We start from the raw sequence: 121,896 nt of genomic DNA, 5'->3' as shown, positions 1-121,896 counted from the left end.
TTAAGGCCACAATCGCTGTGCATCGCAGCGTTTAATGGGTTAATAACAGGCAGCTGCTTGACCACAGCTGCTTGTAATTAACTCTGCAGCCAGCCAAACTGATGTGTGCCGGACCGCTCGCATTGAAGTGGTCCCACACACATTTAAAGCCCCTTCAGTCTAGAAACGTATATATACATTCTTACTGCACGGGGCATGTGCAGTCGGAACGTATATATATACACAGATTGTGGACATGAAGGGGTTAAGTAGTTTACAGGTCTCTCCATGACTTTTTTTTCACATTTGATGAATAACTGAAATGTATACAGCCATTACCCTCTCTGATCTGTACATATTGTGTGACTGGTCATCAGAGATCCTCATTTATGTGAGCAGTGAGCTCTGTACCTGCAACTCTGCATCCTGATGTATAATTAGGTGTCCTGTGAATCACTGTAATGCCTGGGTAGGAGGATGGGTGGCATCAATCACTTTATAGTTGGTGCGGCCAAGTATGACCTATATTTTCAGGTAGTATAGAGGGATTGTAGTTGAGAAGCTAGGTTGATATTTTAATCGTCAGTCTTGTTTACTGAATTCTATTAAGTTACCTAAGGTTGATGCTTGTCACAACAAGCCATCACTTGTCACAGCTACATAATAAACAGTAGACGGTATATAGTGATAAATTAGGTCTTTTGGGTGTCACAACACTAAATCCTGTTTGACCAGGTTCACATCGTAAGTATTAAAACACAGGTTTCGCTTATTTTTATTTTTTGCCTATTCAGTTCCTGGCTCTCAGATGTATTCCCAATATTTCTATGGACAATTAATTATACTTCCTTTTTGTACACAGCCATAATAGGGCCAACATAGTGGCACTCTATCCATGCAGAATCTGCTATAGGGATTTTTTTTTTATCCTTGTTACCTTTGAAAAACCATAACTTTTTTTTTTCTCCATAACTTATTTTTCCATCTACAAATTTTTTTGTGGGACCAGTTGTACTTTGTAGTTAAACTCTTGATATTTTTATAAAATGTGGCAAAACAAAAAAAATATTTGTAAGGTGAAATTGAAAAAAAAAAGGAAAATTAGAAAACAATGTTTAACCCCTAGACGACCCTGGACGTAGGGTTACGTCATGGAAGTCTGTCCCCAGACGACCCAGGACGTAACTGTACGTCCTGGGTGTTTCTCCCGCTATGAAGCGCGGTCCGGAGGAGGTGGGGGCCGGCTGCAGTGAGCAGCCGGGACCTCACCGGTAATGACACGCTGCAGCGATCGCGCTGCCACGTGTCTTTAACCCCTTAAAGACACGTGACTGCGGCGTTTAAGTGTAAGTGACAGGGGGAGTCCCCTATCACTTACCGATCGGGACCCCCCCAGTGTGACTGCGGGGGTCCCGGTCGGTAAAACGGACCACCGGAGGTCTCTCACCTGCCTCCGTGCGGTCCGATCGGCGATCTGCTACACTGAGCCTGCACAGGCAGGCTCAATGAGCAGATCGCCGATAACACTGATCAATGCTATGCCTATGGCATAGCAATGGTCAGTGTAGAAATCAAACTAGTGTATGTAAAAGTCCCCCAAAGGGACTTCAAAAGTGTAAAAAAAAAAAAGTTCAAAACACTATTACACTACCCCAAAACCCCTCCCCCAATAAAAGTCTAAATCACCCCCCTTTCCCATAATATAAATAAAACATATAAAAATAAATAAATAGATAAACATATAATATACCGTAGCGTGCGTAATTGTCCGATCTATTAAAATATAACAAGCGTCATTGTGATCAGTTAGCGGCGTACACAAAAAGAGGGGAAAAAGTGCACGGATTACCGATTTTATGTTACATTATATATTAAAAAAAACACAATAAAAAGTGATCAAAACGTCCGATCTTCACAAATATGGTATTAATAAAAACTAGAGATCATGGCGGAAAAAATGACACCCCATACAGCCCCGTAGGTGAAAAAATAAAACCGTTATAAGCGTCACAATAGGCCCATTTTATTAATATTTAATTGGCAAAAAAAAGGATTTCATTAAAAAAATACATGTATAACATTAGAGCTACGGGCTGACCTATAGAGTAATAGTATCATGTCGCTGTTACCATATAGTGCATTACGTAGACACAGGAACCCCCCAAACGTTACCATATTGCATTCTTTTTTACGATTTCACCTATTTATATCTTCATAAATAATATATTTGGAATTCCATCATACATGTTATGGTAAAATGAATGACGCCATTACAAAGTACAACTATTCCTGTAACAAACAAGCACTTACATGGCCTTGTACATAGAAAACTGAGAGTGCTGGAGCTCTTAGAAGGGGAGGAGGGAAAAACGAAAACAGTAAGATCAAAATTTGCGCGGTCCACTGGGTCATTTTGGGCCTGGTCCTCAAAGGGTTAATATAAAAAAGTCCAATCAGTCATGTTATGATTACACATTCACTTTAATTTTTTTAATAAATCTGCTTAAAATTGGCTTAAACTTTTTATTATTCAGTGTATGAGGCTGTGCAAGGTGGGGTGGTCTGATTTTTTGGTACCACTTTTGCATAAATGTGCCTTTTTGATCACTTTTTATTCTTTTTTTTCTTCCTGGGATAATATGTGACTAAATGCTTATGCCGTTTACTGTGCAAGATCACAAAAGTGTAAATGTAATAATTTGGGCAATTCTGCATGTGACAATTGCAAATATAATTATTTTGTTTTACATTTTTTAAAAATGAAAATTAGGTGCTGGGGTTGATTGAACAATTTTAAAGATGGGATGGAGATAGATAGATAGATAGATAGATAACAAAGGATATTGAGTGGCACTACAGAAAATCCGCTCGGGTGCCTGTAGATGTCGTTCAGACCACGAACCTTCCGTTTAGAAAATAGTGATGATCCACGGCACTCCAATGAGATGAAAAAACTGATGATTTATTCAAAAAAACAATAACATGGTGCAACACAGCAGGACACGACGTTTCAGCAGTACACCCGCCATTTTCAAGTGCAAACAGTGAACTTCATGACACCATTATATACGTGCATAGTGAAAAATAATTGGTCTATGTGATTGACAAGAGTATAAACCAATTATTTTTCACTATGCACGTATATAATGATGTCATGAAGTTCACTGTTTGGACTTGAAAATGGCGGGTGTACTGCTGAAACGTCGTGTCCTGCTGTGTTGCACCATGTTATTGTTTTTTTGAATAAATCATCAGTTTTTTCATCTCATTGGAGTGCCGTGGATCATCACTATTTTCTAGATAGATAGACAGACAGATAGGAGATAGATAGATAGATAGATAGATAGGAGATAGATAGATAGATAGATAGATAGATAGATAGATAGATAGATAGGAGATCAGGGCCGGACTGGGACTGAAAAGCAGCCCTGGCACACACACCCCACCAGCCCACATACAATTTTCCCCAAATCCATTGTGTTAAAGGAGAAGTCCGGCCAAAATTAATTTTTGATATGTTGTTACTTATGAAAAGTTATACAAATTTCTAATGTACATTAATTATGGGAAATGCACATATACTGCTATTTCCCTTAATTTAGTAGATCAGGAAGTGTTAGAAATATCTCTGAAGTGACGTCACGACCCAGGGTGTAATTCCTATGGAGTGTCCAGCAGGGGGCGCTCTCTATATAGAAGTCTATGGGACTTTATTGTTTCTATGGGTTTCTATGTAATGTAATGTAATGTAGTGTACAGTGCTTTATTGAATGAATACATATATGGAATACTTTGGGGAGCAAGTGTCCTTGCTCCCCAAAGTATTGCATAAATGTATTCATTCAATACATTCAATACACAGTAAGCCCGCCGATCCGCCGCATTTCCGCCGAATTTCCGCCGCATTCCCGCCGATCCGCCACACGCTGATCCGCCGCATTCCCGCCGATCCGGACCATATACATTGAACTACAGCTCCCATCATCTGGTTCTAGTATGAACAGGTGATGGGAGCTGTAGTTGGGTAAGGGATATGACATGCCGCCGGGCGCAGGGGGGAGCCGCTCAGTACACAGGAGCGCTCCCCCCTCCTCCTCCTCCTTCCGTGATAACTTCCGCCTATAGCACTGCTGAGTCCCTGCCTGGCCGCCGCTCTCCGCTCTCCCCCCCCCCATACATACCGGCTCCCGATGCATCCTGGTGTCCGCGCTGATGCCGGGAGCCGGTATATGTGAGCGGAGAGCGGCGGCCAGGCAGGGAGTCAGCATTGGTATAGGCGGAAGTGATCACGGAAGGAGGAGGAGGAGGGGGGAGCGCTCCTGTGTACTGAGCGGCTCCCCCCTGCGCCCGGCGGCATGTGATATCCATTACCCATTTCCATTACAGCTCCCATCACCTGTTCATACTAGAAGCAGATGATGGGAGCTGTAGTTCAATGTATATGGTCCGGATCGGCGGGAATGCGGCGGATCAGCGTGTGGCGGATCGGCGGGAATGCGGCGGAAATGCGGCGGATCGGCGGCCTTACTGTGTATTGAATGTATTGAATGAATACATTTATGCAATACTTTGGGGAGCAAGGACACTTGCTCCCCAAAGTATTCCATAGATGTATTCATTCAATAAAGCACTGTACACTACATTACATTACATAGAAACCCATAGAAACAATAAAGTCCCATAGACTTCTATATAGAGAGCGCCCCCTGCTGGACACTCCATAGGAATTACACCCTGGGTCGTGACGTCACTTCTTCAGAGATATTTCTAACACTTCCTCATCTACTAAATTAAGGGAAATAGCTCTATATGTGCATTTCCCATAATTAATGTACATTAGAAATTTGTATAACTTTTCATAAGTAACAACATATCAAAAATTAATTTTGGCCGGACTTCTCCTTTAACTGTGCGGCACAGAAAAAGTTTCTCATACAATCAGATACCAATCTATACAGATGTTGAAGAGTATTATTGTCCTGCAGGATATAGAAGAGTATACAGCAGTGATCAGACGCAGAATACAGAACAATTATACAGGATGTCTGCTCTCCTGTCATCTGTCAATCATAATGACTATATAGTAGCCAACTTTTCCCAGTGCTGTTTCTAGGGCTGGGCGAAATGGCCTGAGGCTCTGTTCACACAGAGCAAAACTGGCATGATTCTCCCCTGTGGAATCCCACCAGCCTCCGTGTCATAATGACACTGTATGGGAGGCTTGCGCGCCTCCTCTCTCCACGCTGAAGAATGAACATGTTCATTCTTCAGCGCGAAGACAGGAGGCGCGCAAGCCTCCAATAGACTCCCATTATGACACGAAAGCTGGTGGAATTCTGCAGAATTACGCCAGTTTTGCTCTGTGTGAACAGAGCCTAAAAATAAAATTAGATGCAACATTTCATAGATGCAACATTTTAGCAATCTCCACCACCTTTTACAAGCATGCTCAAAAACAGCGACAGAGAACGATGAAATGTTGCATCTGATTTTTTGTATTGCTGTGCTGCACCTGTTACTTTGCTGTGGAACAAAAGCACACACCTCTCACTGGAACTGGAAGTACTGTGGGAAACTGCAGCTACTGGACCACAACTGAGATAATTTCTACTGTAAACCTGCACACCTGTGTAGTTGTCCTGCTGCATACTCTTACTAGATAGGTAGAAGAAAGAGGAGATGGAGATAGATAGATAGATAGATAGATAGATAGATAGATAGATAGATAGATAGATAGATAGATAGATAGGATATAGATAGATAGATAGGATATAGATTGATAGATAGGAGATAGATAGATAGATAGATTGATAGATGATAGATAGATAGATAGATAGATAGATAGATAGATAGATAGATAGATAGATAGATAGATAGACTGCTAGACAGACAGAGGAGAGAGAGGACATACAGTAGACAGGCTTACTTACTAAGGAACCAGCAGGGGCACAGGACGGCATGGAGGAGAGGCAGAGGATCCTGGAGCTGCACGGGGAAGAGGAGGGAGGACGCACACAGGACGGCAGAGGTCACAGGTTAGCACACTGACAGGAAGCCCGGCCTGTCTAACAGATAAGGATTGCTGCTGCCCCACATACAGCCGACTGATTGATGTTACTTTCTGCACAGCTCACTGTTCAGCTCGGTGTATGTGGGGGCGGCTTCAGCCTTATCTTGCAGGGCCGTTTTTAACATTACACACTGCATGTGAGAGGAGCCGACAGTGCTCTACCTGTGCAGTTACCAAACTCTCCCATACTCTTGCCGGGTGTTTCAGTTGCGTCAGTGCAGGGGGGCCGGGCGCCCCCTAGCTGTTCTAGAAACGGCCCTGTGCAGCAGCGGCTGTACAGAGTTGGGGGAGGAAGTAGCCGGGCGAGCATGTAGGGGGTCGGGACCGGCCCAGAGGGGGCCGGCCCCTCTGGCATTTGCCAGAACTGCCCTATGGCCAGTCCGGGCCTGTAGGAGATAGATAGATAGATAGATAGATAGGAGATAGATAGATAGATAGATAGGAGATAGATAGACACACTTTTGTAGTCCTGCTAGGGGACTACTATGAGCAATAATTTGAGTGCTGAAAGTACATAGTTACTCTATTGATCCATTAGCTTGGGACTCTAATGTTTGAATCAATAAATCAAGCAGCCCTAGGAGGCTTTAAAGAGACCTTGAGAGCAGACGATCTGGGCCACTGAGGTATGTAAAGGCCATTTAAATGAAGCTGTCAGTTTTGGCAGTGCATCTGATGGTGCATTTACACAGACAGATTTATCTGACAGAACTTTGAAGCCAAAACCAGGAACAGACTATAAACAAACAGGGATCAGGTCATAAAGGAAAGACTGGGATCTATCCTCTTTTCAAATCCATTCCTGGCTTTGGCTTCCAAAATCTGTCAGATAAATCTTTCTGTGTAAACGCACCATAAGTGGTTTATTAGCTGTGGCCCCAACATGATTCCCTGTACAATTACACAATTATATGTTGTTAGGGGGTTAAGCTCCATTATGTTTTCTGGGCCTTGTTTACATATATCTGGTGGCGTTTCCCTCTGGTGCAGGAGAAAGCACTGGAGGGAAACACATCTCTGAACTGATCCTATTGCTTTCAATGGGACTGTTCGGAAGATGTGTTCTTACATTAGTGCCGCCAGACTGACCCAATATCAGAACGCAGCTTGCAGCGTTTTGACATGCGGTCAGCTTCCGCATCCTGCACCGCATCCAATAAAGTGGAACTCCGGATAAGAAAAACTTGTTTTCTATTAAAAGTACATTCAAAGTTATATAGATGTGTCTATACAATCTGTTACCGTGTCTGTGCGATTCTGCCACACTGGTAGCTGATAGACATCCAGGAAGTAAAAAAAAAAAAAAAAAAATAGCCCCTGTGCCAATTCACATTGTATCCTGCTCCCACTGCTCTCCCACCTTAGGAGACAAATCTTCCATGCCTCTGTCTCACATTGTGTGTGTTTGCTGAGGACAGGCTGATGATGCAGACAGGAGGCTTGGCTGGATCCCCCAATCTCCTGAGTGATCCACTATCTCTGAATGGCCAGAAGCAGGTGCAGCACTAATTTTACTGATTGTGATGGGTGGGGGATTGTGATGATCAGCTAAGGGAAAGCATTGCATTCTGGGAACTGCTCAACCAGGAAGGACAGAAACACAATACAAAACAAACCCCCCCCCCAAACAAATGATTTTTGGTAGTTTTTTAAAACGGGAATAGACAGGTAAGTAATGCTTTATGCTTCTGCAGAAGTTTAATTTTTTTAACCTCTATCTGGAGTTCACCTTTAAAATCTATGGAGCGCAGGAGGCATGCCGTGTACAGACACATGCATTATGCATCCTCCGGCTTTTGCCTCCGGCGCTCCATAGAGATGTCCCTGTCCCTGCCCCCCCCCATTAACCCTTGTGACCCTGGCCCTGCAACAGAGTGCCCCCTTGCAGGAGCCCCCCAGCTCCTCTGCACAGGTGCAGCACCCTTTAGGACAGAGGCTCTTCACCTGCTGCAAAACTACAACTTTCATCATGTCTGGGATAGTTTTTCAACAGCTGGAGAGCCAATGTTCCCTACCCCTGCTCTCGAAGATGTCCCTATGTATTGCTGCCCACAGTAGAGGGCTCCAGTGTGCTGCTCCCCCCTATATATGCCCTCTGTAATGCCCTAGAGGAAAAAACTGATGGCAACTAATGAAATAAACGTATGGAAACTGATATTAACTGGGGGGTTTTTCTGAAAAAAGGATAGAAAACCTAATGACAACGGATACCTTTTTTTCATTAGTTGTGGTCAATTTCATACAAAAAAACGGAAACTGATGCAACTTATATATGTAAACTAAGCCTAATATAAAGCTCTAACATAAGCTCTGCTTACTTTCACACAACTATCTGGTTCAATTTCTGCTTTTTTTGTACCAACCACTAGAGGGAGCTTAGGATGTTATGGCTGTTATATGGCCGTTATTATAACTACAATATACAGTAAGTTCCCCTACTAGTGGCAAAAAGTATTTTATCAGATTTGTTCAGCATATATGTTCACCATCATATTTTTTTAGGCTATGTTCACATGCTGTAAAACAGCATACGTTGCTTGACATGGCCATTGTTTGCAGTGTCAAACATCGGCCGATATTTTACATGTTCCTGAAGCCGATACTGCCATATGGGCCACAGGAACAATATTTTATTTCTATTTGGATTGCGGGCACCTTTGAGTGTGTCTGCAATCCAATTAGCCATAGACCTCTGTGCAATGTACAGCCAGCAGCATGGCCATGCACTGTGCGCACAGAGGGTCAACTACGGCCACTGTTCGCAGAACTGCGGCTAGAGAAAATAGACAAGTTTATCTTCTCCCAAGGCCACGTCAACAACGACTGTAGAGCACGCTGTGTGAGAGCACTACGGCCGTTGTTGCACTGACAGCTGTGTTCACTGCAGCAATGGAAAACATAGTTTTCCGATTTTCATTTTACACTGTGTGAACATAGCCCAGGAACATCTATAGCAACTCTAGGAGACATGGAGAACTGCAAAAATTGTAAGTCAGGTCACTCTTCTTGGTAGTGAAGACTTCCTCCGGTGGAGCACGGTAACAATCATGGCGACTCCCGTCCACATGTACACGTAGAAAATAGAGAAGAATATCATGAATTTCAAGAATGTATGTAAAAATGTATGCCATGACTAAGAAGCATTAAGCTCTGAAACACGTCAGCGTTAGACCTGGATATCCATGTTTTTTATATTTTAAAATCTTTAGAATAAACTTAAATTTTTAATGCACCTGTTGGAGCTGGACATTCTTCTCTATTTTCTACTTAGACATGGTGAACTACCAGCACCAGAAGAACTTGTCAGCATAGACTCCTCCATAGACTTGCTCTTTTCATAAGCAAAGATGGCTGAACTTCCCTTTCCTCTGCCATCACATGATCTAGTTGCCAGACCAAAAGGTGACAAAAAAAACAAAAACAAAAAAAAAACACCATGCACACACCAATGGCGTTTTTGAGACGTCCAAAACATTGCCATAGGAGTCTATGGGGAAAAAACCCACACAATTTGCTAAAAAAAAAAAAAAAAAAAAAAGCCACACCCTCAGCCTCCTGCATTTTGTAGAAACTGCCAAAGAGCCTCAAAAATGCCAGAGAGGAGAGAAAAACACCACCCCATGTGTGTAAGGTAGATCATAACTTTCCATTGACTTCCAACTAACATCTGTCCGCTGGCATTTCTATTAAATTTTAAGGCAGTGTGAGGCCGGCCTGAAAGGAATTATGGAGTCTAAAGGCTATGTGCACACTTGGTATGAGACCGGCCGTTCCGGCCTCGGAGCTCTGATGCGGGCGCATCAGCGCTCACCCGCATCAGAGCTTTCCGTTGCACACAGTGAAGCGAGCGGCCGGAGGCGCTCGCTTCACTGTGTGAACTGACAGGTCTTTCTGCGGACAGAATTCACTGAATTGCGGCCACAGAAAACTGACCTGTCAGTTTTTTCTGGCGCCGCATAGGATCCCGGTCGGAGCGTGTACGATGTGTATACACTCCGGCCGGGATCCCATTACAAATTAGGCTATGATACACACCGCAAAACTACGGCCGTAGTTCTGCGGCGAGAACTACGGCCGTAGTTTTACTTTGTGTGAACATAGCCTAAAACTGTAAGTGATTGCTTAATACTAACAGCACACTACCACCATCTAGTGGACAATGCCACATAAATAGGCCTAAAATGGTCTGAAAAACAAGTTTCATAACATGGAGAATGAAAGTTATAAACGTTACACTTATGTATAAGCTTAGTAGCCAGATAATTCACTGTGGAATTTGTGAAATTTGCCCAGTATAATGGAGATGTATTTTTACATACATAGGGGGAGATTTAACAAACATGGTGTAAAGTGAAACTGGCTCAGTTGCTCCTAGCAACCAATCAGATTCCACCTTTCATTTTACAAAGAACCTGTAAGGAGTGAAAGGTGGAATCTGATTGGTTGCTAGGGGCAACTGAGCCAGTTTCACTGTACACCATCTATATCATAAAAATGAAAGTCTGTCTGTCTGTCTGTCCCGTATAGACTTCCAAATGCCTGAACCGTTTGACCCCAAATTTGGCCCACAGATACATTGGGTGCAGGGCAGTTTCTAGGTCATTTTGACAACAGGGCGGATCTTGATGAAAGGGCTTTCATCAAGATTCGGCCTATTAGAAAGAAGCAGTGTGTGTATTGCGGCATAGAACACTGTTGCACCCCTGCCAAATAATGTTCCACAGAATACAAAATCATTATACAGTGACTCACAGGTGACGTCTTCTTTGATCTGACGGGTCCCTTTTCCTCCCCATCCGGCCCCAGCCTCAATGACGGTTTATTGCAGCTACAATTCATCTCTTTAGGACCTGCCAGACAGACATCTCAGGCTCCGCACATTTCCAGCAACTTCCCCTTTTCCCACTTATAAAGTCCCAAACTGTATGCTGGGAAAGCTGGTGACCTCATTATACGCTGACATACAGGATGCTGGGAGAGCTGGGTGACCTCCATCATACACTGACATACAGGATACTGGGAAAGCTGTGTGACCTCTATTACACTGACATACAGGATGCTGGGAGAGCTGGGTGACCTCCATTACACTGACATACAGGATGCTGGGAGAGCTGGGTGACCTCCGTTATACACTGACATACAGGATGCTGGGAGAGCTGGGTGACCTCCATTATACACTGACATACAGGATACTGGGAGAGCTGGGTGACCTCCATTATACACTGACATACAGGATGCTGGGAAAGCTGGGTGACCTCCATTATACTAACATACAGGATTAGGGGAGAGCTGGGTGACCTCCATTACACTGACATACAGGATGCTGGGAGAGCTGGGTGACCTCCATTATACACTGACATACAGGATGCTGGGAGAGCTGGGTGACCTCCATTATACACTGACATACAGGATGCTGGGAGAGCTGGGTGACCTCCATTACACTGATATACAGGATGCTGGGAAAGCTGGTGACCTCCATTACACTGACATACAGGATGCTGGGAAAGCTGGTGACCTCCATTACACTGACATACAGGATGCTGGGAAAGCTGGTGACCTCCATTATACACTGACATACAGGATGCTGGGAGAGCTGGGTGACCTCTATTACACTGACATACAGGATGCTGGGAAAGCTGGTGACCTCCATTACACTAACATACAGGATGCTGGGAAAGCTGGTGACCTCCATTATACACTGACATACAGGATACTGGGAAAGCTGTGTGACCTCCATTACACTGACATACAGGATGCTAGGAAAGCTGTATGACCTCCATTATACTGACATACAGGATGCTGGGAAAGCTGGTGACCTCCATTATACACTGACATACAGGATGCTGGGAGAGCTGGGTGACCTCTATTATACACTGACATACAGGATACTGGGAAAGCTGTGTGACCTCCATTACACTGACATACAGGATGCTAGGAAAGCTGTGTGACCTCCATTACACTGACATACAGGATACTGGGTAAGCTGGGTGACCACCATTACACACTGACATACAGGATACTGGGAAAGCTGGGTGACCTCCATTACACTGACATACAGGATACTGGGAAAGCTGTGTGACCTCCATTACACTGACATACAGGATACTGGGAAAGTTGGTGACCTCCATTATACACTGACATACAGGATACTGGGAAAGCTGGGTGACCTCCATGACACTGACATACAGGATGCTAGGAAAGCTGTGTGACCTCCATTACACTGACATACAGGATGCTAGGAAAGGTGTGTGGCCTCCATTACATTGACATACAGGATACTGGGCAAGCTGGGTAACCTCCATTACACACTGACATACAGGATACTGGGAAAGCTGGGTGACCTCCATTACACTGACATACAGGATGCTAGGAAAGCTGTGTGACCTCCATTACACTGACATACAGGATGCTAGGAAAGGTGTGTGGCCTCCATTACACTGACATACAGGATACTGGGAAAGCTGGGTAACCTCCATTACACACTGACATACAGGATACTGGGAAAGCTGGGTGACCTCCATTACACTGACATACAGGATACTGGGAGAGCTGGGTGACCTCTATTATACACTGACATACAGGATACTGGGAAAGCTGGGTGACCTCCATTACACTGACATACAGGATACTGGGAGAGCTGGTGACCTCCATTATACACTGACATACAGGATACTGCGAGAGCTGGATGACATGTAGACTTTGGTGTGAGGGGCGGGGCTTATCACAGGGGCGGGGCTTATCACAGGGGGCGGGATTATCGGGACATATCGGCTCCCTCTGTGCAGGATTCCCCCACCAGATACTCACCTCTCACCCTGCAGCCTCCAGCTCTGGCTTCCGATGCAGGCAGCCACCTGTCATACAGAGGCCGCCTGCACAGGAAGCCTCTCTGTCTCTGCCCCGGCTGCTGTTTCCTTTAGCTGTGCGTGCTGTACGCACAGCTAAAGGTCTCTCTGGCCAGGGGATCTGGAATTTAGATTCCAGATCCCCCGGCCAGCCCTGAGGATGCGGGGGCTGCGGGCCGGGTACTGTCGGGTGCCGCAGGGCGCCCCTAGAAATGGCCCTGATTGGGTTAGAGCGAAGGTCCCTTCCCCGCCAGATATACAGGAGGGGAGGAAGAGGGGGAAGAGCGCCCCACAGAAATGAATGGGAAAATCTCCACACTGCACACACAGGTGATATAATTAGTGCTGAAGCTCTCCAGGAGAAACGGCGGTTGGAAGCCTCAGCAACCAATAGGATTACTTCTTTCATTTTCACATGGAGCTGGAATCTCATTGGTTACTAGGGCGGCTGCCTCACAACAGATCCACAGAAATAAATACAGTAAGGGTGCCTTCACACCTACCGGATCCGCAGCGGATTTCACGCTGCAAATTCGCTGCGAAATCCGCTGCGGATCCAGTGTCATTTAACCCTATGACACTACATACTCGCAGTGTCATTGACATCACGCTGTGAGTATGTAAATTAACCCCCTTGGCGGACGGAGCGTAACTTACACTGACAGAGGCACCCATCATCACGCCCGCACAGACCGCTGTTAGATCGTGCAGGCTCCCCTCCAGTGTGTTCAGCGCTGTGCTGCAAGCCACAGCTCTCTCCTCACAGCTCTGGACGCTGCACACACAGGTCCAGCTTGCTTCGGGAGGGATGTCCAGAGCCGTGAGGAGAGAGCCGTGTCTGGCAGCAGCAGCACAATGCTGAACACACTGGAGGGGAGCCTGCACGATCTAACAGCAGTCAGTGCGAGCGGGATGATGGGTGCCTCTGTCAGTGTAAGTTACGCTCTGGCCGCCAAGGGGGTTAATTTACATACTCGCAGCGGGATGTCAATGCCGTTGCGAGTATGAAGTGTCATAGCGTGAAATCAAATCCGCTGCGGATCCGGTAGGTGTAAAGGCACCCTAACAGTGTACAGTGTATATACAGTGTATACAGTAAAGGGCGTGCCTTCCGGGTGGTGGTGTTGGGGAATGTATACAGTATGGGGGTGTTAGGGAATGTATACAGCATGGGGGGCTACCTGAAGGGGGGAGTGTATACAGAATGGGGGCTACCTGAAGGGGGGAGTGTACACAGTATGGGGGCTATCTGCAAGGGGGGCAGTGTATACAGTCTGGGGGAAACCTGCAGGGGGGAGTGTATACAGTATTAGGGCAACCTGCAAGAAGGGGGGAGTGTATACAGGATGGGGGCTACCTGCAAGGGGGGAATGTATACAGTATAGGGGCTACCTGTGGGGGGTGGAGTATATACAGTATAGGGATTACCTGCAAGGGGGGGTATAGAGTATGGGGGCTACCTGCAAGTGGGGGGAGTGTATAGAGTATGGGGGCTACCCGTAGAGGTGGGGGGTGTATACAGTATGGTGGCTACCTGCGGGGGGAGTGTATACAATATGGGGGCTACCTGCAGGGAGGGAGTGTATACAGTATAGGAGTACCTACAAGGGGGGGGGGAATGTATACAGTATTAGAAACTTTGAAACCTCTTCTGTGTTGTTCCAAAAATGAAAGGTAGTGCCTAAGAGGGCCAGATTATGATGATGCAGGACTGTGTGTGCACTTATTCTTATAAGCTTCAGGTTTTCTGCACACACACCTTACTTATGGTCTGCAGTCGGCGGGGGGACCACCAAACTACACACTTCAGGTATACAGGACCCCAGAACTATACACTACAGGTATACAGGACTTCCACTAACACTGTCAATGTTGTATATAACCAGGCTCAGCATAACACTACCAATGTTGTACATAACCAGGCTGTATATAACACTGCCAATGTTGTATATAACCAGGCTGTATATAACACTGCTAATGTTGTTTATAACCAGGCTGTATATAACACTGCCAATGTTGCATATAACCAGGCTGTATATAACACTGCCAATGTTGTATATAACCAGGCTCGGCATAACACTACCAATGTTGTAGATAACCAGGCTCTGTATAACACTACCAATGTTGTACATAACCAGGCTGTATATAACATATAACACTGCCAATGTTGTACATAACCAGGCTGTATATAACATATAACACTGCCAATGTTGTATATAACCAGGCTGTATATAACACTGCCAATGTTGTATATAACCAGGCTGTATATAACACTGCCAATGTTGTATATAACCAGGCTCAGTATAACACTGTTAATGTTGTATACCAGGCTGTATACTGTATAAAACTGCCAATGTTGTATATAACCAGGCTCAGCATAACACTACCAATGTTGTACATAACCAGGCTGTGTACTGTATAACACTGCCAATGTTTCATATAACCAGGCTGTATATAACACTGACAATCTTTGTATATAACCAGGCTGTATATAAAACTGCCAATGTTGTATATAACCAGGCTCTGTATACAGTCTGATCACATGACATCTCAGTTTGGCCATTAGGTATTTAGGATGTTTAAAGTTTTTAGTTTATTTCTAATGTGCATAAGCTACAATTTACATAAACAGTGCAGAACTGTCGAGGTATATAGTGTATATAGGGGTATATAGGGCTACTGGCGATCTCCACTTAAACAGAAAAAAAAAGGGTATAGATTTGCCTCCTGGGCGACCTTGGAACAAATCTAATTAACACACTGACACTTTTTACCCGGGCAGCGCCGGCTACATTTTCTAGTGTTTGATAAATCTCCCCCATAGTTTCTAAGGCTGAAAAAAGACGTATGTCCAGTTTAACCATTATAGTGTAATGTTAACGTTAGCAGCACATTGCAGTTTTACCTTTTATAGGGATGTCTGTGGCTTCTTCAGCTATAAAACAAGGTTTTAATCATTGGTAGGTAGTGTCACTGAGGCAGGGCTTCTCTGCCATTGAGTTACCTCCCTGGCACTGTAATCCAGCCCCCACCACCACCACCTTGTGCTGGGATATGGGGTGTCAATCCTAGTGAGGCAAACACAGAAAAGTCTACCTGCTTTTAAAAGCAATTTAAAAACCTGCATGATTTTGTTGTATCAACCTCTCAGAGAAGTGACAAGGGTATTTTACTGCTCTTACTGCTAATATTAAAGCGACTCTGTACCCACAATCTGTCCCCCCCAAACCACTTGTACCTTCGGATAGCTGCTTTTAATCCAAGATCTGTCCTGGTGTCCATTCAGCAGGTAATGCAGTTATTGTCCTAAAAAAACAACTTAAACTTGTAGCCCTGAGTCAAACCGCTGTGGCTTAGAATATCTGTGCCCTAACTTTGCACCACCCCTCCGTCCCTCCTCCCCACCCTCTTAATCATTAGGAATGCCTCTAGAACATTTTCTCCTGTCTGAACATTGCACAGTGCCTTAACGATCCAGCCCATGTGCCATGCTCCCATAGGTGAGGAATAGGAGACAATCTGCCTGGAGCATTCCTAATGATGAGGAGGGTGGGGAAAGGAACAGAGAGGGCGTGCCAGCCTAATGCATACACAATCTAGGCCACAGCAGTTTGGCACAGGGTTGGCTGCAAGGTTAAAAGTAGTTTTTTAGGACAATAACTGCATCACCTGCCGAACGGACCCCAGGGCAGATCTTGGATTAAACTAGGCTATCTGAAAGTACAAGCGGTTTGTTGGGTCAGATTGTGGGTACAGAGTCACTAAGTCTCTAAGGGTCCATTTACACAGAAAGATTATCTGCCAAAGATTTGAAGCCAAAGCCAGGAAATTCTTTTATGACCTGATCTCTGTCTATAGTCTGTTCTTGGCTTTGGCTTCAAATCTTTGGCAGATAATCTGTCAGAGAATCTTTCTGTGTAAATGGACCCTAAGATAAGTAATACCTAGCAGGCACCTGTGAATAATGAGAGTGCTAGCCCCATGCTCAAAAACATACAACGTGAAAAACTTAAGAACAAGCAAGTATGAATAGGCTGCACATCATGATAATTAATAGAGAAATATGTAATCCTTTATTAACATACAACATAACATAACAACTCGTCCCAATAAGACTCAGTGTAAAACCTGTTGAACCATCACAGTGCAGAATTACACTCATATGTAAACAGTGGTCTAATTAAAGCTAATGTACCATCACTTTTTTTAGATTAGCAGATCGGCGCCGGCACAAGGATCTCCATGGCACGGTCCTTTTTTTTGAAACGCCCCCCGGTTCCTGCGCCCCCCCCCCCTGGGGGGGATGATATCCCCTATGTGACGTGGGTCCATTAGAAAAAAAATGGACCTGTGTCACAGAGAATAGGGGCATAGAGCCGGACAGGTGCACAACAAAAGAACGGCACGGAGCACAGGAGCTGGGTGGCATTTAAAAAAAAAAAAAGGCCGGGACACTGGCATCTTTTTTGCTTAATAAGATCACTGTTGGCGAATTTTTGCACTGGCACTGTTTTACTTGTGACTCGTGAGTTGTGGTATTGGGGTCATTTGCTGTATGTTAATTACATATTTCTCTATTAATTATCATGATGTGCAGCCTATTCGTACTTGCTTGTTCTCCAGTTTTTCACATTAAGTCCCTAAGAGTGACCCTGCTAATTAGAGATGAGCAAACTTTTCAAAAGTTCATTCCGACCGGACTTCCGGATTATTTCGGACAGTTCGGTTCGACCGAATTTTGGATTTCTTTGGATTTCATAGTTTAAAGCATTTATATGATACGGGGGTAGTGTATTTGGTTGAATTTAGGGCTCTAATTGTCAGTAACATCATTATCTTTTCGATATCTCAAAGTCATTTTTTTTTTTAAGACTTCAATATTCATCATTACAGGGTCTATGCAGGAAATTCACCATTACAGGGTCTATGCAGGAAAAAGGTCACAAATGCAGTGAAGGAGCAGCAGTAGTCATTGGAGGCAAGTGGAGGTCCAGCAATAGTCATTTGAGGCCAGTACAGGAGCAGCAGTAGTCAACATGGAGGCCAGGCAGGATCAGCAGTAGCCAACATGGAGGCCAGGCAGGAGCAACAGTAGTCAACATGTAGGCCAGGCATCAGCAACAGTAGTCAACATGGAGGCCAGGCAGGAGCAGCAGTAGTAGTCATATACACTCTCACAAGGGGGACAGTATAGTACTTATATATCTGTAGAGCCTTTTTTTTTTTTATTCTCCACAAATGCAGGAGGTATATTTATTCCTCAGGATAACACCTATGTCATATATAGTATAGTACTTGTATATCTGAAGAGCACGTTTTTCTTCTGTGCACCCTTAGCTAGATTAGGCATAGGAAAGCAATCTTTCACCCTCTCTATTTTTCTCTCTCAATCAGTATATGTTTCTCCTCTCCACTTTCCTAATAACCTTGTGGTCTTTGCTTTTGTAAATATCTTCTCAGTAGTCAGTACAGCAGCAGCAGCATTTATCACTGACGAGCTGTGTGCAGTAACAGACTCCTTCCTCTGTCTCTCTCTCTCTGTGCAGACCACGTCACACAGGGGGTGGGCTAGTGTAAGATCCCTGCTGATGGATGTGTTCCGGGCATCATGGGAAAGAGCTTTTCCCGCCTGGAACACTTCCTGCTTTCTAAAATGGCGGACTTTTGGAAAACCGGATCGCTCATCTTTACTCCTAATACACAGCTATTTCTCAATTGCTCCATTTCAAGGGGCAAGACCAGCGCTGGGCTGTTTGCCAACAGTACTCACACCTAGCCTTTTCCCCCTTACTTCTCTAGCCAACCACAGGGCAGCACATGCGCCTTTTTGATATAACATATATAATGACATAATGTGGAGAAAGGGCACTGAACAGCCTGAAGCAGTGGCGTAACTACCAGGGTCGCAGTGGTTGCCGCTGTGACACGGCCCGCCACAAGTGGGGGCTGTGGGCCCCGAGCCCCCCCCCCCCCATCAATCACTCTTGTAACCGCAAGCATTGTTTTGCTTTCGGTCACAAGAGTCTGGATTAGTCTGCCCCCGGCTGATGCGCAGCTGCCAGGGGTTTCCTGTCCTATCCCAGGCAGCGCGCATCAGAGAACTACGTGTGTCTGGGGCCCTGACTTCCAGACTGTGCCGGAAGTCTCAGCCCCGGCTCACAGGGAGTTCTCGGATGCACACGCTACCAGGGATAGGACTGGACACAACCCGGTCAGCCGATGCCAGATGCTGCAGAAGGAGAGAGGCTCGACGGGGGGCGGGTTGTGAGGTGAGTTGTGTGAGGGTGTACCCACTAAATGAGGGTGTAAAGGGGTCAATACAGATGTGCAGTGTGTATAGAGATGAGGATGGTGCCAGAGTGAGGAGCCTAATATGTCTGTCTGGCAGATTCTGTGGATTCGTGGCTCGGAGAAGTTCTCATAACGGCCCAGGGCGGATGGAGAAGATGAAAAAGGAAGAACTCTGATCAGAGAAGACGTCCCATGTGAGTCACCTGATGTTACTGCACTGTATATGGAGTATAGAACATGTGTACAGCTGAGTCAGCCTCTATATGACTGTATGATGTGATAGTGATCTGTGTACAGTGGATCTTATTCAGTAGCAGTGGTGGTGTTAGTCAGTATTTGGTGGTATTAGTCAGTAGCAGCAGTGGTGTTATTCAGTATGTGGTGGTATTAGTCAGTATGTGGCGGTATTAATCAGTATGAGATGGTGTTAGTATGTGGTGGTGGTGTTATTTGTTACTTGTTATCTTGTACTGTGTTTTATTGGTCTTAGTACACTGGATTTGGTCATTAACAATATGATGGTGATGGTAGTGGTTGTGGTGTAGCGGTAACATTTCCTTCCTATATACTTGTATTATTGGTAATATTGGTCTCAGTATACAGGATTTGGTCAGTAACAGTATGGTGGTAATATGTATGTATGTACATAGATTGCATGTGCCTAAAGAGAAGGGGGTTACTGATGCACTGGCTCCACAAAGTAATATGTGAACAGAAATCAAAGCAGCAACAGCATATTTTACACCCTTTGATAAATCTCCCCCTAATTTTTTTGCCCTCTGGGGTAAGGTGTCATTTTAGTAAATAAGGTGATTTACAGCTATGTTGCAGATCACACAGGCCATCACATGGAGGGAAGCTGTTGAAAACAACAGTGACCATTTAAAGATATTCTTTTTGTAACTCCTTTGTAAAACTAAGGCTGCTTGCACTGGCTATACATTTCATATAGTCCTATGCTTTTTTGTACTATATCAGGCTAGGTTCACACTATGTAACTGTGCGGCTGTATTTGCGGCTGTAATTGTGCGCGGTATTTTTGGTGGTTCATGCGTACGCTGGAAAGTATACGATATACGGCTGCACAGTGCACACTATGTATGAATCTACGGCCCTATCGTAAACAGACCCGTAAAAAATTAACAAGACCATTGTTTGCGGCTGGACATGCGGCCGTGGATTGACAGGCGGTCCGTATGGAGTACTTCAAAAATAGCCGGCAATGATGCCGAATGCCGATGCCTCTAATAGTTAATATATTAAATTAATAAAACACATTTTCTTTGTAATAAAGTCCCTTTCGTTGGTCAATAATTTAATTCTAACAAATCCATCATTTGGCAATTAAATATACTGTTAAAATAAATAGATATATAAATAAATGTATATTTATATATATATTTATTTTTTGACAGTATATTTAATTGCACAATGATGGATTCGTTAGAATTAAATTATTGAACAACGAAACTGATTTTATTTTAACGAAAATGTGTTTTATTAATTAAATATTAATTAGTACAGGAAGCTCCAGTAAGCCGTTAATTCATATTGCCGGCAATAGAGCATTCTGTACTAATCATCACTTTACTGTAATTAAAACATCAAATGTTTCTTCTAATTATGTTATTACAATAGCATTATTAGAAGAAACATTTAGAATTATATGTGCGCTCAGCTGATTGGCTGATCGGCTCAGCGCACATATAATTAGCGGGTCCGCAGCACAGTGACTTCATTGTGCTGCGGACCAGCGAAGAGGACACATCGGGGTGAGTATAGAGCTCTCCCCACCCCCTCCCCAGCACTGCACCCATCCCAGCAAGGAAGGGGGGACACTTAACCCCTTCCTTGCTGGGATGGGTGCAGTCTGACATCAGTCTGGCCCCCAAGGGGTTAAGGGGGATGCAATACATCCTCCCTTAACCCCTTGGGGGCCAGACTGTAAGCAGCGATCTGTAAAGATGCTGCATACTGTTAGGAGCACAACACCGATCACAATGATGGGTGTTGTGCTCCTGTTTGTGTGTTTTTTGTGTGTTTCTCCCTTTTTGTTTTTCAGATATCGGTATCCTGGGGATTACGTCGGATTCCGTGGACTACGTCGATGACCAGCGGTTGTTTGTTGTTTTTTTTTTTAATAAAATGGTCAATGAGGGGTGTGGGGGGGTGTTTATTTGCATAAAAATTTTTTTTAACTTGTGTCTTGTCTTTATTTCTTTACTTTATAGACTTAGTAGTGGAAGCCGTCTAATAGACGGAATCCATTACTAAGTTGGGGCCTAGTGTTAGCCGGTATAAAATGGCTAACACTAACCCCCTATTATTACCCCAGTACCCAATGCCACCAGGGGTACTGGGAAGAGCCGGGTACCAGTGGTCCCGGAGCGTCAAAATTGGCGCTCCTGGACCGGGCGGCAGCAGGCTGGTAAGATTTAGGCTGGGGAGGGCCTAAACCAATGGCTCTTCCCACCCTGGTGTTACCAGGCTGCTGTCGTTTGGTTTTTAACCCGGCTGGTTATAAAAATAGGGGGGACCCTATGCATTTTTTTTTTAAATTATTTATTGATTTAAAAAAAAAAAACGCATAGGGTCCCCTCTATTTTTATAACCAGCCGGGTTAAAAACCAAACGACAGCAGCCTGGTAACACCAGGGTGGGAAGAGCCATTGGTTTAGGCCCTCCCCAGCCTAAATCTTACCAGCCTGCTGCCGCCCGGTCCAGGAGCGCCAATTTTGACGCTCCGGGACCACTGGCACCCGGCTCTTCCCAGTACCCCTGGTGGCATTGGGTACTGGGGTAATAATAGGGGGTTAGTGTTAGCCATTTTATACCGGCTAACACTAGGCCCCAACTTAGTAATGGATTCCGTCTATTAGACGGCTTCCACTACTAAGTCTATAAAGTAAAGAAATAAAGACAAGACACAAGTTAAAAAAATTTTTTATTCAAATAAAAACACCCCCACAGCCCTCATTGACCATTTTATTAAAAAGAAAACAACAAACAACCGCTGGTCATCGACGTAGTCCACGGAATCCGACGTAATCCCCAGGATACCGATATCTGAAAAACAAAAAGGGAGAAACACACAAAAAACACACAAACAGGAGCACAACACCCATCATTGTGAGCGGTGTTATGCTCCTTACAGTATGCAGCATCTTTACAGATCGCTGCTTACAGTCTGGCCCCCAAGGGGTTAAGGGAGGATGCATTGCATCCCCCTTAACCCCTTGGGGGCCAGACTGATGTCAGACTGCACCCATCCCAGCAAGGAAGGGGTTAAGTGACCCCCCCTTCCTTGCTGGGAGGGGTGCAGTGCAGGGGGTGGGGAGAGATCTATACTCACCCCGATGTGTCCTCTTCGCTGGTCCGCAGCACAATAAAGTCACTGTGCTGCGGACCCGCTAATTATATGTGCGCTGAGCCGATCAGCCAATCAGCTGAGGGCACATATAATTCTAAATGTTTCTTCTAATAATGCTATTGTAATAACATAATTAGAAGAAACATTTGATGTTTTAATTACAGTAAAGTGATGATTAGTACAGAATGCTCTATTGCCGGCAATATGAATTAACGGCTTACTGGAGCTTCCTGTACTAATTAATATTTAATTAATAAAACACATTTTCGTTAAAATAAAATCAGTTTCGTTGTTCAATAATTTAATTCTAACGAATCCATCATTGTGCAATTAAATATACTGTAAAAAAATAAATATATATATCCTTTATAGATTGTACTCCATATCCTTTATAGATTGTACTACACCCCGGATTTCTTAGTAAAAATCGGTAAGCGGGAAACGGCGACATGTGCAAGATGTGGAGAGGAAGTTAGGGATTGGATTCATGTCTTCTGGTGTTGTAAGGCGTTGCAGGAACTTTGGAAGGAGGTGTTAGAAGAAGTTGGGAGAGAAGTTGAGTTAAAAATTATGCCCTGTCCCATGTTGGCAATTTTAGGTGACGATACACGTATAGTAAATGCAAATACAGCTAAGAGGAAAACTATAAATAAAAGATTGTTTGTCCTTAGGTTGCTGATTGTCAGAAATTGGAATTCTGCGGGGAAACTACATGTTAAAGCATGGAGGGAGATGGTGACCATGTACAATAAGTACGAGATGGCTTATAAGTGTTGTATGGATTAATTTAATAAGAGAGCCCGAGGAGGGGGGGTAGGTAGGGGTATGGGGGGGGGAAATATGTATGTATTGATTGTGTAACTATGATGTTTCATTGGTTTTGTATGTAATGATATATGAGAATAAAAATTGCTTATAAAAAAAAAAAAAAAAAAAAAAAAAAAGATAAATATACATTTATATATATATATTTATTTTAACAGTATATTTAATTGCAAAATGATGGAATCGTTTAAATTAAATTATTGAACAATGAAAGGGACTTTATTACAACAAAAATGTGTTTTATATATTCAATATATTTAACATGAGAGGCATCGGCATCAGCATACTGCAGAGGATCGCAAACCCCGGTAATAGCATTTCATGTAAACTGTTTCCCTGCTTTCCCAGATGCATCCAGAGGTGTTTGCATCACTTTCTTAAGATTTTATTTGTTATTTTTAGTTGAACCAGATTTCCAAGTAAATGACCGTATGTTTTCAGCCGCATGTCTATTTTTTCCCACGGCCGGAGTTTCATCCGCACATTTACAGCCGCATAAAAAATACAGCCGCACAGTTACATAGTGTGAACCTAGCCTTAATCTGTAAGTGCAATTGCATACATTTTTCAATATCTCCGAAAAAAGAATACTAACATCTAAATGCTTGCCAAGAAAGAAACTCCTTTGCGATATATCTGGGCACTAGAACTCCACAGGTATGTGAATTGTGGAAGACAGGAACATTTTCTAAGAAACACCAAATATACAGGCTAACTGCAGTGTGAAAAGAGTCTTAGTTGTGATGTACACATAGCTGAAAAACTTAATAATAATACTTTTTTTATTAAAAAAGGTGAAAATAAAGTCTAAATATAATTTTTGAAAACTGCTATCAGTGAGGTTTATAAAATTTGCTTTGCACAAAAACCCTGGGAACACAAAGGCCCTCCTTCTTGTTCACAGTGTCTCGTAGCACGTACTCATTGGAGACTTCTCTGTATCCAGCTTCTGTGAAGAGATGTTGCAAATATTCTGTAATAAAGGAAACAACAGCAATATGACTAAACTTAATTATGTAACAGACAACTTCTCATTCTCTAAATAATAAAATGTGTTTTAGTTTATGGACAAATTACCTTAAAGTGACACTGTCACCCTCTTTTTGCATCACCTTATTTTATATCAAACATCATGGTGCTTGTTCAAGTAAAAAGTGATATTTTATTATCTGTGGATTGTGCTACCTGGGTGGGGCTTCACGGGCGCAGCGCCACTTAACCATGCACACATCGCCACCGTAGGCCCTGCACTCGGTGATGTCAATGGCACATAGGTCCCCCTCCTTCAGCGACCATTGGTATGGGCCAACCTTGAGGGGGTGGCGCCTAGACCTTTAGGCTGTCCCGTTCCAATGGCCCTCGAGGGGGCAGGGCCTAGATGACGATGATGTCACAGAGGGGCGGGTCTGCTGCACAATTGTGGGCAGGACTAAGCATAACTTCAGTCGAGAAGCCTGTCCAGGTGGCACAATCTGCAGATGATAAAAGATCACTTTTTACTGGAACAAGCACCATGACGCATGATATAAAATAGGGTATGAAAACTGCAAGATTTACCATTTACACCTGTGTAGAGAAGTCATAATGCAAAAATGGGTTGACAGTGTCACTTTAAAGGTATTTCCAACTGAAAAAGTTATCTACGGGATAGGGTATAAGCTAATCATTGCTGGTCCAACTACTGGGACCCCCATCAATCATGAGAGTGTAGTAAAATTATCTCCTGCATAAATGGAGCATGGCTTTTGTGCATGGCCAGCACTTCATTTGTTCTCTTCTGAAAATTGCTGAACTTAGTGTAAAGAGTGTGTCTCTAGTCTGGCCTAATAGTTATACAGGCTTTTCTTACACCCATACCTGTATTAGGTCTGTATCTTGCCATTGCAGTGAGCTGTTGCATTTTTTGTGTGTTTGCAATTTCAGCCATAGCAATGTGCTCCTGCCCAGTGTTAAAGGAGAAGTCCGGCCAAAATAATTTTTTTATATGTTATTACTGATGGAAAGTTATACAATTTTCTAATGTACATTAATTATGGGAAATGCTCATATACTGCTATTTCCCTTAATTTAGTGTATCAGGAAGTGTTAGAATTATCTCAGAAGCAGTGACGTCACGATGAATGGTTTAATTCCTATGGAGTGTCCAGCAGGGGGCACACTATATATAAAAGTCAATGAGTACCATATGCCCCTGCTGGACACTCCATTGGAATTAAAATGGATGTGTATGTAAATGTAATATACAGTGTTTTTGATTGAATACAGTTATGGAATACTTTGGGGAGCAAGTGTCCTTGCTCCCCAAAGTATTCCATAAATGTAATCAATCAGTACATCACAGTGAGCCCGCCGAACCGCCGCCGCCACCGCTACCGAACGCCCGCCGCTCTGGAATACACTCAACTACTACTCTCATCACCTCCTCATAGCATGAGCAGGTGATGGGAGAGTAGTAGCTGGGCTATATCTCTGAGATCGCCGCCGATGCTGCTGATGCCGCGCAGGGGGAGCCGCTCATCACTGCAGCCATCATCATCCATCATCACTGCTTCTTCCTTACACTATCTGATGGCTGACTCCCCGCCCGGCCGCCACTCTCCGATCACAGGTGCTGGCCGGGGACACAAGGAAGCACCGGGAGCCAGCACGTGTAATCGGAGAGCGGCGGCCGGGCAGGGAGTCAGCCATCAGATAGTGTAAAGTTTGCCCGGATCCCGGAGGAAGCAGGAGTGGGGAGCAGAGGGGGATGATGGCTGCAGTGATGAGCGGCTCCCCTGCGCGGCATCAGCAGCATCAGCGGCGGCCGCGATCTCAGCCATATAACCCAGCTACTACTCTCCCATGCTATGAGCAGGTGATGAGAGTAGTAGTTGAGTGTAGTCCAGAGCGGCGGCAGGTCGGCGGGCTCACTGTGATGTACTGATTGATTACATTTATGGAATACTTTAGGGAGCAAGGACACTTGCTCCCCAAAGTATTCCATAAATGTATTCAATAAAAAACACTGTATATTACACTTACATACACATCCATTTTAATTCCAATGGAGTGTCCAGCAGGGGCGCACTATATATAGAAGTCAATGGTACTCATTGACTTCTATATATAGTGCGCCCCCTGCTGGACACTCCATAGGAATTATACCATTCGTCGTGACGTCACAGCTCAGTCTTCTCAGTCTTCCTCTCTGTAATTAGGTGGAGAACCTTCCGATCATGTGATCAGGTCCTTCATCCTTCTCTCTCTTTCTCTCTGCAGGATGTTGGCAGGTCCTGCTATTTCTCTGTCCTCAGATGTTCAGCACTCAACTTGCACTACAGTGAGAAAGCTGAACATCAGAACACCGGGCTCCTCACTCTGGGCCCCTAGAGGCGCTGGGGCCCTGGCACTTGCCCGGGTACGTCCTGTGCTGACGCCAGCCCTGGTTGAACTTTTTGTGTTTGTAATAATCGACAGTGTAAAAGGCCTTTAACAATTCCTTCCATACATGTCATTACCTTTTCTCTCGCCTTCCCCCAGTTCTGAGCTTGCTGATTTCTGCTGAATACACCAAAAACTGTGTGTGAGTTGTTCACTTTGGGGGAGATTTATGAAAGGGTGTAAATATACACCTGGTGTAAACTACCTACAACAGCCAATCACTGCTCAGCTTTCAGCTCTGGGAGGATAAAAGCTGAGCTGTGATTGGTTGCTGTGGGCAGTTTACATCAGATGTATATTTACACCCTTTCATAACATCTCCCACTTTGTCTCCCCCCAATCTTCTGAGGTGGCTCATGTACACAGTTTTCCTGGCAGCTGTCTCTGCACTCTATGATGCGGGGAAGGTTAATTACAGTGAGGTCACCACCAACTTGACCTCGATTAACCCTCAAAGAAGAGGGGGGGGGAGACTGAATGAACAGCTCACACACAGTTTTCTGTGTCTTCAACACAATGTCTTCAACACAGGCTCAGAACTGGGCGAAGGAGACAGAAAAGGTAATGACATGTATGAAATAAATTGTTAATTTGTTAATTTCCAGGAGGGGGGATGATTGAACATGTATTTTATCCAAGTAGAATACACCTTTAAGGGTTAAACTGCCAGGATTTAAGAAAACTGACTCAGGATCCCTGCTTTATAATACAGCCAGAATACTGCTACTAGTTACACTGGCACAGTGACAGTGCCCACATGATCTGAGCGGCGTCATCCTGCTGCCCACTCACCTCTTGACCTAATGCTGTTACACTAAAACATTGAGTAGGATACTGAAACTGCATCCTTTCTCAACCAAGTCTACTAACTATACTGCTTTCTGGAAGTTTCTGAACATTTACAGAGAACCTACAGGCAGAAGAAAAAGGAACTGCTGACATTAAAGATTTTACAGTTTAATACATTCACACATAATAGTGATTTGTGCATAAAGGAAACAGAATTATTCTGTGGATAGTGGATAAGTTATGGGGTGCTCAAATATCCCTTTTCTGCTTTTGCAGAAAGTCTGCAGCATTTTTGCTACATACTGTATGGACTTACCTTTAGGCCAAGCCAATCCCAAAATATCTGTGACAAAGCCACAATATTTCTGCTATTAAAACAGACATGCTGCGGATTTACCATCTGCACCACATCTCAATTTTTCCCTAGATTTAGATTTTTCCTGCAGCATGGGGATAAGATCTGTTTAATTTCTATTCACTTGTACCCTGATGTTTCTATTAAACGCTTAGGACAATGATGACATGCTGATAACTGGTAAAGGCTGAATGACATAGTGTCATTTATGTAGAATGCAGCTTCCCTTTCAAGGTTACATTTAGTTGTGAAATATACTGCTTGCAGGCAAAAGGACCTTCACAAGACTAGGGCCTGTGCACTCTTCCAGAAAAAATGCTGACAAAAGAAGTATACAAGCACATAAACTGGAGGCGGAAATGGCTAAACACTCAATTTACTAACTTTAACCATTTTAGCAAGGAAAGCGCTGCAATGCCATAATGGTGAATAGTATATTACTGTATTCCAGGTAATCACGTTCTTAAAGGTCAGAATAGCTAAAACAGGTCTTTTTGAATGGTTTAAAACAAAATGATGCCAACGCTTACCTGTAGTAAAAAAATATGACCGTGTCCCATCTTGCCTGACATAAAAGTTTTCTCCAAGTTTGTTTCCTGTTTTAAAGCGCAACATGGCATGATCATTAAGGCCATAGTCCCGGAATAATACACAGCCACCGGGTTTTAGCACCTGTAAAAAAAAAAAAAATATATATATCTCCATGTTAACCAGGTTGCTCATAAAAGGTGAGAAAACATACCTCCACTCCAAGTCTGGGTATCAGGGCTCAGGTCTGGTGAATTAGGTAAAAAAACTTGAATTTTTTAAAATATAACAACGCGTTTGGGGACCAGTCCGGTCTCTTAATCAAGTGTCTATATCACTATATTTACATAACATATATAGAAAGTACAATGTGCAATTGCACTGGACAATTAGTGAATAAATTCAGAACTACAGCGAATGAATGTGGAATTACAGCAAATGATTACCGATGATTTTAGGATCTAAATCAACGATCAACAACACACAAATGATTTTTCGATTGTGGCCTGCAATTACACAGGACAATTAGCATCTAAGTTCAAGCGATATACCGATTATCTGCTCGATAATCATTCTGTATAATAGGGCCCTTACAACTGTAATCCCTGCATCTCCCCTGTGACATTAGCGGCGATCCTGTGTGGCAATTATGCTCATGCACTGTAAATGGACATCACGGCACACGCACAGTCATTAAGTCTGCTTTCTAACCTAGCAGACTCACTGCATGTGACATATAGGATCCAATGACAACACATGTATATAGCCAGACAACTGCTTTTAGAGCACAGTGGCGGTTGGTAACCACACAACAAGCAGTCAAGATTAAGAGGGAAAGAGTGGGCATATCAGGAGAAGGAGACAGGTGTGCCAAATGATTGTAAATGCAAAATTATTCAATTTGATGAGCCCTATAAGTCAAGTGATTTATTTTCATCATATGATTCAAGGATTTCTATTGAAGAAAAATATGCATACAGACAATGGGGGAGATATATTAAACTGGTGTAAAGTAGAATTGTCTTAGTTGCCCCTAACAACCAATCAGATTCCACCTTTCATTCCTAACAGATTCTTTGAAAAATGGAATCTGATTGGTTGCTAGGGGCAACTAAGACAATTCTACTTTACAACAGTTTGATAAATCTCCCCCTATGTGTTTTTCTCTGCTTTAGAAGTCTGTGGAGGGGGGGGGGGGGGTGCCCTGAAATAACATCAAATCCAAAAACCGTCATGTGGGTATTTTGTTACTTATTTCCCTATTGACTCTCAGCTAACATCTGGGAGCAGCATTTAAGTAGCCAAAAAGATCTACCAGTATTACATTGCAGCTCATCTGTCTAGGGTCTTGGACTGGCATTGTCACCATTGGCGGTTTAAATGTATCCTGAGCCCCGGGCTGTCCGCCCAACCTGCCCTCCCCTCCTTCTGACCAGTCCACAACCGGCCCCAACTAGAAAAAAAATACACTAATTTCTTTATAGTAAACTATTAACTTTTATGGTCATCCAAGCAATAAAATAAGTAAATGTAATACATTTCATAGTGTAAACGTATAAAGTGGTATATACAGTATATTATTTCATACAGTAAAATAAGGCACCATTAAAGTGTTACATATTAAAGGGGTATCCTCATATCTACAAACATAGTTATAGTTGGTGGGGCTCCACAAGTTAAATATTTTTAGCAGCTTTGTCTCTCTCTGCCCTGAAAGCAGTGGTCTGGCTGGTGTATAACTATATAAAATAACTATAAAATAACTATGGTATAAACATTATATATATATATATATATATATATATATATATATATATATATATATATTGTGAGCTTTACAGCTCTGGGATCGTAGCATAGTCCTTGTTATGGCACAGAGACAGGAGCAGTCTTCTTTTTCCAATGCGGGGTTTTCCCGTATTAGGGGTTTATTGCAGCATAAGATGCATACAGCAGTAACACATACAGAACATAAAGAAAAACCTGCTCGTCTGAGCACTTACTATACAGGTAAGTTCCCTCACTATACCTTGTAGTAAACCAAACAGAACCTTGTGTGGCAGATACTGGCTTGCTCCAGTCTTCCTTCTCCCAGGGCCAAAACAGTTAGTCCAGGGTAGTAGCCACACCTAGTCAGCTGACTTGCTGACTTAGATATACCCAACAAGTCCCGGCCTGGAACATGGGGAGCAGGCACCCACCCAACACTTTGCCTGCTCCCAATAAGAGCCGGCCCGGAACTGACTAAACAGTCAATCTAACACTACACGTATCAGCTGCCTAACACCGCTGACACCATCTAAAGGCTCTTATTTCACCAAGGTTCCATACCTTGGTAACATGCGCCTGCGTCTCTCCAGGTATATACCAAGAACCTGGCCGGGATATATATACCATTGCAGACTTTTCCAGCCGCTGCCTTACATATCCCCCCCCTCTGCTCAGGCCTGTGGGGCAGAGCACCTTGTGCCCCGAAACTGTAGACACGTGATAATGCATCCGCATTCGCTTGTTGGGACCCCGGACGATGTTCCACACAGAACTTGAAATCCTGCAGTGCCAGGAACCACCGGGTCACCCTCGCATTTTTCCCTTTATTTTGGGCCATCCATTTCAAAGGGGAATGATCTGTGATTACCCTAAATTGTCTCCCCACTAGGTAGTAGCGTAGGGACTCTATTGCCCACTTTAAGGCCAGACATTCTCTCTCTACTATTGAGTAGTTTTTCTCAGCGGCGGACAGCTTCCGGCTAAGGTATACGACTGGGTGTTCTTCCCCATTGACTAGCTGAGACAGGACAGCTCCTAAGCCCACTTCTGAAGCATCTGCCTGAACTATAAATTCTCTCCTAAAGTTAGGAGTGATTAGTATTGGTCTCTTGCAGAGAACCTCCTTCAGCTTTTGAAATGCTTGTTCAGCCTCCTGGTTCCACTTTACTATGGTGGACCTTGTCCCTTTGGTGAGGTCTGTAAGAGGGGCAGCTATTGAGGCAAAGCCTGGTACAAACCTCCTATAATACCCTGCTATCCCCAAGAAGGCTCTGACCTGCTTCTTAGATGTAGGTTGGGGCCAATTTCTGATGGCTTCAATCTTATCTACTTGGGGTTTGATGACTCCTCGCCCAATGTTGTATCCTAGATAGCGGGCCTCCTCTAGGCCTATTGCGCACTTTTTTGGGTTGGCTGTAAGGCCTGCTGCCCTTATCGCATCTAGAACTGCCTGTACTTTGGCTAAATGGGACCCCCATTCGGAACTATATATGACTACATCATCCAGATAAGCGGCTGAGTATTCTTTATGGGGCCGCAGGATGAGGTCCATTAACCTTTGAAATGTAGCGGGAGCCCCATGTAACCTAAAAGGAAGGACAACATACTGGAAATGCCCCTCCGGGGTTGAAAAGGCTGTTTTTTCCTTTGCTTCATCTGTGAGGGGAACTTGCCAATAGCCTTTGGTGAGGTCTAATGTGGTTATATACCTAGCAGGTCCCAACCTTTCAATCAGTTCGTCAACCCTTGGCATGGGGTAGGCATCGAATTTCGAAATTTCATTTAACTTGCGAAAGTCGTTGCAAAACCGTAAGCTACCGTCTGGCTTAGGGATGATCACTATGGGACTGGACCACCCACTTTGTGACTTCTCTATTACCCCTAGGGTCAACATATCCCCCACCTCTTTAGAGATAGCTTGTCTCTGGGCTTCAGGTACCCTGTATGGTCGTAACCGTACCTTCTGACCTGGCTCTGTAACAATGTCATGTTTAATGACTTCTGTTCGGCCTGGCCTTTCAGAAAAGACCCCTCGGTTCCTTTGTAGGAACTCCCTTACCTCTTGCTTTTGAACCTCTGACAGGGACTCTGCAATCTGTACAGGGGGCAATTCCTTAGTTGGGGCTTCCCTGGGCTCCCTTAAAGCTGCCAGGCTTTCACTGTCTTTCCAGGACTTGATGAGGTTTATGTGGTATATCTGATAGGGTTTCCTTTTCCCGGGCTGGAACACCTTATAGTTTACCTCATTAACCTTTTCACTGATCTCATAGGGGCCTTGCCATTTAGCTAGGAATTTGCTTTCAACGGTTGGGACTAGTACGAGCACCCTGTCACCTGGCTGAAAGACTCTGACCCTTGCTGCCCTGTTATACACCCTGGCCTGGGTTTCCTGAGCCTGCTGCATGTTTTCCCTTACTATAGGCATGACTGCCGCAATCCTATCCTGCATCTCTGCTATGTGTTCAATCACACTTTTGTATGGGGTATTTTCCTGTTCCCAGGTCTCCCTGGTTATGTCTAGGAGCCCCCGGGGATGTCTGCCATATAGAAGTTCAAACGGGGAGAAACCCGTGGATGCCTGGGGAACTTCTCGGACTGCAAACATCAGGTAGGGCAACAGGCGGTCCCAGTCTTTACCATCCTTATCCACAACCTTTTTTAACATCCCTTTTAACGTTTTGTTAAAACGTTCCACCAGGCCATCGGTCTGGGGATGATACACTGAAGTACGGAGGTGGGTAATTTTCAGGAGATTACATAGTTCTTTGGTGACTTTAGACATGAAGGGAGTGCCTTGGTCGATTAGGATCTCCTTTGGGATACCTGTACGGGTGAACATGGTAAAAAGTTCCTTTGCTATCCCTTTAGAGCAGGCATGTCCAAAGTCCGTCCGGAGGGCCATTTGCGGCCCGCGTTCCGAACTTTTACGGCCCCCCAGGTATCCAGCTTGCTATTATCTGCCTGTGTTATAAAGCATGTAGCATGTAAAATGGTCGGCCCTTGCACATGTTCACTTCATCAAATTTGGCACTCTTCAAAAAAAGTTTGGACATGCCTGCTTTAGAGGAAGTGTTTCTAAGGGGAATGGCCTCTGGGTAGCGGGTGGCATAATCCACCAGCACCAGGATATGCTGATGTCCCCTGGCGGATTTAGGAAGGGGCCCGACCAGATCCATGCCGATCCGGTCAAAGGGCACTTCGATTATAGGTAGAGGAATTAGGGGGCTTCGGAAATGGGGTCTAGGGGCATTAATCTGACACTCCGGACAGGATTGGCAATATTCCTCAACTGCCCTATAGATCCCCGGCCAGTAGAAGTTCCGCTCCACCCGCTCTTTAGTTTTCTCCACCCCTAGGTGTCCCCCCAGCACATGGGAATGGGCTAACTCTAAAACCATGCGGACATGGGTTTGTGGTACCACCAACTGCTCCACCACCTCAGTTGGTGTCTTTTTCACCCTGTACAATAGGTCATTGTATACTGCAAAATGAGGGTATACCAAACTTTCCCCTGTTTCGTGGGGTTTACCATCAATTACCTTAACGTTTTTCCATGCATTCACCAGATTAGGGTCCCTCAATTGTTCGGTCCCAAAGTTTCCCCTGGAGACTGGGAGGGATGACATGTCTAATTCAGAGGGGGTCTCCTCCGCGTCTCCAGCCAGAACGCATTGTGGGAATGTATTGGGCTCTATTGTAGCGGCATCCCTAGTTTTACACACATCAGTTACGGGTGGTACATCATCATACATGGCACTCATTTTATTTTCCCACATATCCCAAAACAAGGGAAAATCACACCCAATAATGGCACTGTGAGGCAAACTGGCTACAATGGCCATGTCATGTTGTACCCTCCCCCAGGGGGTCTCTACTGTAAGTTGGGCAGTCGGGTAGTCCTTGGTGTCCCCATGAATGCAGACTACCGCTATACGACGTGGGAGGAGTTGGTCTGAGTTCACCAGCCTGGATTGCACCAGGCTCACCAGGCTCCCGGAGTCCAAGAGAGCCTGCACAGTATGTCCATTAACAGTAATAGTACACTCTCGTCAGCTGGCAGCAACATGAGTGGAATACGACGGTCTGGCAAACCAGGAGGTACGCCTTCCTAGGTTGCATTCCATGGGTTCTTCCAATATTGGGCAACGGGCTGCCACATGTCCCAGTCCTTGGCATCGCCAGCAGACAATGGGGTCCCGGGCCCTATTTACAGGGTCCCTTCTTTGGGTGGGTGACCTTTCCCCCCTCTCTCCAGGCCGGACCCCCCTCCCCTCAGGACATTTTCTTTCCCCTTTTTGGGCAGGAACAGTCTTACCCTTTATAAGCGCCTGCTTGTTCCCAAGGGGATGAAGTACCTGAAGGAACTCCTCAGTGGCACTGTACCTCTCCACAACCCCAACCAGCTCATCCACGCTTTTGGGGTCCGTGTACCCCACACACCGCTGGAGCCTGACTGGAAGGGCACGGACAAAGCGGTCACAGACAACTCGCTCGACCACCTGGGCTGACGTGAGAGTCTCTGGCTCTAGCCACTTGTTGGTATGATGAAAGAGGTCGTACATCTGGGATCGGGCTGGTTTTTCCGGTTCAAATTCCCAGGCGTAGACTCTCTGGGCTCTTACTGCTAAGGTGACCCCTAGTCGGGCTAGTATCTCTCCTCGCAGCTTGGCGTAGTCCTTGGCATCTAGGACCCTCAGGTCGAAGTAGGCCTTCTGTGGCTCGCCGGTTAAGAAGGGGGCCAGGACATCTGCCCACTGATCCACGGGAAGCCGCTCTCTCTCAGCAATCCTCTCAAAGGTCACAAGATACGCCTCAATGTCATCATCCTTGGTCATTTTGCGCATCGCGCTTTGCACCACTTGGCGGGGTGTGGACTGCCCGCCTGGCATTCCCTCTGGCCTCCCAGCCAAGGCCTTTAGCTGCTGCTGCAGAGACTGGTTCACCTGCTGCTGCTCCTTCACCGTGGCTTGATGGGATTCCAACAGCAAGCGATTGGTTTCAGCCTGGCGTTGGATTGTCTCCTCATGCGCCTTTTGCTGGTTGGCCGCCATCAGCTGGAGGTTAGCATTAGCTTGGATCAGCTGTTTCACCAGGTCATCCATTTTAGCTGATAATATTGACTGCGCAGTTGCAGCTTTCACCCAGGACATAGGTTAGTAATGCTGTGGTACTGTCTCTTTAAGAGTACTGTCTCTTTAACATGCCCGCATCCTCCACCATATGTGAGCTTTAGAGCTCTGGGATCGTAGCATAGTCCTTGTTATGGCACAGAGACAGGAGCAGTCTTCTTTTTCCAATGCGGGGTTTTCCCGTATTAGGGGTTTATTGCAGCATAAGATGCATACAGCAGTAACACATACAGAACATAAAGAAAAACCTGCTCGTCTGAGCACTTACTATACAGGTAAGTTCCCTCACTATACCTTGTAGTAAACCAAACAGAACCTTGGGTGGCAGATACTGGCTTGCTCCAGTCTTCCTTCTCCCAGGGCCAAAACAGTTAGTCCAGGGTAGTAGCCACACCTAGTCAGCTGACTTGCTGACTTAGATATACCCAACAAGTCCCGGCCTGGAACATGGGGAGCAGGCACCCACCCAACACTTTGCCTGCTCCCAATAAGAGCCGGCCCGGAACTGACTAAACAGTCAATCTAACACTACACGTATCAGCTGCCTAACACCGCTGACACCATCTAAAGGCTCTTATTTCACCAAGGCTCCATACCTTGGTAACATGCGCCTGCGTCTCTCCAGGTATATACCAAGAACCTGGCCGGGATATATATACCATTGCAGACTTTTCCAGCCGCTGCCTTACAATATATACACACATTTATACACACACACACACAGGTACCTTGGCTTAAGAGTACCTTGGTTTAAGAGCGTTTTGGTTTAAGAGCTCACAGTTTTTCAAAATTGTGTCTTGGTGTAAGAGCATTGCTTTGGTTTAAGAGCTCCCTGTACTGGGTGGAAGCGCGAATGGAGGACGGGCATAGTCTGCATAGCGGGGTCTACAGCACTGTACTCTGACCCAGGAAGTCTCCACCACCTTCCAAATCATAGCAAATCCACTTCAGGCTGGGGCTTGCATCAGAGGACAGGACTGTGGAGGTAATCTCTTCATAGCTGTAACCCCTCTCTCCCTGGACAGAGAGAGCTGCATGTATGTGCCCACATCTTCCCTGCTCATTCCTTCATGCTCCCTGCAGTCTCTGTCCGCCCTTGTGTTTCCCATCCTCTCCATTACTGTACAGTAACTTATAATATCACATATTCTGCTGTTTCTGAATGTTTGTTTAATCTCCTTTACATGTTATTTAGAATAATAAATCATTATTTTTGGGGTTTGGAACCAATTGTCTGCATATCAGTGATTTCTTATGGGAAAATTTGCTTTGGTTTAAGAGTGATTTGGATTACAAGTGCCGTCCCGGAACGAATTATGCTCGTAATCCAAGGCACCACTGTATATATGGCTGTTGCCCTACAATACACACTTGCCCTACTTCCTCAAGTCACGTGACTTTACAGCAGGCGTGGCTTATTCAGTCTAGCCTGTAGTTCAGCCACCACAGAAACAGGGAAACTGGGGGAGGGGAGAGGCGGGCGCGGACTCCAGGGACAGCGCGCCACAGCAGCATATCACTCAGGGGCCCCGAAAGTGATGTGCTGCCATGTAACATGATGCATACTAATAATGTGGGCGGCGGCGGCATGGGCCCTCCCGGAGCCTCAGGCGGCCGCCCAGACCGCCTACATTATAATCCGCCACTGATTGTCACGCTTCCACAAAAGCTGTGGGAGAGCCGGCTTCAGCCTGTTTCGCAAGTTCCCACCCCACTATTGCCCCGACGCTCCGGATCTGCCATAAGCATCTCTTCTCTGGTTTCTTGGCTCCACATTCTTCCCCTCTATTTCCGATATTGGGCAACCCATCTTTTCCGCCTGGAGTGGAAGACCCTACTTTCCGAACATGGCTTCGCGCTGATAGCTTTCGTGCTCTCTCCTTTCTTCGTGGTTCAGCCTGGCCATCTCATTCTGACCTTAATGACATGTCGGACCCCGTCCCCCTGTGGTTCTGGAGGTCCTTGCAGCTTCACCATTATATCCTCACCCTCCCCATGCCTTCTTGCTTTGCCTGAACTCTCACCCAATTTGAATCTCTCTGCTTAAGTTCAGGCCCTAATCGACACACTCTTTCTCAAATATACGCCATGTTGGGCTCTCCTTCGGAGCAGCCTCCTCCTTCTTTCCTCGTTGCCTGAGAAGAGGACCTGAACATCTATTTCTCAGCAGCGCAAGTGGACCAAGTGTTCACATGTACACACTCCTCCTCGATCTCCTCTTGTCTCCAGGAAGCAGGCTACAAGATTCTCTCCCGATGGTATCGGGTTCCTACCCATTTCCATCGGATCTTGCCTGAAGTGTCTCCACAATGTTGGAGGAACTGCGGTGGAGAAGGATCCCTTTTACATACATTCTGGAGCTGTCCCAAACTAGCTCCCTTCTGGAGGGAAGTGTGGAGCATTGCCTCCACCTTCACTGACTACCCACTCCCTTTCTCCCCCGCCCTCTTCCTTCTACATGTGTACGACATCCCACTCAGAAGCTACCATCTCTCAGTTCTCAGACACCTGATGAATGCCGCCCAAGCGCGTATTCCCGCCTTATGGCGCCAACCTGACCCTCCCAGCCTCTCCAGGTGGTTCCGGAAGGTAGAAGATATCAAACGCGTGGAGGACCTTACTGCCTTACTGTAAAACTGACTTGTTATACAACTTGTAAGGATTACAATGATATGTAACTTGTGTAACTTTATTTTATGGCTTTTAAAAAATTAAAACCTTTTAAAAAAAAATATGTGTTCCTTAAAATTGCTCTATTACCATGCTTATCCAGACTTATAGCACTTTTATTCTTTGGTCTATGGGTCTGTGTGAGGTGTCATTTTTTGCGCCATGATCTGTACTTTCTATTGGTACCTTGTTTGCGCATATGCGACTTTTTGATCACTTTTTATTACAATTTTTCTAGTTTTGATGCAACCAAAAAAACATTTATTTTTTTTACATATTTATTTTTTTACCCTGGGGGACTTCTAGCATTACTGCTCCAATCTCTCATTGAGATACATGCAGTATAGTTATACTGCATAGATCAATGTTGCGGGGGGGGGGGGGGCGATCCCCCCACTAGACACTAGGGTAGGGCTACAATGAGTATTTAGATGCAGCTGTCAACAACGGCGATTGGACCATGCCCGCTAATAGCCGCAGTCTCAGGCTGCATGTAGCACCCAGGATCGCGACACAAACCAAAACATTTTCTATGTAGTCTGCTATATTTTTAACTACCAAATTCCCCCAAAGATAAGCTGATTGAGGGGGTCACAACATTTGTGCAAGCATCACCGTCTCTTTAATGTTTAGCAGAGTTCACACTTGTGTACTTATAGCAGCAGCGCAAGGTACAGCACCTTGAGAAGACAAAGTTGTTGCATATTTCACCACTGCTACTAAGAGTACAGCAATGCAGGTACAGGCGCAAGTAAATAATGAAAAGGCTGCAGCATGTATATGAGCACTGTGGCTGGTTAAAACTGATGATCTTGAGGTGGAGGTAGGAGTCAAACACCTGCTGATATCATTTTCATGACGTATCACAAGGATATGGAATCAATATTGTGAGGATGGATAATCCTATTAAAATGACATGGTTGCAGTAAATTTTCAAAAACAAACTAATTGTAAATCTAGTCTAATGCCTAGAGATTTTTCATGGTTGTCAACTGCAAGCTTAACAACTGTAGAATCTACATTTTAACAGCCAAGAAAAGTACATTTGGTCAATTTTAAAAATGTATTTTCCACAATCATTTCTACCGGCATCCACTGAATTGGTGTACCATGGCACAGGTTGCTTTAGGGCAGTGTTTGCCACATGAAAGGGGTCGGCATGCGAGTTTGCAGAAAAGAGAAGTGCAGCCAGGGAATGTGCAGGTAATAAGAACTCAGCATAGCAGTCACATAAACAATGTTTAACACCTTCCTGGCGCTATTTTTCACAGAAAATATATTCAGCCTCAAATAGAACAACTTGCTACAAGAGGAAGTTACCTTGTAAATATTTTCTGCAGCAAGGTGCATTTTGTCTGGATGGATGGCTGAGAGGACAAAGATTAAAGTTGCAACATCCACACTGTCCGCAGGGATACTGTCTGTCAGATTGTCTTTGGTCAGATCACACTGAAAAGCGTTACATGTATCTGGATTGTAAAATGGATTTTGCTGTGAAGGCAAATAGAAAATTCACAGGATTAGGTAGATATTTTGTTAAATTCTACTTTAATTGTAGCTTTATGTTTTGTTTTTACATGTATCTGTTTACATCTCTTTTATAGGAAACCCAACTGACTTACAGCAGGATTCACCCTGGTATTCATTATTTAGATGGCAAAAAGGTTTCAAAGGCAGTGTGACCGGCACCCAACAGTCCTTATAACACAATGGTTCAGCTGAGGGTATGTGCGCACTATGGAGTCCATACGTAGAATTTCAAGTGGATTCCGCCACGCGCTGCCGCTTCATGTTCCGCCCGTCCCATCGGCTCTTTTCTATGCTCAGGCAGATTCCGCCGTCCGCCCAGAGAATTGACATGTTAATTCTTTGGCAGTCCAAAACACAGAAAACAATGGGGGTCTGTGAACCCTGGATGGGGGTGACCCAGTGGAAATTTAGCGCGTAAGTATCATCGGCTGGATTCACCCACAGTCGGTCACTTGGCAGTTCCATCCTCCGTATTGAGCAATGTGACCCACTGAAGTCTCATCTTTGAATTAGACGCCATCTGTCCATCTATATACTACTAAAGCTAAGTGATCTGCCTATCTATGCGGACACATGCGGTATTTACTCTTTTCATTTATGTGCAATGTGGTCCTACTAGTGACCACACAGGAGGTCCATTATGACCGTTGGGCTCTCAATTGATATAGGGTCCATCATGACCCACTGAGCCGTTTAGGACATTTGGTGTTAGGCAAGCTCACGCACATTTACGCTTAATGATATATATGTTCGTATTTTTGGGATATAGTACAGGTGTTGCAACATATACACTCCACACCGGCTGATAATACATCTGTTTATCTCACTATTATCTGTTTGTATACAATTTGGGGTACTGCCTCTAATCTTTAGCACCCACTTACCATATACGCCTATAGTGCTCTATCTTGGCATTATTTAATTAATGTTCCCTGATGAACCTGGGGCATCTCTTCTCAGGGGAAACGAGTTGGAACAGTAGCAGTTTTTTACTGTATGAAGAGCACAATTGTGGTATAACAGACATGACATCCACACATCTTATAAATCTTAATGTATAGCATTTCTGTATATAGTATTAATCTCTGTTAGGTGTGTACATATCTTGTGTTGTGGTATTTATGACAGTATTTTTCCTTCTTTGTTTGTCCGTTTATTATTTTTCTCCTGGGCACTTAAATAGAGTAGGGGCAGTCTACATGGTTGGGGCCACCCTATTAAGGAGGTGGGCACCCCAAAAGGTAGGGAAAGACCGTACCCTATACTTCCCGTGCGTCTCATTCCATCTTCCTAATATCCTTATAGACACCACGTATACCCCTACCCACTCTGTATAGCACCTGTGTGTGTGTGTCTTTTTTCACTTCCGATTGAGTATTGGTCATCTGTGATTTTTTGAGGTTTGTACCTCTTTTAGTTTTAACCTAATAAATGTTAAGTTTTAAATATTATTTGACCTATGGTGGATTCTCCTCCTCTGTGATACTTATGTTAATTCTTTGGGCGGATGGCAGAGTCTGCCTGAGCATAGGATGGGCGGAACTTCAAGCGGGGGCGCATGGCTGCGGAATCTGCTTCAAGTTCTACGTGCGGATCCCGTAGTGTGCACATACCCCGACTCAGCATGTATGGCTTATTACACAGGTGATTATCTGGGGAAAAGGCCGATATCACCCTGTGTAATAGGGCTAGCAATTAGCTGACGATCAAGCAAGTGCTCGATCCACTTTACTTATTAGTTATTAGCACATCTCCCTATGTAATGCTGCGTTTACACGTAACGATTATTGTGCAAATTTGCGCGATAATGATCGGATTCAAACTATAATAGTACATGTAAACACAGCGGACGATCAAACGACGAACGAGAAATCGTTCATTTTGATCTTACAAAAAGTTCTCAAATTGTCGTTCGTAAAAAAAAATTTGCATATCGTTCGGTGTAAACAGTCGTTCGCCGATTTAACCAATGTGTGAGATAGGCTTAAGCGATCGCAAAACGAATTATCCGTACGATATATCGTACTGTTACTCCGACATCGTTAATCGTACGATCGGGCCAATTATCGTTTCGTGTCAACGCAGCATAACTATAGGCTGATAGTAGGACAGGGTCACACAAACGGATCACTGATCATTTGTGCAGCCCAACTGTATGACTAATCATGCCCTGTAAAGGCTATTTAAACAAGTGCCAATCAGAGATCAGCGCTCGTTACAAAGAGGATCAGGCCACCTAATATGGTCTTCAGAAGAACTAGTAATGTATGGCCAGAATCAGCCTCAACTGGCCACAAACAGTTTGGCCAGATATGTGATCCATGCAGGAACTATAATGCCATACAATGCAAAATAATGTATGTAATACAAACCTTCACAAACTGTATGGCTCTAGGAGAAAAATCACAGGCGTATACAAAGAGATGAGGGTCTTCTTCCAAGAGCGGAAACAAACAATTGCCTACACCACAGCCAGCTTCCAGCATAATCAGTCTTTGGTTCTCAAACTACAATGCAAACCATAGAGAACAGTTAGCCAGCTCTTTTAAAGCACAGTCCAAATAGACTTCCCCTAGAGACCCTCCATCCACATATGACAGCAAAAAAAACAGATGCAATAGTTACCAGTCCCAGTGTCCTAGTGGGACAACATAGTTTTACTGTGACTTTGGATGGCGACGTTTCAACCCTAATAGTTTTTTTAAGCAAGGAAAAGACTATTAACCCCTTAAGGTCAAAGCCTATTTTCGTTTTTGCGCTTTTGCTTATTCCATTTTAAGTTTAAAAGTCCATAGTGCTTGCATTTTTTCACCTAGAGACGTATATGAGCACTTATTTTTTGCGAAACCAATTGTACTTTGCAATGACAGGCATTATTTTTCCATAACATATGCTGCGAAACCGGAAAAAAATCATTTGCGCTGTCAAATTGAAAAAAAAAACGAATTTGTTTTGATTTCAGGGAGTTTTGCATTTACGCCGTCCGTCCTATGGTAAAACTGACTTGTTATGCATGTTCCTCAAGTCGTTACGATTACTATGATATATAACATGTATAACTTATATTGTATCTGATGGCCTGTAAAAAATTCAAACCATTGTTAACAAATATACGTTCCTTAAAATCGCTCCATTCCCAGGCTTATAGCGCTTTTATCCTTTGGTCTATGGGGCTGTGTGAGGTGTCAGTTTTTGCGCCATGATGTGTTCTTTCTATCGGTACCTTGATTGCGCATATACGACTTTTTGATCGTTTTTTATTACATTTTTTCTGGATTTGATGCGACCAAAAATGCGCAATTTTGCACTTTGGAATTTTTTTGCGCTGATGCCGTTTACCTTGCGAGATCAGGAATGTGATTAATTAATAGTTCGGGCGATTACGTGCGCGGCGATACTAAATATGTTTATTTATTTATTAATTTATATTTATAAAATGGGAAAAGGGGGGTGATTTGGACTTTTATTAGGGGAGGGGATTTTTTATTAATAAAAACACTTTTTTACTTTTTTTTTTACTGTAACTAGAAGCCCCCCTGGGGGGCTTGTATATACATAGCACTGATCTCTCATAGAGATCAATGCTGTGTATATACACAGCAAAGATCGATTAGATCGGTCATAGATTACTATGGCCTGCTGCAGGCCATAGCAATCTATTGCCGAGCCGGGCCTCAGCGTCATTCCGACGCTGAGGCCCGGCACGGGCAGAAGAACGGATCTTCCCCCCCCCCGCGATCGCATCGCGGGGGGGAGATCCGTCCCACTAGACACCAGGGACGTGAGGTCTGAAGCCTCTAAGTGCAGCTGTCAGGTTTGACAGCTGCACTTAGAGGCTTAATTAGCCGGCGCGGCAACGGGACCCGCGCCGGCTAATAGAGGCGCTCCCCGGCTGCACATGTCAGCCGGGATCAGCGCCGTTCAAAGCGGGGTCCCGGCAAGACCCCGCTCTGAACACCCCGAGCGGCACCATGACGTATCAGATACGTCATGGGTCGCTAAGGGGTTAAGGTTTAAACGTCGCCATACGTGCCATGCTGGAATAAAGTGTTCCTTTACTCTTTACCTCCGCCTACGTGAGATGCTGTTAATGTGACTTTGGATTTCTCTTTTAAAGCACATCTAAGTCTCTCTCACAATAGAAATAATAACATTTTGGTAGGTGATGCCTAGTATGCAGTCATTTAATCACTCTGTACACCTGTATGTTTCACCTGTGGATAGGTATATAATGGTGGAAGGTGAGGGGTGGGGTTATCAGTGAACAAGAGTGCGCATGCGCTCGAAACGCGTCTAACTGTGGGGTCCCTGCACTATAGTGTTTCACCTGTCATGAACAATAAAGGCAATTTTCCTCGCATACGTGCTGGATCACTGGTTTCTTTTAGGTGATGCCTTATGTCTGTGGAAGTCTCTATAATCCTCAGAGTTAAGATCCACAGTGCTAGTTTACAGAAGTGGTTTCTTCATAGATTTTCCCTGCACAGCGGCACTTCTGACCACTGATTGTTCTCAGAATTGTCAGGGTTTCCAGTGTTTGGACTCCCACCTGTCAGAATGTTATGGCATATGATACAATCATATGATACAGTCAGTGTTTTGCAAAGTGGGTGATACTGGAGCTTCTGAAATGTAGTTGTCTCAGGTACAATTGGGGAGTATTGAATACAAATTAGGGGGCAGTGGAAGCATAGAGAAATAAGATACATTTATTAAGCCATTATGATCACTGTATTTTTCAGACTAAAAGATGCACTTTTTAGCAAAAAAAATTCTTGCTATGAAGTACAGGGTAGGCTAGACCATCCTTACCGCTTCCCAAATGATCGAGCCCTGCTCTAAAAAAACTGCTTAGAGATTCACAGTTCTCTCCTTGTTCCTATCCAGCAATGATCTTTGTAATCGGGCAAAAGAGGATGCTGAATGTGATGTACGTATCACATCAAGCTTCATGCAACCAGAGAACAGTATAAGATCCAGCCTAGGCGCAGAAGCATGTAATCAGGCACATGCTTAAAAGGAGCAACATAGCAACTTTGTTCAATTTGTCTTTTTTAAATCATTGTGTGCGTAGAAGCAGCAGAGCTGTGTGTATTGTATATTGGTGCAGAACAGCTGTGTATGTGGGTAAAGCAGAGGTGTGTGTGCTTGTCTGTGTATATTTTTAGCTGAAAATGTGTGAGTGTGTATAATGGAAAGACCTCATTTGTCACTTTGTGCGGTGGAGACAGAATACATAGTATAGGATTTCATATATATATATATATATACATATACATACAGGTGGTCCTTGGGTTAAGACGGTCTCGAGTTACGACGTATCGTGGTTACGACGCTTTGTTCCGACGCCTTGTTCCGACCTACGCGGTTCCGTCGTAAGTCGAGCACGTGCAGTGGCGGAAGAATACAGTACAGTACTGTACTATACTATACAGTGACAGGTGTCCAGACTGAGAAAAACGAGTCTCCTGGCTGCTATAGCGCCCTGCATTACGGCTCCCAAACCTAAGCCAGACTCTGCTCATGCCAGTGCATCAAAGAAAAGGAAGGCCATCACCATGGAGGTGAAATTAGACATCATTAAGAGATATGATAAGGGGGAAACAGCGACAGACATTGGTCGGTCATTAGGACTTAGTCGTTCGACTGTCGCTACAATTATCAAGGATAAAGATCGTATCCTTGAACATGTGAAAGGATCTGCTCCTATGAAAGCCACACAGCGATAACAAAGCAGCGCAGTGGGCTTATCATTGAGATGGAAAGATTATTAGTGCTGTGGTTGGAAGACCAAAACCAACGCCGTATCCCTGTGAGCCTTATGGTCATTCAGGAGAAGGCTCGGCGACTGTTTGAGGCGCTGAAAAGAGAAAGGGGAGAAGAAAGTGAAAGTGAGGAGTTTGTAGCGAGTAGAGGTTGGTTTATTAGGTTTAAGGAGCGTGCCAATTTTCATAACATTAAAGTGCAAGGTGAAGCTGCTAGTGGTGATGAGAAAGCAGCAAGAGAGTTTCCTAAAGCACTGGCTCAGATAATTGTGGAGGGGGATTACTGTGCCCAACAAGTGTTTAATGTGGAGGAGACAGGCTTGTTCTGGAAACGCTTGCCTAACCGCACGTACATCTCCAAGCAGGAGAAGTCAGCACCAGGTCATAAAGTCAGCAAGGAGAGACTGACTTTGCTTCTTGGAGGCAATGCTGCTGGTGACTACAAACTGAAGCCCATGCTGGTGTATCAGGCTGAGAATCCCAGGGCACTCAAGGGCATTTCTAAGGCTCAACTACCAGTCATCTGGAAGTCTAACAGGAAGGCATGGGTGACACTTGCAGTGTTTGAGGACTGGTTCAACAACTATTTTGTGCCAAGCGTGGAGCGCTACTGTACCTCCAAGGATATCCCCTTTAAGGTGTTGCTCCTTATGGACAATGCCCCTGGACACCCTGCTGATGTGGATGACTTTCACCCTAATGTCAAGGTGGTTTACCTTCCACCTAATACCACTGCTCTAATACAGCCTATGGACCAAGGAGTCATTGCTACACTCAAGGCCTACTACCTCCGAAGGGTCATTGGCAATGCTTTACAAGCAACTGAAAAGAATAAGGACTTGACTCTAAAGGACTTTTGGAAAAAATACAACATCCTTGATGCTGTGCAGAACATTGCTGATTCCTGGGATGAGGTGAAGCAGACCAGTATGAATGGTGTGTGGAAAAAACTGTGTCCCCAGTTTGTGACTGATGTCACAGAGGTTCAAGAGTCAGTGACTAGTGTCATACAGAACGTTGTTGCTATGAGTAAGACAATGAATCTGGAGGTGGAGGATGTCACAGAGCTACTGGCATCTCATGGAGAGGAGTTATCTGCTGAGTACCTTATTCAGCTGGAGAAGCAAATCATAGAGGAAGAGGAAGACATGCCAACCCCAGAACCCAAGAGATTTACAAGGCAGGGCTTGGCAAGAGGGTTTGCCCTGATTGAAGAAGGGTTGTCTAAGTTTGAGGCTGAGGATCCCAACATGGAGAGGTAGTGTTGCCAGAGGAGTCATGGAATCCCTTAGATGTTACAAGGAGATCTTAGAGGAGAAGAAGATGGTCTCCTTCCAGACTAACCTGCAGCAGTACTTCAAGACGGATGAGAGGCCTGCAACAGATCCTGTACCTGTACCCTCTACCTCAGCTTCCCCTCTTGACTTACCTGCCCCAGTATCTCCAGCACCTTCTGCAGCTTCCTCCCAATAAGCCTCTTCTCTCTTTAGAATTTTTTTTCCGTACAGTACACTGTTTATTACTGTACTTACAGTACTGTTCTCTTTGTTACAGTACGTATGTACTGTTTTTTCCATTACAGTACTGTACACTGTTTATTACTGTTTATCATTATTAAACATACTGCACAACATTTTACTGTACCTATGTGTTTATTGATACTTATGTAGGGTACTGTTACCATACAGTAGGTGTTAGGATAGGCTAAGTGTTTACAGCACAGTACTGTTATTATGGTACAGTACTGTATGAATGTATGATCCGACCTACGTCGAAATTCGGTTTACGACGCCGCGCAAGAACGGATCAACGTCGTAAGTCGAGGACCACCTGTGTGTGTATATATATATATATATACACGTATAATTTGTTTATGATGTGTTGACAATTTTATTCTTCTGTTCTGTCATATAAATAGAACAAAGAAAATGACGGAAGTGTTGGATCTTTCACATGCCCCCCCCCCCCCCCCCATGGACTATAAACGCCTTGTCAGCTAATCGCATCTTTTGTGCAGGCTGTAAAATGTAGCACTGCACACCTCCATGTTTTAATGGGATGTGTGGTGGATAGCAATACATGTAAATGGCCGGATGAAGGATTCATGGATCATTTGTGCAGCCTGGTCATGCAAATGCTCATGCCTTCTAAAGGCACTGCAAACAAGCACCAATCTCACTAATCAGCATTACTCTGTGTCCTTGCACGGACCCATATCACACCATGTAAAAGAACCCTAAGGTTGTTTTTTTTTTTTGCAAAACACAAATGGAATAGTGTATGCATTTGTGTGCATCCATTTTGATCTGTTTTTCCATTGACTTTGTTTTTCCATTCCATTATTTTAAAAAATGCATTGGATGGTTTTGAATCCTTTTTTATAATGTAAGTCAATGGAAAAACGTATGCACACAAATGCATGCGTTTTTTGCAAAAACAGATGGAAAAAAATGGAATTCTTACGGATTCAAAACAATGACTTAAGAAATATAACTACATTACACTGTGGGACTCATCCCTACCTCTCTGCATCCTTTAAGTTCCTCAAATTCCCTGGTGGTCCAGTGCCTGTCCTTGAAGAAATTAGTGCTGTTTCTCTTGTAGAAAAGGTCCCAGTTCTTCTGTGCTTCTTTTTCTAGCTTGATTTGCTTGAATTCAGATACCAATGTGATGCTCTGAGCTACAGAAGTGTTTGAAAGTTCTGTCTTATCAACCTTTTTCTGGAATGGCATCTCTGAAGAGGAAAACGTTCCACAAGTAGAATCCGTCTCCACCTTTGCATTGCTCCCGTCCATGTTATTTCATTCTGGGAAAAAAGAAGAGAAAATTATGACATGTTTAAATCAGACATACACCAATCAATAATCCTTTCATAGAAAATGTATGTATATCAAAATATAGGGGGTATCATGTAGTAACGAAGGGCAAATAGGAGCAGGAAAGTGGTTATGGTTATATATCAAATGTAATCTTTGTATGTGATTTTTTTTTGTTTGTTCTTAAAAGTAGTGGTAGGAATAGAATATATAATATCTGTCAAAACAAGGGGCACCCAGTGTATCCCATTAGAAGTCAAAAAGTTATGTGGGGCACCACTGGTACCAGAGTATGATGGAAGCAACAATCCACCATCAACAGTGCCTTAGAAAAATACATTCATGCTGCCTGATCTGCGCAGCTCTGTACATACCTGCTTGTTATGTATGGCGGCTGAATTTCCCAAAATGGTCAGTAACCTTCTGGGTTGTTGTGGGTCCCTTGGGCTCTTGTCACGGCAACCCTGAGTGGCAACTAACCCACTCAGATTGTCGGTACCGCCACCCACAGAAGGGAGAAAAATAACCCAAGGTGTGCGGTGGTGTGTGTATAGGTGCAGGTGCAGACACAAGATGAAAGAATCCCGTGCGTTTATATAAAAATATAACAACTTTATAGTAAGGCTTTGCAGTTTCACATTACATGTTTCACAGAGAATAATCTTGATACAGACTTTAGTGTTGAACTAAGTGCTTGAGGTAGGTGCTTGAGAGGAGTTGAAGATGTAGTTGTAGTAGTGGTTGTAGAAAGTAGAGAAGAGGAGTTTACCAGAGGAGCCCCAACCCAATGTAGCCTTGTACTCTGCCGAAACCTTGGTAGATATCTTTAGTAGTGAAGTGTTACTCATACTCATGTTTAGACTGTGTCTTACCGCCTTCTGCCCCCTGGTATTGTAAAACCCATCCCAGTAGGGTACCACGAGCCCCAGCCGTGGTTATCTGGATGAAGCTAGGTGTCTGAGGTATCCCAGTTACCTGCACTGCGCAGTAGGATACATAGACTTTTACTTTACTGGTAGCTTTGTTCTACTGAAGTCAGTTCCTCTTGCTTCAGGATACTGCCCTGCACTTTTTAGACGTCTTCCCGGTATGGGCTAGGGTGTTCCTTGGTGCATACTCTAGTTTGCTGGTGCTTAGCACTGCATAGTGAAAGTGGTAGTGTTTTTAGAAAAGGCCATTGGCTTTAGCTGCATCTGCTCACTCTGGTAGCTAGACTCAACTAACTGTTGTCCCAGACAAGGGTCCTGGCATAAGCCAGGCCCTGACTTAGCCACTGCAGGAATAGTCTGCCTAATGCCCCTTCTCACAGAGAATCTAGGTAGAACTGAACTTATACTCTCTTCTACAGTAACTCCTCCTACAGGAGACTTTTTGTGTGCCTGTCTGTGAGTGGTGGGGATAAGTGTGTGCAGAAGAAAGGTAAAAGAGAATAGAATAGTAGAAAAGAGCACCTTCTAGTGGTTTGCACAAAACACATGGTACACATATAAACATTAACCCTTTTGCTTCCTTCAGCTGTGCATAGAAATAATAATACATAAATACTGACACCTAGTGGGGAAACTTGAAGGAGAAGTCCGGCCCAAATTTTTTTTTTTTATATATATATATGTTATTACTGATGGAAAGTTATACAATTTTCTAATGTACATTAATTATGGGAAATGCTCATATACTGCAATTTCCCTTAATTTAGTGTATCAGGAAGTGTTAGAATTATCTCAGAAGCAGTGACGTCACGACGAATGGTGTAATTCCAATGGAGTGTCCAGCAGGGGGTGCACTATATATAGAAGTCAATGAGTACTATTGACTTCTATCTATAGTGCGCCCCTGCTGGACACTCCATTGGAATTACAATGGATGTGTATGTAAATGTAATATACAGTGTTTTTCATTGAATACATTTATCAAAATACTTTCAGGAGCAAGTGTCCTTGCTCCCCAAAGTATTCCATAAATGTAATCAATCAGTACATCACAGTAAGCCCACCGCCGTTACCAAACGCCCGCCGCTCTGGACTACACTCAACTACTACTCTCATCACCTGCTAATAGCATGAGCAGGTGATGGGAAAGTAGTAGCTGGCTTATATCCCTGAGATCGCCGCCGCTGATGCTGCTGATACCGCGCAGGGGAGCCGCTCATCACTGCAGCCATCATCCACCTCCGCTCCCCCCCCCCCCCCCGCACTGCTTCTTCCGGGATCCGGGCAAACTTAACACTATCTGATGGCTGACTCCCCGCCCGGCCGCCGCTCTCCGATTACACGTGCCGGTGGCCGGGCGGGGAGTCAGCTATCAGATAGTGTAAGGAAGAAGCAGGAGGGGGGGGGCGGAGGGGGATGATGGCTGCAGTGATAAGCGGCTCCCCTGCGCGGCATCAGCAGCATCAGCGGCGGCGGCGATCTCAGAGATATAACCCAGCTACTACTCTCCCATCACCTACTCACGCTATGAGCAGGTGATGAGAGTAGTAGTTGAGTGTAGTCCAGAGCGGCGGGCATTCGGTAGTGGCGGGCGGTGGCGATTCGGCGGGACCCTTGCTCCACATATTCCATACATGTATTCAATCAAAAACACTGTATATTACATTTACATACACATCCATTTTAATTCCAATGGAGTGACCAGCAGGGGCGCACTATATATAGAAGTCAATGGTACTCATTGACTTCAATATATAGTGTGTCCCCTGCTGGACACTCCATAGGAATTACACCATTCGTCGTGAAGTCACTGCTTCTGAGATAATTCTAACACTTCCTGATACACTAAATTAAGGGAAATAGCAGTATATGAGCATTTCCCATAATTAATGTACAATAGAAAATTGTATAACTTTCCATCAGTAATAACATATATATATAAAAAAAAAAAATTTTGTCCGGACTTCTCTAAAGTGCACTTACTACACTTACTTAATGCACTTACTACTGCATCAAGGCTTCACTTCCTAGATAAAATGGTGATGTAGCAACCCTACTCCCAGAGCTGTGCGGACTGTGGCTGCTGGAGAGGATGATGGCAGAGGGATGCTCTGTGTCCCTCCCGTGCCCTGTGTCCTTCTGCCATCATCTTCTCAAGCAGCCACAGACCGCACAGCTCTGGAAGTCGGGTCGTGACATCACCGTTTTATCCAGAAAGTGAAGCCTTGCAGAAGTTCAGGGGAAAAAGGTACTTTATGTGCATTTCCCATAATAAGTGTATATTGGTGATTTGTATAACTTTTTGGGGGCAATACATTGCTTTAATAAAAATTTTCGCCGGACTTCTCTAACACCTTATCCACCACTTTGTTTAACCTGAGAGAAAAGCTTAATGACAGATGTACAGGAGAAAACACTAGCAGTGGGACACCAGTGCAGAGCTGTGTGTGTGTGTGTGTGTGTGTGTGTGTGTGTGTGTGTGCAGCATATAGTTTAACCCCTTAACGACATCGGGCGTAAACTTACGCCCTGGCGCCCTGGTACTTAGCGCATCAGGGCGTAAATTTACGCCCAATGTTTCCCCGATCGCTGCGTGTTCACACACAGCGGTCGGGGAAGATGGCCTGCTATAAATCATAGCAGGCCATCATAGCTTCTCGGCACGGGGGGTGGTTAACACCCCCCGTGCTTACGATCGCTGCTATAGGCTGATCAATTCAGATCAGCCAATAGCAGCGATCGGAACCTTTCCGGGTCATCGGTGACCCGATGACCCGGAAAAAAATGGCGGTCGGTGCTGTCCGAGGACGGCACCGACCGCCATTACTGTAAAAAGTAATGTTGATCGCCGTGCCACCGGCCCGATCGCCGTGAACGGCCGGCCGGCCGTTCACGGCGATCGGGCCGGTGGCACGGCGATCAGAGTCCCACAAAATAGTAAATACCTGCCCTGGACCCCTCAGCTAGGTAGCCGAGGGGTCCAGAGCAGGTATTTGTACATTACTCACCTGTCCCGGGCTCCTGATCGGCGGCTTCCGGGTTCGCGGCGTCCTCCGTCATTCCGTTCGGTCTTCGGGTCTTTCCGGCGGTCCTCGTCGTCTTCTTTCGGCTATTTTCGGCTCCAGCCTCGTCATTTTCCGGATTTTGCGCTCTGCTGCCCCCTAGCGGCTGATATGTGTAATACACTTATCAGCAGCTACAGGGATATTCAGAATATAGAAAAAGTGTTTTTTTTTTTTCCCCAATTTTTTTTTTTCTATTTTCCGCACCCTATCGCCGCTGAGTGTTGATTAGCATCGCACGAAAGTGCGCTGCTAATCAGCAACTCCTCCTTTTTGGCGTAGGGTGTTTTTTTTTCTATATTCTACTGCCACGGTCTGCTTATAAGTGCCGCACATAAGTGCGGCATTTATCAGCAACTCCTTTGTTGGCGTAGATTTTTTTTATACTTACTGTAAAAAAAACACGTAAAAAACACTACATTACACCACACTACATTGAATAAAGTTTGACACTACACCACTACATACCCCATATACTAGTCCCCATATAAAGATGGCCCCCAGGGTGTTTTCGGTGTCAGAGGGATACGTTATTATTGCCTCCGACACCGAAACAGCCAGTGAGGATGAATGGGGGGGATCCTTCTTTCCTCCATTCATCCTCATCATCCAGTGACGTGTCTGGGGGTAGCGTAGCGTACGCTGCCCCCCAGACACGTCTTTTCCGCCAGTACCGTCCCAATAAGAGATGACGGTATGGTGTGAAATTCTACAAACTCTGTGAGCGTACCTCTGGGTACACTTACAGATTTAGGGTACATGCACACTGCGGAATGGCGAAGGATAACCCTTTGTGCATTCCGCAGCTGGCACCCGCCGGCGGACTGATGGAGGCGCGCGTCTCCATCCGTGTCATAGACTCCATGTTATGCACGGGCGGATTCCGTCGTCCATCCAAAGAATGAACACGTTGGACGGAGAGCGGAATCCGCCCGTGCATAGAATGGAGCCTATGACACGGACGGAGACGTGCGCCTGCATCAGTCCGCCGGCGGGTGCCAACTGCGGAATGCACGAAGGGTTATCTGTCGCGATTCCGCAGTGTGCATGTACCCTTAGAGTGTATGTAGGAAGGAACACCCGAATCCAGCCCCAGATGCCCCCTCCCCTCCCATCCTCGGAACAAGTGGGAAGATCGTCCGGGAACTTATCTTCCCACTGCTGGATAAAGGTTACCACCACCTGTACGGGGATAACATTTATACCAGCACCCCCTCTTCCGGTCCCTCACTGCCCGAGCTACTGTAGCTTGCGGCACGATCCGAACATATCAGAAGTAGTAATAGCGCCCTAATATTTAGCAGCCATGGAGCGGACCCAGCGCTTCTGGATATGAAGGACCCCGTATCGCACCAGGACAACATTTTCCAGGTGACGTCCCCCACACTGGAGAACAGGAGACCCCAGAAGAAGTGCAGAGTGTGGCGTAACAGGGGGATCAGGAAGGACACCATTTCCAGTGTGACGCCTGTCCTGATCACCCCGGCCTCTGCATATTGGATCGCTTCAAGGCGCACCACACGTCACTGGGGTTCTACATTATCTAAATTCTGTCCCTTATTCCTATTTCAGGGGTCACGTTGGTCCCGGGATTATTCTGATCGCCATTATGGAGTCGGGAAGGAATTTTTCCCATTGATGAGGCTACTGTCGTCTGCCTCACGAGGGTTTTTTTGCCTTCCTCTGGATCAACACAGGTTGAATTTGATGGACACCTGTCATTTCCAACCTTATAAACTAATAATTGGCCTAATACCCCCAAATAAATTAGAATTGTCCCTTTTTCCCCAGCTAAGTAGGTATGGCCGCCATTCCCATTAGAGGATGCCATGATGCAATTACAAAGCCTCTGTGCGGCCAGGACAGTAGAAACCCCCCACAAGTGACCCCATTCTGGAAACTACACCCGATAAGGAATCTAACAAGGGGGGCAGCGGGGATATGGCCCCCAAGTGACGGCCACATTTGGGACGTGAAAATGAAAAAAATGGTATTTTTTATTTTCTCGGCACATGTTCTACGTAAGTGCCTGTCACCAGTGGGGTCCATATGCTCACTGCACCCCTTGTTAGATTCCTTATGGGGTGTAGTTTCCAGAATGGGGTCACTTGTCGGGGGTATCTACTGACCTGGCAGCACAGGAGCTTTGTAATTGCGACATGGCCTCCATCCTCCATTCCAGCCTCTAAATGGCGCTCTGTCCCTTTGGTGGCTTGCCCTGTGCCCATATGGCACATTATGCCCACATATGGGGTATTTTCATAATCAGGGGAAACTACCCTACACGTTTTGTGTTCATTTTCTTTTTTAACCCCTTGTGGAAATGGAAAAAATCAAGGCTAGACCAACATTTAGTGTAATTTTTGTAAAATTTTTACTCTAAATCATTAATCTTGTCATGATTTTTTCATTTTCACAAGGGGTTAAAAGAGAAAAAAACACACAATATGTGCAGAGCAATTTCCCCCGAGTCCGTAAATACCCCACATGTGGACATAAAGCGCCATGTGGGCGCAGGGCAAGCCTCCGAAGGGAAGGAGCGCCATTTGGATTTTGGAGGTTGGATTTGGCTAGAATGGATGATGAACGCCATGTCGCATTTACAGAGCCCTCGTGCTGCCAAAACACTGGAAACCCCCCACAAGTGACCCCATTCTGGAAACTGCACCCCTCAAGGAATCTAACAAGGGGTGCAGTGAGGATATGGACCCCTTGATGACGGGCACATTTGTGCCATGAAAGTGAAAAAATGAAATTTTTTACTTTTACGTCACATTGTTCCACATTTGTGCCCGTCACCAGTGGGGTCCATATGCTCACTGTGCCCCTTGTTAGATTCCTTGAGGGGTGTAGTTTCCAGAATGGGGTCACTTGTGGGGGGTTTCCAGGGTCTTGGCAGCACGAGGGCTCTGTAAATGCGACATGGCCCTTGAAATCCTTTCCAGTGAAATTCAGCTTCCAAAAGCCAATTGGCGCTCCTTCCCTTTGGAGGCTCGTCCTGCGCCCCCTTGGCACTTTATCGCCACATGTGGGGTATTTCCGTACTCGGGAGAAACTGCGCTACACATTTTGTGTCTTTTTTTTCCTCTTATCCCTTTAAGAAAATGAAAAATTGAAGGCTAGAACAACGTTTTAGTGTAAAAAATAAATTTTTCTTTTTTCACGCCATATTGTTCGGAAAATCTGTGAAGCACCTGTGGGGTCCAAATGCTCACCGCACCCCTTGTTACATTCCTTGAGGGGTGTAGTTTTCTAAATGGTGTCCCTTTAGGGGTGTTTTTTAGGTTTTGGCACCCCAGAGCCTCTGCCAACCTGAAGTGGTACAGTCAGAAATGACCAAATATAACGGAGGCGTTGAAATTCACTAGGCGCTCCTTTGTATCTGAGGCTTGTGGTTGCGTCAAATAGCGCAATAGGGCCACATATGGGGTATTTCTATAAACTGCAGAAACGGGGCAATAATTATTTGGGTGCATTTCTCTGGTAATAGGTTTATAATTATGAAAAATATTGGATTACAATAAAATCTCTGCACAGAAAATTAAAATTTTCAAATTTCTTACACACTTAGCTTTTATTTCTGTGACTCCCCTAAAGGGTTAAAACACTATGGATATGCTTTTGCAGAGTGTGGGGGGTGCAGTTTCTGAAATGGGGTGCTTTGTGGGGCTTTCTAACATACAGGCCCCTCAAATACACTTTAAGGCTGGGTTCACACTACGTATATTTCAGTCTGTATTGTGGTCCTCATATTGCAACCAAAACCAGGAGTGGATTAAAAACACAGAAAGGATCTGTCCACACAATGGTCAAATTGAGTGGATGGCCGCCATTTAATGGTAAATAACGGCCATTATTTCAATATAACAACCGTTGTTTTAAAATAACAGCAAATATTTGCCATTAAATGGCGGCCATCCACTCAATTTCACCATTGTGTGGACAGATCCTTTCTGTGTTTTTAATCCACTCCTGGTTTTGGTTGCAATATGAGGACCACAATACTGACTGAAATATACGTAGTGTGAACCCAGCCTAAACCTGAACAGGTCCCTAAAAATATCTGATTTTGAAATTTTACTGAAAATTTGGAAATTTGCTGCTAATGTTTTAAGCTTCCTATTGTCTAAAAAAAATTAAAGATCGTTTAATAAATGCCGCCAACATAAAGTAGACATGTTGCTAATGCTATTTAATATATAATTTATGTGGTATAACCACTTTCTGTATACGCAAAAAAGTTTCAAAGTTGGAAAAATTCAGTTTTTCACATTTTTTCACATTATTTGGGTTTTTTTCATAAAGATTTGTTATGATTATCGACTCCAATTTACCAGAAATGTAAAGTACAATATGTCACGAGAAAACAATCTCAGAATCAGCCGGATAGGTAAAAGCATCCCGAAGTTATTAATGACTAAAGTGACACTGGTCATATTCATAAAATTTGTCTCTGTCATTAAGGCCATTTCAGGCTCTGTCCTTAAGGGGTTAAAGCAGTGTGTGTACAAACAACTAATGGTGCAGAGCTGAGTGTACATATGTTATTGAAGTAGAATTACCAGGGTATGCAGTGAACCCCTTGGAATATGAGTGTAGACTGTTTAGAGCAGAGCTTCTCAAAGTATTTCTACTGGAGCCTCACCCAACAGACCAAGGCAATGCCTGGGCCTCACCAGACTGACCAAGAGGGTGCCTGGGCCTCACCATCTGTGGTGAAAGTCCATTTAAAAGCTGAAAATAATGCTAGGGCTACCCTTTCACCCATCTCCCAAGCTCTACATAGTAATAAAGCAAGTCCAAAATAAATTAATAATGTTGCTAAAAATGGAAATTTTGGAGGACTGTACAGATCATAGTTAATTTTGTGAAAACTGGCTCCTCAGGGCCTCACTAACAACTAGGGGGCGCCTCATTGTTTGAGAAGCACTGGTTTAGAGGATATGCTGAGTTAGCATTAGGATTACAGTGTATTAGGCTGGGTTCACACTACATTTTTGCAATCCGTTTTTTTCATCCGTTAAATATTTAAAAAAAACGATGAAAAAACGTATGCATTTGCACGCATCTGTTTTGATCCGCCTTTCCACTGACTTCTATTATAAAAAAATGGATAAAAAAAACAGATCAAAACAAATAAATTTTTTTTAGCATACATAAAAACATCGTCGACCACATTTTTGTGTACGCAAAAAAAAAAAAAAAAAGCACTTTGATCCGATTTTTCATTGACTTCCACTATAAAAAGGATCAAAATGAACACAAATGCATCAGTTTTTTCATCCGTTTTTCATATAAAATGGATTAAAAACCGGATTACAAAAACACAGTGTGAACCCAGCCTTAGACTACTATTGCATTAGTAACACAATGAGATACAGTGGTTTGGCACTACCAGATCTTAGCTTGTGGAAACATGGTAGCAGTAGGGAGTGAAAAATATGGAGGTGCTCACTGTAAGAAGAAGGTTCAATGAACTATAATGAAAAAAAGAAATATATTGAGGGCACTCACCATTAAAATTCCAAAAATCTTTATTAAAGGGGTATCCACCTGTGGAGTTGAGAGTCTATTTTATATGTGTTATATTCCTAAAATGTATACTTGCTTTGTGTGGCGCTCTAGAAGCAGCTGCGGGGAAAGGCCCCTCCCGCTCTGTTGCTATGCTGTATGGCTAATGCTGCATTTACACGGAACGATTACACTGGTCAACAGCCAAAAAGGTTCCGACATGAAAACAGTTGATCTTAAAGCGTAACTGTCATTTCAGGGTCATTTTTCTGAAAACATTAAATATCAACAGTACAAGCGATTTTAAGAAACTCTGTAATAGGTTTTATGTACTAAAAGAGTTTCCTTCTGGACTGAAAAAGCAATCTCCCAGCCTCCCCCCTCACATCAAATGAAGCTGGATTTCTGTCTCCATTATGTGGCTATGGAGAGGGGAGGGGCTGTTAGGAGTGACTGAGCACGGAGCAGTCCTGCACAGCACAACACCCTGCAATCTTCTCTCAGTAAGTTCATAGATAAGCACTGACCTTTCTGACCCCAGAATCCAGCGTCTTAGGTGCCCAGACAGTCTACAAACAGCTGACCTTCATGTCACCTCTTCCTGCTCCCTCATCTCCCTCAGCCCCTCCCCCCTTCATAGGCTTACAATGGAGAGAGCAGAGCCCGTCTTCACTGGCTTCTCTGTAATGAAGACGCGTTTGCCTGATAATGCACAGATAAGAAGTCAGGGGGGAGGCTGGGAGATTGCTTCTTGAGTACAGAAGGAGGCTTTTTTGGCTGATGAAATCTATTACAGAGTTTCTTAAAATCGCTTATACTACTGATTTCTGCAATAAAAAAAAACATGACAGTTACGCTTTAACTAATTTTGGGGTTCTGAAATCGAAAATGATGTTCAAATTTTGAAATTGGCTCTAATTTTCAAGTTATAGACGTACTTTCTATACTTCTCACAGCCTGTGATACAATACTGGGAAAAGTTTGCATCATCAGTATTGCATCATCAGCTGGTATATTGCATCATCTTAAGGTGCGTTTACACAGAGAGATTTATCTGACCAATTTTGGAAGCCAAAGCAAGTAATGGATTTGAAAAGAGGAGAAATCTCAATCTTTCCTTCATGGCCTGTTCTCTTTTTATAGTCTGTCCCTGGTTTTGGCTTCAAAAATCTGTCAGATAAATCTGTCTGTGTAAACGCAGCATTAGGGTCCATTTACATGGAAAGATTATCTGACAGATTATCTGCCAAAGATTTGAAGCCAAAGCCAGAAACAGACTATAAACAGAGATCAGGTCATAAAGTAAAGCCTGAGATTTCTCCTCTTTTCAAATCCATTCCTGGCTTTGGCTTCAAATCTTTGGCAGATAATCTGTCAGATAATCTTTCTGTGTAAATGTTTTTGATCTGTTTTTTTTTTTTTTTTTTTTTTTTATAATGGAAGTCAATGGAAAAACAGATCAAAACGGATGCACACAAATACATCCGTTTTTCATCAGATTTTATTGCAAAAAACTGATTGCAAAAACGCAGTGTGAACCTAGCCTTCATGGAACCCATCAATGCTTGCAGATTACTGTTGGACAGTTATCAGAGACAATCCCATGTATGAATACAAAGGACATGTACAGTAAATGCACCGAGAAGCCATTGCATAAGGACCTACATTCCAGAGTTCAATAAACATAATTAATTTGTAAAAATTCTTGGATATGCCTGTAAATTGTAGTTGATTTTAGATAGAAGTTTCCTATGAATATATTTCAAAAGTTTATGAACAGTAAACTTGCTTCCTTATGATTGTAGAAGTAATAAATATGTCGGCTATTATACTGTATTCTATACAATTCACAAAACAGTAACATGAGAACTCTTCCATATCATAGAAACTAGAGCCAATTAACATTTTTCCTTGTGATATTTGAATTCAGCCCATAAAGATCATTAAGAAATGGCTAATTTTATTTCTGAACCAAACAACTTTTGAAAATTTGTAGGCCAGTGTTATCGTCCGAATTTGCACGATAACAATCGAATTCGAACGATAATCGTACGTGTAAACGCAGCGAACGATCAAACGACGAGCGAGAAATCGTTCATTTTGATCTTTGAACATGTTCTTAAATTGTTGTTCGCAAAAAATTCGCAGATCATTCTGTGTAAACAGTCATTCACCGATTTTATCTATGTGCGAGATAGGCCTAAGCGATCGCAAAACGAATTTTCCGTACAATATATAGTTCAGTCTAAACGCTGATTGTTATAAAAAAAAAATAGTTACTTCGAAATCGTAAATCGTACGATCGAGCGAATTATCGTTCTGTGTAAACGCAGCATAATGAATTTGTGTTAGTTTGGTGGATACTCGCGGCAGACTGCAGCTGCCACACTACTTTACCAATTTGGCAAGGCCCAGGTACTTTTATTCTAAGTCTCACCCTAACACCCCCAAGAGCTTAAAAAATAAAATGCTCCCAAACCTTCTAGTCTTACTCACCAAGTCCCCATGAGAATTTTGAGTTGTCTCCCGTCTTTCTAGCTGCTTCCGTTCCATAGTTACCAAGTTTTTTAAAAAGCCGAACTATATCCAACATGGCGCCGACCAGAAAGCTACATCTCCCATCATTCAATGCTTATGCCTGATTGGTACATGATGTAGCAGAGCTGATATCCACAAGATATAGCAGAGTTGAGTGAGGGACATAGTAGAAATGAGTGCGTTGCATAGCAGAGTTGAGTGCGTTGCATAGCAGAGTTGAGTGCGTTGCATAGAAGAGTTGAGTGCGTTGCATAGAAGAGTTGAGTGCGTTGCATAGAAGAGTTGAGTGCGTTGCATAGAAGAGTTGAGTGCGTTGCATAGCAGAGTTAAGTACGTTGCATAGCAGGTGGACCGCGAGTTGGCGGAGAGGTGCCGCGTGTGAGAGTCGCGGGGGGGGGGGGGGCTTGGGGTGGCTTGGGGGGGGTGTCGCAATGCCGCGAGCGACTTGGGGCGGAGGTAGTCAGCCTCCTGCCCGGCCTCCTCTCATCTTTCCTCCCCTCCATGCTGGGGCCGGTGCCGGGGAGTGATCCTCCCCCGGTGACACTATGAGGCTGCTGGCCGGTGGCGGTCTGTGCCTTGCTCTGTGCGCCCTGGCCCTGCTTTGGTCATTTCAATAGCCACGGGGTGAGGGGGGGGGGGGGGGTTCAGGAGCGGAGAGCGGTGTCAAGTTGGACTGAGATTTAAAGATTTTATGCATTTGGTGGGGGTGAATGCACCTAGATAAACAGCAAAACTGTGCAGAATCCATGAGAAATTGATAATGGAAAGCTATGGGTGGGCAACATATAAATGCAAAAAAATTTGGGGGAGAATACCCCTTTAAGGGTGCGTTCACACCTACAGGATCTGCAGCAGATTTGATGCTGTGTTCAGTTATTTAAATGAAATCTGCTGCAGAAAATCAGCTGCAGATCATGTAGGTGTGAACGCACCATAAATCTTCATTAAAAACATTGTGTGCAGCAGTGAATGTGAACGCCAGAGCCCTGGTGATCGTTAAGGCATTGCATTAGGAAGCAGAGTAATATGTTGTTTATTGTGTAGAGAACTTTTTAGAAACGTCTGTACAGATGTGGGTTCCTTGGTTGTCCTGCTGTCCTTTCCTCCTAGGATGTGGCTGAAGTAGACAACAAGATCTTCCTAGTTGAGCAGAATGTTGTAGTGGCACTCGGATTTTCCCTAGGCATCTATTATAAGTAAATACAATGGGGGAGATTTATCAAACATGGTGTAAAGTGAAACTGGCTCAGTTGCCCCAGCAACCAATCAGATTCCACCATTCATTTTCCAAAGAGTCTGTGAGGAATGAAAGGTGGAATCTGACTGGTTACTAGGGGCAACTGAGCCAGTTCTACTTTACACCATGTTTGATAAATCTCCCCCTAAATGTTTATACTCAGGGCCGGCTCCAGGTTTTTGTGGGCCCTTGGGCAACAGAGCCTCGACGGGTCCCCTTGAGGAGCAAATCATGGAGATACAGGTGAGGAAAGATTTGTAGCATAAGAAACATGCGGCTACTGCATATCTTTCTTCTCCTGCATCTTCTGATCTCTGCGGGTGTCAGGACTCTGGAGGACGGGACGGGGTTGCGGGTTAACTATCACTGCTGAAAAAGGTCCGGCTTGCACAATGCTAAAAATGGCCCTGGAACTAGAAGCCCCAGCTGCTCATGTTATATACACATAGCAGTAGCTGTTTACAGGAGAGAACTAAAAGCCCCAGCATGTTCATATTATATACACATAGCAGGAGCTGTATACAGGAGAACACTAGAGGTCTCAGCATGTTAATGTTGTGTATATCACAAACAGGAGCTATATACAGGAGAACTAGTTTGTGATATACACAACATGAACATCTAGTGTTCTCCTGTATACAGCTCCTGAGGTCTCAGCATGTTCATGTGTTATATGTATCACTGCAGGAGCTGTATAGAGAAGAACTAGAAGTATCAGCATGTTTATGTTGTGTATATCACAGGCAGGAGCAGTATACAGAAGAACTCAGAAGAAGGTCTCAGCATGTTCATGTGTTATATAAAGATGTTTTAATTAAAGTGTCACAGTTGTCATAACTTTAAAAATCTAAATCAACAGTTGATGTGATATAAAGCAAGTTTGCAATTTACATTCATTATTTTTTTTTTAGTTATCATGGAAAACACGGCACTTCCTGTTTTCTGACTGCAGGAAACAGGAAGTCCTTCTCAAAGGTCAGAAAACAGGAAGTCCTGTGTATCCCAGGCCATCTGAGCGCCCACAGAGAGAAGGCAGTCATGTGATTGATGGACACATTGAGCGGTGACTCTCTGTACCAGCAGAAATTCCTGTGTTTAGGGGTTTTTTTTGTTTGTTTTTCAACTAGCACAAGTCAGAAGATCTACCTTCAGGAGACTGGACCTGGATTTCTGGTAAGTTCAGCTTTGTTTTACAGCATGAGAAAAAAAAAAAAGAATGTAAATTGCAAACTTACTTTATATCACATCTACTGTTTTAGATTTGGAAGTTATAATGACAGTGACACTTTAAGAGACAGTGTTTCATTGATCTGTATATGGGGAGAGAAGAGAACGCACAGAAAATGTGTTCCCTGCTAACGTTGGCTTCACATTGTGTATAAAGGAAATGTAACAGCTGCAGTTCATGTTCCAGAAAGAAACTATTAGGGTGGGTTCAGACTGAGGAATTCTCGCGGAAAATGTCAGCGGAATTCCGTCAGCTGTCCGCCCGCACGGGCACGCGCTTTTCCGCCGGCTCCACACCGTTCTATAGGCTGGCGTATTCCGCGATCCGCTGAAAGAAGTGACATGACACTTCTTTCAGCGTATAGCGGAATACGCCGGCCCATAGAATGGTGTCTATGGGGCCGGCGGAAAGGCGCACAGATGTGCGGGCGGACAGCTGACGGAATTACGCAGACATTTTCCGCAAGAATTCCTCAGTCTGAACCCGCCCTTAGATAGCAACCATGCGGCCTGGGATCCGGTTCTCCATCTGCTACTGTAACTTATGGCACCACCTCCACCGGAATTATAGACAGCCAGAGGAGGGAGTGGCCTAAAGATACAGTTGGTGCGAGGACCAGAGAGACAGATTCCAGACCATAGGCAACTTGGCTGGTAAGTAGAGTTGAGCAAATTTACAGTTCAAATGAAGCAAATTGCCTTGTTAGCTCCAGGTGCCTGGAAAGGCTGGATCCAGTCCTGGGAGAAGTTTCCTAGGACTGGATTCAGCATTTGACAGGCACGGAGCGGCCTTTAAGGCAGATAGCTGATGAGCAGATTGCAGAGTTAGCAAAGTGATTCGCCTTGTTGGTACTGTAAATGTGCTCATCTCTACTGGTAAGTATACACTGCTGCTTGTGATCTGGAAACTAACAGCACAGATATATACATATCCCAGAACCCAATATAGACACATCTGTGCTGTCATTTTGCAGGGATGCATGAACGATACAAGGACTTTTAGCATGCTTAGGCGGCCTTCACACTGCTCTAAAATCTGGGAAAACACCATGTCAAGAACAGCAGTGGCCAGATGTGAGCTGGAAGTCAATGGAAGTTGAACCTGGGGGCCCACTAATGTATAACCAGTGAGAAACAACATGTCAGTCAGCGTAAGTGCAGGTTCTAAAGCCACAGTCCGACACTGCACACACAGCTTTTTTTTTTGGTGTGGCGTTTTTCTCTCCTTTCTGGCCTTTTGAGCGCTCTGTGGCAGTTTTTTCCATAATGTAACATGCTGAGGGTGTGGCTTTCTTTTTTTTGCCATACCATGGGGCTTTTCTTCCATGGAGATCACAGGGATTGCTCTGGTCATCACAAAAAACATTATTGCTGTGAGTATAGCGTTTTTGTATCCTTTTGACCAGCCACTGTCACATTATGGCAGAGGAAAAGGAAGTTCAGCCATCTTTGTGCGCACACAAAAAAAAAAAAAAAAAAAAGTATTCACACATAAAATAAAAAATGCCATTTTGCCATTAGCATTTTTCTGCCATTTTTTGGGAGGTCAGAAAATCACAATAAAAAAAGAAGTGTGAGGGCACCCTCCCTTAGCAGGAAACATGACTGGCCAGGGTGAGCCAACTGAGTGGCCAGAGTAAAGGAGAAAGCAGCCCAAGAGTTATGACACGTCTGTTGCTGTCTGTACTGTCCTATTGAGACTTCCTTTTGGGCAGAACTGGTTCCCCATTGTTGTGTGCAGGCTGATTGTAACACGTCTGTCTCATGCCAGAGCTCTCCGTGCCAACAGGCATAGGCCGGGCTCCCTCTCCCAGAACCATAGAGACACTATCTTTCCCTAACAGCACAGCCCGGAACCCAGCTCCTCCCACACATGTGACTGATCACCTGGCCAACACGTCACCAAAGGTCCTTTCGCACAATAGCGTCCCTGTCACTTCTGCGCCTGCGCATGTAACGCGCTCGGAGAAGACGCACTTACCGCTTTGTTTATGAGACCGGCAGCGTAGTTTGTTTAACGCGCTGTGCTCGGAGAAATGAACGGGACGCCACCTCCACCGCCTCTGGACCGGGAGGAACACGGGCTGAGGTTAGGAGAGAGCTTTGAGAAGAGGCCGCGCTCCTCCTTCCACACAGTGCGCTGTGAGTACCGGCTAGTGACGTCACATCGCGTCTACCAATCATGCGCCGCCTCTTCGACTTACGTCACCCCTGTTTCTTTTTGACACTGCACTCAGTCATGTTGGTGATGTCATTGGCGGTGACGTCTTGTGGATAATACGTAAGAGTGCGCCTCTAATACTACAGGCCATAGCCCGCCCAGGAGCTGTGACAGAGAGAGCCCCGGTGTGCAGTGTCACATACAGGGGGGAATCCCCACTCTGCTGCCCGGGGCACGGATCAGGAACCTTCTGCCCTCCAGCTGGTGAAAAACTACAATTCCCATCATGCTGTTCAGGCTGAAGGTTTCCCATCCCTGTGATAGAGGGTAATGAAATGAATCTAATAAGTGTCCAGTACACAGGCCTCTCCTCACACCTCAGTACAGAGCTATGCAGGGGGATAGCCATATGAGGAGGCTGCTACCTGGCTTACATCAATGATAATAATTAGAGATCGGGTTCGAGTCCATCCAAACCTGAACATTCAGTATTTGATTAGCGGGGGCTGCTGAACTTGGATAAAGCTCTAAGGTTGTCTGGAAAACATGGATACAGCCAATGACTATATCCATGATTTCCACATAGCCTTAGGGCTTTATCCAACTTCAGCAGCCACAGCTAATCAAATGCCGAACGTTCAGGTTCGGATCGACTCGAACCCGATTCGCTCATCTCTAATAATAATGGCTCCAGAAATACAGTTTATAGGGAGCTCGGGATTGGTCGGTTAGGATGACTCATAAGAGAAGTTGTTATCAGTCGGTTAGGATGACTCATTAGAGAGGTTGTTATCGGTTGGTTTGGATGACTCATTAGAAAGGTTGTTATTGGTCGGTTCGGATGACTCATTAGAGAGGTTACTGGTCGGTTCGGATGACTTAGAGCGGTTGTTACTGGTCGGTTCGGATGACTTAGAGCGGTTGTTACTGGTCGGTTTGGATGACTCATTAGAGAGGTTGTTATTGGTCAGTTAGGATGACTCTTTAGAGAGGTTGTTATTGGTTGGTTCGGATGACTCTTTAGAGAGGTTGTTATTGGTTGGATCGGATGACTCGTTTGAGAGGTTGTTGTTGGTTGGTTCGGATGACTCGTTAGAGAGGTTGTTGTTGGTTGGTTGGTTCGGATGACTCATTAGAGAGGTTGTGATTGGTTGGTTCGGATGACTCATTAGAGAGGTTGTGATTGGTTGGTTCGGATGACTCTTTAGAGAGGTTGTGATTGGTCAATTAGGATGACTCATTAGAGAGGTTGTGATTGGTTGGTTCGGATGACTCTTGAAGGGATGGAAACTAAAGTAACTGTATAGACTTGCTGGGACCCCAAGGGTTGATCGTTAGCAGCAATCAGAGTCTGTTATTGGAGGATGTAATATAATCCAAGGTATTGGAAGGGATGGGTTACAGAATGATGTGGTATATAGGGATACAGTACATAGAAGCATAAAAAGGAACATCAAAATCCATATACAGTACATATCCAGGATAGGATCTTTACTGCATAATCCATATACAGTAAACAGAGTACAATCTGTACACAGTATGTAAAGGTACAGTACAATCCATATGCATAGGTACAGTGCAACCTGTGTACAATAAACATAGATGCAGAACATTCTGTATGCAGTATATAGATTTACAGCACATTCTGTATGCAGTATATAGAGGTACAGTATATAGAGGTGCTGGCACATTATGTATGCATTATATAGAGGTGCGGGCACAATCTGTATGCAATATATAGAGGTACGGCACATTCTGTATGCAGTATATAGAGGTACAGCACATTCTGTATGCAGTATATAGAGGTGCAGCACATTCTGTATGCAGTATATAGATGTGCAGCACATTCTGTATGCAATATATAGAGGTGCATCACCTTCTGTATGCAGTATATAGAGGTGCAGGCACATACTGTATGCAATATATAGAGGTACGGCACATTCTGTATGCAGTATATAGAGGTGCACATTCTGTATGCAGTATATAGAGGTGCATCACCTTCTGTATGCAGTATATAGAGGTGCAGGCACATACTGTATGCAGTATATAGAGGTGCATCACCTTCTGTATGCAGTATATAGAGGTGCAGGCACATTCTGTATGCAATATATAGAGGTGCATCACCTTCTGTATGCAGTATATAGAGGTGCAGGCACATACTGTATGAAATATATAGAGGTACGGCACATTCTGTATGCAGTATATAGAGGTGCATCACCTTCTGTATGCAGTATATAGAGGTGCAGGCACATACTGTATGCAGTATATAGAGGTGCAGCACATTCTGTATGCAGTATATAGAGGTGCATCACCTTCTGTATGCAGTATATAGAGGTGCAGGCACATACTGTATGCAGTATATAGAGGTGCAGGCACATACTGTATGCAGTATATAGAGGTGCAGCACATTCTGTATGCCGTATATAGAGGTGCAGCACATTCTGTATGCAGTATATAGAGGTACAGCACATTCTGCATTCAGTATATAGAGGTATAGCACATTCTGTATGCATTATATAGAGGTACAGCACATTCTGTATGCAGTATATAGAGGTATAGCACATTCTGTATGCATTATATAGAGGTGCAGCACATTCTGTATGCAGTATATAGAGGTGCAGGCACATACTGTATGCATTATATAGAGGTACAGCACATTCTGTATGCAGTATATAGAGGTGCAGGCACATACTCTATGCATTATATAGAGGTATAGCACATTCTGTATGCAGTATATAGAGGTGCGGGCACATTCTGTATGCAGTATATAGAGGTACAGAACCTTCTGTATGCAGTATATAGAGGTGCAGCACATTCTGTATGCAGTATATAGAGGTGCAGCACATTCTGTATGCAGTATATAGAAGTACAGCACATTCTGTATGCAGTATATAGAGGTGCGGGCACATTCTGTATGCAGTATATAGAAGTACAGCACATTCTGTATGCAGTATATAGAGGTGCGGGCACATTCTGTATGCAGTATATAGAGGTACAGCACATTCTGTATGCAGTATATAGAGGTACAGCACATTCTGCATTTAGTATATTGAGGTATAGCACATTCTGTATGCATTATATAGAGGTACAGCACATTCTGTATGCAGTATATAGAGGTGCAGGCACATACTGTATGCATTATATAGAGGTATAGCACATTCTGTATGCAGTATATAGAGGTGCAGGCACATACTGTATGCATTATATAGAGGTACAGCACATTCTGTATGCAGTATATAGAGGTGTGGGCACATTCTGTACGCAGTATATAGATGTGCAGCACCTTCTGTATGCAGTATATAGAGGTGCAGGCACATACTGTATGCAGTATATAGAGGTGCAGCACATACTGTATGCAATATATAGAGGTACGGCACATTCTGTATGCAGTATATAGAGGTGCATCACCTTCTGTATGCAGTATATAGAGGTGCAGGCACATTCTGTATGCAGTATATAGAGGTGCATCACCTTCTGTATGCAGTATATAGAGGTGCAGGCACATACTGTATGCAGTATATAGAGGTGCAGCACATTCTGTATGCAGTATATAGAGGTGCAGCACATTCTGTATGCCATATATAGAGGTACAGCACATTCTGTATGCAGTATATAGAGGTACAGCACATTCTGCATTCAGTATATAGAGGTATAGCACATTCTGTATGCATTATATAGAGGTACAGCACATTCTGTATGCAGTATATAGAGGTGCATCACCTTCTGTATGCAGTATAAAGAGGTGCAGGCACAGGCTGGGTTCACACTATGTATATTTGAGGCTGTATTTGTGAGGCTGTATAGCAACCAAAACCAGGAGTGGATTGAAAACACAGAAAGGATCTGTTCACATAATGTTGTAATTGAGTGGATGGCCGTCATTTAATGGCAAATTTTTGCTGTTATTTTAAAACAACGGCTGTTATATTGAAATGATGGCAGTTATTTACCGTTATATGACGGCCATCCACTCAATTTCAACATTGTGTGAACAGAGCCTTTCTGTGTTTTCAATCCACTCCTGGTTTTGGTTGCTATGAGGACCTGACATGAGGACCAAATACTGCCTGAAGTATACAGTGTGTGAACCCAGCCACATACTGTATGCATTATATAGAGGTATAGTACATTCTGTATGCAGTATATAGAGGTGCAGCACATTCTGTATGCAGTATATAGAGGTGCAGGCACATACTGTATGCATTATATAGAGGTATAGCACATTCTGTATGCAGTATATAGAGGTGCAGGCACATACTGTATGCATTATATAGAGGTATAGCACATTCTGTATGCAGTATATAGAGGTGCAGGCACATACTGTATTCATTATATAGAGGTACAGCACATACTGTATGCAGTATATAGAGGTGCAGCACATTCTGTATGCAGTATATAGAGGTGCATCACCTTCTGTATGCAGTATATAGAGGTGCAGGCACATACTGTATGCAGTATATAGAGGTGCAGCACATTCTGTATGCAGTATATAGAGGTGCAGCACATTCTGTATGCCGTATATAGAGGTACAGCACATTCTGTATGCAGTATATAGAGGTACAGCACATTCTGCATTCAGTATATAGAGGTATAGTACATTCTGTATGCAGTATATAGAGGTGCATCACCTTCTGTATGCAGTATAAAGAGGTGCAGGCACATATTGTATGCATTATATAGAGGTATAGTACATTCTGTATGCAGTATATAGAGGTGCGGGCACATTCTGTATGCAGTATATAGAGGTACAGAACCTTCTGTATGCAGTATATAGAAGTACAGAACCTTCTGTATGCAGTATATAGAAGTACAGAACCTTCTGTATGCAGTATATAGAGGTGCAGCACATTCTGTATGCAGTATATAGAGGTGCAGCACATTCTGTATGCAGTATATAGAAGTACAGCACATTCTGTATGCAGTATATAGAGGTGTGGGCACATTCTGTATGCAGTATATCATAAAGAGGTACAGCACATTCTGTATGCAGTATATAGAGGTACAGCACATTCTGCATGCATTATATAGAGGTACAGCACATTCTGTATGCATTATATAGAGATAAAGCACATTCTGCATGCATTATATAGAGGTACAGCACATTCTGTATGCAGTATATAGAGGTGCAGCACATTCTGCATGCATTATATAGAGGTACAGCACATTCTGTATGCATTATATAGAGGTACAGCACATTCTGCATGCATTATTTAGAGGTACAGCACATTCTGCATGCATTATATAGAGGTACAGCACATTCTGTATGCAGTATATAGATGTGTGGGCACATTCTGTATGCAGTATATAGAGGTACAGCACATTCTGTATGCAGTATATAGAGGTACAGCACACTCTGTATGCAGTATATAGAGGTGCGGGCACATTCTGTATGCAGTATATAGAGGTACGGCACATTCTGTATGCAATATATAGAGGTGCAGGCACATTCTGCATGCATTATATAGAGGTACAGCACATTCTGTATGCAGTATATAGAGGTGTGGGCACATTCTGTATGCAGTATATAGAGGTACAGCACATTCTGCATTCAGTATATAGAGGTACAGCACATTCTGCATGCATTATATAGAGGTACAGCACATTCTGTATGCATTATATAGAGGTACAGCACATTCTGCATGAATTATATAGAGGTACAGCACATTCTGCATGCATTATATAGAGGTGCAGCACATTCTGTATGCAGTATATAGAGGTGCAGCACATTCTGCATGCATTATATAGAGGTACAGCACATTCTGTATGCAGTATATAGAGGTACAGCACATTCTGCATGCATTATATAGAGGTACAGCACATTCTGCATGCATTATATAGAGGTACAGCACATTCTGTATGCAGTATATAGAGGTGTGGGCACATTCTGTATGCAGTAGAGGTACAGCACGTTCTGTATGCAGTATATAGAGGTACAGCACATTCTGTATGCAGTATATAGAGGTGCGGGCACATTCTGTATGCAGTATATAGAGGTACAGCACATTCTGTATGCAGTATATAGAGGTGTGGGCACATTCTGTATGCAGTAGAGGTACAGCACATTCTGTATGCAGTATATAGAGGTACAGCACATTCTGTATGCAGTATATAGAGGTGCGGGCACATTCTGTATGCAGTATATAGAGGTACGGCACATTCTGTATGCAATATATAGAGGTGCAGGCACATTCTGTATGCAGTATATAGAGGTACGGCACATTCTGTATGCAATATATAGAGGTGCGGGCACATTCTGTATGCATTATATAGAGGTGCATCACCTTCTGTATGCATTATATAGAGGCGCAGCACATTCTCTGCAGTATATAGAGGTGCATCACCTTCTGTATGCATTATATAGAGGTGCATCACCTTCTGTATGCAGTATATAGAGGTGCAGCACATTCGGTATGCACTATACAGAGGTGTGGACACATTCTGCATGCATTATATGGCTGGGTTCACACTATGTATATTTGAGGCTGTATTTGTGAGGCTGTATAGCAACCAAAACCAGGAGTGGATTGAAAACACAGAAAGGCTATGTTCACATAATGTTGTAATTGAGTGGATGGCCGTCATTTAATGGCAAATTTTTGCTGTTATTTTAAAACAACGGCTGTTATATTGAAATAATGGCAGTTATTTACCGTTATATGACGGCCATCCACTCAATTTCAACATTGTGTGAACAGAGCCTTTCTGTGTTTTCAATCCACTCCTGGTTTTGGTTGCTATGAGGACCTGACTTGAGGACCAAATACTGCCTGAAGTATACAGTGTGTGAACCCAGCCTATAGAGGTGCATCACCTTCTGTATGCATTATATAGAGGTGCATCACCTTCTGTATGCATTATATAGAGGTGCAAAACATTCTGTATGCAGTATTTAGATGTGCCGCAGAGTCTGCATATAGTACATTGGGGTATTGCACAATCTGTATACAGTACATGGTGCTACAGCATAATCCAATTACAGTACACTGTGCTACAGCACAATTTGTATACAGTATACTGGGGTACAGCACAATTTGTATACAGTATACTGGGGTACAGCACAATTCATATACAGCATAATCTGTATACAATAAATGCAGGTACAGCACATTCTGCATACAACATATATAGGTACAGAACAGTAAATACCCACATATCAAGGATATAAAGGTGCAGCAGAATCCATACACTTATAGAGGCAGATCCGTAATGAATAAGTGGAGCAGTAGTACAGCTCCTTTCACCAGGGATTTTGGGTCCCCATACTTGAGATTGCAGTGTATTTTGGTGACAGACTGGTTACTGAAGATCTCTGATCAGAACAATTTATTAGTTCTTGGTGAACAGATGTACTATTGTTGCCTCACCCACTGATAAGATGAGGTACACATATCCTCTAGAAGGAACTGACTAATTTTATGGTTTCTCACATGTTTTTTCTAGATGATTTTAAGCCGGCGTCCATAGACACATCTTGTGAAGGAGAGCTTCAAGTAGGAAAAGGGGATGAAGTTACGATTACTTTGCCACACATCCCAGTAAGTGAAATGGTTCTGCTTGGATATTTTAGTAATGAAGGCCACTGCTTAGTGTTATATACTGATCAACTGCCTAATACTGTATGTGTGACATGAGAACAGCTCTTATTTGTAGTGGTAGGGACCCCACCACAATACCCATAAAGATGTTGTGTGGTATTTGGGGCCAGTTTTAGTGACAGGTCCCAAGACGATCATGGATCAGACTTGTTTTCCAGCAGATCCCCCAGATACTCGGTCAAATTGAAATCTGGAGAGTGTGAAGTCAACACCCTGAACTATTTGTCACATTCATTAATCCGTTCCTTAAAGGGAACCTATCGGCAGGTGAGAAGTATCTAACCTGCTGATATCTCCCTATAGTGCACATGGCACTGAGGATGAAGGTAATTTTTTTTTACCTTCATCCTCAGTACCGTTTCTGTGAAATTAGGAGTTTAATACCTATACTAACAAGTCGTTTGGTGCAGGGCAGGACTTCCACCCCCACACCCAGTGCAGCAAAATGACTTATTAGGAGATTTAAATACTAATATCACAGAGAATGAAGGTAGGAAACTTGCCTTCATCTTTAGCACCCTGTGCGCTATAGGGAGATATCAGCAGGTCAGTTTCCCTTTAACAATTAAAGTAGTGTAGCAGGGCGCATTATAATGTTAAAAGTGACTGTGACCAAGGTCTGTAACAATATTTAGGTAGGCAATACATGTAAAACCAACATCCACATAAATGCCAGATCCCTGGTAGAACTTTGTCTAGAGCCTGAGTGTTAAACTCAGGCCCCCAGCTGTTACAAAACTACAATTCCCATCATGCCTGGACAGTCAGAGCTTTAGCTTTGGCTGTCCAGGCATGATGGGAATTTTAGTCCTGTAACAGCTGAATGACATGAGTTTGACACCTATGATCTAGAGCGCAACTGCCTTCACTGGCATTTCCGTTTCCTACAGTACATAGTGGTATCACCTTTTCCCAATGTAATCAATGCATATGGAGCAGGCTATCCCTATGCTGTGAAAGTAAATTTAATTAACCAGAACAGGCTTCCTTCTTTCACCCCTCCATGTTTCTAATGCTTTGTACAATCCAAAGTAGATCCTGGCACTCACCAGTAAATGCTCTGAAGTTTTATTGTAGAATCACATATGCAATACAACAAATACAGGACACGTTTTGGCGATAGCCTTTATCAACTCCCTAATACAGTGTACAAATGACCTGACTAATATAGGAAGAAGTTGTTTCAGCGTTTGACATTGTCGATGCAGAGTGATGATGATGTTACTCCTTCATTCCTGGTATGACACCTGACATCATTAAGTCCATCAAACAACTGGATATGGGCACAAATGTTTTAACGCAATGTATACCTAAAGGCAGGCATATGTAATGGGAATTGTTACAAACTTTGTTAACCTGTATGTAAAAAATTTACTATACTAAACAATCACAGAATTACACTTAACACCTTCCCTCATCAGAACGTAAATGTACGTCCTGCTGCGAGTGGGGGGTCGAAGAGGAGTCACTCAGTGACCCCACTCTTAACCCACAGGACCACAGCTTTTAGTGAGCGTGGTCCAATCGCCACATCTGCTAATTAGCCATTTAAATGCAGCTGTCAAAACTGACAGCTGCATTTTAATGGCTCTAAATAGCCATCCCTGGCGATGTAAGATGAAGGGATCTCCCCTCTCCAATCACAAGTCTGGGCCTCAGTGTCGCACTGAAGCTGATCCCGGCTCAGTAATCCATAAATCTGGGCTGCAGCAGCACAGAGCAATACAGCACTGATCTAATTGATCAGTGCTGTATAACGTATACTACACTGATCTCTATGAGAGATCAGTGTAGTTGTATTAGAAGTCCCCCAGGGGGACTTCTAATTAATGTTAGTGTGAAATAAAAAATTTTTTTAAAGTGTTTTATTAATAAAAAGCCCCTTCCCCTAATAAAATTATGAATCTCCCCCCTTTTACCATTTTATGAATAAAAATAAATAAACATACAGTTATTTGGTATCACTGTGTGCGTAATCGCCCGAACTATTACATTGTCACATTTGACACATCAAATCAAGAATAATTGTAATAAAAAGTGATTAAAAAACATGGCATATATGCAAGCAAGGTACCGAGAGAAAAAACAGGTGCAAAAATTTACACCTCACACAGCCCCATAGACCAAAGGATAAAAGCGTTATAAGAATGGTAGTAGAGCAATTTAAAAAACATTTAATTTTTTAAAAGCAGTCAAATAAAATAAAAGTTCTATGAAGAATTACATAATGTCGTAATCATACTGACTTGAGGAACATACATAACATGTCACTTTTACTATACGGCGTAAACACGAAACCCCCAAAATGAAAACAAATAGCTTTTTTTTTCAATTTCATTGTGCAAACAATTTTTTCCCGGTTTCACAGCATACTTTATGGCATAATTAAGTCTGTCTTTACAAAGTACAATTAGTGTCGGAAAAAAATAAGGGCTCATGTGGGTCTCTCTGTGAGAAAATGCCAGCGCTATGAATTTTTAAACACAAAGAGGAAAAAATTAAAGTGCAAAAATGAAAATTTAGCCCGGTCCTAAAGGGGTTAATACAAAACATGTAAATATGTACATATCATCTTACATACATAATAAACAAAATAGCCATCATATTAGTACAGGCAACACGCACAAACAACATATACTTCCGGTTAGTGGTCTGATTAATCATTATTGTTAGTCACAAGCCAAAAAGACAGAAATGGCTGCACATCGCACCCATGGTTGACACGAAAGCTTGTTCAGCTACATTAAAAAGAAACATCAGAAGTTATTATATAATTTGATTAACCACATTGCCTCGTGTACCAACGTGCAGGTCTCTGATATACATGAGTCCCTAACCAAAAAACATCACTGTGCTGGTCAGCGAACACAATCCCCGCAAAGCATGCGCAAGCAGAGAAGGGGGGCCCCCTTGGGGATTGGTCCTGTGACAGTGGGGTTGCAGGGCCATTGTATGGCCTCCCTTCTCTGTTTGTGTTCGCTTTGCGGGGTTGGCGGTCGCTGACTGACACAGTGTTGAGTTAGTGTAGGGACTCATGTGAACCAAGGGACCTTAACGCAGTACATGGGGCAATATGGTTTCATCAAATTATAAACCAACCTCCTGGCATTGGTTTTTAAATGTAGCGGAGAGGCATTAGTGACAGCCATAGGTGTGAGGTGCAGCGCTCCTTTCTCTCCTTGTCCGTATTTATCATTATTGCTAGTGTATAGACTCCATATATTGTAACATACCACCAATTCAGGCCTGTCTAAGACCCCTTTCATTGGGTTCCAAAAAATTCTCAGGACGCTTTTGAGGACTAGATAGAATAAAAGACAAGAGGCAATGAAATACAGAAACCAACAGTCACAAAAAACATAATAAAGAAAACTACTCAGTTCATATTTTCCATTCTAACCCTTTGGATGTAATGTTTGAAGGGTGTGAATCCAAAATACCTCACGTTTTTGAAGTAATTTCTTAAGATCTCCCCCTCTCCTTGGTAGTATAACCTGCTCTAATACCTGAAATTAAAGGGGTACTCCAGCAGGGGGTCTTTTTTTTCCGATCTGGCCGGGGAGGAGGTGGCTGAGGGCAGCGACGTCCACTTACCTCCCCAGTTTCAGCGGCGGGTCCCGTATCGCAGCGCTGCGGTCCCCGCTGCCCGGCCGCCGTGACGTTTTCAAGTCCGCTCATTCAGTCAGTGATGGAGGTGGGATATATTGGAGAGACAAGGCAACCAGTCCGCGACCGAATCAACAAACATAAACTGACAATGTGGTGTAAACCTGTGCCTGCCAATTCCATGTAAAGAAGCATGCGGTTTCACAGATATTCACAGGTATTAGAGCAGGTTGTTCTACCAAGGAGAGGGGGAAATTACTCCAAAAACGTAAGGCTTTTTGGATTCACGCCCTTCAAACATTACATCCAAAGGGTTTGAATGAAGAATATGAACTGAGTAGTTTTCTTTATTAATAATGTTTTTTGTGACTGTTGGTTTTTGTATTTCATTTCCTCTTCTCTTTTATTCTATCTAGCCCTCACAAGCGTTCCGAGAATTTTTTGGATTGCAATAAAATGGGTCTTAGAAAGGCCTGAATTGGTGGTATGTTACAATATACAGGGTCTATACACTAACAATAATGATTAATCGGCCCACTAACCGGATGTATATGTTGTTTCTGTGTGTTGCCTGTACTAATATGATAGCTATTTTGTATATAAGATGATTTGTATATATTTGTCAGTCGATGCAATGACACGTCACATGCTGCGACAACGTCTTTCTATATTAGTCAGGCCATTAGGCAGTTGATAAAGCTTATCGCTGAAATGCAATTCTACAATAAAACTTCAGAGCATTTACTGGTGAGTGCTGGGATCTACTTTGGATTGTACTATTGGGACTTGCTCCAACCACGAGCACCACCACCTCCACCGGAGTGCTGTCTAAAGTCTTTCTATCTGATGCTTTGTAGGCACTTCAGAGGTGGACTGAGGTCCATCTGGGTACCCTGACCACTTTACAGCTATGCAGCCCAATTCACAGCAAGTTGTAATGCCTTGTGGGATCTAAAGTGATATATTATTATTAACATTAAAGTGTCACTGTCAGTAGTGAAACATCAGTTTATTATGTCAATTCAAAAGTGACAGGTGCCCCGCCCCCTTTCCCCCTAAGCACCGCCCCCATTTCCTGCCATCAACCCGCCCCCTCTAGCCCTAGTGACAGTTCCCCCGCCCACTTTCCCACGCATCCCCCGCCCACTTTCCCACGCTGTTAACCCTGTCCCACATGCATGTGACGTATCTGGTATGACAGATACGTCTCCACCCCCTCCCATATCAAAACCTATGAAACATCCCCCAGATTATATCATGCACCCTGCTTATCGCCCATATCGGGTAACCCTAATAAAATGACTAACCTTTATCTCAAGTCCCAGTCATGGTTCTGTGTGTGCGTAGTTGTAGCAGATATAATAGCAAGAGAGATGGAGAGATCCGTACAAATCCCTGTCTTGAAGCGAAGTGTGTGAATTAGCTTACAGTCTTCTGAGAGGGGTCTGAGTACACGCCCATATCCTGTTGTAATAGGGAGGCCTTGAGACATGCCAGGACATGTCCCCACATCCCATAGCCTATATACCCCACAGTGTATATATTAGGCGTAAAAATCAAACAAGGCGATAAAAGTTTAAAAGCTTTATTGAATAAAAAGATGTATACAATATTCGTATAATAAGCAATGTTTTTTGTTCATAAAGTTACATTTTGTAAAAGTTAAAATAAGCGAACAAAAGTACAAAAATGGTATGACTGTGATATAAACAACAGAAGTAAAGTCTTGTGACTCACACGCAAGACCGGCCTCACAATGAGACACTATTCACCTTAAAAAGTCATAATTTTGTTCAGATATATATTGTATTTCTTCAAAGGAGTCGTAACATGTGGGGTTACACAGGGTTAATTGTCTTAAAGGTCTTAATTTTGTTAAAAGTCTTGGGACTCTCATACATGTGAGTTCTCACAATGAGTCACTATTTTACTGTGTAATAGCACATTGTTTCGAAGGGTGGTTATTAAACAATTAAGACAGTTCATACAGGGTCATCTGCAAAATTAAGGTGTGAATGGCTGTAAAGTTTGTAGTGAAAGTCTCGTGATAGTCTTGCACAGTGTAGATAATAAGCCATAAAGTCATTTGAGCAGCAAAGAATTTGTACTTAAAGCCTCGTGATAGTATTGTAAAAGAATGTCATCACAGCGGCACAGTGTAGATAATAATCCGTGATGTAAATTTATCAGCAGAGGATAGAAGAAATACATTGTAGGTATATAATGTTTTATCAGTTTATACATAGAGGAAAGCACTCCTGTTTAAAAACTAAACACGCTGTACATCCTAATTTTACACTTTCCCCCTAAGCCCCGCCCCCATTTCCTGCCATCAACCCGCCCCCTCTAGCCCTAGTGACAGTTCCCCCGCCCACTTTCCCACGCATCCCCCGCCCACTTTCCCACGCTGTTAACCCTGTCCCACATGCATGTGACGTATCTGGTATGACAGATACGTCTCCCCTCCCATATCAAAACCTATGAAACATCCCCCAGATTATATCATGCACCCTGCTTATCGCCCATATCGGGTAACCCTAATAAAATGACTAACCTTTATCTCAAGTCCCAGTCATGGTTCTGTGTGTGTGTAGTTGTAGCAGATATAATAGCAAGAGAGATCCGTACAAATCCCTGTCTTGAAGCGAAGTGTGTGAATTAGCTTACAGTCTTCTGAGAGGGGTCTGAGTACACGCCCATATCCTGTTGTAATAGGGAGGCCTTGAGACATGCCCCCCTTTCCCCCTAAGCCCCGCCCCCATCTCCTGCCATCAACCCGCCCCCCTCTAGCCCTAGTGACAGTTCCCCCGCCCACTTTCCCACGCATCCCCCGCCCACTTTCCCACGCTGTTAACCCTGTCCCACATGCATGTGACGTATCTGGTATGACAGATACGTCTCCACCCCCTCCCATATCAAAACCTATGAAACATCCCCCAGATTATATCATGCACCCTGCTTATCGCCCATATCGGGTAACCCTAATAAAATGACTAACCTTTATCTCAACTCCCAGTCATGGTTCTGTGTGTAGTTGTAGCAGATATAATAGCAAGAGAGATGGAGAGATCCGTACAAATCCCTGTCTTGAAGCGAAGTGTGTGAATTAGCTTACAGTCTTCTGAGAGGGGTCTGAGTACACGCCCATATCCTGTTGTAATAGGGAGGCCTTGAGACATGCCAGGACATGTCCCCACATCCCATAGCCTATATACCCCACAGTGTATATATTAGGCGTAAAAATCAAACAAGGCGATAAAAGTTTAAAAGCTTTATTGAATAAAAAGATGTATACAATATTCGTATAATAAGCAATGTTTATTGTTCATAAAGTTACATTTGTAAAAGTTAAAATAAGCGAACAAAAGTACAAAAATGGTATGGCCGCATTATCAAAGACATCACATAATATACAAGAGCTACAAGACGTCTGCATTTACAGAGTTAACCAGGCTGTTTGTAGTAAGGGTAAAGGCCTTTTTTTAGGTAGCAAATTACCCTGCGTTATCCCCAGCGGTGTGGTAGGCTGAATAGACAGGGGGCTGCGTTTAGGGGTGACAGTTCCAGAAGTATAGCTCAGTGCCGTCTTTAAGTCGTCTAGAATTTCTCTAGTAGAGGAATTCCCCACAACAGTAGAGGGTATATTTATTTCAGCCATGGCGTGCATAAATGTATCCCATCCTTGCGGCACTTTGCTTTTTAGAAGACCGTGGCTTTGGGTTGTGCTACGAACCAAGTCCAGCATGTTAGAGCCTGGAACAACAACTCCTTTATAAAGAAATTCGCCTTTATCATTCCATGCTGCAATCTCTTGGTTCTGTAGGAGTCTGTGCAGTAGAAGTTCAGCATTTTTCTTAAACCGCTGGTTAACATGAGTTACAATTTCATGTACATCATCACTTTTATCAGGGTTTGTATTTGGCGATTGTTGATGGCCAGAATTAGGAGGCGTGACAAGATTTAAAGTTGCTAGTTCACTGACGTTTTGTTTAGCAAGTACCAAGTATCTCTGCAGAATATCTGTGTATCTTTTAATTTTCACATCATCAGGCATGTCGTTTCGATGTAAAATGTCAGCAATTTCGCCATCGAGACGTAGTATCACACTCTGACGTATGTTGTTTGCGGGTGTGACGCCCTGACTTATTTTGTTGAGCTCGTGTTTGGGTACCAAGTACATTTTCTCCGCATGATTCATTATTTGTTAAAGAGTAGACTGCTTATTAACGGAATTGCAAATCCCAGTAACGGGCCTATGAACCCTCCAGACTGAATCACTAAGCGCTTCTTTTTCTTTATGGCCAATGTTTTATCGCTCAGCCTCCTTATAGCCTTACGCCACTTCTTTAGTATATTTTTCTGGCGATCTTTCAGAGGTATCTTTCCTTTTAAAATATTTAAGGCTATTTCAGCTATGGAGGCTATTAAATCAGAGCTCGCGTCACGCAAAATAGATTTTCTGACCGCCGGAGTGGATTTCACCAGTGTTTTTAAGAGAGTCCAATTACGGCGGATCCTTTCTGACATCTTGTCAGTACTATGTACAACTGATAGAATGCACGCCTCATTGTAAATTTCACTTTTTTGAACTATGTTTCTTCTGAATATACACAGCCGGTAAAGCTGGTGGGAAGAAACCTGATCTTAAACGAAGCTGCTCGGGGGTGTTGGCTCTTAAATCCACAAGCAGATGGCCATAAGCGTCTCGCGTTGCGTCCTCAAAAGCTTCTAAGAAAAAATGTATTTTCCCGGGGTACATTTGTCTCGCTAATGTTAAAATTTGCAATTTATCACGTGGGTTATTAAAGAGAATCATGTACTTGGTATTCAAATTGATCGTTCTGCTCTTTTTTCCCTGACAAAATATGTTTTGCACTAGATACAATATACTGAGGTTTCTGTGATGGACGTACTTGGTAAATGCTTTCTCTATTTCACTATTTTCACTAGCGCTCTCCATGAGGTCATCAACAATAGTCAAATTCACCTTGTCAGGGGGAAATAGCTCATCGTCTATGAAAGTCTGAGGGAGTCCTTCAATAAACCTAATGTTGGGAAAAGAATGAGACAAGTCATCGTACAGTTTTTGCCAACACGCATAAAACCAAACAATATTATCGGGTTTGTGTGATAAATGAGTCCCTGAATTCTGCAACAGCTGTTTTACAAAATAACTCTTGCCGGAGTTTGAAGGTCCGGCTAAAATGCATGAAAAAGGATGCTGTAAGCGGGTATCCATAATGTTAAAATTCCGTGTAATATGTGACGCCTACAAAAAGTTGTTTAGTGTCGCTCACCGCTTGCTAGTCGTGCCTGTTAGGAGCGTCGGTTATCCGGGGCTTCTTTAAAAAGGCCGGCTAGGACTTCTGAAAAAGACGGTTGTAAGTGTGTGATAATTGACTTTAGAGACCAAATGGAAGGGTTGTAAAATCGTCTAACATAACCCTCTTTGTATAAACACAACGTTGCGTTTTGCGCAGTGGCCGCGTTTCAATGTTAAATTGCATTTTGTTTCTAACAATGCCGGACTGCTCAATGGTTATACATTTTTGAGTATCTGTTGCATTGTCTTGGCGATAGGCGAGAACTAAATCCTTCAGACTGTCAAAATTAATGGATTGCGCATTAGACACGTTCAGCGTAATGCCCTTTACCTTTAAGACTGTTTTTCCAGAATTCAGTTTGTATCCGTAGGTTTTTGGACCCGCAGATACAAATTCTGTGATGTATGTGCCTGTGGGAATTTCACTGGTTAGCTCCCCCAAATAATCACCTAAAGGCGGATTCCAGTCTCCTTCCCGTTGTACAAAAATCACAGAATCAGTGTTGTGATAAAGGCATCTGTCTTGCAGTCTGTCCAGAAGCGAGTAAAGTTCTAATCTGGCATAGGCGGTTGTGAAGCAGGCTATAAAAATGTTTGTATTTTTGTTCAATGTGTGGTGTCCTTTTGTGTATTTCCAATTGATAGCGGCTGTCTCGTCATCTATAAAATTTAATTCAGTAACCTCGTGGTAGGGGAGAAAGACATACTGAAAGAGCTCCTCTGGGTTATTCACAATGCTAGTACACGGTAAGTTTGATCTCTGAGCAAACTTTCCCCATAATGAATTAAGGAAAAGCTTGGAGATCTGTCTTTTGGCCGGATTTACGGCTATATTCTCGGCCTGTAATTGCACATCCTCTCTTTCAAGAAAAGCGTCGATGTATTGCTTTTTCTTGGTATCATCCGTGCACCAACTAGGGAAACCTGAGGCCTCTTGCTTATCCCTGAGATGTAATTTAATGTACGGAGCAAACAGATTATCTGTGGTGTCGGGAAAATGCCATACTTCGTAGACGTGTGCGATTCTGTACCCTTTTTCCAAGGCCATCTCGAGTTCTATCGTGCACCATGTACCCGTCAGAGATCGTTGTTCATCGCTATGCATACAGACGGTCAGCTGTGAATCTGTAGCGCATGTGAAGCATAGAGGGAACATTAATTTTTTGTTAATTTTTACCGGCAGGACAGGAAAAAACAAATCTCTCGGAGGATAGACCTTCACTTTTGCAATGCCAAAGTAATTTTTTATATACCTGAAATTGTCATAAATGATGGTGGGATGACCTGAGGGATATGTTTTTGTTTTGTTGACAAAGGGGTACAGACTGGTAAAATCGTAGTACTGTATAGTCTCCCCCACAGCCGGTTTGTGATAGAGTTTGACTGCATTTGTTCGGCCTCCATAAAGCGCATCACGAGGATCTAAGGCCTCTGGGAATTGCATTTCAAGAAGAAATGATTGGAGATTTGTGTCTTTCTCAATCAGTTCATTCCATTCATGTTCCCACATCAACCGTACAATGAAGCCACAACTCTGTAGGTAACGCTTTTTAATCAAAAAAAGTGTAATGAAGCTGCCCGTAGCTGGTATTTGTCACTTTATTTGTGTCTTGCTCGTTATAACATATGGGGCAGCCATGGTAAAAGCATCCCTGAAATTCAAAAGCAATGTGCTGACCGTCAACATAAGCATAGCCGTCTAAAAAATATTTCCCCACCTGCTTCTCTCCACCCCTCAATGCGTGTTGTATATTGATCTTTTCAGCGCGTGCAACGTACATAAGCCATTGAATAGTGGGTGTTGAATAGCGTTTTTGGGTTTTGTGATAATTGTCCGCCGGTACAATGGCAATGGTATTTTTTGGAAGAAACTTAAATCTGTACATTGCCATGCATACAGAGGCCAGAGTGATGAGCTGAAAAGGATCAACACACTGAGTTACCTCAACATTTTTCTTTTGTTGAGGACAGTATTTTGTAACTTTTTTCCTAGTCACTCCATCACTCTGTCTCTGTAACGTTCACAGGCCTGTCTCAAGACAACAACATCTTGATTACAGTAAGCTTTCAGTTCAGATTTAAAATCAAAAGTTTTGTTTTTTTGTTCTTCGTACCATTCCATAAATTCCTTTTTGTCACCAGGCATCATGTATTCAACGCCATAATACTCAATAGCTGGTACAGGGCCCGCGTAATTTTGATTCTCTACGGTGTTAAAATAGTGTGGAAAGTGTCCCTTTGAGTCTGAAAATCCCATAGCTTGAGGCATTTTACTAAGTTTCATGGGTATAAAATTTAAAGAATCTATAAATCTTATACGCAAATCAGGCAGAGTAACACACATCAAACGACCTCCTTGGGTAACCATTTTGACTTGCAACTTTTCTCTAATCAGTTCTTTAATAATAAAATAGGAATCATATCTGCCGGCATTGTGAGCTATAAATGTATATCCAGTGAATTTACCAGAGGTAAAGAAACGAACAAACTCCTGAGCACATGTCTCACCTTCAAATTCCCAAGAAGAGTCTCCGTACAGTGTAGTGGCATAAACGTAATTTGGTATGTGTGTGCCAGTCTCCTGCATACACTCAAAGTCATAAAATATGTACAGATCAGAGGTTGCCTTTGCCTTGTATCGCTGCATGTAGCAGAGATGATTATCAAACCTTGCTAGCTGAACATTGCACACATTGCACCGCAATCCACCACACATATGACCTTCATCCCTATTGACCACAAAACGACAGCACCGATCACAAAAAGTCTTAAACCTACAGAGTGCCGGATCATCTCTAGCTAACTGTATGTGCAATTGCAAACACTCACGCGAGCGACAAAATACACGACAGGTTAAACACCGCGGCTGATCTCCTATCACTTCTGCACAAGATACCCTTTGCCACTCAGTTTACCAAGGGTCTGAAATAGTGATCAATACTGGGAGGCCTTGTGCTTATATAGCATGTAACACAGACCAGATCCTGTGACCAATTTCTTGTAGGTGGAGCTTACACGCCCTCTGACGTATAGAATTCTAATTAGACACAACCCTGATTACCAGTCATTCTTTTAACAGATTTATATAAATTTATGTAACTCATAAATAAAATTATAAATAACGGTTACCAATATGTAAAGGCATATCACATCTCATGATTCGCTCGTGATACGAACATGGCATGTACGCAACCTGAAAAGATACTAAAAAAACACTATTATAATCCTAAAGAGGCTGGTTCATTCGGTGGTGTTGAAAACTTATACAGATCTGTTAAGAAACACGGAATAAACAGAGAAGCGACGCGATCGTGGCTGAGTCAACAAGATGCTTATACGTTGCATAAACCTGTGAGAAAAAACTTTGTGAGAAACAGGATTTTTGTTTCGGATATCGATGCACAATGGCAAGCTGATCTTGTTAGTCTCATCGAATATTCAAGAGACAATGACGGAATAAAATACATTTTAACAGTGATAGATGTACTATCAAAATATGCCTGGTGCGTGGTTCTGAAAAACAAGACGGGTCCTGCGGTTGCTAGAGCCTTTGAGCTGATCTTTAAAGGGGATGAACGTGTTCCACAAAAGTTACAGTCGGATCGTGGACGGGAATTTATGAATAATTCTATGAGGCGCCTTTGTAAAGATTACAATATTCATCATTTCTTTACTTCAAACACAGTAAAAGCCGCACTAGTAGAGCGTTTTAATCGCACATTAAAAACTAAAATGTGGCGCTACCTCACAAAACACAATACTTTTAGATACCTAAATGTATTACAGGATCTAGTATATAGTTACAATCATACTTATCACAGTACGATTCAAGCACGGCCCGTCGATGTGACAAAGAGTAACTCCTTAAGAATATGGAAAAACATTTACAGTTCGAGTCTGAGCGTTAAATCTATTAAGCCTAGGTTAAAAACTGGTGACCACGTACGAATCGCTCAGTATAAGGGGACTTTCAGTAAAGGCTACGAGCAAAGTTACACGGATGAGATTTTTGTGATCAACAATGTCAACACAAAATTCCAAAAACCTCTTTATAAACTCGCTGATTTGTACGGAGAACCCATAGAAGGTACATTTTATAACGAGGAAATTCAGAAGGTTCCTGAGAACGAGGACCGTGTCTACAGAATAGAGAAAATACTGAAGAAAAAACGTAACAGGGGTAAAACGTATTATTTTGTAAAGTGGCGGGGGTATCCCGCTAAATTCAACAGCTGGATAGAGGAAAAGCAGCTGACTAGTGTATAGGTCATGGAGTCCGGCTCATTTTATATTACGCTACCTAGTAATTCATCATCCAGATTTTACCCCGAAAACACAATTTCGACCTACACAACTAAATTGGCAAAACCCGTTCACCTTTCCGGCCCCTATGAAGTTGCTTTGACAGAGATACAATACCCTCACACCTGGTATACCCTTGGAAATCAAGAAGGAGCATTTTTTATGGGAAAACGAGATGGAGAACTAAAGGAATATTACATCAAATCCGGTTTCTACTCTAGTGTTGGTGAAGTGGTAAAAGTCATCAACGAAAAAATCGATAATTTGAGATTAACAGAAGAACCCTTTAAATTACGATTTGACCAGATAAAAAGAACCGTATTTGCAACTGAATCGCAAAACCTGCAGTTTGCGCCCAGCGATAAGTTGTCCCGTATTTTAGGGCTACCAGGTTATGTTGAAAACGCCACAGAACCTAATTACTCTGATAAGAAGACTTTTTACGCAGATATAAAAGCTGGATTTTACACATTATTTGTGTACACCGATATAATACAGCATCAGCTGGTGGGTGATAGCTATGTACAGCTTTTAAGAACCGTCGAGATCAGCGGACAACACAACGAAGTTGTTACCCTACACTACACAAGACCGGATTACATACCGTTGTGCAAACAGCACTTTGATTCTATAACCGTTTCGATTTTGTCGGATCAAGGTAATCCTGTTAAATTTAGGTACGGGAAAAGTATCGTGAGATTACATTTCAGACCGTGCAGGGAGCTGTCACGCTAAAATGTTGTCCCAGAGAGTTTACGGCGACCCCGCCGTTTATGCCCGCTATTATTCCCTTCAAGCGGGTCATGGATTAGAAGGCTTCCGTGGTGATGAATACATGTATGGCGCCGGTCTTGCGGGTCTGTTTAGAGGACTTTTTCGTCGCGCTGTGCCTCTTTTCAGAAAGGGTATAGAACTTGTAAAACCGCACGTAAAAACAGCTGCCAGAAACATTGCTAAAGATGCCTTCACAAGCGTATCAACGGCTATCATGGATAAAATAAATCAGCCTCCGAAAGAGCGGCAGGCCGGCGATGGTCTCGTTTATGTAACAAAAAAGTCACGTAAAAGAAAACGTAATTTCGATACATCATTCCCGCCCTTGCTCATGAATAAGACTATAGCGCGCAAAAGGCGCAGACGTCAGAAATCAGTTAGACGCTCAGCGGACGACATCTTTTAGAGGAATATCATGGCCTTCATACACGACGGATCCGTAGAGTGTGCAAAATCGGAACTGGATATTTTTGATATTCCGCCCACACAAACGAGTATAGAAAAATCGCTTTTTGTAGAGGTTCAACCTATTGCGGCTCTGGCCGACAATGCGCCGCTGGAATTCTTCATTTCAGGTAGCGGAGAATATTATTACGACCTGAACAACACCCTCCTGTACATAAACTGTCGCATTGTCAAACAAGACAACACAGCGATAGCCGACGGGGCTCGTGTGGGTTTTATAAATTACCCCATAGCTACGCTTTTCAATCAAGTGGACATTACCCTGGGCGACCGACTTATTTCACAATCGGATAACCTTTACAGTTACAGAGCTTACATCGAGACTATTTTAAATTATAGCCCACAAACACTGTCATCTCAGTTTACAGCCGGATTATTTTACAAAGATTCAGCGGGACACCACCACGACAGAGCTCTTGCTGGTGAAAATTCAGGATTCATCAAAAGAGCACGGACAACGGCGCGCTCTAAGCCTGTAGAGCTTTTAGGACCAATTTTTGGAGATATATTCAATCAACCCAAACTCATACTCAACGGCCTGGACCTTAAAATCAAACTGACCAGAAATAAAGATACATTTAGCCTGATGTCAGCCGAAGCAGAGCCTTTTAAAATACAGATCCTGCAAGCGGCTCTCTATGTAAAAAGAGTACAGGTTTCACCGGCTGTCAGAATAGGCCACAGCCAAGCCCTTCTGACGTCTACGGCCAAATACGCCATTGATAGAGCCTGCTTAAAAGTATACAGCATTCCAACAGGAACAAGAATTACAAATCATGAGAATCTGTTTCTTGGTCAAATCCCTAAAACAGTAATATTAGGTTTTGTGGACAATGAAGCCTTTAGCGGGAGCTACCAAAGAAATCCGCTATGTTTTCACCACTACAGCATAAATCATGCGGCTCTGTACCTGGACGGACAACAGATACCTGCAAAACCTTTTCAGCCAAATTTTGAGGCTGAATTAGCCATTAGAGAGTACGCCGCCCTCGCACACATAGCGGGTAAACAAAAATCTGATAGCGGGCTAGCGATAGACCGCGAAGAATTTATGAACGGCTACACATTTTTTGCATTCGATCTATCGCCGGATCAAGAGCCGGGCGGTCACTTTTCCCTCATAAAAACAGGAAATTTACGCGCCGAGATACGCTTTGCAGAACCAACACCGCACACCCTGAATATGATTGTTTATGCAATAAATTCAAACATATTAGAGATAAACAATAGAAGAGAAATACTCAATGACTATAACTAAAGATGAATAATCTACAGCTCACGAATATAGCTAAATCCGATCCTTATATAAATGTCTTATTTGAAGGCGTATTTCCGTGTGATTTTCTACCATTACAGCGTGTTCTTCAGAGGCCCGCGGCTTACATAGTGAACACGGACGAGTCGCAAAAACGAGGGCGTCACTGGATATTAATTGTATTGTGTAATGATAAGAAAGCGATATTTTTTGACAGCTACGGGTTCTCCCCGGATGCTGAAATATTTCCCAAAGAATTTTTACAGTTCTTAAAAAGGAATTGTGAGACATACACATATCAAAATATTCAATTGCAAGATACTTCCAGCTCTTTCTGCGGACATTATTGTCTTTTTATACTATTTCATTTGGCTAGGGGTATTTCTTACAAGAAAGCATTGCATTTCTTTACCAAGGATTTTAAACAAAATGACCATATAGTAGATGTGTTTGTGAAGAATAAGCTGGCTTGTGTAAAATTAGGATGTACATCGTGTTTAGTTTTTAAACAGGAGTGCTTTCCTCTATGTATAAACTGATAAAACATTATATACCTACAATGTATTTCTTCTATCCTCTGCTGATAAATTTACATCACAGATTATTATCTACACTGTGCCGCTGTGATGACATTCTTTTACAATACTATCACGAGGCTTTAAGTACAAATTCTTTGCTGCTCAAATGACTTTATGGCTTATTATCTACACTGTGCAAGACTATCACGAGACTTTAACTACAAACTTTACAGCCATTCACACCTTAATTTTGCAGATGACCCTGTATGAACTGTCTTAATTGTTTAATAACCACCCTTCGAAACAATGTGCTATTACACAGTAAAATAGTGACTCATTGTGAGAACTCACATGTATGAGAGTCCCAAGACTTTTAACAAAATTAAGACCTTTAAGACAATTAACCCTGTGTAACCCCACATGTTACGACTCCTTTGAAGAAATACAATATATATCTGAACAAAATTATGACTTTTTAAGGTGAATAGTGTCTCATTGTGAGGCCGGTCTTGTGTGTGAGTCACAAGACTTTACTTCTGTTGTTTATATCACAGTCATACCATTTTTGTACTTTTCTTCGCTTATTTTAACTTTTACAAATGTAACTTTATGAACAAAAAACATTGCTTATTATACGAATATTGTATACATCTTTTTATTCAATAAAGCTTTTAAACTTTTATCGCCTTGTTTGATTTTTACGCCTAATATATACACTGTGGGGTATATAGGCTATGGGATGTGGGGACATGTCCTGGCATGTCTCAAGGCCTCCCTATTACAACAGGATATGGGCGTGTACTCAGACCCCTCTCAGAAGACTGTAAGCTAATTCACACACTTCGCTTCAAGACAGGGATTTGTACGGATCTCTCTTGCTATTATATCTGCTACAACTACACACACACAGAACCATGACTGGGACTTGAGATAAAGGTTAGTCATTTTATTAGGGTTACCCGATATGGGCGATAAGCAGGGTGCATGATATAATCTGGGGGATGTTTCATAGGTTTTGATATGGGAGGGGGTGGAGACGTATCTGTCATACCAGATACGTCACATGCATGTGGGACAGGGTTAACAGCGTGGGAAAGTGGGCGGGGGATGCGTGGGAAAGTGGGCGGGGGAACTGTCACTAGGGCTAGAGGGGGCGGGTTGATGGCAGGAAATGGGGGCGGGGCTTAGGGGGAAAGGGGGCGGGGCACCTGTCACTTTTGAATTGACATAATAAACTGATGTTTCACTACTACTGTCATTTCAAGTAAAAGCGATTTTAAGAAACTCTATAATAGGTTTTATTAGGCAAAAAAGCCTGTTTCTGTACTCAAAAAGCAATTTCCCAGCCTCCCCCCTCACTTCTTATTTGTGTATTATCAGGCAAATCCGTCTTTATTACAGAGAAGCCAGTGAAGACGGGTTCTGCTGTGTCTATTATATCCCTATGAAGGGGGGAGGGGCCGAGGTACATGAGGGAGCAGGAAGAGGAGACATGAAGGTCAGCTGTTTGTAGACTGTCTGGGCACCTAAACCGCAGGATTCTGGTGTCAGAAAGGTCAGCAGTTTTCTAGGAACTTTCTGAGAGAAGATTGCAGGGTGTTGTGCTGTGCAGGACTCCTTCGTACTCACTCACTCCTCTCAGCCCCTCCCCTCTCCATAGACACATAATGGACAGAGAAATCCTGCTTCTTTTAAAGTCAGGGGGGGAACTAGGAAAACAGCTTTTTCAGTACAGACAGAAACTCTTTTGGTAAACCTATTACAGAGTTTCTTAAAATCGCTTGTACTATAGATATTTATTGTTTTCAGAAAAATTACCCTGAAATGACAGTTACACTTTAAAGGGAACCAATCACGGCGAAAATCCACCTAAAGATAAGGAAACGTGCCCCCCTCCATCAGTCAGTAATCTTACTTAGAAGAACTCCCGCGCTGTATGTAAATTTCCACCAAGTAGTCATGGTGGGCGGAATCAGTCACCGATCCTGGGCGTCTGGAATCGTTGTATTCACGTCCAGAGGGGCGTGATTGAAAGGTCTGCGTTCAATCCACATGACGCGGCGCTTGCGTTCCACGTCGGTGGCGCGCCGACGTCATCTGCACGCAGCCGCAGCAGTCTGCGCATTTTGTCGGCATCGTCTTCCGCCGTACGACCAGGACCGGTGACTGATTCCGCCCACCGTGACTACTTGGCGGAAATTTACATACAGCGCGGGGGTTCTAAGTAAGATTACTGACTGATGGAGGGGGGCACGGAGGGTACAGGGGGATTTTGGGAAACGTGCTGGGTGATGTGCCAGCACGTTTCCTTATTTTAGGTGGATTTTCGCCGTGATTGGTTCCCTTTAAAGTTTGTTTTTATAGCACCCTTGTATCCAGCACGCTCTACATATAATAAAGGAATTACATATAGAATGTAATATAGAATAAAGGAAACTACAGTACATGAATAGAGTAACTGACAGACTAGTATATTGGGAGAGGGGACCCTGCCTGCGAAGGCTTACAATATTCAGATATTGTCATGATATTACCTTCATAGCATTAATTTTGTGACCTACCAGTGTTTGTCGTATCATATGTGCTGTAAGGCTAGATTTCAGCTAAATATAATATTACAGGACAACCCCCCACTGTTATCCGTCATTGGGGAGTTAGTCAGACTCCCTACTGAATAATTACCTAGATGCTTCTCCTGCCAAGCAGCTCCAGGTGTTTTCTCAGCTTAAAATGTGCTAGCTAAAGGCATGACCTGCTGATGACAACACTGGAACCCTATGCGTTAGCTAGAGCTAGGGCTGGATCATGGATTTCTGGGTATGCATCTGTGTCTTTTCTTTCTATTCTCTCGTTGTGGAGAGGGCTATGAGGGGAACTGGGGGAGAAAGAGTTCCCAGCTAATGGTCTTTATCGTCTGTGTTTGTAAGGGGAATGATTCTCAAAATAAATACAGTATATATTTAAAATCACCTTTTATAGAATGTTATATAAAACCAGATATATACATCATAACCATTATGTTATAGTCTGTAGGGTTGTTTTTTCTTTGCAAGCAGAAACTGTATGAATGATTGTCTGGGCAGGAGGATCAGATTCCTCTGCACTTTATCTCTGTATGTAGAAAAGTGGTGCCATTTATATTTGCTTTGGTTTTATAAATAACACTTTTTATAGGACTATTGTGACTGTCTGGATCATTGGAAAGCTAGGTGCTTTCACAGATAAATGGGCTATCTGGTGATGATAACATTTACTGTATTAGTGTATATATACGGCATATATATGCCTATTCATATAGCATTTTATACTAGTATAAGTTATTTGTTTAATATGCTTCATTAATATTAATATAAAAAAGCCTGAAATCAGTAATTCGGTAAGTCTCTGCTCTAAGCCTCTTTGATATCTGCATCTATTTCTGCCATTCACCTGTGCCATTTAATCTTTTGCCTGGTAAGATAATCTTCCCTGTGGATTTCCAGCCTGGCATTGTCTCTAAAGCATTGTTATCTTGGATGCCCAAAGGTCATTACAGGCTGCATGTATCCCAGGTAGATCCGCCAATTGCTAGGCAGGCAACAGGACCCTTATTTGTTCTAGCATTTAGTAATAAGGGTTAGGTTACACATCAGTTCTCTTGGTGACACAAACAACATTAACATGTATAATGGGAAGCTTCTGCTGTAAATGTCTTATCAGATTCACAAGGAAAGGAATATGACTGTAATTATGACCACCTTACTGTAGATATGCTCTTACATGAGCAGCGCTGTCACATATCCTTCTATATTAGGGAATAAGGCTAGGTTCACATCATGATTTTGCAATCCGTCTCACTGTATCCGCTTTGGAAAATGCACAGAAAAACGTGGTCAACCATGTTTTTGTGTACGTTACACAATGTTTAAAAAAAAAAAAAAAAGGATCCGTTTTTTGATCAGGGTTTTTTTTTTTATAATGTAATTCAATGGAAATTGGATTAAAGTGTTTTTATAGAACATATACATTAAATGAATAGCAAAATTGTGATGTGAAACTAGCCTTATCTGATATTTAAATTAAACAATTAAGTATTTGTCTAGTACCATCTTAGGCTAGGTTTACACTGCGTTTTTGCAATCCGTTATTTGCAAAAAACGCATGCATTTGTGTGCATCCGTTTTGATCCGTTTTTCCATTGACTTGCATTGTTAAAAAAAAAAAACACAGATCTGTTTTTCTTTTAACGGACACAAAAGTAGGGTCAGCTACGTTTTTGTGTCCGTCAAAAGAACGGATCCATTTTGATCCGTTTATTTTTTCCATTGACTTCCATTGTAAAAAAAAAAAAAAAAAACTGATGCACACAAACGCATCAGTTTTTTCACCCGTTTTTGCAAAAAAAAAAAGGATGGAAAAAAACGGATTGCAAAAACGCAGTGTGAACCTAGCCTAGGGCTGGGCGGTATGCCACAAAAATACCGATACCGTCACTGGAGTCGGTTAACCGACTTCAACTTGGCCAGGACGTTTTTGCGGTATTTTTGTATTTCTGTGTCCCTGCGCCGTCCTGTCAGAGCCCCTCGCACACACACGAGCGGCCTGGCACCAGCGCTGGTATCAGAGCGGGAGGTGGAGGAGCAGCAGCAGGGTCCAGGTGAGAATGCTTCCCCCCCCCCCTTTGTCCAGTTCAAGCGACCCCCCCCCCCCCCCCTACCCCCCCCCCCCCCCCCCGCCCGTCCCGTCCGCGCACCTGTCCGCCCTACCCACCTGTCCGGTCCGAGGCTCCGTCTCGCTGCACCTGTCCTGCCAAAGCGCCCACCACCCGTCCGGTCCGGCGTCCCTGCACACTGAGGGGACTACAGGAAAGCCGCCGCCAAGTGCTGCTGTGACATGGCCGCGTCCGCGTCCATGTCACAGCAGCACTTGGCAGCGGCTTTCCTGTAGTCCCCTCAGTAACAGTACAGGACTGTAACATAGGAGGAATGTGCTGCAGCAGGCAGGATAAGTTATAGGAGACATTGCTGTGTGTGGCATCCTGCCTGCTGCAGCCCATCCATTTCTTCTATGTTACAGCCCTGTACTGAGGGGACTACAGGTCCCAGCATACACCTCCCTGTGCTCCCTGTACAGTAATATACACCCCAATCGCTCTCCTCCCCCCTGTATAGTCATACACCCCAATCCCCCCTGTATAGTCATATACCCCAATCCCCCTGTATAGTCATACACCCCTATCCGTCCCCCCTGTATAGTCATGCACCCCTATCTGTCCCCCCTGTAAAGTCATACATCCCTATCCCTTTGTGCCCCCCCTGTATAGTCATACACCCCTATCCGTCCCCCCTGTATAGTCATACACCCCAATATCCCCTGTATAGTCATACACCCCTATCCCCCCTGTATAGTCATACACCCCAATCCACCCCCTGTATAGTCATACACCCCTATCCTTATGTGCCCCCTGTATAGTCATACACTCCTATCCCTATGCACTCCCATGTATAGACCTGTACCCCCATCCCTATGTACCTCCTGTATAGTCATACACCCCTATCCACCCCCCACCCCCATATAGTCATACACCCCTATCCCTATGTGACTGTATACCTATCACACCTAGCCCTATAGGCTGTATACCTGTATATACATGTCCAGGTCCCCTAATAATGACAAATAATAATAATGATAATAAACTAACCACAGGTTGTTGCAAAAAGGGGCGTGTCATAATTATCGCTGAATTATCGTTACCACGGCTACATGTGCGACAAACCGTGATATTGATTTAGGCCAATATCGCCCAGCCCTAACCTAGCCTTAGGGCAGTGTGTGACAGTAGTTTTTTTTCCTACATTAACACCTATCGGGTACCTATTCTTTATTTCAGGGTTCAACTCCTCCTATGACTGTATTCAAAGGAAACAAACGGCCATACCAGAAGGACTGTGTGCTGATCATCAACCATGACACTGGGGAATACGTCCTGGAGAAACTAAGCAGCAGCATACAAGTGAAGAAGACAAGGTACAGCTCAGTAGCCCTGCTCTCCCTGGGGTACAGTGTTATGACAAAATTGTATTACAATAATGGCCCCATCCATCCTTTAATATTTTTTTATGCTTATTTAAAATAAAAACTGCAGTGTGATTGGTTGTTAGTTTTCATATATCTATCCTACATGAACCACACTTAGGAGGGGTTTACTAGTATATCTCCCTCAGAGCTATTCAGAAGGAAATAAGGAGTTCAATTATCCCAAGGCTGTTGGTCTTCCCTAGAGGCAGCTGCAGGCATACAGAGGTGTATCATTTTACTTACAAACCTTGAAGTATTTAGAGGAAACAATAAAAACATAGAATTAACGCTTAGAAGACCCTGCCAATTTTCATTTTTGCGCTTTCGTTTTTTCCTCTTGGTGTATATAAGGCCATAGCACTTGCATTTTTCCACCTAGAGACCCAGGTAAGCCCTTATTTTTTGCGCCACTAATTGTACTTTGCAATGGCAGACGTAATTTTTGCCTAAAATATGCCTAAAAAACGAAAAAAAAATTATATGTGTGGTGAAATTGAAAAAAATACACAATTTGGCTTTTGTTTTTACGCCGTTCGCCCTAGGGTACAACTGACATGTTATCTATGTTCCTCAAGTCAGTACAATTACAACGATATGTAACTTGCATAACTTTTATTTTATTTGATGGCTTTTAAAAAATTAAAACCCTTTTAAAAAGAATATATGTTCGGTAAAATTGCTCTATTACCGTGCTTATAGCGCTTTTCTCTATAGTCCTTTGGTCTATGGCGCCGTGTGAGGTGCCATTTACCGTGTAAGATCAGGAGTATGATGATTTAATGGTTCAGGCGAATACGCATGTGGCGATACCAAACGTTTTTTTTTATAAAATGGGAAAAGGGGGGTGATTCAGACTTTTATTAGGGGAGGGGATTTTTTTTATTAATGAATATATATATATATATATATATATATATATACACATATACACACTCACCGGCCACTTTATTAGGTACACCATGCTAGTAACGGGTTGGACCCCCTTTTGCCTTCAGAACTGCCTCAATTCTTCGTGGCATAGATTCAACAAGGTGCTGGAAGCATTCCTCAGAGATTTTGGTCCATATTGACATGATGGCATCACACAGTTGCCGCAGATTTGTCGGCTGCACATCCATGATGCGAATCTCCCGTTCCACCACATCCCAAAGATGCTCTATTGGATTGAGATCTGGTGACTGTGGAGGCCATTTGAGTACAGTGAACTCATTGTCATGTTCAAGAAACCAGTCTGAGATGATTCTAGCTTTATGACATGGCGCATTATCCTGCTGAAAGTAGCCATCAGATGTTGGGTACATTGTGGTCATAAAGGGATGGACATAGTCAGCAACAATACTCAGGTAGGCTGTGGCATTGCAACGATGCTCAATTGGTACCAAGGGGCCCAAAGAGTGCCAAGAAAATATTCCCCACACCATGACACCACCACCACCAGCCTGAACCGTTGATACAAGGCAGGATGGATCCATGCTTTCATGTTGTTGACGCCAAATTCTGACCCTACCATCCGAATGTCGCAGCAGAAATCGAGACTCATCAGACCAGGCAACGTTTTTCCAATCTTCTACTGTCCAATTTCGATGAGCTTGTGCAAATTGTAGCCTCAGTTTCCTCTTCTTAGCTGAAAGGAGTGGCACCCGATGTGGTCTTCTGCTGCTGTAGCCCATCTGCCTCAAAGTTCGACGTACTGTGCGTTCAGAGATGCTCTTCTGCCTACCTTGGTTGTAACGGTTGACTATTTGAGTCACTGTTGCCTTTCTATCAGCTCGAACCAGTCTGCCCATTCTCCTCTGACCTCTGGCATCAACAAGGCATTTCCGCCCACAGAACTGCCGCTCACTGGATGTTTTTTCTTTTTGGGACCATTCTCTGTAAACCCTAGAGATGGTGTTGCGTGAAAATCCCAGTAGATCAGCAGTTTCTGAAATACTCAGACCAGCCCTTCTGGCACCAACAACCATGCCACGTTCAAAGGCCCTCAAATCACCTTTCATCCCCATACTGATGCTCGGTTTGAACTGCAGGAGATTGTCTTGACCATGTCTACATGCCTAAATGCACTGAGTTGCTGCCATGTGATTGACTGATTAGAAATTAAGTGGTAACGTGCATATATATATAATTTTTTTATTTTTATTTTATTTTTTTTACACACATACTAGAAGTCCTGCAGGAAGAGGTGGCGCTGACTGTAGCTTCCTATGTGATCCTGTGCTGATGCATCATGGGATTGATAGAAAATCTGAAAGGGAAAAAATGCAGTTTGAAATCTTAAAGTCAAAATAGTGGTTGTTTATACATCACATGACCCTGGTGCTGTGATGAAATTTAGAGCCGGGCTGAAATAGATGACACTGCATGAATAGTGAGAAATCCGCTGCGGATCCGTTGTGTGTGTACCCTTAGGGCAGTGTTTCTCAACTCCAGTCCTCAAGACCCACCAACAGGTCATGTTTTGCGGATATCCCATACAACGAACAGCTGTGGCAGTTACTGGTGCACTGACTATAATTATATCACCTGTGAAATCCTTAAAACATGACCTGTTGGTGGGTCTTGAGGACTGGAGTTGAGAAACACTGCCTAAGGGCCCTATTCCACTGGACGATTATCGTTCAGATTATCGTTAAATCGTTCGAATCTAAACGATAATCGTTCGGTTGAAATGCAGTTAACGATTAACGACCGAACGAGAAATCGTTGATCGCTTTATAAGACCTGGACCTATTTTTATCGTTGCTCGTTCGCAAATCGTTCGCGTTGAATAAGACATCGTTCGGTCGTTCGCAATAGATACGAATGCAATAGCGAATAAATAGCGAAGAAAAAACGATCGCAATTACGATCATAAGTAACGATTATCGTTCAATGGAAATGAGTGAACGTTTTCAGGTCTTTCGCAATAGTGGTCGTTTGCGATCGTTAATCGTTAATGATATGCAAACGATAATCGTCCAGTGGAATAGGGCCCTAAGGCTTCATTCCCACTGAGCAAAACTAGCGGAATTCCACGGCGGAATTGTCTGCTGCGGAATGCCGTTAGCCTCCCTCTCATAATGGGAGTCTATGGGAGGCACACGCTCCTTCTTTGTCCGCACTGAAGAATGTACAGGATTTGAGCAGATTTGATGGCGCAGATTTGAAGTTGCAGATTCAATGCAAAGTAATGGTGCGTTTACACAGACAGATTTATCTGACAGATCTTTGAAGCCAAAACCAGGTACAGACTATAAACAGGGATCAGGTCATAAAGGAAAGAATGGGATCTATCCTCTTTTCAAATTCATTCCTGGCTTTGGCTTCCAAAATCTGTCAGATAAATCTTTCTGTGTAAACGTACCCTAATGCTAAGTTTACACGGAGCGATAATTGGCCCGATTGTACAATTAACGATTTCGAAGTACAGATTTTTTTTTATAACGATCAGCGTTTAGATGGAACGATATATCGTACAGAAAATTCGTTTTGCGATCGTTTTGCGATCACTTAAGCCTAACTCACACATAGGTAAAATCAGTGAACGACTGTTTACACTGAACAATCGGCAAATTTTTTTGCGAACGACGATTTAAGAACATGTTAAAAGATCAAAATGAACGATTTATTGATCGTTCGCCGCGTTTACACGTACGATTATCGTTCGAATCAGATCGTTATCGCGAAAATTCGCCCGATAATCGTTCCGTGTAAACGTAGCATTATGCTAAGTTTACACGGAGCGATAATTGGCCCGATCGCACGATTAACTATTTCGAAGTAACGATTTTTTTTTTTAATAATCAGCGTTTTGCGATTGCGCGCCCGCAGCCCGACCCCCTGCTCATCCGCAGCCCGGCCCCACGGTCAACCGCAGCCCCCTGCGCCGCTCCAATAGCGCCACTTAGCCCCGCCCACAACGACACAGTTGGCCCCGCCCCCTTGGCGGCCATTGGTTGGCTGACGAAAAGGGGTGGGGTCTAGACCTTTCGGCCTACCTGTTCCTATGGCCGACAAGGGGGCGGGACCAACGGTGGTGTTGTGGCGCTAATGTCGCGAGGCCCCGCCCACTTAACACAATCTGCAGTTGATAAAAGATGACTTTTTACTTGAACAAGCACCATGACGTATGATATAAAATAAGGTATGAAAAACGCTAAATTTACCCATTACACCTGTGTGGAGGTGACAGTGTCACTTTAAATTAACATTACAATTAGTTGAACATGTGGCCTTGATTATGATTATTAAACAATTATTATACCACGCCCCTTATGCTGTAAATAACAGACACACAATTATAAACAGCATGACAACGTCTTGTAAACCATTATTTGTAGACTTCCAGCATGCCATGACAGCCCAGTGGGGGGGAAATCGCTACCTCCATTTGGCTGTGCACTCCACCCATCTCTTATGGGTGTTTTGAATAGACCTTGGATCCTGCATGCTCAGTTTGTAGGTTATAGGCCCTATTACAGGGAGTGATAATATGCCCAATCGGCCCAATTTAGCATATTATAGCTCCGTGTAATAATGACAGTGATCAGCCGAAGAATCGATCATCGACTGATTGTTGTCTGTCACCTGTGTTGAAAAATCATTGCCCGCCGACCGCACATTGCTACGTGTAATAGTGGTGCATACCCGATGGCTGGTGACATTGTAAGCAAAATAAAAAAGTATATACTTACTTGTCAAGGGTCCCCTAGTGTCCTGCAGCCTTTACCACATGTTTCCTGCTGCCCACAGCCGCCTCTGGAACTTCTGGCCCTATATCTGTACTGACAGGCTGCTCAGCCAATCACTGGTGTTGCCAGTGATTGATTAAGCAGCATGTAACTGAAGAGATGGTGCCAGAAGAGTCAGAGGCGGCTTCGAGAAGCAGGAAACGTGGAGTAAAGGCTGCAGAACACTGGGGGACCTTGAACATAAGTGTATACTATAATGTGAAAACATACATTGCTAACTGTGTCCGTGCAGACCTTGCTACACGATCGTTGAGCCGTGTAATAGGCTTAGTAAGTGAGCACCGATCTAGCAGATCAGCGATTGCTTATTCGGCAAATCGGGCCTTGTAATACAGCGACCAGTATTAACCCAATTAAAGCCAGTTCCAGTATAAGACCAGGTCTGAGGTCACCTTATCGTGGTGAGAGGGTACTATTTGATCAGATAGTTTGCTAAGAACCTCAATTCCTTAAGCATTTTTTACCCCCGTTTTGCTGCAGGAGACGAGCTCCAGCGAGCTCAGGCAAGCACTTCCCCTGGCTCATTCTATCGTCTCCTATGACGTATCAAAAGTTTTGTGAAGTTATAGTAACTAGAGATGATCGAACAGGGCCGAGGTTCAGGTTTGTACGAACCCAAACCATCGGCATTTGACTCCCGCTGCCTTCCTGTTCTGTGGGAAAGGTGGAGACAGCCCGAGTACCTCCTGGAACACAGGGATGCAGGCTATTACCTAGCCTGTATTGCTGTTTTTCAGGCGGTACTCGGGCTGTCTCCACCTTTCCCATGGAACGGGAAGGCAGCGAGAGTCAAATGCCGATGGTTCGGGCTCATACGAACCTGAACCTTGGTCCTGTTCAATCATCTCTAACAGTAACACTAACTTTTTTGATCCCTAACAGTCTGCTGTGATTGCCCAGGGAAGCAGCTATCAATTGTTCATTTATCCCTCAGCCACACTACACATTTATTAAATCCTTCAGTCTAATGGGTGCTAAGCACATAAATATACAGTGTTTGTCTTCATGCTTTACAGGGCCGAGGGCAGCAGCAAGATTCAGGCCAGAATAGAGCAGCAATCTGCCCGATCCTCCCAGCCGTCTTCACAGTTTAAAACACCATCAAAACCTTCTGCAGGCCCTAAAACTTCACCCCTGAAGGATCATCCATCCCCTGAACCTCAGCTGGATGACATTAAAAGGGGTAAGAGGACATACTTGTGCACTGGTCTCTCTCTGCTCTGATAATTATTTCATACCATTATTTTACGTTTACTGAAAAACCTTTTTTGTATACACTTCTAAATGCCAATATTGTACAATAGTGATGGGAAATCTAGTTCATTTTGGGGATTAGTTCACAATGATCTAGTTCATTTGAAGCAGTAGTTCAGAAGATTGGCTTATTTAGTTCAATATATCTCTGGCTCTGGGAGACTGATAAGAGGTCCCTAGAAGCAGATCTTCTCTATTACACTTGGAGCCTTCAGTGCTGGCTGCTTGAGATATGAGATATTGTAGGAAAATGATCCCATTTTATTAGTTACTATTTTTGTAAATGCTACCACTTATATAACAAGCTCCTAGTGTCATACTGAGTTCTGCAAAATCATAATTTTATATGCTATTTAATTTACAAATGACTGTTTTTTTTGCTTTTATTGCTTTTTATGTGCAAAATCCTAGGGATTATATATATATATATATATATATATATATATATATATATATATGTTTGGAGACAGTGCTAGAAGCTTTATTGCATTTGTCCCTTTAAAGGGGTGGTACTCTGGCAAAAAGTTTTTTTTTAATTTGAAATCAACTGCTGTCAAAAAGAATATTTATTTCCAAGGCTAATAATAAGACTGAATTCTCCTCACAATAGAGCTGAGAGCGGAGGTGGAGATTATTGAGCAGATGAGCAGCAGCAGTGGCAGCAGCTCCTCTGAATCCGGAAGCTCTTCAGGGAGTGATGATGACAGCTCCAGCAGCGGTGGAGAAGATGACACACACACATCACCCTCTCAGCAGTACAGCAACAGAACACCCATCTCCAATGGCACCAACAGACCTCAGGGAAGTAACCAGCTGATGAATACACTTAGTAAGTAGAGCCCCCTGCTGTTCCTTCAGTCACATGAAGTTTTCTGTATGCACCTAGATGCTCCAGTCCACTAAAATATATGGTGCAGCAGCAGCTGGCCATGTGCCGTGCAGTGAAATCTACACCTGCTCCAAGCTGGCACAGATATCTGCTATGATTTAACACCAGGTCACTGGCCTGAATCATAGGTTTGTGTGGCCATACCGCTTTTATGTCAAAAGTGAATGGACTATGAACACACCGAATGTTTGTCACTTTTTATGACAGTTCATTGTGGAGTAAAGCCATAACAAATATCTACCAATATGTATAAATAGACACGTAAAGAAAGCATTGTGTTTATATTGGAGATTATTAGTAATCCATTTTGATTTGAGACAAATGACAAACTAAAAATAATTGTTGATTGTTTTATTCTTGTTTTTAAGAAAAACTGAAAAAGAGGGAAAAAAATACTCTCACTTTAAATAGCAGTTTGTTTTATTAATCATATGAAAATTTGTATTTGGTTCTCTACAAAGCTAGAAAGGCATACTATATACAGTGTGATGAGGAGTGGAGAGTGAGAGCGATTCAGTGTACTTAGGAGTGGGGAGTGAGAGCTATACAGTGTAGTCAGGAGTGGGGAATGAAGGCTATACAGTGTAGTCAGGAGTGGGGAGTGAGAACCATACAGTGTAGTCAGGAGTGGGGAGTGAGAGCCATACAGTGTAGTCAGGAGTGGGGAGTGAAAGCTATACAGTGTAGTCAGGAGTGGAGAGTGAGAGCTATACAGTGTACTCAGGAGTGGGGAGTAAGAGCTATACAGTGTAGTCAGGAGTGGAGAGTGAGAGCCATAAAGTGTAGTCAGGAGTGGGGAGTGAGAGCTATACAGTGTATTCAGGAGTGGAGAGTGAGAGCTATACAGTGTAGTCAGGAGTGGGGAGTGAGAACCATACAGTGTAGTCAGGAGTGGGGAGTGAGAGCCATACAGTGTAGTCAGGAGTGGGGAGTGAGAACCATACAGTGTAGTCAGGAGTGGGGAGTGAGAGCCATACAGTGTAGTCAGGAGTGGGGAGTGAGAGCCATACAGTGTAGTCAGGAGTGGAGAGTGAGAGCTATACAGTGTACTCAGGAGTGGGGAGTAAGAGCTATACAGTGTAGTCAGGAGTGGAGAGTGAGAGCCATAAAGTGTAGTCAGGAGTGGGGAGTGAGAGCTATACAGTGTACTCAGGAGTGGGGAGTGAGAGCTATACAGTGTAGTCAGGAGTGGAGAGTGAGAGCTATACAGTGTACTCAGGAGTGGGGAGTAAGAGCTATACAGTGTAGTCAGGAGTGGAGAGTGAGAGCCATAAAGTGTAGTCAGGAGTGGGGAGTGAGAGCTATACAGTGTATTCAGGAGTGGAGAGTGAGAGCTATACAGTGTAGTCAGGAGTGGGGAGTGAGAACCATACAGTGTAGTCAGGAGTGGGGAGTGAGAGCCATACAGTGTAGTCAGGAGTGGGGAGTGAGAGCTATACAGTGTAGTCAGGAGTGGGGAGTGAGAGCCATACAGTGTAGTCAGGAGTGGGGAGTGAGAGCCATACAGTGTAGTCAGGAGTGGGGAGTGAGAGCCATACAGTGTAGTCAGGAGTGGGGAGTGAGAGCCATACAGTGTAGTCAGGAGTGGGGAGTGAGAGCCATACAGTGTAGTCAGGAGTGGGGAGTGAGAGCCATAAAGTGTAGTCAGGAGTGGGGAGTGAGAGCCATACAGTGTAGTCAGGAGTGGGGAGTGAGAGCCATACAGTGTAGTCAGGAGTGGGGAGTGAGAGCCATACAGTGTAGTCAGGAGTGGAGAGTGAGAGCTATACAGTGTACTCAGGAGTGGGGAGTAAGAGCTATACAGTGTAGTCAGGAGTGGAGAGTGAGAGCTATACAGTGTACTCAGGAGTGGGGAGTGAGAGCTATACAGTGTAGTCAGGAGTGGGGAATGAAGGCTATACAGTGTAGTCAGGAGTGGGGAGTGAGAGCTATACAGTGTCGTCAGGAGTGGAGAGTGAATGCTATATACAGTGTACTCAGGAGTGGGGAGTGAGAGCTATACAGTGTACTCAGGAGTGGAGAGTGATAGCTATACAGTGTTGTCAGGAGTGGAGAGTGAGAGCTATACAGTGTTGTCAGGAGTGGAGAGTGAGAGCTATACAGTGTTGTCAGGAGTGGAGAGTGAGAGCTATACAGTGTACTCAGGAGTGGAGAGTGTGAGCTATACAGTGTACTCAGGAGTGGGGAGTGAGAGCTATACAGTGTAGTCAGGAGTGGGGAGTGAGAGCTATACAGTGTTGTCAGGAGTGTAGAGTGAGAGCTATACAGTGTTGTCAGGAGTGTAGAGTGATAGCTATACAGTGTTGTCAGGAGTGTAGAGTGAGAGCTATACAGTGTAGTCAGGAGTGGAGAGTGTGAGCTATACAGTGTACTCAGGAGTGGGGAGTGAGAGCTATACTGTGTAGTCAGGAGTGGGGAGTGAGAGCCATACAGTGTAGTCAGGAGTGGGGAGTGAGAGCTATACAGTGTAGTCAGGAGTGGGGAGTGAGAGCTATACAGTGTTGTCAGGAGTGTAGAGTGAGAGCTATACAGTGTTGTCAGGAGTGTAGAGTGAGAGCTATACAGTGTAGTCAGGAGTGGAGAGTGAGAGCTATACAGTGTACTCAGGAGTGGGGAGTGAGAGCTATACAGTGTAGTCAGGAGTGGGGAGTGAGAGCCATACAGTGTAGTCAGGAGTGGGGAGTGAGAGCTATACAGTGTAGTCAGGAGTGGGGAGTGAGAGCTATACAGTGTTGTCAGGAGTGTAGAGTGATAGCTATACAGTGTTGTCAGGAGTGGAGAGTGAGAGCTATACAGTGTAGTCAGGAGTGGAGAGTGTGAGCTATACAGTGTACTCAGGAGTGGGGAGTGAGAGCTATACTGTGTAGTCAGGAGTGGGGAGTGAGAGCCATACAGTGTAGTCAGGAGTGGAGAGTGAGAGCTATACAGTGTACTCAGGAGTGGGGAGTGAGAGCTATACAGTGTAGTCAGGAGTGGAGAGTGAGAGCTATACAGTGTAGTCAGGAGTGGAGAGTGTGAGCTATACAGTGTACTCAGGAGTGGGGAGTGAGAGCTATACAGTGTAGTCAGGAGTGGAGAGTGAGAGCTATACTGTGTGCTCAGGAGTGGGGAGTGAGAGCTATACAGTGTAGTCAGGAGTGGCAAGTGAGAGCTATACAGTGTAGTCAGGAGTGGAGAGTGTGAGCTATACAGTGTACTCAGGAGTGGGGAGTGAGAGCTATACAGTGTAGTCAGGAGTGGGGAGTGAGAGCTATACAGTGTTGTCAGGAGTGTAGAGTGAGAGCTATACAGTGTTGTCAGGAGTGTAGAGTGATAGCTATACAGTGTTGTCAGGAGTGTAGAGTGAGAGCTATACAGTGTAGTCAGGAGTGGAGAGTGTGAGCTATACAGTGTACTCAGGAGTGGGGAGTGAGAGCTATACTGTGTAGTCAGGAGTGGGGAGTGAGAGCCATACAGTGTAGTCAGGAGTGGGGAGTGAGAGCTATACAGTGTAGTCAGGAGTGGGGAGTGAGAGCTATACAGTGTTGTCAGGAGTGTAGAGTGATAGCTATACAGTGTTGTCAGGAGTGTAGAGTGAGAGCTATACAGTGTAGTCAGGAGTGGAGAGTGTGAGCTATACAGTGTACTCAGGAGTGGGGAGTGAGAGCTATACTGTGTAGTCAGGAGTGGGGAGTGAGAGCCATACAGTGTAGTCAGGAGTGGAGAGTGAGAGCTATACAGTGTACTCAGGAGTGGGGAGTGAGAGCTATACAGTGTAGTCAGGAGTGGAGAGTGAGAGCTATACAGTGTAGTCAGGAGTGGAGAGTGTGAGCTATACAGTGTACTCAGGAGTGGGGAGTGAGAGCTATACAGTGTAGTCAGGAGTGGGGAGTGAGAGCTATACAGTGTAGTCAGGAGTGGAGAGTGAGAGCTATACTGTGTGCTCAGGAGTGGGGAGTGAGAGCTATACAGTGTAGTCAGGAGTGGCAAGTGAGAGCTATACAGTGTAGTCAGGAGTGGAGAGTGTGAGCTATACAGTGTACTCAGGAGTGGGGAGTGAGAGCTATACAGTGTAGTCAGGAGTGGGGAGTGAGAGCTATACAGTGTAGTCAGGAGTGGAGAGTGAGAGCTATACTGTGTGCTCAGGAGTGGGGAGTGAGAGCTATACAGTGTAGTCAGGAGTGGCAAGTGAGAGCTATACAGTGTAGTCAGGAGTGGGGAGTGAGAGATATACAGTGTAGTCAGGAGTGGAGAGTGAGAGCTATACAGTGTACTCAGGAGTGGGGAGTGAGAGCCATACAGTGTACTCCGGAGTGGGGAGTGAAAGCTATACAGTGTAGTCAGGAGTGGGGAGTGAGAGCTATACAGTGTGCTCAGGAGTGGGGAGTGAGAGCTATACAGTGTAGTCAGGAGTGGACAGTGAGAGCTATACTGTGTGGACTTACTGTATGTATCTACCTTGTAATGTAATTTTTCTTTTCTAGGACATGACTTACAGCTGAGTGAATCCGGAAGTGACAGCGATGACTAAGAAGAAACCATCTTCTTGTATATATTTTATTTGATTATGTATATAGAAGCACTGATGCCCCCCAAAACTCAAGCACTGCAGTAGTATAACAATATACTGCAATAGTTTTTTTAGAAGGTAGTAAATGTTTACATACATATATCTACATACGTGTGGGCACTTGAATCCTCTTTGCGTCAGACATATGTTAGAGTTAGCATATCTTCGCTTGCTATAGTGGAAACACAAAGTTGATGAGCCCTGTGATTCTTTGGGGACAAATGTTGGCAGTCTCCAAAAATGGGCAAATCCTAATCTTTCACATTGTATGCTTAAATATAAGCGAAAACTAGTGTTTTAACAATTATTAATGTAGGAGAAAGTTGTGTTTGCTCCATGTATGTATATATGCATAGACGAGGTATAAACCATTTTTAAAGTTATTCATGCTGTGGTACATCTTGTGATAAAATAGTAGTACAAGAAGCAGTAGCTTTTTATTAAGCTTTTTTTCTTTTTAGTTTAAAGGGGTAGTGCGGCGTTTCAAAATTATTTACTTAATTATGTCATCTTTGGGAGGCCGGCCGAACCGCTCCAGCCGTCCCTCATGCCCCCTATGCCGCGTCATCAGCTGCTCAGCTGCGATTGGCTGAGCATATTTGTACTTGATTGTCGAGGCATGATAAGATTTGTAGGATCACAGCAGCCGGAGAGCCACTGGTTGAGGGACATTATCTTAATTCCAGAATTAGAAAAACATAGCTGATTTCTTCCAGAAACAGCGCCACTCTTGTCCTCAGTCTGTGTGTAGTATTGCAGCTTAGTTCCTTATAGAGCTAAAATTAGGCTCCCCTCCTCTAGGCTGTGCTCTCCTGCTGTGTAGTGAGTCTGTGCATAAGATGGCTGACATGGTGGGGCACATGAGCATGTCCTACCCCCCAGTGTCCTCCATAGGCATATTCAGGCTCAGTGGTGGACACTTGGGGACATGGGCACTTGGGGACATGCCCCTCCATGTTAGCCATCTTATGGACAGAATACCCACAGAGCAGGGCAGCACAGCCTGGAGGAGGTATGAGGTACACAGGGATCTGCTGTCAGTAAGTCTATTGAGTACAAAAACTAAGAATGGAGACTGAACAATTGTACTTTAGGGTATAAACCCACACACCGTATAAGCAGCGTATTTACTGCAAATACGCAGCGAATATGCAACAAATACGCAGCAGATTAGGTCTAAATAACTGAACACAGCATCAAATCTAAACCATCAAATCTGCTGCGTATTTGTTGCGTATCTGCTGCGTATACGGTGTGTGGGTTTGTACCCTAAGGGTACAAACCCACACACCGTATACACAGCAAATACACAGCAGATACGCAGCAGATTTGATGGTGAAGATTTGATGCTGTGTTGAGTTATTTAGATCTAATCTGCTGCGTATTTGCTGCGTATCGCAGCAGTAAATACGCTGCATTTACGGTGTGTGGGTTTATACCCTAAAAGTGGCCAAACTCTTTAATGCATATGCAAAAGTAGGAGGTGCTGAACAAGTGGGCAGGTGGGCCAGTGCACTGAGGGGCCAGGAAACACCCCGCCAGTACCAAACAGCTAATTCATGTAATCAATCTACAAAATGAACCTAAAAAGTTGATGCAACATATCACATTATTACTAAATTACCCTAAGGAAATCACTAGTTTTCTAAAGGTTTACACAGCGTTTCTCCGTCCACTTCCCTGTTTCCATTTGAGTACCTTTTAATTTTAACATACAGAAAAATGTGGTCAACCACATTTTTGTGTATGGGATAAAAAAAGATCCGTTTTAATCTGTCTTTTTATAGTGTAACTCAATAGGAAACTGATTCTGCAGTATGGCATACAAGAACATCCATTTCTACCATTTGTTTTTCCTCTCTTTAATAAATACGTTAAAAGAAACAAAATGGGTTAACCTAGCCTAAATGTCTTCATTGTAAGACATTACACCACACATTGCAAAGTTGTCACACCATTGGTTGTTGCTTCAAAGTGAAAAAAGGTGTGCACTAGGCGATGGTCCTGTACTGTTCGGGCGCTTCTGGTGGGATAGCTGCATGAGTGCATGATTGCAAGTTTAAAAGCAACACTTTGATTTACTAGAAAAGTTGTAATAATGAACAGAGGCCTATTAACAATTTTTATGTCTAGTAAAAAGTTCTGCGACTTTCTAATAAGTTTTTTTTTAAATAAGTCACAACTTTTTCTGGATGCACAAATCTCTGGTTTAGAAGACATTTTTCGGGTTATGGATTATTTAAAGGACATGCCATAAATGTCTGACACTGTAGATGTGGGTCAGACCTTTAGGTCCTGTACCTATCTTGAAATCAAGGGTCCCATAGCCTTCTTGTGACAGCTGGAGTTACCCAGGAACACCCCTTTACTGCCATTCTGTATTGAAGAAATAAAATATACATTTAACAATATTTTTAATTTTGGCACTTGCGAGGCCCAGAGAGTAGAAAGCTGAGAGAGTCCCCGCCTGGGGCATCCTATGTGAGGTAAATACAAAAACAGGAGATGGCCCAACTTCTTTCAAACAGGGTAAACTGTATCAGTCTGGACTTCTGGCTATTTAGCACCGAAAGGCCACTTATCTGTGAGCAGGACTAGATTTTATAGCTTTCAGCCTTTGGATGTAAACAAGAATGTTCTATATTTATTTAACAGCAAACGGTGATCTTAAAAAATGATCAGGAATAGGAACACAAAGTAAAGTAGCAGAAACTTTTATCACTTACATGGCCACATTTTCCATATGATGGGATTGCATGAAGTGAAATGGTACTTTGCTGACTGCATGCACTGGACTTGATCTGAGCTATGGGTTTACTATAGACACTATCACCATCTCATTTAAAGGGAATGTATGGCGTTAGCAAATTTTAGCTATATGGCTGCAATCATATAAAAAATAAAGAACATATGCTTACCTCTTGGCGCTCCCCCCAGTGTCCTGATGCGGAGTCTCGGGTGTCACCCAGGTGTCATCTCGGAGGACACCAGCACACCAGGGGAGCATGAAGTGGTAAGCATAGGCTCTTTATTTTTTTGTGTAACTGAAGCCATATCGCAAAATAAGGCCAGCACGCTGGACAACCCCTTTAATATTTTGTGTGTCACTTGTATATAGCATGTTTAATTTGAGCCTATAGAAAATATTTTTACTTAATGCAGTTTGCAGGTGACGTTGCTATTTGAAATGTAGCTTCACTTCCTAAAAATACCTAAATATTATTTGTGCAAGAATTCGTCTATGTTGCACCAAAAGTAACCCTATCATCGGTTTCAATGTATGTGGATTTTCTAGAGATAACGCCTATCTGATGAATTTACTTTTTTGAGGGTGGATGGCCAATCAAAAAGGTTACCTATGGTAGGCCATGATGCTGAGATTTTTCTTTTGAAATAAATGGTTTCCCACAATTAACTTTTATGGCATTTATTCTAGAAATATCAGTGGCATCTGATCCGGAGACCCCACTGACCCTGAGAATAACAGTGCCTTGTACCATTGCTTATTGGGCAAGTACGGGGACCCTATGTGAGATACAGAAACGGCTTTAGTAAAGAAAAAGCACGCACACAGGGTTAACAAGCCTCCAGGGGAAGGGGCACCTTACTACTGGGCCTCACTCATTAGACATTTATGGCATATAAAGTTGATGATCATCATCAAAAAATCCCTTAAAGTTTCCTTTAAATATCCTATAGAGGATGTTTTTGTTTGTTTTAATAAAGTGGATATATATTTTATATATAGAATTTTGTTAATGTGTAAAATACAGTAAATCTTGTATCCCTTATTTTACCTGTATACATAACATATATTTTACTATTTATTTTTAATGTTACTGGATTGCAAGTATGTGAAATCATTACAAATAAAGTGCATTTTATATGCCTGTAAAACAAGATGTCCCTTAATTTAATTAATTAATTTAATTTAATAATTTAATTTGAGCATTCTTTCTTATTCTATACATGTAAATTTTTGGGCAGATGGTGGATTGAGCTGAGTCCATGAGACAGGCAGAACTTCAAGCAGTGTCTGCCGCATGGCCTCCACTTGAAATTTACTTGCATATTTCGCATTGTGAACATACCCTTACAGGTAGAGAATACAGCGTGCTGTGTGGATGTTACAGGTTGAGAATATAGTGTGCTGTGTGGTATTACAGGTAGAGAATACAGCATACTGTGTGGTGTTACAGGTAGAGAATATAGTGTGCTGTGTGGTGTTACAGGTAGAGAATACAGTGTACTGTGTGGATGTTACAGGTAGAGAATACAGTGTGGTGTTACAGGTAGAGAATACAGTGTGCTGTGTGGTGTTACAGGTAGAGAATACAGCGTGCTGTGTGGTGTTACAGGTAGAGAATACAGTGTGCTGTGTGGTGTTACAGGTAGAGAATATAGTGTGCTGTGTGGTGTTACAGGTAGAGAATACAGCGTGCTGTGTGGATGTTACAGGTAGAGAATACAGCGTGCTGTGTGGTGTTACAGGTAGAGGATACAGCGTGCTGGGTGGTGTTACAGGTAGAGAATACAGTGTGGTGTTACAGGTAGAGGATACAGCGTGCTGTGTGGTGTTACAGATAGAGAATACAGCATGCTGTGTAGTGTTACAGATAGAGAGTACAGTGTGCTGTGTGGTATTACAGGTAGAGAATACAGTGTACTGTGTGGTGTTACAGGTAGAGAATACAGCGCGCTTTGTGGTGTTACAGGAGTAGAGAATACAGTGCGCTGTGTAAGATTACAGGAGTAAAGAATACAGTGCACTGTGTGGTGTTACAGGTAGAGAATACAGTGTTGTGTGGTGTTACAGGTAGAGAATACAGTGTTGTGTGTAGGTGTTACAGGTAGAGAATACAGTGTTGTGTGTAGGTGTTACAGGTAGAGAATACAGCATGCTGTGTGGTGTTACAGGTAGAGAATACAGTGTTGTGTGTAGGTGTTACAGGTAGAGAATACAGTGTGCTGTGTGGTGTTACAGGTAGAGAATACAGTGCTGTGTGGTGTTACAGGTAGAGAATACAGCATGCTGTGTGGTGTTACAGGTAGAGAATACAGCGTGCTGTGTGGTGTTACAGATAGAGAATACAGCGTGCTGTGTGGTGTTACAGGTAGAGAATACAGCGTGCTGTGTGGTGTTACAGGTATAGAATACAGCGTGCTGTGTGGTGTTACAGGTAGAGAATACAGTGTTGTGTGTAGGTGTTACAGGTAGAGAATACAGCATGCTGTGTGGTGTTACAGGTAGAGAATACAGTGTGCTGTGTAGGTGTTACAGGTTGAGAATACAGCATGCTGTGTGGGTGGGACTTATGGATAAAATATCTATTTTTTATATGCTGAGGCTGAATTCACACGTTCTGTGTTCTGTCCGTGAAACAAGGACAATGCGGATGGTAAATGCCTGTCATGGACTGTTTCCCAGCCTGGCATGATGTAGCAACACCATACCGGGAGCGGGGAAACAGTTTGAATCCCCACGGCACTGTAAACATTTTTCCCCGCTGCCTGCATGATGTTGATATATCACGTCGGGTGGGGAAACAGTCTAGGACATTAACCGTCCTTGTTGTCAGTGCTTCACAGACAGAACACAGAACGTGTGAATGCAGCCTAAGGCCCAGTTCACACAGAGCAAGGGGCGGAATTGTCCGCCGTGAAATTCCGTTAGCCTCCGTGTCATAATGACACTCTATGGGAGGGACCCGGGCCGCATTGCTTAGCGCCTCTCAGCGCTAGAGAATGAACATGTTCATTCTTCAACGCCGAGATATGTAGCGCGTGCGCCTCCCATAGAGTGTCATTATGACACGGAGGCTAACTGCATTCCGCGGGGGACAATTCAATTGCATCTGAATACTTAACGAAACCCTTCCCTGGTGTCTAGTGGCGTGGATCGCAAACCCCCCACCCCCCGCGCGCCGTGCGATGGCAGAGGGGCGATCCTTGCTTCCAGGGTCTGCGCCGTAATGGTGCTGATCCCAGCCCAGCACTCTATTGCTTCCGGCAATAGAGTGCCTATCTCATTGATCTATGCAGTATTACTATACTGCATAGATCTCAATGAGAGATCTATGTGGTTATACTAGAAGTCCCCCAGGGGGGCTTCTAGTATAAGTGTAAAAAAAAAAAAAGAAAATGTTTTATTATTAATTTAAAAAAAAACCTCCCCTAATAAAAGTTTGAATCACCCCCCTTTTCCTATGTTATAAATAAACATATTTTATATCACCGCGTGCGTAATTGTCCAAACTATTAATATATCACATTCCTGCTCTCGCACGGTTAACGGTGTAAGAGCAAAACAATTCCAAAGTGCAAAATTGCGCATTTTTCGTCTCATCAAATCCAGAAAAATTTTATAAAAAGTGATAAAATGTCGCATATGTGCAATCAAGGCACCAATAGAAAGAACACATCATGGTGCAAAAAATGACACCTCACACAGACCCATAGACAAAGGATAAAAGCCCTATAAGCCTGGGAATTTAGCGATTTTAAGGAACATATATTTGTCAAAAATGGTTTGAATTTTTTAAAAGCCAGCAAATAAAATAAAAGTTATACATGTTACATATCATTGTAATCGTAACAACAGGAACATATATAACAAGACACTTTTACCCCAATGTCGTAAAAACAAATAAAAAAAGTGTTGTTGTTTTTTTTGTTTTGTTTTTTAATTTCACACATTGAATTTTTTCCTGATTTAGCAGTGTACTTTATGCAAAAATTCAGCCTGTCATTGCAAAGTACAATAAGTGGAGCAAAAAAAAATAAGGGCTCATATGGGTTTCTAGGTGAAAAAATGCAAGTGCTATGGCCTTTTAGGCACAAGGAGGAAAAAACGAAAACGCAAAAATTGAAATTGGCCGGGTCCTCTAAGGGTTAAAACAACGGCCATTGTTTTGTAACAACTCCCATTATTTGCTATTAAATGACAACCATCCACTCCATTTCAACAGTGTGTAAACATAGCCTTTCTGTGTTTTCAATCCACTCCTGGTTCTGTTTGCAAAATACTGACCAAAAATACTGTGTGGGAACATAGCTTTATACTTATATTGTATGCTTATACCTATATACTGTGTATGCTTGCCTGCTGAAGAAACTACTGGGTGTACAAATATGGCGCCTCCACCCAAGACTACACATCTAAAGGTGTGTTTACACAGCCAGATTTATCTGACAGATTTTTGAAGCCAAAGCCAGGAACAGACTATAAACAGGGAACATGTCAGAAAGGAAAGACTGAGATTTTTCTTTTTTCAAATCCATTCCTGGCTTTGGCTTCCAAAATCTGTCTGTGTAAATGCACCACAAGTCCAAGAGGAAGAACACCCATATAATGAAACAACCAGTCCACTATGGAATGTTTATGTAGTGCTTTGCTCATGGCACTGACCCAGCCATCCATAAAAATAAATTAACCCACAAGAAAGGGCGACACCTCTTGAAAATGAAAATGCAATGTGTGAACACAGCCTAGATGTTCTGAAACAGTTTTGGATGGAGAATCGGCAGGGTGGAGGACTGTGATGAACAACTGAAGAAAAGCAATGCATTCTGGAACTTATAGTACTGAGCAACTGCTCAACTAGGAAGTACAGCCACAAAATCCAAAACTAAGACCCCCAAAACAAATGGATATTTGGTCGTTTCAAAACTAAGCTAGACTGGTAAGCAATATTATATGCTTCTGCAGCAGGTTTATTTTTTACCTTGTGAGGGTTCCTGTCCCATCTGATGCCAAGCACCACCCAGCAGGACTACCGGAACGCCCATAAGTCCGCCCAAAAGAGAAAGGAATGATGGGAGTTGTAGGCTAAAGCCAGACCTACGTGAACTTGCGTTAGCATGGCGAGAGCCCATCGCACAGCCCCTAACTTGACGAAAGATCTCTCCCTCAAACGAAAACGCATTATGCTCAAGGATAAAACGCATCCCATCTAAAATAAAATTAGCTTGTAGTGTAGGCAAACTAGTATCATTAGCTAAATCATAAATAAACAATAATAAACTATATAAATAGCTAAATTAGAAGCTGTAGCAGATGAGCCTCCCAACAATTATACCAGACACAGCATGGCAGTGAGGATAGAGTGACCCAGGTAGAAGCCGCAGCAGGTGAGCTTCCCAACAATTATGCAAGACAGTGATGATGCCACCAGCTGCACTGAAGACCCGCTCTGACAGCAAGCAACAGGGCAGCCCAGCACCTCCAAGTCAAACTCAAAATCAAATCAGCAGTGGGGAGAAGTGGTGAGTCACATCCAAGCTCACTGCTAATTGCCCTGTGTAGGAGGGTGGCAAATACTATATAGCTGCAGTTACCCACAGATTTTATACGACAACTTCCAAAAACTAGTGTGACCAGTATATTTTCTTAGTTCATTTCTTACTTCAGTCACATCCAAGCTCACTGCTAATTGCCCTGTGTAGGAGGGTGGCATATACTATATAGCTGCAGTTACCCACAGATTTTATACGACAACTTCCAAAAACTAGTGTGACCAGTATATTTTCTTAGTTCATTTCTTACTTCAGTCACATCCAAGCTCACTGCTAATTGCCCTGTGTAAGAGGGTGGCATATACTATATATCTGCAGTTACCCACAGATTGTATACGTTGGTATGGTCAGCAAGGTACTACCTTACCATCTTTGTCTAGACTGGGGATGGGTGACATGGTCTTGCTAGGGTGTCATGAAACTGTCAAAGGCCTTGGAGAGTTTTCCCCTGCCCCTTGACAAGCTGCCTGCTCCACCCCTCCTTTCACCCGGCTTTTTTGGCCCACAGAATTACGTCCTCTGGTGCTAGTGGTGTCAGATGGGAAGTAAATTTTCAGCTTCTGCACCAGGGCCAAAGAGTGGAAAAGTTCTGCTTGAGGGTCCAGGAGGGTGAACACCCAGTAATCGGTGTTGTCAAAAAAATTTTTAACCCAAGGGTCACAGGAAAGACAGCCTAACATAACGTCAGCCATGTGCACCAGGGTCCCAACTTGCAAGAATTCCTTCTCCTGAATAGGCTGACTCTCAATTTCCTCCTCCTCCACCAATTCCTCCTCTTCAGGCCATACACGCTCAACAGCTAAGGATTGAGCATGGGTACTTTCTTTAGTCGCGGCAGCAGTCTGCTCCTCTTCCTCCTCCTCTACTTCGTGTTGAGAAACAGACGTGAGGGCTGGCTATCTAGCAGCGGATGTTCTTCCCCCATCTCCTGAGACCAAGACAAAGGCTGAGCAGGGAGGTTTGAAGCAGACACAGCAGCGGGATGGTGAGGCTGATGATGGCGGCATAGCCGCTGACCATCTATGTTGACTCCTCAAAGGTGCCCAGTACCTGACAGATAGCAGACATCCACATCCACTCTGGCATCTGGCATTCCACAATGGCTCTGCGTTGCTGGTAAACCCTGGCTACCATCTGGAGGGTGGAATTCCATCGCGTGGGCATGTGAACCACCCCAAAATTTAGCCAGACACAGCATGGCAGTGAGAACACAGGGAACCATTAAAACACAGGTAGCATATGAACCACCTAAAACCTTAGCCTTACACGACGGAGCTACAATAGATAAACAGACAGACCTGCAAAATAGTCGAATTTGAATTCAACTATTAGTCGAATTGAAGTTGATTTGATTTGAAAATTGAAATTGAAGATTAAAAAAAAGGCCATGAAGTGGTCTTTAACAAGCAGCTGACTACTGCCTTTGAAACAGCTAAACAATTAAAGGACGGCAGAGAACACCCGCAAGTTGACATCAAGAGATTGGTTCGAAATGGACAACACAAGGATGCTAAATTTGGATCCACCATTTTCACTGTCTGTTCCTTTAAACCATGGGTCTCAAGCTCGCTGCCCGTGGGCCAACTGCGGTCCTCGGGACACTAGTTTGCGGCCCCCACCTCAATGGTAAGTTTACTGTAAGTGCGGCCCGGGGGCGCTCCGGCAGAGAGCTGCACTGCACTGCACATGTAACTACAAATAGAAGATAGATGTGCCGTGTTTCTGCCGGCCCCCTCCCCCGCCCTCCTCCCGGGCTCCGGCAGAAACACGGCACATCTATCTTCTATTTGTAGTTACATGTGCAGTGCAGTGCAGCTCTCTGCCGGAGCTCCCCGGCCCCCTCCTCCCGCAGCGCTCAGCTCCACTCCTGCGCGGCGCCGGAGCATGACATCACCAGGACCGCACGTCCAGCCAATCAGTAAGGGGACGTACGGCCTGGGTGAGGTCATGCCCCGCCGGCCCTCAGGTAAGAGTACTCTCGGCGGGGGGTGATAGTGGTGTGTGGGGGAGGGCTGGGGTGATTGTGGTGTGGGGGGGAGAGCTGGGGGTGATAGTGGTGTGTGGGGGAGAGCTGGGGGTGATAGTGTTGTGTGGGGGAGAGCTGGGGATGATAGTGGTGTGTGGGGGAGAGCTGGGGGTAATAGTGGTCTGTGTGTGGGAGGGCTGGGTATCATAGTTCTGTGTGTGTGTGTGTGTGTGTGTGGGTTGATAGTTCTCTGTGGGGGGAGAGCTGGGGTGATAGTTCTCTGGGGGGGGCTGGGAGTGATAATTCTGTGTGTGGAGGAGGGCTGGGAGTGATAGTTCTGTGTGTGGAGGGCTGGGAGTGATAGTTCTGTGTGTGAAGGAGGGCAGGGAGTCATAGTTCTGTGTGTGGAGGAGGGCTGGGAGTGATAGTTTTGTGTGTGGAGGAGGGCTGGGAGTCATAGTTCTGTGTGTGGAGGAACGCTGGGAGTGATAGTTCTGTGTGTGGAGGAGGGCTGGGAGTGATAGTTCTGTGTGTGGAGGAGGGCTGGGAGTCATAGTTCTGTGTGTGGAGGAGCGCTGGGAGTGATAGTTCTGTGTGTGGAGGAGGGCTGGGAGTGATAGTTCTGTGTGTGGAGGAGAGCTGGGAGTGATAGTTCTGTGTGTGGAGGAGGGCTGGGAGTGATAGTTCTGTGTGTGTGGGGGGGAGCTGGGAGTGATAGTTCTGTGTGTGGAGGAGGGCTGTGAGTGATAGTTCTGTGTGTGGAAGAGGGCTGTGAGTGATAGTTCTGTGTGTGGAAGAGGGCTGTGAGTGATAGTTCTGTGTGTGGGTGGGAGGGCTGGGAGTGATAGTTCTGTGTGTGGAGGAGGGCTGGGAGTGATAGTTCTGTGTTTGGAGGAGGGCTGGGAGTGATAGTTCTGTATGTGGAGAAGGGCTGGGAGTGATCGTTCTGTGTGTGGAGGAGGGCTGGGAGTGATAGTTTTGTGGGTGGGAGGGCTGGGAGTGATAGTTCTGTGTGTGGAGGAGGGCTGGGAGTGATAGTTCTGTGTGTGGGTAGGAGGGCTGGGAGTGATAGTTCTGTGGGGGGGAGGGCTGGGAGTGATAGTTCTGTGGGGGGAGCTGGGAGTGATAGTTCTGTGTGGGTGGGAGGGCTGGGAGTGATAGTTCTGTGTGGGTGGGAGGGCTGGGAGTGATAGTTCTGTGTGTGGAGGAGGGCTGGGAGTGATAGTTCTGTGGGGGGGAAGGCTGGGAGTGATAGTTCTGTGTGTGGAGGAGGGCTGGGAGTGATAGTTCTGTGTGTGGGTAGGAGGGCTGGGAGTGATAGTTCTGTGGAGGGGAGGGCTGGGAGTGATAGTTCTGTGGGGGGAGCTGGGAGTGATAGTTCTGTGTGGGTGGGAGGGCTGGGAGTGATAGTTCTGTGTGGGTGGGAGGGCTGGGAGTGATAGTTCTGTGTGTGGAGGAGGGCTGGGAGTGATAGTTCTGTGTGTGGGAGGGCTGTGAGTGATAGTTCTGTGTGGGTGGGAGGGCTGGGAGTGATAGTTTTGTGTGGGTGGGTGGGAGGGCTGGGAGTGATAGTTCTGTGTGTGGAGGAGGGCTGGGAGTGATAGTTCTGTGGGGGGGCTGGGAGTGATAGTTCTGTGGGGGGGGCCTGGGAGTGATAGTTCTGTGTGGGTGGGAGGGCTGGGAGTGATAGTTCTGTGTGTGGAGGAGGGCTGGGAGTGATAGTTCTGTGGGGGGGGGCTGGGAGTGATAGTTTTGTATGTGGGGGGGGGGAGGGCTGGGAGTGATAGTTCTGTGGGGGGGCTGGGAGTGATAGTTCTGTGTGGGTGGGAGGGCTGGGAGTGATAGTTCTGTGTGGGTGGGAGGGCTGGGAGTGATAGTTCTGTGTGGGTGGGAGGGCTGGGAGTGATAGTTCTGTGTGTGGAGGAGGGCTGGGAGTGATAGTTCTGTGTGTGGAGGAGGGCTGGGAGTGATAGTTTTGTGTGTGGAGGAGGGCTGGGAGTGATAGTTTTGTGTGTGGGTGGGAGGGCTGGGAGTGATAGTTCTGTGTGTGGGTGGGAGGGCTGGGAGTGATAGTTCTGTGTGTGGGTGGGAGGGCTGGGAGTGATAGTTCTGTGTGTGGGTGGGAGGGCTGGGGGTGATAGTTCTGTGGGGGGGAGGGCTGGGAGTGATAGTTCTGTGTGTGGAGGAGGGCTGGGAGTGATAGTTCTGTGTGTGGGTGGGAGGGCTGGGAGTGATAGTTCTGTGGGGGGAGGGCTGGGAGTGATAGTTCTGTGTGGGTGGGAGGGCTGGGAGTGATAGTTTTGTGGGGGGGAGGGCTGGGAGTGATAGTTCTGTGTGTGGAGGAGGGCTGGGAGTGATAGTTCTGTGTGTGGAGGAGGGCTGGGAGTGATAGTTCTGTGTGTGGGTAGGAGGGCTGGGAGTGATAGTTCTGTGGGGGGGGGGGCTGGGAGTGATAGTTCTGTGGGGGGGAGGGCTGGGAGTGATAGTTCTGTGTGGGGGGGAGGGCTGGGAGTGATAGTTCTGTGTGTGGAGGAGGGCTGGGAGTGATAGTTCTGTGTGTGGAGGAGGGCTGGGAGTGATAGTTCTGTGTGTGGAGGAGGGCTGGGAGTGAGTTCTGTGTGTGGGTAGGAGGGCTGGGAGTGATAGTTCTGTGGGGGGGAGGGCTGGGAGTGATAGTTCTGTGGGGGGAGCTGGGAGTGATAGTTCTGTGTGGGTGGGAGGGCTGGGAGTGATAGTTCTGTGTGTGGAGGAGGGCTGGGAGTGATAATTCTGTGTGTGGAGGAGGGCTGGGAGTGATAGTTCTGTATGTGGAGGAGGGCTGGGAGTGATAGTTCTGTGTGTGGAGGAGGGCTGGGAGTGATAGTTCTGTGTGTGAGTGGGAGGGCTGGGAGTGATAGTTCTGTGTGTGGGTTGGAGGGCTGGGAGTGATAGTTCTGTGTGTGGGTTGGGAGGGCTGGGAGTGATAGTTCTGTGTGTGGGTGGGAGGGCTGGGGGTGATAGTTCTGTGGGGGGGAGGGCTGGGAGTGATAGTTCTGTGTGTGGAGGAGGGCTGGGAGTGATAGTTCTGTGTGGGTGGGAGGGCTGGGAGTGATAGTTCTGTGTGGGGGGGAGGGCTGGGAGTGATAGTTCTGTGTGTGGAGGAGGGCTGGGAGTGATAGTTCTGTGTGTGTGGGTGGGAGGGCTGGGAGTGATAGTTCTGTGTGGGTGGGAGGGCTGGGAGTGATAGTTCTGTGTAGGTGGGAGGGCTGGGAGTGATAGTTCTGTGTGTGGGTGGGCTGGGAGTGATAATTCTGTGGGGGGGAGGGCTGGGAGTGATAGTTCTGTGTTGGTGGGAGGGCTGGGAGTGATAGTTCTGTGTGTGGGGGAGGGCTGGGAGTGATAGTTCTGTGGGGGGGGGGCTGGGAGTGATAGTTCTATGTGTGGGGGAGGGCTAGGGGTTTTAACAGATGAAAAAATAAAAACATTTGATGACATTGGAATGTTTTTGTAAGAGCTTTTCTTGTGGAAAACCTGATGCGGCCCAGCCTCACCCAGACTCTACCTTCAGCGGCCCCCGGGTAAATTGAGTTTGAGACCCCTGCTTTAAACGGTGCCAGTGCCTGACAAGCTGACTGCTCCCCTTAATAACTTGTCTTTTTAATCATTAGACTGACTAGTGGATGACTACTGCCTTTGAAACAGCTATAAAATGAAAGGACGGCAGAGAACTGCCGCAAGTTGACATCCACAGATAATATGGTTTGAAATGGATAACGCAAGGATGCTAAATTAGGATCCACCATTTTCACTGTCTGTTCCTTTGAATGGTGGTGTGTATCTTGGAGATACAATAGATGACCTGACAGCTCTGCAAAATAGCACTTGAATTGAAGTCGATTTGATTTGAAAATTTAAATTGAAGATTCAAAAAAAAAAAAAAACACACCATAAAGTGGCCTTTACCGGAGGCAGGCGTGGAATCTCACAAAAATTAGGCCTGACACAGTAGAGTACCAAGGGGCAGAAACCGCCATGAGGTTCCTAAAAGCCTGTCTCTACCAGCTTGTGCATGTGGGTGAGTTGCACTGTATTTGCGCTTCCGTTCAAAGGTCTGTGGTAGGGACAGTTAGTAGAAGAAAATCACCTGGGCTCAGCGATGCAGTGCTCAATGATATCTTTATTCTGTGATCCTTTAAAAGCAACGGATACAATACATTGGCTCTCACAGTCTCACGCCAACATGTTTCTGGTACGTCAAATACCCTTAATCATGCCTGAGGTTAGAGCCATGCAGGTGAGTATAAATAGGTGGTCCGACTCCGCCCAGAAGCGTGATGGCGTCAGAGCTTTACATATACACACACCCATAATAAACAAAGTGCAGGCTAAAACCAATTCTACGTTCTTGTTGCCAGTTGTGAACTGTGTCAAAGCAATTCAAATACATCATATGAAAGAGATGAAAATAGATTAAATAACGCAACGTGAGACAGCTAATTCTGAGCTGCTAATAATACAGTTGCAGTTCTCTGCGAAGATTTAAACCATACGGTACAATGGTATTTAAATGGAAAATCCAATAGGCTTCTTTTCTGGCTAAGGCATGTCTAATGTCGCCCCCTCTAGGTGGCAATTGTATGCGATCAATAGCAAAAGCCCTGAAAGAGTCCAATTTGCCCTGATGGGTGTGCACGAAGTGATGGGAGGCTCCAGATAGGCTGCGTGTGGTGGAGTGTCCTATGTCATAGATATGCTCCACGATACGAGTTTTAAATTTGCGTGTGGTGCAGCCAACGTAAGTAAGATTGCAAAAAGTGCACACAATGATGTACACTACATGTGTACTATTACAGTTCAGAAAGCAGCCTATTTGGAACTCCCTGCCAGAACTACTGGCAAAAGTTTTTTTTGGGCAGCGCTACCGTGCAAGTGCGGCAAGGAACCTGTCCACACCTATAGAAACCCTTGCAGCTAAGCCATGTGAGGGACCTCTGCTGTATAGTAGTGGAGGGGGAGAGAATGTCCCCCAAAGTGGAGGCTCGGCTGGAGACTACCCTGCATCCTGACTGTAAGATGTGATTAAGTATTGGGTCACCTCGCAATATGTGAATGTGTTTAAAGATGATATCTCTGATCTGATTGAACTGAGGGCTGAATCTAGTAACCAGTGTAGGGATGTGTTGGGAAGCTGGTTTGGGACAGTTAAACGCTGTGCTTGGACATCTTGCTTGAGGGTGTGAAGCATAGTGGAGGTGAAGGGGAGGATGTAGGATGGGAGGCGCTCGTGCTGGGGCCTGGGTGGGGGGACTGACAGAGCCAGCACGTGACACAGGGGAAGGAGCAGGGGTGTGATTTGCAGTCACTGAACAGCCTTGGTTCCACTGAGTGGGGATGCCAAATTGGGGTAGGTTTTAAGGAACCGCAGCAACACTAGGTTGAAGACGTGGGCCAGGCATGGTACATGTGTGAGGCTGCCGAGTTGCAAAGCCGCCACCAGGTTCCACCCGTTGTCACACGCAACC

The 121,896-nt window shown here is 44.0% G+C and overlaps 2 protein-coding genes across 7 annotated transcripts; one reads left to right on the top strand and one right to left on the bottom strand.

Annotated features, from left to right (window-relative positions):
* Positions 1-24,148: 24,148 nt before the first annotated feature.
* METTL6 (methyltransferase 6, tRNA N3-cytidine) lies at positions 24,149-79,096 on the bottom strand. 6 transcript variants are annotated; one of them, XM_069958318.1, is made up of 7 exons: positions 77,326-77,412; positions 75,646-75,713; positions 47,859-48,142; positions 41,944-42,078; positions 39,362-39,532; positions 28,475-28,616; positions 24,149-24,353 (listed from the first exon to the last, which is right to left on the bottom strand). In XM_069958318.1, the coding sequence occupies exons 3-7, from the start codon at positions 48,129-48,131 to the stop codon at positions 24,214-24,216; spliced, it is 861 nt and encodes a 286-aa protein (XP_069814419.1). In that variant the 5' UTR covers positions 48,132-48,142; positions 75,646-75,713; positions 77,326-77,412; the 3' UTR covers positions 24,149-24,213. The 6 variants fall into 6 exon arrangements, with proteins under 6 accessions (XP_069814419.1, XP_069814421.1, XP_069814417.1 ...); XM_069958320.1 differs by lacking the exons at positions 75,646-75,713; positions 77,326-77,412 and adding an exon at positions 79,017-79,096; XM_069958316.1 differs by lacking the exon at positions 75,646-75,713.
* On the top strand, positions 64,576-106,517 carry EAF1 (ELL associated factor 1). Its single transcript, XM_069958322.1, has 6 exons — positions 64,576-64,798; positions 72,258-72,352; positions 94,525-94,661; positions 100,459-100,625; positions 101,307-101,525; positions 106,049-106,517. The coding sequence occupies exons 1-6, from the start codon at positions 64,693-64,695 to the stop codon at positions 106,093-106,095; spliced, it is 771 nt and encodes a 256-aa protein (XP_069814423.1). The 5' UTR covers positions 64,576-64,692; the 3' UTR covers positions 106,096-106,517.
* Positions 106,518-121,896: the final 15,379 nt, after the last annotated feature.

The sequence above is a fragment of the Dendropsophus ebraccatus genome, chromosome 2 (assembly GCF_027789765.1).
Source record: "Dendropsophus ebraccatus isolate aDenEbr1 chromosome 2, aDenEbr1.pat, whole genome shotgun sequence".
NCBI lineage: Eukaryota > Metazoa > Chordata > Amphibia > Anura > Hylidae > Dendropsophus > Dendropsophus ebraccatus.
The sequence above is the reverse complement of the archived record's forward strand: the minus strand, read 5'-3'. Positions and strand labels throughout refer to the sequence as shown.

Coding starts and splice junctions, on each gene's coding strand:
- METTL6 (XM_069958320.1), bottom strand. CDS start 48,131: ATGGACGGGAGCAATGCAAAGGTGGAGACGGATTCTACTTGTGGAACG. Junction 39,533..41,943: donor GAGCCATACAGTTTGTGAAG/GTTTGTATTACA, acceptor TTGCCTTCACAG/CAAAATCCATTTTACAATCC. Junction 28,617..39,361: donor CTGCAGAAAATATTTACAAG/GTAACTTCCTCT, acceptor TTTTTTTTACAG/GTGCTAAAACCCGGTGGCTG.
- EAF1 (XM_069958322.1), top strand. CDS start 64,693: ATGAACGGGACGCCACCTCCACCGCCTCTGGACCGGGAGGAACACGGG. Junction 94,662..100,458: donor ATACAAGTGAAGAAGACAAG/GTACAGCTCAGT, acceptor CATGCTTTACAG/GGCCGAGGGCAGCAGCAAGA. Junction 101,526..106,048: donor CCAGCTGATGAATACACTTA/GTAAGTAGAGCC, acceptor TTTCTTTTCTAG/GACATGACTTACAGCTGAGT.